The following is a 116,104-nucleotide window of genomic DNA, read 5'->3' as shown; positions in this document are numbered from 1 at the left end:
CGTCCGAGGATCTGTCGGGCGGTAGGCGAATTGGAGAGGGTTGAGTGTGTTGGGGAGGGAGGAGGTGATATAGTCTTTGACTAGCCTCTCGAAGCACTTCATGATTGACGGAAGTGAGTGTTACGGGTCAGTAGTCATTTAGTTCAGTTACTTTCCCTTTCTTGGGCACTGGGAGGATAGTAGACATCTTGAAGCAGGTGGGGATAACGGCCCGAGCTAGAGAGAGATTAAAAATGTCAGGAAACCCAACAGCTAGCTGGTCTGCACATGCTCTGAGGGCACAGCTAGGGATGCGGTCTGGGCTGGCAGTCTTGCAAGGGTTAACATGTTTTAATGACTTCGTGGACACCGTAAGCACGTAGCCTTCGTTGTCCTCAGGGGCTCTCCTCGGCAGCTCAGAGTCGTTTTGCTCAAAGTGTGAGAAAAAGGTGTTTAGCTCATCCGGTAGTGCGGCGTTGGTGTCCCGACATGACTGGCTTTCTTTTTGTAAACCGTGCTCGTTTGAAGCCCCTGCCACAAACGCCTCATATCCGACCCGCTGAATTGCTCCTCCACTTTGTGTCTCGCCACCTTGATCAATCTGGGTAGGTCGTATTTGTACTGTTTAACCATACAAATGTCCCCAGAAAAACAACATGAAGCAATTACCATTTAAACCTGTCAAATCCTCTCACATACACAGGAGTGCCAAGGGAGTAGGTGCTTTGCTTGATTTGGAATTATGCAATAATCTAGAACTTACTCTGTTAGAGCAGGTGTTCCTAACCTTTCCCACCCAGGGCCCATATTAAATACACCACCAAAAAATAAAGTCAAGACCCGATTTTCCCTAAATGTTATTCTGCTACCAAATACATTTTATTATGATAATTTATATGAACTCTCAATTAAATTATACATATTCTCTTTTATAGACAGCGATTAGACCAATTGATATTGACAGTCACACATTGTATAAGATTACTTCCCAAGCAAAGTCCAATTTCTCTGACTCCTTGACCTTGGAAGGTCGTAGCTCAGCTTCTGAATGTCATAGAGACATGCCATATATTACCATGTGCATCAGTCACATCTTCCTCTGGCATTTTACTGCTTGTTTCTAGCCAAAAGCATTGTGGATTTATGCATCGTTTTAGATTGGTATAAAAATCGCAGATTGTAAAAAATACACAACATTGGTGCCCCCTAGGTTAGAGTATAAAGCAACAGCAGTGACGTGTTAATGATGACGTCCATCCTCTGTATTTTCTGTCAGGGCTCCAAGGCAGATGTGCCACCATGGTCTTCCACACCCCAGATCATCCTGACTGAAGGGACTCCACTCACACTCAGGCAGGGATACTATAGACCAGATTCTCCCACCCAGGTCTTTTCTGAACCAGCAGACTCCCAGAGAGAGACAGCAAGATCAGCTTCCTTTAGCCCTGGCTCTGAATACAAGACCATACAGGATCCCTCAGCTCAAGTAAATATATTCACTTGAAATGTTTATTGCTTTAGTGGGATAACATCACATGCACATTTAAAACAAAAAGGAAAACCAATATAGAGGTATTCATATGCGTAGAAGGTAGGCAAGTCACTATGGAACAGGTGAGGTCAAGTAAATATACTGCTCAAAAAAATACATTTACATTACATTTTAGTCATTTAGCAGACGCTCTTATCCAGAACAACTTACAGTAGTGAATGCATACATTTAATTTTCATTTCATACATTATTATTATTTTTTTCTGTGCTGGCCCCCCGTGGGAATCGAACCCACAACCCTGGCGTTGCAAACACCATGCTCTACCAACTGAGCTACAGGGAAGGGAACACTTAAACAACACCATGTAACTCCAAGTCAATCACACTTCTGTGAAATCAAACTGTCCACTTAGGCAACACTGATTGACAATAAATTTCACATGCTGTTGTGCAAATGGAATAGACAACAGGTGGAAATTATTGGCAAATAGCAAGACACCCCCAATAAAGGAGTGGTTCTGCAGGTGGGGACCACAGACCACTTCTCAGTTCCTATGCTTCCTGGCTGATGTTTTGGTCACTTTTGAATGCTGGCGGTGCTTTCACTCTAGTGGTAGCATGAGACAGAGTCTACAACCCACACAAGTGGCTCAGGTAGTGCAGCTCATCCAGGATGGCACATCAATGTGAGCTGTGGCAAGAAGGTTTGCTGTGTTTGTCAGCGTAGTGTCCAGAGCATGGAGGCGCTACCAGGAGACAGGCCAGTACATCAGGAGACGTGGAGGAGGCCGTAAGAGGGTAACAACCTAGCAGAAGGACCGCTACCTCCGCCTTTGTGCAAGGAGGAGCAGGAGGAGCACTGCCAGAGCCCTGCAAAATGACCTCCAGCAGGCCACAAATGTGCATGTGTCTGCTCAAACGGTCAGAAACAGACTCCATGAGGGTGGTGTGAGAGCCCGACGTCCACAGGTGGGGGTTGTGCTTACAGCCCAACACCGTGCAGGACGTTTGGCATTTGCCAGAGAACACCAAGATTGGCAAATTCGCCACTGGCGCCCTGTGCTCTTCACAGATGAAAGCAGGTTCACACTGAGCACGTGACAGACGTGACAGAGTCTGGAGACGCCGTGGAGAACGTTCTGCTGCCAGCAACATCCTCCAGCATGACCGGTTTGGCGGTGGGTCAGTCATGGTGTGGGGTGGCATTTCTTTGGGGGGCCGCACAGCCCTCCATGTGCTCGCCAGAGGTAGCCTGACTGCCATTAGGTACCGAGATGAGATCCTCAGACCCCTTGTGAGACCATATGCTGGTGCGGTTGGCCCTGGGTTCCTCCTAATGCAAGACAATGCTAGACCTCATGTGGCTGGAGTGTGTCAGCAGTTCCTGCAAGAGGAAGGCATTAATGCTATGGACTGGGCCGCCCGTTCCCCAGACCTGAATCCAATTGAGCACATCTGGGACATCATGTCTCGCTCCATCCACCAACGCCACGTTGCACCACAGACTGTCCAGGAGTTGGCGGATGCTTTAGTCCAGGTCTGGGAGGAGATCCCTCAGGAGACCATCCGCCACCTCATCAGGAGCATGCCCAGGCGTTGTAGGGAGGTCATACAGGCACGTGGAGGCCACACACACTACAGAGCCTCATTTTGACTTGTTTTAAGGACATTACATCAAAGTTGGATCAGCCTGTAGTGTGGTTTTCCACTTTAATTTTGAGTGTGACTCCAAATCCAGACCTCTATGGGTTGATAAATTGGATTTCCATTGATTATTTTTGTGTGATTTTGTTGTCAGCACATTCAACTATGTAAAGAAAACAGTATTTAATAACATTATTTCATTCATTCAGATCTACGATGTGTTATTTTAGTGTTCCCTTTATTTTTTTTTGCGGTGTATATTTGTGTTTTCTTATATTTCATTCACATTTTGATAAACAGATGTCTGTTGATCATGGGTGCGTGTTGATTTGTTCACTTGGCTTCTTGTACATTCCCACCATCAGACGCTTGTATTTTCGAAAGCATGATTAAATCAGTTTATTCAATGCTTGCTTTACTCAACGTCTGAACTCTGAAAGAATAGTTGTATTGTTGTCTGTATTGTTTTTTGAAATTACAATAACTGTGTTATTTGCTCCCTAAAGTTAACGTAGAGGTTGTCCATGTGCTTCACTCCACAACAGGTAAGCTTATGCATGGTGTTGGTGACAGTCTGCTTGTTTGAAGAGTGTGGTCATACCGTATGTCAGTATTGTGGTCAACAAGTAAAATGTCACCCAACAAGACTGTTGATTACTCATTTGGGAACTCATAAAGGCAGTTACAGAATGCAATTATAGAACTAAGAATGCAATAGAATACACATTACAATTAGTTTTCCGTTTCTGTCACTCAGGGACGCAAGGCCCGACAACCAAATGCCATGCTCCTTACCAGAAATGTTCCTCGATTTGGGACCCCAGTAGAGGCTCTGGTTCACTCTGAGCCTTACCCCAAGAAGAACCCTATCCCTCAACCTGGTCCCCAAGGAGGACTATATCTCCGGACCCTCATCCCCTCACTGAGATTCCCCTAGGCAGCTCCGCTTCAGACCGGCCACACCTCACAATAGGAGCGCAGAGAGATCCTCAACCAAGACCGGTGTCTCCTCATCGGGGAGCACAGAGGCATCAGTCCCCTAGTCGTACGCCTCCCATGACCAGCCTCATAATCCCAGACAAAGAGTACTTCTACCTGATCCAGAAAGTGTACACCGCACAGCTCCAGAAGGGTCTGGGACTAGAGGGGGAGAAGGGGAGAGGAGATCTAGAGAAGGAAAGGGAGATGGAAGGAGGGAGGCAGGAAAAGATAGTTGGCAATCGAATGTGGAATATCAAGAGATGCGATAGGTTGAGCTGCAGTACAGAGATGACAAATTGCAAGTTGTTTTTGCAGGGGTTGATATAAATACAATTTTTGTTCATTGTTTTGTATTTATCGTTGCCTGTTATTGTTGTTTGTTTGTCTTTGCGTGAAAGTGAAATGAGCCAAGCAATTGCTGACATCTTTGTCATGCTCAGAGAAGTGAAGTTAGGGTGGAAATCAGTCAATTAATCAAATGTATTTATAAAGCTCTTTTTACATCAGCCGATGTCACAAAGTGCTGTACAGAAACCCAGCCTAAAACTCCAAACAGTAAGCAAAGCAGATGTAGAAGCACAGTGGCTAGGAAAAACTCCCTAGAAAGAAACCTAGAGAGGAACCAGGTTCTGAGGGCTGTGCCGGGTGGAGATTATAATAGAACATGGCCAAGATGTTCAAACGTTCATAGATGACCTGCAGGGTCCGTTCCAGGTCGTGTTTATTGCAATCGTGTTGCACAGATGATCAGATCTCACAAAGCCTGGAAGCTGCTTGACGATGGTCTTGTAGTCCATTCCAGCCTTGGAGAGCTGTTTGGTCTTGGCCATGGTGGAGAGTTTGGAATCTGATTGATTGATTGCTTCTGTGGACAGGTGTCTTTTTTACAGGTAACAAGCTGCGGTTAGGAGCACTCCCTTTAAGAGTGTGCTCCTAATCTCAGCTCGTTACCTGTATAAAAGACACCTGGGAGCCAGAAATCTTTCTGATTGAGAGGGGGTCAAATACTTATTTCCCTCATTAAAATGCAAATCAATTTATAACATTTTTGACATGTGTTTTTCTGGATATTTTTGTTGTTATTCTGTCTCTCACTGTTCAAATAAACCTACCATTAAAATTATAGACTGATCCTTTCTTTGTCAGTGGGCAAACGTACAAAATCAGCAGGGGATCAAATACTTCCCCCCCCCCACTATATATATATATATATATCTCACGTCATATTTTTCAGCAATGCTATGTATTTTATGATGAGCTGCAGGCGAGAATGCAGCATTATGCGAAACTTCTTGTTTTGAACAGCAAGTTGAAGTTGTCAGTGTTAATAGCTATCCAATAAAAAATACATGATTGGTTTAAATTCTAATGCTTCTCATTGAATTTTGAATTCATGCCAAGTCCTTTCTGAAGAATGTCCTAGTGAATTCAGTCATGTGTTCAGAGCCTTACAGATAATAGCGTAGGTTCAGTCTGCAGCATCACAGTCAAAGGCCAAATGTGCCACGAAAGTCTCTCAAATCACCAATGGGAATGGAGAAAAGCGGAATAGCACACAAATTAATGACTAGTTTAGATGGAGAACAAAAATGCAAACTTTATTCAGAATGTTGAAGATCATTTTCATTCCTATCATAACAGGTCAACATCAGATCTAATCTATACAGATCAGTTCAGTGGTTGGGTTTGCCTAGGCCTGGATTTGGGTTATGCCGGATCCATCCTGCCAGCCAATTAAATGCGTCCCACGGTGGATTTATGAAAATAAAATGAGCTTGGCTTTCAACACAGAATGCAACTCTTTATAGAAACACAGGCACATATACACTGCTCAAAAAAATAAAGGGAACACTTAAACAACACAATGAAACTCCAAGTCAATCACACTTCTGTGAAATCAAACTGTCCACTTAGGAAGCAACACTGATTGACAATACATTTCATATGCTGTTGTGCAAATGGAATAGACAACCGGTGGAAATTATAGGCAAATAGCATGATACCCCCAATAAAGGAGTGGTTCTGCAGGTGGGGACCACAGACCACTTCTCAGTTCCTATGCTTCCTGGCTGATGTTTTGGTCACTTTTGAATGCTGGCGGTGCTTTCACTCTAGTGGTAGCATGAGACGCAGTCTACAACCCACACAAGTGGCTCAGGTAGTGCAGCTCATCCAGGATGGCACATCAATGCGAGCTGTGGCAAGAAGGTCTGCTGTGTCTGTCAGCGTAGTGTCCAGAGCATGGAGGCGCTACCAGGAGACAGGCCAGTACATCAGGAGACGTGGAGGAGGCCGTAGGAGGGCAACAACCCAGCAGCAGGACCGCTACCTCCGCCTTTGTGCAAGGAGGAGCAGGAGAAGCACTGCCAGAGCCCTGCAAAATGACCTCCAGCAGGCCACAAATGTACATGTGTCTGCTCAAACGGTCAGAAACAGACTCCATGAGGGTGGTATGAGGGCCCGACGTCCACAGGTGGGGGTTGTGCTTACAGCCCAACACCGTGCAGGACGTTTGGCATTTGCCAGAGAACACCAAGATTGGCAAATTCGCCACTGGCGCCCTGTGCTCTTCACAGATGAAAGCAGGTTCACACTCAGCACGTGACAGAGTCTGGAGGCGCCGTGGAGAACGTTCTGCTGCCTGCAACATCCTCCAGCATGACCGGTTTGGCGGTGGGTCAGTCATGGTGTGGGGTGGCATTTCTTTGGGGGGGCCGCACAGCCCTCCATGTGCTCGCCAGAGGTAGCCTGACTGCCATTAGTTACCGAGATGAGATCCTCAGACCCCTTGTGAGACCATATGCTGGTGCGGTTGGCCCTGGGTTCCTCCTAATGCAAGACAATGCTAGACCTCATGTGGCTGGAGTGTGTCAGCAGTTCCTGCAAGAGGAAGGCATTGATGCTATGGACTGGCCCGCCCGTTCCCCAGACCTGAATCCAATTGAGCACATCTGGGACATCATGTCTTGCTCCATCCACGTTGCACCACAGACTGTCCAGGAGTTGGCGGATGCTTTAGCCCAGGTCTGGGAAGAGATACCTCAGGAGACCATCCGCCACCTCATCAGCAGCATGCCCAGGCATTGTAGGGAGGTCATACAGGCACATGGAGGCCACACACACTACTGAGCCTCATTTTGACTTGTTTTAAGGACATTACATCAAAGTTGGATCAGCCTGTAGTGTGGTTTTCCACTTTCATTTTGAGTGTGACTCCAAATCCAGACCTCCATGGGTTGATAAATTGGATTTCCATTGATTATTTTTGTGTGATTTTGTTGTCAGCACATTCAACTATGTAAAGAAAAAAGTATTTAATAAGATGATTTCTTTCATTCAGATCTAGGATGTGTTGTTTAAGTGTTCCCTTTATTTTTTTGAGCAGTATATAACCTCTGTCTGCTATTTGCCTTTGGTAAACTAATGGGTAATGGATACTAACAAGTAACAGGTAATGTTAACTACGGCACAGATTCCATAATGCAATGCGTCTGTCCTAAAGGGTTGTTCTCCGGTCCAATGGCGGTTAGAATGCGCCTCAATCTTCTGATACCATAACCCATACAAGGCACTGTCATGTTGTATTCTCCTTCTTGTTGTGAACACTCTTCATGTGCCTTCTTTGGGATTCAAGCGCTTTGAAGCGCGTACCGCAATCGATGCACGCATACGGTCGTTCCTCATTGTGCATTGTCTGGTGCTTATTCAGTGACGTTAACGTGGCAAAACATTTATAGCATTCAGAACACATATACGGTCTCTCCCCTGTGTGAACTCTCATATGCACTTTCAGGTTATCTCGTCTGTTAAAGCCACGGTGGCAAACCGGGCAAGGAAACGGTTTGTCCCCTGTGTGAATCCTCCTATGCTTTGTCAGACAATCACTCGACCTGAAGCCTTTGCCACAGTCACTGCACCGATGGGGTCTTTCCCCTGTGTGAATCATCATGTGTCTTTTCAGATTACTAGTCCAGTTGAAACATTGACCACATAAGTGACAAAAAAGATTTTTCACGTGAGTTTGGAGATGGTCTATCAGAATTTCTTTGGACTCAAAGTGTTTTCCACAGACACCGCAAAGGCAATCTAGGCCTATATCCTCTGTGTGTTCTCGCGTATGTTTTATTAAAAAACTCACAGAGTAACATTTATTTCCACACACACCACACCAACAGGGAGTAGTAAGGCTTTGACTGTGTGGGTTCATATGGGATGACTCTGAGGATTTCCTTCCTTTTTTCCACATACTGGAGCTATGGCTTGTTATTTTCTGTGCTTTCTTCGATTTGAGTGGTTTAAACCTAATCCAAGGTTCTTTTTCCTCTTCAATGACACCTTCCCTGTATTTACTTGGGGTTGGAGAACAGACCGGATTTACCGCAGAGAGGGGCTGAGGTTCCCTGGTTGGTTCTAATGACATGTAGCCCTCTCCATCGGGTTCTGTTTTGATCGGTTCCGTTGAAATGCTTGTTAGAGAGGCTCCCTGTCCATATTCCTCACTTTGGGTTTGGTAAAGATGTGAGGGCTGACATGAGTCCTCTTCCTGATCATAGTCACTTTTCACACAGTCATTAGAGCTAATTATGAAGAAGTCATTATGAAACTCTTCCTCCTGACTGGTCCTGTGTTGCTCCTGTTGTTCCTCCTTAATCTGAGTGGGCTCTGGGTCTTCTTGCCCCAGACTGGGGCTCCATTCCTGCTCACAGTGTTGCTGCTCAGTGGGAACCTCCTCTTCGAAGACAGTGAGAGAGAGCTGCTGGAGGTCTGGAGAGAAGGATTAAACAAAAAAGTCAAAGCTGACATGAGACCATAATTACATTTACATGTATGCAACATAATACAAAACGTGTCTTTCAGCAGGACATGTGTTTCATGCTCAAATGTAATAAAAAAATTATTGCCAATGTCGCATAATATTAATGTCAACAGGAAAAATATAATAGCTAGTGACAAACCTGTCCTTTGTAATTGTATCTCTTGTGGTTTGAGAACGATATCAAGCTGCCTCTGTAGACGGCCGTTCTCCTCTTTTGAACGACACACTTCTTCCTGGTACTCTGCTATCGTTTTCTCAACAGCCCCAAATATCTCCTCAGCCGCTGCTGTTAAACGCTGGTTGAGAAACATTCTCAACAACTGTATTTTAGCCATTTTAAATAATCCAAGCAGACTAGCTAGCGCGTTTGTGTTTGTCGACGTTTTGGTAACCTTTCACCTTTAGTTTTGGCCATGCACGAGCATATCATATTTTCCAGTGTCGCGTCCTGCTGGTATGGAGTGCTGACATACGATGTTTTCTTCGTGAGACTAATGATTGGATAGTCTGTTGAGTGACCGTTGAACTACCCAATGATATTTCCAAAAGGGGGGCGGGGTTTGTTCTACGTTCTGAACACGTTAGAGGAGTCAGGAAGTTTAGTAACAATACATACATTTTGGGGTACTTTTGACACTACGGTCGTTAATTTTGATCTTAAAAACAAAAATGCCCTCTCTAAATGGGAAACCGGACGTCATGTTTGTAAGTTATTTCATGAATATTGATATTTTGTTGTGGAATTGTTCTCAGCATGCTGTAATATGTCTGCGGCCTCCTCGACCTCGGATGTGTCGATTTGAATGCCCCGGCGAACTAACGTTATATCTATCTGACAATAACACGTATCTAGATTATTGTTCCTTGAGATACTGTACAGGCTACTAGTGTGTGACTTTACATCATATTGTAGTAGGCTGGACACATTCAATGTTTTTGATAAAAGCGAGTTCATTTCATCCGCCGTGGATTATAATTTTACCATATGTTCCAGCTGCTTGCCGGAGCTTTGAAGTAATCACGAAAAAACAGGGCTTGTTTTAGGGCATTTTTTACCCTGCCACCTCCTATTCGTTATATTGAGCACCGTAGCACCAATTTGCCTTACGAACGTTCTATTATTCCCAGCCTATTGGTCTACGCCACAGTGCCTGCTTTGCTATTGTTGGCAATGAGAACTGCCCACGTTGTTGGTAGGTAAAATGTAAACAACAACAAAAACGTACTCATGGAACTCTTGAGGTCGTCCCATTGTTTCCTATAGGGAAGTATAGGTATGTCTGTCTATTTTGCCAAATATCTCGCAATGTGTATATTTCGATTTTCTTCAAGTCGGACACTCATTCAAAGGTTTTTCTTTATTTTTACTATTTTCTACATTGTATATTAATAGTGAAGACATCAAAACTATGAAATAGTCACTTTTAATCAGGATAATCTCCTCTTTCTAATTACTTAAGGTTGGGCAGCGTACTCTGCTATCATCGGTCGCTAGACCAGAAATAGTCAAAAGTTGCCATTTTTCTTCCCCATTTCCTCGTTATGCAGACATAAACACACTTGGCACCATCGAGGTGCGGATGTTTACTTTCAACATTACTATCTAACAACAGATTGTAGTGGTAAAATAAAAAGGGATACATTTTTGGTGCCATTTACACGAAATGGAATTCTAAGCGACACTCCAGTCAGAAGAGGCTCTGCGAACGTTCCATTCATTTGCTATGGGCTCGACCTAGTGTTCCATCTTAGTCAACGTTCTTTTGCCATTTTTCAGCCTTGGGTAAATTTTGACTCGTTCTATTGTCCGGCCATCTTGTAGCCCTTTCTATCCTTCGAACAACGTTGCACTAGTTCTGAGAATAGTGCAGCATTTTTTGAAAGAGAGAAAGGTGTCCAACGTTGTTCGAAGGATAGAAGGCTTCCTGTTGACCGTTTTGCTGTGTTGGTGGTGGGCTTTTTCAGGAGGAAGATGATCTGCCTTATGAGGAGGAGATCATCAGGAATCCGTACTCGGTCAAGTGCTGGATGCGCTACATCGAGTTCAAACAGAATGGCGTCAAGTCCATCCTCAACATGATCTATGAACGAGCTCTGAAAGAGCTACCTGGCAGGTAGAGGCAAAGTTTCTACATCTAGCAAGATGTAGTGTTTCCCAATCCTAGCCTTGGGGACCCAAAATGGTGCCGTGTATCGTTTTGTTTTTGGTCTCGTCTCTAACATGTAGACTCACTTTTTGTGAACAGTTCCATCACAAATCAGATTGTTGAATAAACTTTATTTAAACGTACTTGACCAGTTGTATGCTGATTTTGTCCTAATGTAGGATGTAATCTGAGACAAAATATCCACAGAGTAGTGTTATTAACCTGACTTTCAGTACGCTGGTCTGTATGTCAGTTTGTATTTCTGGTTTGTATTTTTAATGCTGACTCAACTTGCACGCAACTTACGCAATATATCAACAATGGCCGAGTTTAAACAAAGCACAGACCAGACGTTGTCCCACGCAAACAGCTGGCAAACTTCCAGCTGATTGCGAGGGAACGGGCTTTGGTCAACAACATTCGGTTACATTTGGCTATTGTTGACATATTGTGAATAACGTGAAATGCGTCAGTAGATGGAAAATACAAGCAACGGAACCTTCCGGCGCCGCAAAAAGTGAGGTAAACAACACTTTCCTGTGGTTACCTTATCTCCACTTCCTACCTCCAAAAGAACCTACAGCATGGACAACCGTATGTTTAAATATCATTGTATTCAACATTCTGGCTTACAGAGAATATTACGTTTTTTTTTTACAGCGACTTCTTTCAGACTGATATCCATGGAGTAACCATGGTAACAGTCTGATGTTTAGACAAATCTTAAACCTAGTCCTGGACTAAAAACATTTGTCAGTCAGTCTCTGGGAAATCATCCCATAATCTAGGTTTATTTGAAACCGTAGAATGGTTGTAATTGAATACCATACCAGTGTCTTGGCTAGGGTTTTAGCCATTGCTAAATGTCATGACTGTGTGTTCACGGATTGTTCATACGTGACCTTGCAGTTACAAGTTATGGTACAACTACCTGAGAGAGAGACGGAAACAGGTCAAAGGGAAGTGCATCACGGAGCCAGCCTACGAGGAGATCAACAACTGCCATGAAAGAGCACTGGTTTTCATGCACAAGGTAGGCTAATGCTTATGTCCTGTTGTCCGTCCATCCATTGTGAAGAGAAAATACTCACACAAACTCTGAGGAATATTATTCTCCATTCATTGGCACAGACTATCACAGAGTACATTTATTTGTGTGAGAGTATTTTTTTTTAAGACTTGGAAGTAAATTTTGTCGTCTGAGATTGTAGGAATAGCATCCCACATAACTTGTTCTTCCCGTGACTGTCCTAGATGCCGAGGATCTGGCTGGACTACTGCCAGTTCCTGGTGGCTCAGTGTAAGATCACCAGGAGCAGACGCACGTTTGACCGAGCACTCCGAGCCCTGCCCGTCACTCAGCACCCTCGCATCTGGCCCCTGTACCTCCGCTTTGCCCGGAACCTGCCCCTGCCTGAGACCGCCATCCGTGTCTATCGCAGGTACCTCAAGGTAAGAGGACATTTCTAGAAGATTTGCTCCTCTGTGATTGAACTACTCCCAAAGCTGAAGCAACTGAAGCATCTCTTTATGGAAGATAGTCACAGGATAAATCAGAATTCACATTAATAAACACTTTATTTCATTTCAACCATGGTCATAAGAATGTGTCCTGGTTATGAGATTATAACAACACCAACCACACATCACATCGGAAACCGACAAGATATCACGCAACATAGAAGGTAGGCCTGGAATAGATGACAGTGTTAACAATAAATGTGTGAAAGCAGGCTATGTGCCGCTCACACTTGGCTGAGCAGAAAACCATTAAAGGAAGTGTGAGAAGGCCACACATGTGCATTGGCCCTTAGGCGTATGTAGACCTGATCTCCCACCCCCAGCTGTAGTGTGACTGCGTTACCTCCGTTATCTGCTGTGTCAGTACTAGACTTGGGGTCAGATGTAATAGGCATACACTCTCTACTCTTGAACAGGGATGTGTGGGAGTCTTCAGATCCTCCAGCATGAAAGAAGAAGCTGAAGTAGTAGACCCCTCTTACAGGGGCTGCAAACACTCCTGTGCCGGGGGCTTTAGGCGTTGCCGATGTTAGTGATGACCTTGCTGTAGGTCAGGTTAGTCTTGGCTGAAGGGCCCTATTTTTCCAGTCTCTCTCAGGACAGCGGAGAAGAGCACCTTGGTCTTCTCTTTATTTCTCAGCTCCTCAAGCTGGCTCTCGATTACTTTTAGCTTGGTTTCCATGGCTCCTAGTTTTTCTATCGTGGTTTGCAGTTCTTCCACTGTGGTTTGCAGTTTCTCCTCCATGACTCCGAATTCTGTAATTAGAGTCAACATGTAGCATGAGTTCTGTAGTCCTGTAGTGCATTCCGCCTCATGTTCAGTCATTGGGGTGTCCTCCTGTGCCATTGACAGACAGCTGCTCAGCGACGCCATCAGAAATGCAGTAGCCTTCATCCTTCACCTGGGTTCTGATACCTCTCTGAGTAACCTGTATTGGTCGGCCTAACCTGTTTTGATTCCAGAGTTTTCTCAGCTTCTTTTTTTTACAGCAAGGTTTGACGCGATCCACTGGAAGTTAGTCCTTGTAATGTTGGTTTTATCGTTCTTTATTCAACCTTATTAGTCCGTAAATCAGACTGTCTGTGATTTTTGTACCTAGATTGTGCTGTTCTGGCTTGGACAAAGCTTACTTACTGGCCCTGTCCCTAGAGTTGCCGAACGTGTGATAACACACACAAAGCTACCATCGCTGCAATGTTATCTCCAAATCATATATCATTAGAAATCTGAAAGTTTTTCAGAATATTTGGGTCAGGAGACCTCTGACTTCTAGGGTTCATATTGGAATGAACTCTATACATTACCCTGATAACCCTAGAGATTTCTTAATTATTTCTTAATGAATTATTAATTAATTATTTGAAGGAATGGACAGGACAATATACATGCGTTCAAAAGATTTTCTCTTGGCTAAAAGCATTTTCTAGTCTTCCCCACAAGCAGCAGTGAGGTATTCCAGAGTTCTTAGATAAATGGTTGATTAAGAAAGCTACATTTATATATTGGTTGTCAAGTAAGTTCTACCGGTGCCAAAAGTCTATATTTCTCAAAATGACAAAGTTATTTCTGCAACAGCCCCTCTCTCCCCCTCTTTCTCTGCAGCTGTCCCCAGAGAATGCAGAGGAGTACATAGATTACCTGCGTTCCTGCAGCAAGCTGGATGAAGCAGCAGTGCGTCTGGCAGCCGTTGTCAACGATGAGAGCTTTGTATCCAAAGAGGGCAAGTCTAACTACCAGGTAAGACCACGTCTGGCTCATCCTCCTTATCCCCATGTTGTTGTGTGGTTGATACCTAACGTTATCCCCATGTTGTAGTGTGGTTGATATCTAACGTTGTTGTGTGGTTGATACCTAACGTTATCTCCATGATGCGTGGTTGATATCTAACGTTATCCCCATGTTGTCGTGTGGTTGATATCTAACAGCTATGGCACGAGCTGTGTGACCTGATCTCTCAGAACCCAGACAAGGTGAACTCTCTGAATGTTGGGGCCATCATCCGTGGAGGCCTCACTCGTTTCACAGACCAGCTGGGCAAACTCTGGTGCTCCCTGGCTGACTACTACATCCGCAGTGGACATTTTGAAAAGGTACTGGTCTGGATTGATGCATCCCAAATGGCACCCTATTCCCTTTGTAGTGCACTACTTTTGACCAGAGTCCTATAGACAATGTAATCTTTATAGTCCACTTTTGACTTTGTCGTCATGCATCAGGGTCATTAGAAATGATGTAAGATTTTTATTTATTTTTATTTTACCTTTTTAACTAGGCAAGTCAGTTAAGAACAAATTCTTATTATCAATGACGGCCTAGGAACAGTGGGTTAACTGCCTTGTTTAGGGGCAGAACGACAGATTTTTACCTTGTTAGCTCGGGGATTCAATCTTGCAACCTTTCGGTTACTAGTCCAACGCTCTAACCACTAGGCTACCCGCCGCCCCAGAAATGATGTAGGATTGTAGGGTAACTCACCACCATAACCTTGTCATAATATATATTTGACATGTTTTGACTAGCTATCATGCATGTTATGAAGCTTTACGACGTTGTTATGTAGTTCAAGTAAAGTGTTACCAAATATATTCACTGTTTTTGGGATGCACACACACACAGACTAATTTGAATGCTTGTGTGTTGTGGCCCACCAGGCTCGTGATGTGTATGAGGAGGCCATCTTGACGGTGGTGACGGTGAGAGATTTCACCCAGGTGTTCGACAGCTACGCCCAGTTTGAGGAGAGCATGATCGCTGCCAAGATGGAGACTACCTCCGAGATGGGGAAAGATGAAGAAGGTGGGCGCATCTCAATAGTCTAAAGTAATGTCACTCTTCTCGTCTCCTGCTCGGATCTCAAGTAACTGTATAAAGAGAGATCGATTCCTGACCTAGTTATCCATGTTACTGTTTTTCCAATCCTGGCTGGTACTTTGAGTAAAAAATCGAATTAAATCAAATGTTATTTGTCACGTACACAGTTTACAGCCGGTATAAAAGGTGCAGGGAAATGCCGGTGCGCTAGTTTCTTCAACATAACACGTAAATATAACCGAAGGAAAGTAGTCTTGGGAAGCCAGCCATTTTAGAGTATTGAGATGCACCCAGTGTGTCTGGATTGTGGAGTATCACAATCTCTCGCAAAAATAGATTTGATCTCAATGAGAATAACCTGTGTAAATAAAGATTACAGGGGGGGGGGGGGAATCACAGCCACAAGTGAATGCTTTGCCTTTGTCGTCGTGCTCAACTCGTGTTCCCTTTCCCTCTCAGAGGACATAGACCTGGAGCTGCGTCTGGCCCGCTTTGAGCAGCTGATCGCCCGCAGGCCCCTCCTGCTGAACAGTGTGCTGCTGAGACAGAACCCCCACAACGTCCACGAATGGCATAAGAGGGTCAAACTGTACGAGGGGAAACCACGACAGGTAGCGGAAACCAGAAGTGGGCACGTAGTCGGAGCGCTGATCCAGGATCGGCCTTTTAAGATCATACTGAATATAATTATATGAACAGACGGGACCAGATCCTAGATCAACACTCCTACTCTGAGACCCTTTGTGGATACAGGCCCTGAGCTCTTAGCCCTAGTCTGACTCGGTGTCATCTCCATGGCTCTGTCTCTAATACTCATTTTATACTACTGAACCGAGGTGTACTGCGCTGGCCTGGTTCCGCATCCACTGTTCTAGCTGGAACCGTGATGTGAAATGAAAATATCCGAGCCAGCGCAGTACAGTTCAGGTCGGCATTATAATGTGAAAAGGGTTTGAGAAGATCCTGAAAAACAGTTCTTTACTGAGCTAGTTGACATCTGTGTTATTGGTAGAGAGTAGCGATTAATACATGTTTACAGATTTCACATTTTAGAATTGTTTCTTAGTCTTTCTAGCTGGCAATAGGTACCTTGCATGCTCTTCCTCACATACATGTACAGTGTATAGAAGGTGTGTCTTAACCTCTTTTTCAGATCATCAACACCTACACAGAGGCAGTTCAGACTGTGGACCCTATGAAGGCTACAGGGAAACCCAGCTCTCTCTGGGTCTCCTTCGCCAAGTTCTACGAGGAGAACGAGCAGCTAGACGACGTGAGTCTCAAACTAAGGTTTCCCCATCCCACGTGGGTTGAAATCGTACTTCAAGTGTTCGTTTGAGCCTGCCCGGAGTGCCAAATGGGTAGGATTGTCACTTTTGGGACTATTCCATCGGCTTCATTTCAAGCTCGCCAAGCAAGCGCATTAAAGTATTTACCCAGGTCTTCTCCCCTTCAACCCAAGAGGAAGTTAAGTTTATTTTTTTTAAATGTTCTTTCTCTTTTTCCACTTTTCCCAACCATCAGGCGCGGACCATCTTTGAGAAAGCCACCAAGGTGAACTACAAGCAGGTCGACGACCTGGCTGGCGTGTGGTGTGAATACGGAGAGATGGAGCTACGCCATGAGAACTACGAACAGGCGCTACGTATACTGAGGGTGAGACGGCAACACAGGCACAACAAATACTGACTCACTATCTGTCACACACTCCAAAGACACTTACATTTGTACTTTTCTGTCATCCAGAATTATTTTTTATGCGTTTTAAACTACTTAACATTGCTGTGTGGGCAGCTGATATGTACTTGTGTTTTTAATCTATCTATTTAATAACTTCAATCAATGAATACCCTCATCTAATCTCAAATTATATGATGCAGACTGCTTTTCTCAGAGTTTCAAATATTCTGTCTATAGATGCACATTTTTATTTATTTTTATTTAACCCTTAAGGTAAGTTGACTGAACACATTCTCATTTATAGCAACGATCTGGGGAATAGTTACAGGGGCGATGAATGAGTACTGGATGCATGTCTGTGTAAATATCCCTTGACTTTCTCTCTTTCCAATTGTGTAGAAAGCAACTGCCATCCCGTCCAAGAAGGCGGAGTACTTTGACGTGTCAGAGCCGGTGCAGAACAGAGTGTACAAGTCTCTGAAGGTCTGGTCCATGCTGGCTGACCTGGAGGAGAGTATGGGAACCTTCCAGGTACTTTCTTCATATTTCCTTCTAAGGTCTCTGTCTTCGTTGTGTTTCAATTACACTGCTTTAGAAAGGAAAAGAAGGTGGCTTTGATGCAACACATCTAAGACTGCGTTTACACAGCCAGCCCAAATCGGATCTTTTGCCCCATTATTGGCAAAAGATCTGATCTTATTGGTCAAAAGATCAAAATGCAGCTACCTGTGTATACACAGCCTAACAATAGTCAACCAACATTTCGGCAGCAAGTAGCCTTCATCATGGTTTCTGGATTGGATTGATTAACATTGTGTAGGTTTATACGGTTGGCGTATTCCATGAGCTCTTCTTTCAGATTAAATTGTGTTAGAATAAGAGAAACTGAAAATGCATCTTGTGCATAGTGATGACCCAGTTTTAGGGACCAAACAATGAAACAACCAAAACGTGCAACAACAACGCATGTAATGACCATACGATATAACTAACAACCCTGCCTTTTGTCTTGGTCGTTTCTCCCCGTCAGTCCACCAAGGCGGTGTACGACCGCATCATTGACCTGCGCATAGCCACGCCCCAGATAATCATCAACTACGCCATGTTCCTGGAGGAGCACAACTACTTTGAGGAGAGCTTCAAGGTGACACCGTCCACCTGCCCTGCTGCACACATCTCACTAGCCTGGTCCCAGTTCAGTTGTGCTGTCTTGACAACTCTTATGGTGATTATCACGATGCCTGAACTAGGACCAGTCTAACATTTCACAGCCTAGCATATCAACACTTACTCATACTGCATTCAAACTGGGTCGTGTTCAGGGCTGGGTACCCTACTGAACAAGACCCTGACCGTGCCTCCACCCTTAAAACTACAGCATTTCGATCAGTTGTTAACCTGTTGGGTCTAGGGGGCAGCATTTGCACGTCTGGATAAAAAAAATGTACCCGATTTAATCTGGTTACTAATCCTACCCAGTAACTAGAATATGCATATACTTATTATATATGGATAGAAAACACTCTAAAGTTTCCAAAACTGTTTGAATGGTGTCTGTGAGTATAACAGAACTCATTTGGCAGGCAAAACCCTGAGACATTTTCTGACAGGAAGTGGATACCTGATGTGTTGTATTGACTTTAAACCTCTCCCATTGAAAAACACAGGGGTTTAGGAATATTTTGGCACTTCCTATTGCTTCCACTAGATGTCACCAGCCTTTACAAAGTGTTTTGAGTCTTCTGGAGGGAGATCTGACCGAACAAGAGCCATGGAACGGTGATGTCCCATTAGACACCTGGCGCGCTACTTCATGTTGGGTACCCTCGTTCCAATACGTTATAAAAGGCTATGCATTCGTCCACCTTGAATATTATTCATGTTCTGGTTAAAAAAGGCCCTAATGATTTATGCTATACAACGTTTGACATGTTTGAACGAACGGAAATATATTTTTTCCCCTCGTTCATGACGAGAAGTCCGGCTGGCTTACATCATGTGCTAACGAGACGGAGATTTTTGGACATAAATGATGAGCTTTTTTGAACAAAACTACATTCGTTATGGACCTGTGATACCTGGAAGTGACATCTGATGAAGAGAATCAAAGGTAATGGATTATTTACATAGTATTTTCGATTTTAGATCTCCCCAACATGACGTCTAGTCTGTATCGCAACGCGTATTTTTCTGGGCACAGTGCTCAGATTATTGCAAAGTGTGATTTCCCAGTAAGGTTATTTTTAAATCTGGCAAGTTGATTGCGTTCAAAAGATGTAAATCTATAATTCTTTAAATGACAATATAATATTTTACCAATGTTTTCTAATTTTAATTATTTAATTTGTGACGCTGACTTGACTGCCGGTTATTGGAGGGAAACGATTTCCTCAACATCAATGCCATAGTAAAACGCTGTTTTTGTATATAAATATGAACTTGATAGAACTAAAAATGCATGCATTGTCTAACATAATGTCCTAGGAGTGTCATCTGATGGAGATTGTAAAAGGTTAGTGTATCATTTTAGCTGGTTTTATGGTTTTGGTGACCCTGTCTTTGACTTGACAAAACATTACACACAACTCTTGTAAATGTACTGTCCTAACATACTCTAAATTTATGCTTTCGCCGTAAAACCTTTTTGAAATCGTAAAACGTGGTTAGATTAAGGAGATGTTTATCTTTCAAATGGTGTAACATAGTTGTATTTTTGAAAAATTTGAATTTTGACATTTATTTGGATTCAAATTTGCCGCTCTTGAAATGCACCTGCTGTTGATGGAGTGCACCACAGGTGGCACGCTAGCGTCCCACCTAGCCCCAAGAGGTTAAATCCCCGTTGCTGATGGTCTCCATGCGCTCTCTACAGGCGTACGAGCGCGGCATCGCCCTCTTCAGGTGGCCCAACGTCTATGACATCTGGAACACCTACCTCACCAAGTTCATCGACCGCTACGGGGGCAAGAAGCTGGAGAGGGCCCGGGACCTGTTTGAGCAAGCGCTGGATGGCTGTCCAGCCAAGTTCGCCAAGAGTAAGGGACTTTGTTGTCTACGTGACTTCCGTACGTTTTTATGTCTAATGCATGTTTATGACGTGTTGCATGCCTTAAGTGTGATGCAAAAATAATTTCCTGACTGATAAAGCAAAGTCATCACCACAGTTGCTTTTTAGCTACTGAGAAGCACCAAGGAAAATACAGTCCTTTTCACACTACCAAGACGAGCTGTACTGTGCTGGCCTGGTTACACATCCACCACATTTGCAGGAACCATGCTGGGAATCACCGATGTTAAAAGACCATGACCGAGCCAGCTCCGTATGGTTCAGGTTGGCATGATAGTATGAAAAGGGTGTTCGTGTATCTTTGTTTGCTGCTGGTATCTATTTGTAATAATGGCCTCTTATTTATGTGGTACTATCCCCCCCAGCTACAGGAATGACGTGTGAACTATTTTCTGTTGTGATTGACAGCCATCTACCTGCTGTACGCCAAACTGGAGGAGGAGTTTGGGTTGGCGCGTCATGCCATGGCGGTGTACGAGAGAGCCACGCAGGCGGTGGACAACACGGAGAGGCATCACATGTTCAACATCTACATCAAGAGGGCTGCAGAGATCTACGGCGTCACCTACACCAGAGCTATCTACCAGAAAGCCATCGAGGTAAGAGTGTAGTGGCGCACACATGGGTGCATGTCAATAGTCTAAATCAGGGCCTGCAGGTGGTTTGAGTGAAGAAAATAGATTATTCAAAGTAGCCACCCTTTGCCTTGACAGTTTTGCACACTCCTGGCTTTCTCTCAAGCAGCTTCATGAGGTAGTCACCTGGAATGTTTTTCAATTAACAGGTGTGCCTTGTTAAGTTAATTTGTGGAATTTCTTTCCTTAATGTGTTTGAGCCAATCTGTTGTGTTGTGACATGGTAGGGGTGGTATACAGAAGAACACCCTATTTGGTAAAGACCAAGTCCATATTATGGTAAGAACAGCTCAAATAAGCAAAGAGGAACAACCGTCCATCATTACTTGAAGACATGAAGGTAAGTCAATTCAGAATATTTCAAGAACTTTTACATTTTCTTCAAGTTCAGTTGCAAAAACTGAACTATGATGAAACTGGCTCTCATGAGGACTGCCACAGGAATAGAAGGCCCAGAGTTACCTTTGCTGCAGAGGATAAGTTCATCAGAGGTACCAGCCTCAGAAATTGCAGCCCAAATAAATGCTTCACAGAGTTCAAGTAACAGACACATCTCAACATCAACTGTTCAAAGGAGACTGCGTGAATCAGGCCTTCATGGTCAAATTTCTGCAAAGAAACCACTACTAAAGGATGCCAATATGAAGAAGAGAATTGCTTGGGCCAAGAAACACGAGCAATGGACATTAGACCGATGGAAATCTGTCCTTTGGTATAGTAGGTGAACGGATGATCTCCGCATGTGTGGTTCCCACCGTGACGCATGGAGAAGGAGGTGTGATGGTGTGGGGGTGCGTTGCTGGTGACACTGTTGGGGATTTATTTAGAATTCAAGGCACACTTAACCAGCATGGCAACCACAGCCTTCTGCAGTGATACGCCATCCCACTGTGATACGCCTCCAAATTCACCCGACCTCAACCCAATTGAGATGGTTTGGGATGAGTAGGACTGCAGAGTGAAGGAAAAGCAGCCAACAAGTGCTCAGCATATGTGGGAACTCCTTCAAGTGTTGCAAAAGCATTCCTCATCAAGCTGGTTGAGAGAATGCCAAGAGTGTGCAAAGCTGTCAAGGCAAAGGGTGGCTACTTTTTGAAGAATCTCAAATATAAAATATTTTGATTTGTTTAACACTTTTTTGGTTACTACATGATTCCATATGTGTTATTTCATAGTTTTGATGTCTTGACTGTTATTCTACAATGTAGAAAATAGTAAAAATAAAGAAAAACCCTTGAATGAGTAGGTGTGTCCAAACTTATATATATTTAAAAAAATTTGGGGGGGAAACAAACTCGATATACTTTTAAATTACTAAAACCAAATAGAAATGTTGTAAAAATGATAAGGGACCTACATTCATACCGTTTCTTGACTGTCTCCAGCACGCTAATAATCACTGAAATGAAAGCTAGACAGTCCGTGAGCATTAAACATTTTCCAAAAGATGGATATTGGAAAATGTTTTGCTAATTCTGACGGCGAAAAAGATAACACATTTTCAGTGCGGCCCTCCGGACCTCGTTGAAGAATGAATGCAGCCCCCGTGGCAAAATGAGTTAGACACCCCTAAATGAATCACGTGATTTTTATTCATTGTTATGCTGTATATGGTTATGCAGCTGATATATTCCAATATATAATATCATATGTTGTTTTTCTTCCAGGTGCTTCCAGACGAACACTCCAGGGACATGTGTCTGCGCTTCGCTGACATGGAGAGCAAACTGGGCGAGATCGACCGGGGACGAGCCATATACTCCTACTGCTCTCAGATCTGTGACCCAAGGGTGAGCTCTCACACTGACCCAGGGTCCTGTTCATTAGTGCACACTAGAGCTGGGCAATGTGGACAAAAATCCGTATCACGATAAATTGCCTGAATTGATGCGATAACAATACATTTTGCGATACGCTTATAACATTAATGTGCTACCACTATTACTAGTTTGATAGTTGTAGCCACCAATTGTGCCATTAACAATCACTCAGCAAGCGTATTTCATTTCAAACTTCACATTTCTCTAGTGTAGGCTACTTATTGTAATTAATGATATAAGCAAAATGCCTGCGGTAAGTTATTGGTATGCTCGGTGTCGATGATTTTTGGTTTATCGTCCCAGCTGTAACGCACCCCGTAGGAAAACGTTGTTGAACGGAAAACAAGCTGTTCTTATTGGACAATCCACGTGTTCAGTAGCGATAAAATGTTTCACTACCTGTGTGTGTTTGTTTCAGATGACGGCCACGTTCTGGCAGACGTGGAAGGAGTTTGAGATCCGCCACGGGAACGAAGACACTATCCGGGAGATGCTGAGGATCAAGCGTAGCGTCCAGGCCACGTACAACACACAGGTCAACTTCATGTCCTCACAGATGATGAAGGCCACCACCAATGCCACCGGCACCAGTAAGAACGCGCGCGCGCGCGCACACGCGCATGCATGCATGCATACAACCATATACGCACGCACACACAAAACACACACACATCTTTGGTCTCCAATGATGGCACAACCTTATCAAGCATTAGATGTTTTTCCTATAAGAGATTGATTAATCGATTCATCTCATATGTTGATTTTGAAGTGTCATTCTCACGTGTGTAGATGTTTTTCATGAAAAACCCAGGCCAGATGGGGCTAGGTTAGAGTTAGGGCTAGGTGAGGGTTAGGGTGTACCTTTGTATCTAACTCTGTTATTCTATGTGTGTGCAGTCTCAGATCTTGCCCCGGGCCAGATGGGGCTGGATGATATGAAGCTGTTGGAGCAGCAGGCCCAACTGCTGGCCGCCGAGGCTGAACAGGACAAACCCAAACTCAAAGAGAAGATCCTCTTCGTCAGGTCTGTCACCCCCCCCCCCCCACCTATTTAGCATCTTTTCCTTTGACCTCTGAAACCCCCAACTGCAGACCAGGGCCCGTATCCCCAAAGCGTCTCAGAATAGGAGTGGTGATCTAAAATGTAATATCACAATGAATAAGATAATATGGACAGATCCTAGATCAGAAATCTTACTTTGAGACGCTTTGTGGATACGGGCCCAGGAAGTGGCCAGTCATTTAATATAAATACAACAATGCAGAAGTGGTTCAATACTGGTCTTAACCACTGTGTGTCATTATGAATCTGTTTGTTTAGGAGTGACACGTCACGCAGCGAGCTGGCTGAACTGGCCAAACAAGCCAACCCTGATGAGATTGATATTGATGATGAGGATGAGGATGTTGATGAAGACCAGGGCCCAGAGGGTGAGTTACAACACCACTGGGGGGGGGGGGCTGTTGAGCAGGGAGCAATGCTACAGAACATTCACATAGAAATGGACTGTGTAGATACAGAAAATGATTCTGTCATAGAATATAGAACCATGCCAACCTTATACTTTACATTTCTATCTGCCATGTTTTGAACGTTTCACATGATTGAATGTTTCAGCTGTTTTCTTGAAAACCATAATAATAATAATAATAATAATAATAATAATAATAATAAAAAATATAATAATAAAAAATATATATAACATACATACATGCATACATACATACATACATACATACACAGTACCAATCAAAAGTTTGGACACACCTACTCATTCAAGGGTTTTTCTTTATTTGTACTATTTTCTACATTGTAGAATAATAGTGAAGACATCAAACTATAAAATAACACATATGGAATCATGTAGTAAGCCAAAAAGTGAATTTATATTTGAGATTCTTCAAAGTAGCCACGATTTTCCTTGATGACAGTTTTGCACACTCTTCGCATTCTCTCAACCAGCTTCATGAGGTAGTCACCTGGAATGCATTTCAATTAACTGGTGTGCCTTGTTAAAAGTTATTTTGTGGAATTTCTTTCCTTAATGCATTTAAGCCAATCAGTTTGTTGGTAGGGATGGTATACAGAAGATAGCCCTATTTGGTAAAAGACCAAGTCCATATTATCGCAAGAACAGCTAAAATAAGCAAAGAGAAACGACAGTCCATCATTTCTTTAAGACATGAAGGTCCGTCAATCCGGAAAAGTTCAAGAACTTTGAAAGTTTCTTCAAGTGGAGTTGTAAAAACCATCAAGCGTTATGATGAAACTGGCTCTCATGAGGACCGCCACAGGAAAGGAATACCCAGAATTACCTCTGCTGCAGAGGATAAGTTAATTAGCGTTACCAGCCTCAGAAATGGCAGCACAAATAAATGCTTCACAGAGTTAAAGTAACAGACACATCTCAACATCAACTGTTAGCGGAGACTGTGTGAATCAGGCCTTCATGGTTGAATTGTTGCGATGAAACCACTACTAAAGGACACCAATAATAAGAAGAGACTTGTTTGGGCCAAGAAACACAAGCAATGGACATTAGACCAGTGGAAATCTGTCCTTTGGTCTGATGAGTCCAAATTTGAGATTTTTGGTTCCAACCGCCGTGTCTTTGTGAGTCGAAGAGTAGGTGAACGGATTATCTCTGCATGTGTGGTTCCCACAGTGAAGCATGGAGGAGGTGGTGTCATGGGGCTTTGCTGGTGACACTGCATGGTGTTTATGTAAATGTGTGTTTATTATGTTTGTCTCTCCCTCCAGAGGTGCAGCTGGAACAGAAGAGCGTCCCCACCGCTGTTTTTGGAGGGCTGAAAGAAGGAGAAGATTGAATACAGATATGACATCACTGACGAGCTCCCTGGTCCACGAATGGAGCCTTTTCAACCCCTGTAAAATGTATGATGAGAATAGATTGTATGGAATGTGAACTTTGTCATTGATCTTTTCTTTGTTGTTGACTGTAAGGGTTCTTGCTCTACATTCATAGATTGTCAAGTCTGCACCAGATCTGTGAATAAAAATGAGATTTATGAATAAAATGTAAATGTAAATGTTCCTTATTCTAAAAACAATTGAAATGCTCCTTTCTAAAAACAATATAAATGCTAATTTTCCTTCTAAACATGAGGACCAAGGCACACTTCGAAGTTAAAATGTTTAAATTACGGTGCCATGGTCAATAGAACAAAATTGTAAAAACCTCTGACATGTTTTGCCATGACTTTTGTCAGGTAGTTTTTACAATTTTGTTCTATTGAACATGCTACAGTATCATAATAAAGAGTGCCTTGGTCCTCCTTGTTATTTATGTCAAATGAACCCTTTAACCAAAGAGCGCCTTCAACCTACAAAGATCTACCAGTAGTGTATCCTAGCAGCACTTTTTATCATTCTTTCTACAAATGCTCCTTGATGTAGTGATGCATTAAAGCAAAACTAGCATTGGTAACACTGTGGCACTTTTTCTACAGTTGAAATCACTGTTTGCTACTGTATTGTATGTCTTGGCATTGCAATTATTTCAACCTGCATGACATTGAGCCTGTTCACAATGGTTCTATGAATTTGATGTGTAAACTGCTGACATAACTCTTACTGTAAGTCCAACACCGTGACTGACCGGGTCTGTGCAGCAGTGCTTTGCTGCAGAAAGACAAAGGGGAGTTTCCTGCCCTAGAAAAACAGAGAGAGTAGTTATGCTGGGTGAATAGGGAATATTTCATTGATACTGGAGCTGGGAGTTGTAAGCAACAAGAGACACATTTTACAGCCTTGTCATGCTCCCAGGCTTATTGTTTTCGAACGTGAACGTGGCATCCTGTACTGGATCTGAGCAGTATGTTGTGTATTGTAGCCTAAAGTTATATCATTTACTTCCACCTAAACTAATTACTTCCACCTAAACTATATAATTCACTTCCACCTAAACTAATCCTTAAACCATTTTTTTACTGATTTGTTTGTATTGTTATGAAGGGAAATTAATAACCATAGAACAGGAAAAGAAATAGGCCTCGCATTCTCTTCTATCTAGTGGTGTAAAGTACTTAAGTAAAAATATTTTAAAGTACTACTTAAGTAGTTTTTGTGGGTATCTGTACTTTACTATTTATATTTTTGACTACTTTTACTCCACTACATTCCTAAAGAAAATAATGTACTTTTTACTCCTTACATTTGCCCTGACACCCAAAAGTACTCGTTACATTTTTAATGCTTAGCAGGACAGGAAAATTGTCTAATTCACACACTTATCAAAAGAACATCCCTGGTCATCCCTACTGCCTCTGATCTGGCAGACTCACTAAACACAAATGCTTCCTTTGTAAATTATGTCTGAGTGTTGAATTGTGACCCTGGCTATCCGTCAATAACAAATACAAAAAATAAATTTGTGTCATCTGGTTTTCTTAATATAAGACATTTTAAATGATTATACTTTTACCTTTGATCCTTAAGTACATTTAAAACCAACTACTTTTAGACTTACTCAATTAGTATTTTACTGGGTGACTTTTACTTTTACTTTAGTTATTTTTCTTTTAATGTATCTTTACTTTTACTCAAGTATGAAAATTGGGTACTTTTTTCACCACTGCTTCCATCTCCTGTTTTAAGTGATCGGTTAGTTATTCAGCGAAAGGAATCACCTTGGAACGGAAAAGAAATAGGCCTTAACGTTCTTCTCTTCCATAATTAGATGAAAATAGTTCAGAGGTAATCCTCTCACAGGATGCGTCCCAAATGACACCCTTTTCCCTACATAGTGTATTACTTTTGATCGGAGCCTTATGGGCCCTGGTCGAAAGTAGTGCACTATATAAGGAATAAGGTACCATTTGGGATGTAGTCACAATGTTACCGCTGAGAGAGCTCTTGGAACTTTCAAGGCCATCATGTGATGTGATTGGGAGATCTGTGTGCCTGCTGAGAATTCTGTGTTTTCTGTGTGGTTTGCAAAGCTTGAGCGTTGACTGGAAAGTGGAAAGAAAGGAAATCAAGGCCTAGGCTCCTATTTCACATGTTTATTTTAGTACGATTTGGGGGTTTGTGGCAGTCCATGTGTTTTATTTTGATAGACGTTTCTTATAATTTGGTGGGCTACTTTTTGTTCAAAACCACACAGGGTAGGCCTACTTGAGACCTGGGATAAAAATGCCTACATTGCATTATCATTTATGGCACCTAGGCCATGTATGCACCTGTTTAATTAAAACGTATAGGCCTACATTGCATATAAATCTCAAAATCCATCATTGTTGGCGTTTTCTTTTACCTATATGATAGGTTTCATGGTCAGAGGACAATATTTGGAGACAACTGTATGGAAACCTCCTGTAGGCTATTTGCTCTATTCAACACGGCAAGTTTCACCGACCTAATTCATATTATGCCCTACCTAATGCACCTGTCATCATACCGCTACCTGCTGGTCGCGTCCACACGATTCAGAACCCGCCCCTTCACTCTTCCTCAAACGCGATTGGTCAGTCGGCTGAGTGAGTGATGCCATTGTGGAGCACCTGGAAATCAGTCATCGGCGGGGCTCCAGCCTACTGTAGAGCGCTAACCAAACGTTAGCAATGCGGACGGCGAAACGGGAAATAATACGCCTTTATTTATTTATTTTTATAACCCGATGTGTTGGGGCTTCAGTAGGGCTTTAAGACCGCGCGCCTTCATTTTATGACAATTTTTTGGGGGTCTGTAAATCAGGAGAGAAACGGGATATATCCTGAGCTGGGGCCCATAGTGTCTGGATATTTCCTGAGAAAACGATTACACACATCCGTGTTCCTCAGCCCCAGTGTTATGGAATAGGAAAAATAAAAGAATGAATGCTTGATTTGAATCTTTTTCTTTCGCCACCAACTATTTTCAAGGTCTCTATCCCCCTCCGGTTACCACGGCCTGTCTGCGGACTTGCTATGGTGGACTCCAACGCGATGAGGAAGACTTTTGTAGTCCCGGACATAAAACCTTTGGATCTGTATGATTGTACCAGGGCAAAAATATGCGCAAGTGTGGGATGGGTCTTGGCTAAATCTTACGGCAATGCAGGTATGTGGCCTAGGCTATTGTAGCCGAACGTTTCTAATGTTTTGTTCTGTGTTTTTCCTACATTCCCCTCCCTCCCATGTAATCCAACATTGTTCCCCGACTGTCAGTGTAATGAAAAGCGCGTGCATGAAGGTGGACTGACTGCGCGTTGTGTAAACTCAGCGATTTTGGGCACACAAAGAGTAGCCTACAGTACGTTTAGAGGTGGGACAGAGAGCGTGTGTGGGATGTAGCCCTACTCGGCACCCCATTTCAATCCGAATAGCGGTCCTTTCTCGGATTCCCAGGTGTTGTGCCTGAGAATTTGTATAACGTCGAAAATATATCCTTACAACATGCTAAAAACAGACGCACTGTTGTTTTTGTTTGGATCACAGCAGCCTATTTGATCTACAGTAGTTGATTTAAGACCCAGGTCGCTGCTGTGCCAATTTCGACTGGTGCATTGAGGCCCCCCTAGAGAATGGTGACGAGGCATCGGTTTTGACAGCTTGTCTAATTTCAGTCACCAATAATGGATCGAACTATTTTAATTTGGGCTGGCGAGTAACTCCGGGACCAAAAAATATCCTGACCTGAACCGAGTGTTCACCACTGAAAAACACATAGGCTATTGTCAGGTCAGCTGCTGAACAAATGGCGTGAGATTTTAATAATGTATCCAAATATAATATAACAGGAGGTATCGATAATGGTCTATTTCTCTATAATAATGCTAATGGTAGTAGACTGAACGCTCAAGGGGCGCGTGGAGCCTACTGAAACCACCCGTTCTCTTTCGGTGACGCGCATACACACCCACATAAAGATCATCGGTTTGTTGGATATGTCTACTACACTATTTAAACGAAACCTGTTTTAGTTGTGTATATAGGCCGCCTACCCTCCCCAGTTGAATGAACATCTTATACTGAACAAAAATATAAACGCAACAGTTTCAATGATTACAGTTCATATAAGGAAATCAGTCAATTAAAATGAATTCCTTAGGCCCTAATCTATGGATTTCACGTGACTGGGCAGGGGCACAGCCATGGGAGGGCATAGGCCCACCCACTTGGGAGCCAGGCCCAGACAATCAGAATTAGTTTTACCCCACAAGAGGGCTTTATTACATACAGAAATACTCCTCAGTTTCATCAGCTGTCCAGGTGGCTGGCCTCAGACGATCCCGCAAGTAAAGAAGCCTGATGTGGAGGTCTTGGGCTGGCGTGGTTACAAATGGTCTGCAGTTATGAGGCCGGTTGGAAGCACTGACAAATTCTCTAAAACGGCAGTTTATGGTAGAGAAATGAACATTCAATTATCTGGCAACAGCTCTGGGGGATATTCCTGCAGTCAGCATGCTAATTGCATGCTCCCTCAAAACTTGAGACATCAGTGGCGTTGTGTTGTGTGACAAAACTGCACATTTTAGTGGCCTTTTATTGTCCCCAGCACAAGGTGCACCTGTGTAATGATCATACAGTTTAATCATCTTCTTGATATTCCACACCTGTCAGATTGATGGATTATCTTGCCAAAGGAGAAGAGCTCACTAACAGGGATGTAAATACATTTGTGCACACAATTTGAGAGAAATAAGCTTTTTATGCTCGAAACATTTCTGGAATATTTTACTTCAACTCATGAAACATGGCACCAACACTTTGCATGTTGCGTTTTATATTTTTGTTCAGTATAGATGGGAAAGGACAGAACCAATAACCAACCACCATACACCTGCATGTTTGTATTACTTATAATAGGAGGATATGGAGTACTCTTACCAAGTGCTCTCTTACTATATGTAAGCTCTCTTATTGGTCAACCCTAGCTACAGTCCAGAACACTTGATTAATGCATAGTCCTACTGCACATAAGACATTCTACTACACTTAGTAAACAGTGGAGAACAATGCCCATCTTGGTTAAAAAGGGCTTCATTTGGAAATCCTGTAACGATAACCTTCCTTCACATTCCTGAAATGTAAACAAAGGTCCCTGATTTCCCCGGCTAGCCAGGGATAATGAAAAGAGCTTGGGAGTACCCTGACTGAATTCATGCTAATAAACACACACACACACACACACACACACACACACACACACACACACACACACACACACACACACACACACACACACACACACACTAAGATGTCTCTAGTTTTGTGAGACATCAAGCATACGAATTGATATCTGTTCTCTCTGTAAAAAATCGAATAATAATAAAAACAAAAAAAAGAAATTAGTTTTTGTACACAGGGGTCAGAGAATACGAGAGAGAGCAACTCATGGAATGGGTGAACAGATAGATATGAAAGACAAAACCCCATGCTCTGTCAAACTCAATGTGACTTCCCTGGTTAAATAAGGAATGAATGACTATTGATTAGCCTACTTGATCTGTCTGTCTCTGTCTGTCTGTCTGTCTGTCTGTCTGTCTGTCTGTCTGTCTGTCTGTCTGTCTGTCTGTCTGTCTGTCTGTCTGTCTGTCTGTCTGTCTGTCTGTCTGTCTGTCTGTCTGTCTGTCTGTCTGTCTGTCTGTCTGTCTGTCTGTCTATCTGATCTGATCTGATCTGATCTGATCTCAGAGTTCCCAGTGAACAAAGGTTATAAAAACATCTCTTGTTTGTTCACTGTGCCTGAAACCTGTCGTTGCTTTGTAGCTCCACCTTGCTAGAGCTGTGTCCTGTTCATAATTATGACTCATGTTCTCATCATCAGTGTGTCTTGGGTTGGGTGTGAGACTGAGTCAATAAGTGAGGAGGATCTAAGGAGGATCTAGCGCTGCATCTCGACTCTCTACCCTTCTGCCCTAAGTGTTTACTTGTTCATCTCCCTTGTGGATTTAAAAGGAAATGAATGGTAAAAGAAATATGGTGGAAACTACCTCTGTGCTGTAGCACATGCTTACAGCATGTAAATGCAGGGTTGTGTTCAGTGAAGTTGAAAACGTATTCAAACGCAATAAAACAATGAGGTGCTACTACCTGAACTTGGCCAAACAGACTGATTTTCATTTTCCGTTGCAAAACCGTTTGCTACGGTGTGCCCTACTGAACCTAACCCTGGTCTATGATGGGGAAGGGTATTCATGTTGAAGCTTAGGATGTCATTATGCTGTGGCTCTGTGGGCATTTATAGGTCAGTAGGGGATCCCTGCTATGCTCTGTTCTGGGATGGTCCCTGGTCCACCATAGTGTCTGTCTGTCTGTCTGTCTGTCTGGAAAATGTTGCACACAGATGGTAGGATCAGGACCACCTACCTACCCGTTTTACAGATCCTTCATGAGCTATACAAAATCGTGTCATAGCAGAGGCTTTAATTATCCAAATTATCTAAAGCGACTTACTGAACTGCTGACATTCACACTATACAGTGCATTTGTAAAGTATTCAGACCCTTTGACTTTTTCCACGCTTTATGTTACAGCCTTATTCTAAAATGGCCTTATTCTAAAATTGTTTTTCACCCCCTCATCAATCTACACACCCCATAATGACAAAGCAAAACCCTTCTTTTTTAAATAATAAACTTAAGTATGACGTTTCCATAAGTGTTTATTTAAACCCTTTACTCAGTACTTGAAGCACCTTTGGCAGCGATTACTGCTTTGAGTCTTCTTGGGTATGACCCTACAAGCTTGGCACACCTGTATTAGGGGAGTTTCTCCCATTCTTCTCTGCAGATCCTCTCAAGCTCTGTCAGGTTGGATGAGGAGCGTCACTGCACAGCTATTTTCATGTCTCTCCAGAGATGTTAGACCGGGTTCAAGTCCGGGCTCTGGCTGGGCCACTCAAAGACATTTAGAGACTTGTCCAGAAGCCAATCCTGTGTTGTCTTGGCTGTGTGCTTAGGGTTGTTGTCCTGTTGGAAGGAGAAGCTTTGCCCCAGTCTGAGGTCCTGTGCACTCTGTATCAGGTTTTCATGAATGATCTCTCTGTACTTTGCTCCGTACATCTTTTCCTTGATCCTGACTAGTCTCCCAGTCCCTGCCGTAGAAAAACCTCCCCACAGCATGGTGCTGCCACCACCATGCTTCACCGTTGGGATGATGCCAGGTTTCCTCCAGACGTGACGCTTGGCGTTCAGCCCAAAGAGTTCAATCTTGGTTTCATCAGACCAGAGAGTCTTGTTTCTCATAGTCTGAGAGTCTTTAGGTGCCTTTTGGCAAGCTCCAAGTGGGCTGTCATGTGCCTTTTTACTGAGGAGTGGCTTCTGTCTGGCCACTCTACCATAAAGGCCTGATTGGTGGAGTGCTGCAGAAATGGTTGTCCTTCTGGAAGGTTCTCCCATCTCCACAGAGGAGCTCTGTCAGAGTGACCATCGAGTTCTTGGTCACCTTCCTGACCAAGGCCCTTCTCCCCTGATTACTCAGTTTGGCTGGGCGGTTCCAAACTTCTTCCATTTAAGAATGATGGAAGCCATTGTATTCTTGGGGACCTTCAATGCTGAATTTTTTGTTGTTGGTACCCTTCCCCAGATCTGTGCCTCGACACAATCCTGTCTCGGACCTTATGGCATGGTTTTTGCTCTGACATGCAATGTCAACTGTGGGACCTTATATAGACAGGTGTGTGCCTTTCCAAATCATGTCCAAGCAATTGAATCTACCACAGGTGGACTCAAATCAAGTTGTAGAAACATCCCAAGGATGATCAATGGGAACAGGATGAATTTTGAGTCTCATAGCAAATGCTCTGATACATTTAAACTCAGTTTTTCATAATTCCTGACAATTAATCCTAGTAAAAATTCCCTGTCTTAGGTCAGTTAGGATCACCACTTTATTATAAGAATGTGAAATGTCAGAATAATAGTCGAGAGTGATTTATTTCAGCTTTTATTTCTTTCATCACATTCCTAGTGAATCAGAAGTTTACATACAGTCAATTAGTATTTGGTAGCATTGCCTTTAAAATGTTTAACTTGGGTCAAACGTTTCGGGTAGCCTTCCACAACCTTCCCACAATAAGTTGTGTGAATTTTGTCCAATTCCTCCTGACAGAGCTGGTGTAACTGAGTTAGGTTTGTAGGCCTACTTCCTCGCACACACTTTTTCAGTTCTGCCCACAAATGTTCTATAGGGTTGAGGTCAGGGCTTTGTGATGACCACTCCAATACCTTGACTTTGTTGTCCTTAAGCCATTTTGCCAGAACTTTGCTTGGGGTCATTGTTCATTTGGAAGACCCATTTGCGACCGAGCTTTAACTTCCTGACTGATGTCTTGAGATGTTGCTTCAATATATCCACATCATTTTCCTTTCTCATGGTGCCATCTATTTTGTGAAGTGCACCAGTCCCTCCTGTTACAAAGCACCCCCACAACATGATGCTGCCACCCCCATGCTTCACGGTTGGGATGGTGTTCTTCGTCCTCCAAACATAACGATGGTCGTTATGGCCAAACAGTTCTATTTTTGTTTCATCAGACCAGAGGACGTTTCTCCAAAAAGTACCATCTTTGTCCCCATGTGCAGTTTCAAACCATAGTCTGGCTTTTTTATGCCGGTTTTGGAGCAGTGGCTTCTTCCTTGCTGAGCGGCCTTTCTGGTTATGCCGATATAGGACTCATTTTACTGTGGATATAGATACTTTTGTACCGGTTTCCTCCAGCATCTTCACAAGGTCCTTTGCTGCTGTTCTGGGATTGATTTGCACTTTTCGCACCACAGTACGTTCATCTCTAGGAGACAAAACGCGTGTCCTTCCTGAGCGGTATGACGGCTGCGTGGTCACATGGTGTTTATACTTGCATACTCTTGTTTGTACATATGAATGTGGTACCTTCAGGCATTTTGAAATTGCTCCCAAGGATGAACCAGACTTTTTTCTTTGAGGTCTTGGCTGATTTCTTTAGATTTTCCCATGATGTCACGCAAAGAGGCACTGCGTTGAAGGTAGGCTTTGAAATACATCCACAGGTACACCTCCAATTGACTCAAATGATGTCAATTAGCCTATCAAGCTGCTAAAGCCATGACATAATTTTCTGGAATTTTCCAAGCTGTTTAAAGGCACAGTCAACTTAGTGTATGCAAACTTCTGACCCACTGGAATTGTGATACAGTGAAATAATCTGTCTGTAAACAATTGTTGGAAAAATGACTTGTCATGCACAAAGTAGATGTCCTAACCGACTTGCCAAAACTATAGTTTGTTAACAAGAAACTTGTGGAGTGGTTGAAAAACGAGTTTTAATGACTCCATCCTAAGTGTATGTAAACTTCTGACTTCAACTGTGTTAAATAAGGTATTTCTGTTTTAGATTTTGAATACATTTGCAAACATTTCAAATAAACAGTTTTCGCTTTGTCGTTATGGGGTATTGTGTGTAGATTGACGATAAAAAAAAAAAACTATTTTAGAATAAGGCTGTAACATAACAAAATGTGGAAAAATTCAAGGGGTCTGAATGCACTGTATGTATGTCTCATAATTGAGGCATTCAAATCTTGGGGTATTTATATCAAAATTGTTATACACAAACCAGTAATAGTTTTTAAATGTAACATTTTTCATTTAAATTATTCCTTATTTAACCAAAGATGTCACATTGAATTTGACAGAGCATGGCAGTTGCAATGCCAGGATAGTGGGTTTGATTCCCGGGACCACCTGTGCGTAAAATGACTACAATCATGACTGTAAGTCCCTTTTGATAAAAGCGTCTGTTAAATGGCATATTATTATCTTTTTCAGTACGCCCTAGTTTTAATAGACAAGAATGCTGGTAACCCATGATGTCTGAAGTGTGTGTAGTTAACCTCAACCTGTAGACATCAAAACCCTGAGGCCTGTAGTTATTTCGAGGGGTGTTTCAGGCAATCGGCATATCAACCTGAACCAGAGAGGGGTCATGTGGAACATTAGCCTAGTCCACAGGATAATAACATGTTTACCATTAGTTACCAGTCTTAAAATAAGGCCTGTCTTTGTCCTAAAAGCACTCAGCCTCTCCCACTGTATAATGAAGGTTTTGATGTTCCTGTGAACATGCTGTGGAGGGATATCACCACAGGGACAACGAATCAACAATTGTCGACAACAACATGTTGGTCGATGTTATATAAATTAGTTTTGATATTTTCTAGGATAATCGTTTGAAGTACATCATCTTTGATTATAGATACTAATTTGGATGTTCTCACTTAAAGCCGACATTTTGAGACTGTGCTTTCTCCCTCCCTCCCTCCCTCCCTCCCTCCCTCTTAGTGCTTACCTTGCACAGTTGCGCATATCAGAGTTCTTTCTGAATTATTTAAGGTGTAGACATGTTCATGAACGGTCTTCGCAGGCCAGCCTGAGTACGCTGGACCCCGGCCCTAATCAGGAAATGTGTGGGCCTCTGTCTGCTTCTGGCAGCTGCTTTGTTCGGCCCTTAATTAAAACTAAGTGGTCTTAATGTGTTCACTGTTCCCATGACAACCCTTCTGAAATGTAACGCTGGTCAGCCAGCCAGTAAACCAGTCAGTTTGTCTGCCAGCCAGTCCGTCAGTCAGTGCTCTACCTGGTGTACAGTTAACTGGAATGGAGAGGGACAGAATCGATCCTTACAGAATCTTACCCATAATGACGCTTCGATTGAAACTAGGGCCAGCCTCTGTGTGTAGTTCTATTTCAGTGTTTCAGTTTGTGACTGTCCATTTGTTGATGGCCACATGTCTGAGATTTATGACAAGACAGACCAGTCGGGCTAATTCAATCGATCAATTATAAATAGGACTACATGGAGCTCTGCTCTGGCGCATCCCCCTGCCACTTCCTGTCAGTAGTGGGGTTGGGGTGTAGTAGACAACACAGAGCAGAGCTCTTTTATATTCTACTCCATCACTACCTTTACCTCAATTTACCTTACACAAGCACTATAAGTGAATAGACTAAGTTGTTTGAGCCTTTTGTGTGTTACTCACCAAATTTGCATGATATTTTTTTTTTATTACAACCCAGCTCGTGTATGACCTTTTGACCCCTCACTTAGACCAATAGGTATTCCCTGACCCCTGACCTGTTATAGTGATAGTTGAGCGGCTGCTTCCCTGGAACCAGTTTCCCGGTTAATACACTCTCACTCAGCTTACACAGAGTCAGACAGGTTAGTGTTTGCTATCAAAATACTATCCTCTTGTGGGTGTATGGATATCAATGTCCTGGTGACATTGTTATCCTCCATTTACTGCTGACTCGTTACACTTTTCCTGCTTTCCACTCACTCTTCTTTTTTTTTCTTCTCACTCATATTCAATTTCCTTTGTGTCCTAAGTGGTTTTTTTTTTTTCATACAAAGTGTGAACGGCTGTGTTGTGTTACTTGAAAGAGAGCAGGTGTGCTGCAGGCCTTTTTTTAAAACTGCGGTTCCCAATACCTGAAATCCCATTTGCAAAATGTCTATTTCCAGGCTGCTGCTTCCCTGTCTGTCTGTTTCAACCTGGTGATGTGTGTGACACAGACTGTCCGTTCATCCTTCTGGACCGTCCCACAGGGAAATTATGTCTGTATCGACTGGATCCATCTTGCTTTGCATCCTACTTTGCATTATGTCATTATTTTTTTTATTTTTTCTCCACGTCCTATAGTGACGTCCTGGTGGTGCATGGTGGAACTGTACTGAAAATCCTGAGAACATTATTATTCCACGTGCAGTGTCTGAAAACGCCTTGTGTGTTCAATGCGGTATCTTATGTTGCATTTCAATAGTCTGGCAACTTGGCGGGCCAATGTGCTTCCTTCCATCAGTCCAGTTCTTTTGAATCAGAGTGGAGGAGGGAAAGGAGATGAGAAAAGGTCAACTGCTTTAGACTATTGAGATGCACCTGTAGTTTAACCTCCCTCACTTGGTCAGTCAGTTTGCATGAAACGTTTATACTGCTAACAATGCCCTGTGGTTTAACCACAATGGAACATTCACACACCCCAATGTAATCTTTCTCTATTTGACATACTAGTATTCTACACCTGGGTTGTGTTCAGTTGGGGGTGAAAACCTTTGAGGAAACGGAGTGGTACTTCATGAACTTGTCCCATAAGAACACAGATGATTGTTTTTGTTTTCTGTTGCGAAACATTGTAGTGGTGAAGTCAGTGACAGTACAGAAAGCCGGAGGGAGGTGAATGGAATGTTGTTTTGGGGGAAAGGCGTCCCATGCTATTTTGTGCCCTAAATAAAACCATTAACTTAATTCAAGGAACCCTAATGACAAAACGACAACATGGTCGGGCGACTCCCTTTATCCATCAATCTCCTCTGATCTTCTCACGAGTCAGAGTTCACCATGTGATGTCCCTTTTTAAGTCTCCTTTCGGATACTAAGCTAACTGTTCCCTTTTCATTGTTTTCAGCCTTCCAACTGTTTACCGTAGGGTTGGAAAATTAGTCTGTGTGTAGGCTGCGTTTACTGTCCATCGAATAGGCCACGTAGGTCTCATCTAGGGCTGTGGCGGTCATGAAATGTTGTCAGCCGGTGACTGTCAAGCAAATGACAGCCAGTCTCACGGTAATTGACCGTTAATTAACATAAACACATTTAGCATCTCCTGGCTTCCACGCATGGCCTACAAGCCACTGATGCAGACCTGTGGAACATCTACATTTTAAAAAGTCTAATAAATCCATGTAATATAGCCTACACCTTCACAATAAATCTATTATTTATTTTTGACAGGTCTAAAGAAACAAGCTATAAAGAAAATGTAGTCTATTTCAAAAGAACAGAATAGCATTCGTTGAGTTGTCTGTATGTTAGGTCGTGATCTGGCTATGCCATATGGCTGTGGGCTACACTAGTTCATTTAGCAGGCAAGATTTGCTTAGAATTCCGTGGCATTATTTTATATACACTTTGCCATATTATTTTATATAAGAATATATGAAGAATACAATTGAACATAGCTGAATATTTTCTCCAAACGATTTGAGGGAGTGCACACATGCGGCTATTCTGTGTTGAGCAGTTAACAAAGAGACAGGTATACCTATATGCTTAATTAAGAGTTATTTATGTAACTTTAGTTGTGATACAAAGGTTGGGCTATATGCTTTGATTTGTAGTACATTCTAAGGCTGTATGATGCGACTAATGATGATTTGAAAAAAGTTGCATGAAAGGCATGAGCTCTACTTTATTTGCGCAGGCTGTACACACTTCATCAGTCTCTCATTCACAATTTTGACAAGCACTTGATAATGCCTCGAATTTCCCAGCTGCATCCCCTTTACGTGGCTGTAATGCCCCAACAAATCTTGCATGCATACTTATCCAATTCCAAGGTGCACATTTAAGATATTGGAAGAACTGTCCACATTTACTTTTCGTTAGCCAACAAGATGAGTAGGCCTATCAACTTTTGTACCTTGGGGGTAGTAGATTGTCAATAGTACAAAAGTTGACCTATTCTGTGTAAGAAAGAAATATTCCAAACATAGTCTGGGACAGTTGTGGGATGCGATCGATCCCAAATTAATACAACCACTAGCATCAAAGAAACGTTTTTATGCAATGAGGCTGACGCAACAGATCAGAACGTTTTGCTTAAAATGTTGATAAACTGTTAGGCTATATCTTCACATTATAAGCTGCGTATGTTTGCCAGTTAAGTCTACCTGTTGTAAAGCGGATGAATGTGCTTAACTTCTTTCAATTATTTGGCCACTTTAGTTGTGATACAAACCTTATCAAAACACACAGGCCTATGGGCTAGGCTACATGAGGTGTGCGACTAGGATTTGAAAAAGTGGCAAAAAAAAAGGCATGCGCTGTTTCTTGCCTTACTGCACACAAGTGGTAATATATAATCCACAAGGAATACGCTAATATTGTCACCCATCAGACTGTTCTTGATTTAATCTTGTCTTTACATATAATATGTGTATGAAATTTGTTTTGGATTCAGAATGGACCATTATCATGCTCCTGTCTCTAAACAGGGTCAGCTGGAAATAAAATACATGTCTCTATGCACATACATAGCGAATGGAGGACGCTTTTCCCGGGGTTCATTTTCATGCCAGCCAGGTAGGCTATACTCCTGTTGTAAAGAGAAGCAATGTGCTTAATATTAGGAAAGTTGAGAAATAAATATAGTAGCCTACAGAAATTTTGCGCAACAGGAGCTTGTGGGCTCTCATGAAGTGTTTGATTTAGATTTTCGATTACATTTGCATTGATGTACGAGTGATTTAAAGGGACAATAGAGTGCTGAGTACCAGGCAGTTAGCAAGTTTGGTAGGCTAGTAATGACCATCGGTAGCATCAGAGCTTGGAGAAGCCTAACTACCTTGATTAAACGGTCACGTGGAATTTCACTGCCGTCATGACTCGTGACCGCCGGTGTGGCGGTAATACGGTCACACCGTAACAGCCCTAGTCTTATCCACTCTGAATACGGCCAAACCAGTTTAAGAGCGTGTCAGATGTAGATTTTCAGGTTCATGTTTGTATGGGGTTTTGTGTGTGGTGTGTGTGTGTGTGGCCGTGTTTACTGAAAACCAGTCCAAGTTGTGTTTACTTTGTGCTCTTCATCATCTTCCTGGACTGTGCGTCACATCATGTGCTGCGCTAAAGGGACTTATTTCCTACATGGTGCTGTGTGCTCCATTGAGGTGGAAACCTAGTGCCCGCCTGAAATGGTACCCTATTCCCCTTATAATGCACTGACCTGAGCTAGTCAAAAGTAGTGCACTATAAAGTGAATATGGTGCCACTTGGGGCGGAGACACTGTTTTGGTTTGCCCTTTTGCAAGGTTCAGGTGACTTTCTTGTCCTAGCTGCACTGTGAGAAATGTGCCACAAAGCATAGGTTTCTATCAACTCTGTTCAGAAGTCGCCTCAGCTGCCCTCAGCTGAAAATAAAACACCAGGGTCATGTCCAACGGGGCACACAAGCGAAAACCAACGTTAGCTTTTCTTAATGGTTAGGCCAAGGTAGTCTGTTTTCTTCTGTTGATGCCTAATGAACAAGGCCCTGGTTATCTACCAGTACCACAGGGCTCTGTCTGGTAATTCTCAGACGCTGACGTTAACCTCTGGGCCTGGATGTCGTGTCGTTTCACTCCTCTTGACCCAGACTGATAATGGGGTTCCATACTGATCGCATCCCAAATGGCCAGGGTAGTGCACTATATAAGGAGTGGGGTGCCATTTTGGATGCAACCACTGACTGACTGACTGATGTGGGGTTGGAAATGGAATGTACCACAGTGTCGTTCCCGTGGGGGAAGAATGACACTATCAGACCTGAACTGCTGATGGAACACTTACAGACAGGGAAATGGAGGGAGGAGTTGATACTAGCCCCTAGGAAAGATGACATTGTAACCGGTGTATCATGCCTGTCTCTGTAACCTTGTCTGTCTCCTGCAGGCCCTATGATTGGCTGGCTGGATTTGCTGTGGAAAACACAACACCGAGACGCACGCCACACGCACACACAAATGCACGCCACACGCACACACAAACGCACATACAGGTGCACATACGCTCGCACACACCTTCGTTTAACCCCTACTCAGCTCTTCACTCAGATTGTAGTTGCAAGGTAGTCTAGCGTCGTCTATCCATACTCTATACCTTCATTATACACTGAATGTACAAAACATTAGGAACACCTTCCTAATATTGAGTTGCACCCCCACCTTTTGCCCTCAGAACAGCCTCAATTCGTCAGGGCATGGACTCTACAAGGTGTCGAAAGTGTTCCACAGGGATGCTGGCCCATGTTGACTTCAATGCTTCCCACATTTGTGTCAAGTTGGCTGGATGTCCTTTGGATGGTGGACAATTCTTCATACACACAGGAAACTGTTGAGTGTGAAAAACCCAGCAGCGTTGGAGTTCTTGACGCACTCAAACTGGTGTGCCTGGCACCTACTAACATACCTTGTTCAAAGGCACTTAAATCTTTTGTCTTGCCCATTTACCCTCTGTGCACACAACCCATGTCTCAATTGTCTCAAGGTTTAAAAATCCTTCTTTAACCCGTCTCCTCCCCTTCATCTACACTGATTGAAGTGGCTTTAACAAGTGACATCAATAAAGGATCATAGCTTTCAGCTGGATTCACATTTACATTACATTTACATTTAAGTCATTTAGCAGACGCTCTTATCCAGAGCGACTTACAAATTGGTGCATTCACCTTTATGATATCCAGTGGAACAACCACTTTACAATAGTGCATCTAAATCTTTTAAGGGGGGGGGGGGTTAGAAGGATTACTTTATCCTATCCAAGGTATTCCTTAAAGAGGTGGGGTTTCAGGTGTCTCCGGAAGGTGGTGATTGACTCCGCTGTCCTGGTCAGTCTGTCATGGGAAAGAGCAGGTGTTCCTAGTGTTTTGTATACTCGGTGTATAATTGATGAGGAAACATTCACTTTAAGTTTGTTTCTATTATATACTAAGAGATAAACAGAATGTGTTTATCTGACAATAGGACTTTAAACTGTGTTTTGCCAATGATATTGTTAGGACTTTGAACGTTGTGTTCCTGTCACATATCCAGAACAAACAGCTGAGAGATTGTGTCTTGAGATGGCACCCTATTCCTTTTTAAAGACCTCTGGTATTAAGGGTGTGAAAGTTGAGATCCTTAATGTTAAGAAAAATCCTAAACCTAATTATAAAAAAATACAAAAATAATACAAAAATGTAATAATGTTTTTGTAGATGCAGAAAGTAAACAGCATAGTGGGTCAATTTCCGTGACCCACAGCCACGCTGCGAACCTGTGCACATGCGCAGATACTTTGTGTGACTGCGAGAGCGAAGCGTTGAATCTCGCTCAATCAGCAATATCCTATTCATTGATGATTACTGAAGTTGCGAGACATGGTAAAGCCAAGAAATCTGCGAGATACAGCATGCAATTGTGAGATACAGCTTTTAATTTCCGATAGATAGTCCATTGTTCTGTCTGTCTGGTAGCCGACATGCCTATTAGGGCCGTGACGATACCAGCATCGCAATATTTTTTTCCATGGCAAAAATGTAAACACGAAGCAGATCAAACTAGTTGGTCCTTTAAAAACTAAATGTGACTATATATGACAACATAATGATGTTTCCAACATTACGGCTGAGTGGAGGATGTTATAGCAGCAAAATGAGGGACCAACTCCATATTAATGCCCTTGATTTTGGAATGAGATTTTCGACGAGCAGGTGTCCACATACTTTTGGTCATGTAGTGTATCACGATACTGGTATCGTTCCCAGCGCCCTACTGCCTATACTGTGCACCTCCGTTCTCTCTCTCTGTCCCTCGCTAGCTCGATATGAAAGATGCGAGTGTTTTGATTAGTTGCCGTACTTCCGAGAACAGTCTCTTCCAAAAATACTGAATCCTACCGGAATCGAATCTTGACTCTCAGAAAGGGGAGTCGACTCTTCACCACTAAGTCATTGTCGTTAACAGTTGGAAATAAATGGCAGAGAAAGGCAAATGACAGCAGCAAAGACCTGTATGGAAATACTTTGAGAAGTTAAATGAGAGCGAAATGCTAACTTTCAGAGTTGGATTTGAGGTACAGTAATCGCAGTACAGGTGTGATGCTTAACCATCTGACAGGGACGCACCGTGAGACCCAAACCCTTTCTTGCAGCAGAAAAGCTGCAGTGTGAATTCAGGTGAAATGTTGTCAAGATTTCTTATTGTTTTTAATGGAACACCGATAAAACAATGGCGCTTTTAAACGTTAAGAAAAATGTTTCATTTGTCACATCCCTATCTGGTATATTGGATGCAGTCCGGGTATCTTTTCAGGAGGACCTTGTTTTCCCTATTAATAGTGTACTCTGCTCCCACATGATTATTTCCCTCACTGTTTTTGTCCCTCTTCTCGTCCGTAGAGCATGTTCCAGTGGAGTTGCGGGAGCCCTTCTACTGTGACCAGTATGAGCAGGAGCACCTGAAGCCCCCCGTCACACGCCTCCTGCTCTCCTCTGAACTCTACTGCCGCACCTACGGTCTGCTGCAGGGGGACCAGGGGGGGTCAGGGGCCCCAAAAGACAACGCCACCCTGCTGCAGCTCCTCGCCAACAGGGGCGTGACCCCCAAAGATCAGGACGTCCCCGTGACTGACGAGGACCTCCGGCATAAACCAATCAAAATGGTAAGGGATGGGTGTGGCATATGGCGTGTTGACATGGTAATCTTGGCGTCCTGAGCCAAGTCTCGTGTTAAGTTTCGTCTGACACGAGAGACTATGGTTCGTGTTATGGGAAATAGAGGAAGATTTCTGTTTTTTTGTCTCCCAGTGATGGTAATGCCCCTGGGATGAGATTGGGGTGACTGGGGATGACTGCAGGTTCACACAGGTTCATTTGAGGGAAGATCGAAGCTGCGCTGGAAACTGCCACTGGACCGTTCCTGGTGTCACAATAATCCATCCAGCAGTGATCGATCTGGTCGTCTGTGCATACGGTCTACCTCATAGGGACACACACACACACACACACACACAGGCATTGTCTGGTCACCCTCAGCCATTACTGCTGGTCCAGGGGGAGCGGGGATGTTAAATCTGTGGAGGGGGATTGGGGTGTGTAGGTTGTGCATGTATGGGGAGGGGGTGGGTGGGTTAGGGTTGGGTCACACAGGAAGGGACTTGTTTATGCTTTGATTCCACGGATTAGGCAACATTAAAAAAAGACCCCCTTTCCGGGCCCATTCCCCGGTCCCTCCACATCACCCAAGCCGATCCCCTGAAGATGAGTGGATCCAGCTGTGAGGACCAGGGGGACGTCAGGGTGACTCCAGGGGGGGGGATTCAGTCTTAATTCTGGGTGTAGCATGGTAGGGGTGGGACTGGGAGGGAGGGCTGGGAGGTCTGGAGAAGGTAGTGATTCCGAGACAATAGGTGGCTCTGACTAGGCCTTAGATTAGAACAATAGGCAAACTCCTCAGCACCAGTGGAACCAGAGCTCCCTGTGTTAAGAGAACACGGCTCTGTTACGAGCTGGTAGCTCTCTCTCTCGCGCTCTCTCTTTCTTCTTTCTCTCTGTGTGTGTGTTTCTCTCTCTCTCTAACCACGTTTCCATTCACAGCTTTTATGCGAATCACAACAGCTGTGACGGGAAAAGGACGTTTCGGGTAAATTTGATAAATGGCAACAGATCATTTGTTCGTTCCACACGGTGGGATCTTTTTGTACCGGTTAAGTGTGTTATGTGAGAAATGGCAGTGGAAGTGCCTTTATGCACAAATGTTTATATAATAACAACATGTCGAAGTAAACATGGAGTCACGCGATGATGTGGTGTTTGGTCCTCCCACTATGACTCCATTAACCATGCAGTTTATTAGGCTAAAGATTAAAGACCGTACCTTCAGAAAGTATTCACACCCCTTGACTTCTTCTACATTTTGTTGTGTTACAGCCTGCATTTAAAATAGATTCAATTGAGATTTGGTGTCACTGGCCTACACACAATACCCCATAATGTCAAAGTGGAATTATGTTGTTAGAAATTAAATTGGTTTTTACCAATTAATTACAAATGAAAAGCTGAAATGTCAATAAGTATTCAACCCCTTTTGTTATGGCAAGCCTAAATAAGTTAAGGAGTAAAAATGTGCTTCACAAGACGCATGTACTCACTCTGTGTGCAATAATAGTATTAAACATGATTTGTTTTATGACTACCTCATCTCTGTACTAGAGGTCGACCGATTTATGATTTTTCAATGCCGATACCGATTATTGGAGGACCAAAAAAGCCGATACCGATTAATCGGGCGATTTCTATTTATTTTATTTTTTGTTAATATTCTATTTATTTATTTATTTATTTGTAATAATGACAATTACAACAATACTGAATGAAAACTTATTTTAACTTAATATAATACATAAATACTATCAATTTAGCCTCAAATAAATAATGAAACATGTTGAATTTGGTTTAAATAATGCAACAATAAAGTGTTGGAGAAGAAAGTAAAAGTGCAATATGTGCCATGTAAAAAAAGCTAACGTTTAAGTTCCTTGCTCAGAACATGAGAACATATGAAAGCTGGTGGTTCCTTTTAACATGAGTCTTCAATATTCCCTGGTAAGAAGTTTTAGGTTGTAGTTATTATAGGACTATTTCTCTCTATACGATTTGTATTTCATATACCTTTGACTATTGGATGTTCTAATAGGCACTTTAGTATTGCCAGTGTAACAGTATAGCTTCCGTCGCTCTCCTCGCTCGAACCAGGAATACATCGACAACAGCCACCCTCGAAGTAGCGTTACCCATGTAGAGCAAGGGGAACAACTACTCCAAGTCTCAGAGCGAGTGACGTTTGAAACGCTATTAGCGCGCACCCGCTAACTAGCTAGCCATTTCACATCGGTTGGGAGTTGATAGGCTTGAAGTCATAAACAGCGCAATGCTTGAAGAAATGCGAAGAGCTGCTGGCAAAACGCATGAAGGTGCTGTTTGAATGAATGCTTACGAGGCTGCTGCTGCCTACCATCGCTCAGTCAGACTGCTATATCAAATCATAGACTTAATTATAACATAATAACACACAGAAACACGAGCCTTAGGTCATTAATATGGTCGAATCCGGAAACTATCATTTCGAAAACGAAACGTTTATTATTTCAGTGAAATACAGAACCGTTCCGTGTTTTATCGAACGGGTGGCATCCCGAAGTCTAAATATTGCTGTTACATTGTACAACCTTCAATGTTATGTCATAATTATGTACAATTCTGGCAAATTAATTACGGCCTTTGTTAGGAATAACTGGACTTCACACAGTCCGCAATGACGCAGGCGGCCCAAACTGCTGTATATACCCTGACTGCTCGCACGGAACGCTAGAGAAGTGACACAAATTCATGTTAGCAGGCAATATTAACTAAATATGCAGGTTTAAAAATATATATTTGTGTATTTGATTTTAAAGAAAGGCATTGTTTATGGTTAGGTACATTGGTGCAACGACAGTGCTTTTTTTCGCAAATGTGCTTGTTAAATCATCACCCATTTGTCGAAGTAGGCTGTGATTCGATGAGAAATTAACAGGCACCGCATCGATTATATGCAACGTAGGACACGTTAGATAAACTAGTAATATCATCAACCATGTGTAGTTAACTAGTGATTATGTTAAGATTGATAGTTTTTTATAAGATAAGTTTAATGCTAGCTAGCAACTTACCTTGGCTTCTTGCTGCCCTCGCGTAACAGGTAGTCAGCCTGCAAGGCAGGCTCCTTGTGGAGTGCAATGTAAGGCAGGTGGTTAGAGCGTTGGACTAGTAACCGGAAGGTTGCAAAAACGAATCCCCGAATCCCCCCTGAACAAGGCAGTTAACCCCCGTTCCTAGGCAGTCATTGAAAATAAGAATGTGTTCTTAATCTGACTTGCCTAGTTAAATAAACGTGTAAAAAAAAAAAACGGTAAATCGGTGGCCAAAAATTCCAATTACCGATTGTTACGAAAACTTGAAATCGGCCCTAATTAATCGGCCATTCCGATTAATCGGTCGACCTCTACTCTGTACCCATGTTTTGACGTTGTCATTATTCTGGAGGGCTGAGCCTGTTCAAATAGGAACTGTGTAACATTACAGCTTCATGTCTCTTCTTTCACTATACCCAATTTAACAACAGTCTGTAATGTTAGTCTCTAACAAATTCAATATTATACGTCCTAGATTTTATTTTGAAATATGACTTAGAAATATCTTAATGAGATGTAGAGGACTTTGTAAACAATTAATGGAATTCCAACTTGAGCACAATAGACCATCATAGAATTCTCATTATACATCATGAAAGTGCTATAGTCAAAGGCTACATTTTGGCTGCATGAGCATACTTTGACATTCTCCTAATTTTTACAGTGTGACTTTAATCATATTACCCCCCCCCCCCCCCCAATACTGTATAATCTTCACTACAACATCTATGTTCTCACCCCCATCCAGCCCAGCTCCTCTAGCAGACACCCGCCCAACAGACACCGGCTCTGTGATTCGAATGCCTCGAAGTCAGTCTCTGGAGAACCTGTGTAGCTGTAGCCAGGCGTGTTTCCCTCATAGTCAGTCAGGTGAAAGTAGAACGTTCCATTACCCATGCCTCCGCCTCCGCCTCTCTCTAACTCTACCTCTCCGCTTCTCTGCCTGGTGCCTCTAACAGGGGAGCTACACTCGTCCGGCCAGCCACTTTATCAAGTGTTCTCGGCTGTGAGCAATTATTGAAAATAGAACCAGAGTGTAATGTTATGCTGAGCAGCGCACGCCTCTCGTGAAACTGCCTGGAGCTCTCTACCTGTTGTCCAGGGCACCAGGTGGTGTATTCGCTGTCTGCAGGTCCTTGTACTAATTGGACCGGTGGTGTGTGAGGGGAGAGGTGTGCTGTGCTGTCTCCTCCAGACCTGGGTTCAAATAGTATTGATGTTCTTTCAAACACTTAAGCTGCGCTCGATTGAGCTTGCCTGGCTGGCGCAATGGAACCAATGGTATAGTGGAGGTGAGAGTTGTGCTCAGCTAGTACTGTCTGTGCTGTGTTCTGTGCTCAGCTGGTGCTGTCTCAACTCCATGGGGGTGATGGTGTTGCTGCCATGCCACCAGGCCTGGGAGGCTCCCTCAGCCTCAGCTGGCCAAGAGCTGCTAGTGAGACTCACCACTGTTCGGCTACTACTGCTGCTACTCAACTTGCACTTGTAGTGCTCTCTGAGCTTGATCTGTAGACGGTGCTGCTGTCTGAGCTGGGCCGCTGCCTGGCTCTGTCAGGGGAGGAAAGTGGGTCATGCAACACGCACGCACAGCGTTAGGAGGATGGAACAGTGCATCAGTGTGGGCCTTGGCCAGTAAACGGCTTTGGAGCAACAGCAATCTGCTGCTGTAGTGTGCGGATTTATATGAAAGCTCATCTGTGTCGATACACGCATGAATGCACTCACGCGCACACGCAGCGTGTTCACACACCAACCAAAGTAGTAAAATACTACTTAAGTATATTTCAAACCAAATACGTTTATACTTTTACTCAAGTATCAAGTGTAAATGTAATTGCTAAAATATACTTAAGTATCAAAAGTAAAAGAATGAATCATTTCGAATTCCTTATTAAGCAAACCACACGGCACAATTGTATTTATTTATTTATTTACGTATAGCCAGGGTCACACTCCAACACGCAGACATCATTTACAAATGAAGCATTTGTGTTTAGTGAGTCTGCCAGATCAGAGGCAGTAGGGATGACCAGGGATGTTCTCTTGATAAGTGTGTGAATTGGACCATTTTCTGTCCTGCTAAGCATTCAAAATGTAACGAGTACTTTTGGATGTCAGGGAAAATGTATGGAGTAAAAACTTATTTAGGAATGTAGTGAAGTAAAAGTTGTCAAAAATATAAATAGAAAAGTACAGATACCCCCAAAAAACTAAAGAAGTACTTTAAAGTATTTTTGCTTAAGTACTTTACACCACTACCTATCGCTCTGCAAGGGAAACACTTCAAGGTCTCGGAGCAAGTGACGTCACCGATTGGAAACGCTACTAGCGCGCACCGCTAACTAGCTAGCCATTTCACACCAGACACACACACAGCGAGGGTCACTGAAGCCATCTATATCACTCAGCCAGCCTTGCTATACGACATCTGGTCTTGGGCTGTCCCCCAAATGACACCCTATTTCCCCATGTCCCTCAAACTCAACTCTGGACCTCAAAGCCAGTTCAATTTTTTTTTAACAAGTGTTTTGAATGAAATTCTTGTTTATGTTGTCAGATTTACGTTTTGGTCATTTAGCACTCTTATCCAGAGCGACTCAGTCAGTGAAGTTCATTCAAATGTTCTGTAGCCTACATATGTCAAAGGCATGAATGTACTTTGGGGGAGCAGCGGGGGTGGTCAGAGGATAGCCCTGTTTCAGAAGTCCCTGCCTGTGTCTATGGTTGGTTTTGGTTAGTGAGTCGCTGACACGTTGACCTAACTCATACTGCTGTGTACGCAAGTTTTCGCTCAAGTTAGCATCCGTCTAGAGCTCAGTAGGGATTAGAAGTGGCACAGGCTGGGTCCCAAGTGGCACCCCATTCCCTACGTAGTGCACTACTTTTTACCAGGTCCCAGTTGTGCACCCATAGGGCTCTGGTCAAAAGGAGTGCACTATATAGGACAGAGGGTGCCATTTGGTACGTAGACACACTTTATCCCCTGGATCAGGAATGCTGCTGAACATCGTCTCGCAACATTTGGCCCGTCATGGGACCTCCCAGGTCTGCCAAGGGGGGGAAATAACATTTAGTTGTATTTTCTTTTGTTTGTTACAGAGAAGACTCAACAAAGGAAAGCGGCAGGGATTACAACATTGATCTTGGAGGTTGGTTGGGGGGGGGACAGTGTTATCCATTTGGGAGGTTTGCAAAAAGCTGGCGCAGCACAGATTGGTGTGGTTTTGCTGCTGCTTCAGTATTTAGTATCTAGCTAGACATGTCCAATACCATGTGCTGTTCTTGTCAGTGGAGCGTGGGGTGCCGGGAAGCGCACCAGCCCCACCGAACCCCACCGCGCTGCACCCTCCCCCCCAACATCCCCACACCGACCGCAAGAGCACTCCGCACCCCACTGATCCCCCAGACCTGGCTGGCTGTCTGATCCTTCTCGTTGTCACTCTGTCTAACCCTGGATTTCATGAGTACAGGGCTGTGGCTGGGAGGGGGAGGGGGTTCAGAGGGTTAAGTCATATTTCAGACATAATCAGATTTCACCTTTCATCCGTCATAATCGCTCTTAACGATCTGCGAGATGAATTTAGTGTTTGTTTTCTTGTTATTGTTATTATTTACATGGATGATAGTCGCAGTATTCCCAAAGCAGAGATGAATGATTTCCTTATGGACAGCTGAATATATATATATATATATATCTTCTTATTATATTATTTAATATATTGGAGGATATGTTATGTCCGGTCAGCTCAGGAGGATTCTGAGCAGAGCGACCCGGTGTTAAGCCGGAGGGGGTAGAGCACCACTGCCACGCTCAGGATTGTGGGTGGTGAGGTGCATTGTGGGTCAGATTGTTGGTTGTTATGGCGATTTGGCTGGCGGACTGTGTGCCCTGTGTTCCAGGCTTGCACCTCTCTCTACCCCCCCTCTCCCTTCTCATTAGTGAGAACTTGTGATTTGGCTTAGCAAGCTCCGCAGGGTCGGGACAGGAAATCTGTGACCCCCCCTTCTCCCAACCCCTCCTCTCTTCCTCTCTACTCTGCTTTCATTCCACGCTTTAGTTGTGAATGACCCTGTAGTCCACTCCCTCCTGAATGATCACTGTATTACACCACAGTGAAACAGTCCCAGCCCCACCAGTAAAGGGCTTATTCTCACTGAATAAGAGTTCTCTGGACCAAATTTTGATTTACATAATATGTACATACACTTTTCAATTCACATTAGTGACGGGAATGTCACGAGCCGAGAGAGGGTTTGGTTGACGTTCTTGCTTACGCAACAGTTCACAAGCATGTGCAGACAATTAAAGGGTTTACGTGTGGTAAAAGAAATTGCGACTGAAAGCGTTGGTATAATTCACTGGGGAGTTGATGTTGAGCTGTTCTGTATGGAAGTCCATTCCTGCCACCCAAAAATAAAATGCATATAGGTCTTACATATAGGTTATGTTTCTTCATTTGTAGCATTGTGTGGCGATTTCCATCTATCCACGTTGCAGAGATCCGCATAGCAGGGCTATGCAACCTGGCATTTACTCAAGCACTTTTAATTTAGTTTAATACAAAATGTTGACACACAAGCGTTGAAAAGAAGGACAAAGTCATGTTTTTTTTTGTTTAAAAAAAAAAAATCTGATTCGCCTCATGATTTGTTTGACAGGATTTAAATGTTTTCATTCTCCATAAGGCCAGGAGTTTCATTAACCATAAACATCAATTTCTTTATTAAAATCAATACACAAGTATATATTTTTAAACCTGCATATTTAGTTAATATTGCCTGCTAACATGAATTTCTTTTAACTAGGGAAATTGTCACTTCTCTTGCGTTCTGTGCAAGCAGAGTCAGGGTATATGCAGCAGTTTGGGCCGCCTGGCTCGTTGCGAACTGTGTGAAGACCATTTCTTCCTAACAAAGACCGTAATTAATTTGCCAGAATTGTACATAATTATGACATAACATTGAAGATTGTGCAATGTAACAGCAATATTTAGACTTAGGGTTGCCACCCGTTCGATAAAATACGGAACGGTTCCGTATTTCACTGAAAGTTTTGTTTTCGAAATGATAGTTTCCAGATTCTACCATATTAATGACCTAAGGCTCGTATTTATGTGTGTTTATTATATTATAATTAAGTCTATGATTTGATAGAGCAGTCTGACTGAGCGGTGGTAGGCAGCAGCAGGCTCGTAAGCATTCATTCAAGCAGCACTTTCCTGCATTTGCCAGCAGCTCTTTGCTGTGCTTCAAGCATTGCGCTGTTTATGACTTCAAGCCTATCAACTCCCGAGATTAGGCTGGCAATACTAAAGTACCTATTAGAACATCCAATAGTCAAAGGTATATGAAATACAAATGGTATAGAGAGAAATAGTCCTATAATATCTACAACTTAAAACTTCTTACCTGGGAATATTGAAGACTCATGTTAAAAGGAACCACCAGCTTTCATATGTTCTGAGCAAGGAACTTAAACGTTAGCTTTTTTACATGGCACATATTGCAATTTTACTTCTCCAACACTTTGTTTTTGCATTATTTAAACCAAATTGAACATGTTTCATTATTTATTAGAGACTAAGTTGATTTTATTGATGTATTATATTCAGTTAAAATAAGTGTTCATTCAGTATTGTTGTAATTGTCGTTATATATATTTAAATCGGCCGATTTAATCGGTATTGGCTTTTTTTGGTCCTCCAATTACCGGTGTCGGCGTTGAAAAATCATAATCGGTCGACCTCTACTCGAGACGTGATAAGTATTGTCTCTCGAATTGATACCTCTCGAAAATGTGCCTTTGCTATCGTTCATGTGAAACCAGCTTCAGTTTCCTCCTCCCCTCCTCACACTCTCACTAGTTCCTTCACTCTCTCACATTCCTCTCTGTCAGTCTTTCTCTCTCTGTCCAAAATTCCACACTCTCAGACTCTCTAATTCCTCTCATTTTAACATGAACATTAAGGTAATGGCTCCCTCTGTGTCTGACTCTCTGTTTGGATGCTTTACTGTATTTCCCTCTACTTTTTGTCTTTTAAATTGAACACTTGAAAAGGCAGCCATTGCAGCGACATGATGACAAATGGCTCAGCTCCACAACCATTCCAGTCGCTCTGTTGTGGGTAATCGGTGTCAGGGAGTGTTGTTGAATCTCTCTCTCCCCATTAGAGAGAGCTACTGGGCTGGCTGGAAATGGCATCTTTCCCCCCCCCCAGACAGCCCATCTCAACCCAGACCATGCAGACATCATGACAGCTTTATCCCCATGCTACCCTGAGAGCTCTCAGCCCTTGTCTTTCCTCTCTCTCCCTGGCCCTGCACTGACTGTGCTAGCCAGATTGCCCCCCCCAACCCCCATCTTTCCCCCCAGCCCCTGTCCCTGCCCCCAGCCCCTGTCCCTGCCACTGTCCCTGCCCCCAGCCCCCGTCTCTGTCTTGTCTCCGTCTCTCCCACTACACTGCAGACAATACGCATACATTGAACAGACAAGTCTTGGCTCACAGATAAGCTAGTAGTGTGACCCTGCCTCCGTTGAGCACAACACACCACTAGAGTGAGGAGGGGAGAGCCCAGCGCCCCCCATCCCTCCCCTAGGTAGAATAGTATGTGACAGCAGGGCAACGGTGGCTGGGCTGGCACTGCCATGTAGTCTCTAGTCTCTCACACACACACACACACACACACACACACACACACACACACACACACACACAGCACTGTGCCGACCTCAGCACTTTAAACCCAGCACAGAGAGAGAGACAGACAGACAGACCGAACGGCAGTTGTGTGGAGAGATTCAGGTCGCAGCCTTGTAGCAGCAGCAGTGTGTGTACATGCTATGATGACTACCAGTCAGGGAGAATTTGAGTTCCGAAAAAGTAAAACAACAAGTACAGTAAAAGGGGCTGGTTAGTACAGATTAGGCTCCGACTAATGAGGGATTGAGGTGGAAGAAAGGCCTCCCCCTGACAAGGAAATCTGTTGTTATGACCTGTTTGTCCTCTCCATTGCTCTACTTTTGACCAGGCCCCATTGGTCTCTGGTCAAAAGTACCAGGCCCCATTGGTCTCTGGTCAAAAGTAGTGCACTAGGTAGGGAATAGTGTGCCATTTGGGACTCAAGACAGGGTTAATGATTATAACAAAGAGAGGGGGCTGTGGTTAGCCAATAGAGAGAAGGGAGGAGGCCTGCTGCTGGTAAGCCATAGGGCTCTGGTCAAAATAGAGCTGGGCGGTATACCGTATTTTACTATATAACAGCAATGATGTTTTAAAAAAAAAAAAAAACGTTATACGCAACTCTGGCTGGTTTTTATAGTTTACTCTGTTTGATACTTGAGATGTCTTTCTCCCTCTCCTCGTGCTGTATGCCGCTTCCCCTACACCAAACCCTGCCCCATGTCACGCAAGGAGAGAGCAGTTGCTCTTGAGTCACAAGCACTTTCTTGCCGTTCACTCTGCAGTCTAGCGTTCTATAACAATATTAGTTTGTTTATCTTACTGTCTGCAAACTACTGTCTGCTAGTTTCTTTTCTTAGCAAGCTGTGGCTAAAATAAATTGTTATCCCCTAATGCTAATCGCTAGTTAGCTGGCTAACGTTAGCTAGCTTCTAAATGAACTTTGAGTCAGAGCAAACATAGATGACTAATACAGCCTGGGGCCCGTTCTGGTGCAGACCTAGCATGTTGTTTGTGCAACGGTATCTTCAAAATCAGAGAGGAATAGGTGAAGCATGAATACGTAATAACAAAAGTGCATAAATTGAACAAAATCCAGAAAATATATATTTTTTAAGTTTGATTGAACAGTATAAAACAATTTGGTTGGAGAAAGACATTGAAATCACTTAGAATGTATGTGTTGCCACCCTGGGGGTCATGAACTACTCATAAAGCATATTTGGAAGTTTTACTGTTCAGAAACATAAAATACCTTCACAAATGTGAAAATCTTGTGATATGATACGTTGGCCATATCGCCCAGCCCTAGGTCAAAAGCAGTGCACTTTTTAGGGAATAGGGTACCATTTGGGGACTATTTTGTTGTGCATTATGTGAAACAACACTGATAGAGGGGGAGACAAAGATAGAATCATTATTGGTCTGAGTGATAGATTCATGTACGAGGGACAGACCAGAAGCAACTGTTACAGTGTAGAACAAGCATAGTCGAGTAAACGACCGCAGTACAATTATAGCAATGGGTACATTTCTATATTTTCTGTGTCCTCTGTATCTATTATATCTTCAGCTAGTGTTGCCCAAATTACTCTCCCCTGTCTTAGCTACACATCAGTCCTCAGCCCCTTTCTCTCCTCTCTGCCCGTCTCCATTTCTCCCCCATCCCGTTTCTGCCCTCAGTCCGTCTCTGTGCCCCCGTCTCTGTCCTCAGCCCATCTCCGTCCCTCCCCTCAGCCCCTGTATGTGCCCCCGTCTCTGTCCTCAGCCCATCTCCGTCCCTCCCCTCAGCCCCCGTCTCTGTCCTCAGCTGCTCTCTCTGTCCTTAGCCCCGGTCTCTGTCTCTGCAGTGATGCGGATCCTTAGAATGAGCATATAACAGGCAAAAAAGGCTAAACTAATCATAGATCAGCACTCCTGCTCTTAAACAATTCATGAATAGAGGCCTTCAGGACAGGAGCCCCTGGTGTCGTTCAGTTGGACAGCTAGTCCAAAGGAAACCTAGCCTGATTAAAACCAGACTGAACGCTGTGCTTACCAGGCTAGACGAACAATGCCTGTCTGGCTGTCTGCACACTGAGCTATCTGTTTGCCCTGCTATCTGTTTGCCCTGCTATCTGTTTGCCCTGCTATCTGTTTGCCCTGCTATCTGTTTGCCCTGCTATCTGTTTGCCCTGCTATCTGTTTGCCCTGCTATCTGTTTGCCCTGCTATCTGTTTGCCCTGCTATCTGTCTGTTTTTTGTTTTTCTGTCTTTGTCCTTGAGTCCTACTGAAAACCCTAAGAGCACTTATTTAAAACAACCCTCCAGACTCATTGTCCTTCACTGCATGGCCTTGATTTGATTGGAAGGTCAGAGTGTTGTGTGTTTTATAAACAGTTCTACACTTTACTAACTGGGTCAAAGGCTGTTCTCGTCTCCAGTGGGGAGCAGTGGAGGTTACATGTACCTGTAGGCCCACTTCTCAGAACCTGGTGTGTTCGTGCGTGGGTGCCACTAGGGTTGCACATTTTGGGGAATATTCAGAGGTGGAAACTTTCCGTGGGAATAAATGGGAATTAACGAGAATATATGCAAATTAATATTAATACCAATTAAATGTAGATGTTTTTTGCATTGGATATATTTACCATATCATATGGAGACAGAAACATAAACATTTTACCTTATCACAAGTAGACATAATTACAAATGATTAAATCCTTCCAATAGAAATAAAACAAACTTTATTTATGAATTGAACTTTAATTAAATGAGTTGACTCTTCACATGGGATGATTTCACTCAACAACAAAAGGGAATATTGAATGATCCCCAATGATCCATCGCATCTCCCAAAAACATTTTCAACGTACATCTGTAAAATGATCGTTTCTACACTAAAGCCTTGGTTGTATTCCTCTCAGGCTTCCATGTCTTCTCCCTGGACCTCCTCAATGTCCACCTCTTAAACATCAGACTCTGAGGCCTCATCTTCACTGTCACTTTCCAACCTTGTTGAGGATGGCTCGTTGTCAGGCTCAAAAAGCCTCACATTTTCCCGGGTGGCCACCAGTTTTTCAACCGTTGTATTGGTCAGCCTGTTGCGTGCTTTGGTGTGTGTGTTCCCTAACAAGGACCAGTTGCGCTCTGAGGCGTCTGATGTTGGTGGGATTTGGCGGATGATGGAGGCAACAGGGGAAAGAGCCTCACATCCACAAAGTCCCTTCCACCAGGTGGCTGAAAAGATATGTTGGCACGACTGCCATATTGCATCTCCATCCCAAAGCCCTTGCTTGGAATTCTACTTCGCCAGACTGCCAAGAACCTTGCCGTCATCCAGGCCAAGGTGGCGAGACATCATAGGCCTTGTTGATTTCTGCACCAGACAGGATGCTCTTACCAGCATACTTGGGGTCCAACATGTACACTGCGGTGTGTATGGGCTTCAGGCAGAAGTCTTTACGCTTTTTGGTGTGTTTTAGAACTGCAGTTTACTCTGCTTAGAGCAACTCCTCATCGTTTTAATGCTTCTGGTATTTTTGCAAATGACATAAGTGATCACTGTGCTATTGCCTGTGTGTGAGATGGTAAAATTCCTAAGAAATCTCCATATGTCATTACGAAAATAAACTTGAAGCAGTTTGGTATTCAAGGTTTTTTACATGATGTATCTAGCATTGAATGGAATTAATCCCTGATGTTGAACTAGCCTTTTCTTACTTCCACAACACATTCCAGGATGTATGCAATAGGCATGCCCCTTTTAAAGAAATTCTGGATTAAGGGCAGACAGAACCCTTGGTTTACTAAGGAACTTACAAAAATCATAAGGGAACGAAATGCTATGTGGGCTAAAGCAAGAGGGACTGGTTTGGCAGATGATTGGATGGCTTTTAAACGTCTTCGAAATATGGGTGTGGCTATGATCAGTAAATTGAAAGCAGACCACTACCTGAAATCTACTTCACATAATTTAAATAGTCCATCCAAATTTTGGCAACTAGTGAAAGGTTTGGAGTGCAAAAAAAAGATACACAGCTTCCCAAACAATTGTTGGTAGACATACAGATTTTATCTGAGAGAACCTCCATTCTGAAAGCCTTTTAGATGCAGGCAGTTTATTTGAAAAGGTCAAAGGTATAATTGAGCCCCGACACCCCTGTGCACTCCTTTACCAGGTTCTCCTTTCCGTCCTTCTCTGTTTCCTGGCCCTGATGAACTAGACCCCCGCTTCCTACACCTAGCTGCAGGCATCATTGCTCCCCCTTAACATGTATTTTTAACCTCACGCTTGATATAAAGGAAATCCCAGAGTTATGGAAATCTGCTTTTGTACTGCCTCTCCTGAAAGGTGGAGATCCTTCGCTACTTGACAATTATCGACCCATATCAAAATTGTCTGTACTGTCAAAGGTACTGGAGTCCAAGAAAACAACATCTTAAATGGAATGCAATCAGGTTTTAGGTCTGGCCACAGCACTTTTTCAGCAACATTGAAGGTTTTAAATGACATCCACTGTGCTCTTGATAAGAAATTACATTGTGTGTCTGTCTTTATTGATTTGTTGAAGGCTTTTGACACTGTGGACCATGCTGTGTTAGTGCAAAGGTTAAAATGTTGTGGAATTACTGGTCATGCTCTAGATAGGTAATAAAAAAAAACCAATCAAATCGTACACAATGTGTAATGGCGGATGGTTGTAAATCTGAGTCCGTAGAGGTGTGCTCAGGTGTTCCGCAGGGTTCTATTTTGGGTCCACTGTTGTTCATTTTGTATATCAGCAACATTGGGGATCTTATTGAAACAGCGGATGTTCATTTTTATGCAGATGATATTCTTCTTTATTCAAGTGGTAGTAGTTTATCTTTAGCTTTTGAAAATGCCCAAAGGACATTTAATATCATACAACAGAATCTGTATGATTTTTAAAGCTGGTTCTAAATTCAGGTAAAACAAAATGCATGGTATTTTCAAATGCCAGGCATGTTACTAATCATGTCATTGCTACATTGGCTGGACATACTAAAGAGCAAGTTAGTGTACAAATATTTGGGTGTGTGGGTTGATGATAAGCCAAGCTTCACTGTGCATGTAGAGAACTTGATAAGGAAGCTCAAGCTGAAAATAGGTTTTTATTACCGGTATAAGGCTTGTTTTTCTTTTGAGGCCTGGAAGGAGCTGGTACGATGTACATTACTGGTTGTTTTAGATTTTAGTGATGTTATATATATATATATATATATATGCAGGCCTCAGCCACTACCCTGAGAGCACTTGATTCAGTGTATCATGCAGCCCTCCGGTTCATTACAAATCAAAAGCATTGTGATCTCTACAGCGCTATTGGCTGGTCGTCATTGACCTTGCGTAGGCTTAAACACTGGTATACACTGATTTATAAGGCCATATTGGGTAAAATGCCATTTTATCTCTGTTCTTTTTTAGTCAGGTCGGTAAATAAATATCAATTACGGTCCCATTCTCATTTGCTTCTAACAGTATCTAAAATTAGAACAAGTCATGGTAGAAGTTTTAGTTACTCAGCTCCGTGGTCCTGGAATTCTCTCCTGAACATTTTAAAATGTGATGATCTAGTTTCGTTGGTGGAGTTTAAACACTTGATCGATGTATATATCATAGAAGAGTGTAATTGTTTTTAGGCTAGCTGTTTTTAGTCAAGACTTTCGTGTTTTTAACGTAAAATGTTTTTGTTGTACTGTGTTTATAGTTTTGTTTAATGTTGTGTTAGTTTATGTAAGTTGTTTTGTCTGAAAAGTTTGTTCCGCCTGCTGCTATTGGACCAGGTCTCTCTTGGAAAAGAGATGTTATCTCAATGAGAAAAACCTGTATAAATAAAGGTAAAACAAAAAATAAATGAAATGGGCATGGCAGTACGGATTTCTTCTCTTACATTTGCAAGCAGAGTCTGAACATCAGACAGGATGGCATTGTCTCCCTCAATCCGTGCAATGGCTACTGCTATAGGTTTAAGGTGTTTCAGGCTGCTTACCACACTCTCCCAAAATACATCATCCAGGAAGATCCTCTTGATGGGGCTGTCCATATCGGCAGACTGTGATATGGCCATTTCTTGGAGAGACTCCTTCCCCTCCAGGAGACTGTCAAACATGATGACAACACCACCCCAACGTGTGTTGCTGGGCAGCTTCAATGTGGTGCTCTTATTCTTCTCACTTTGCTTGATGAGGTAGATTGCTGCTATAACTTGATGACCCTTCACATGCCTAACCATTTCCTTGGCTCTCTTGTAGAGTGTATCCATTGTCTTTAGTGCCATGAAGTCCTCGAGGAGCAGATTCAATGCATGAGCAGCACAGCCAATGGGTGTTATGTGAGGGTAGGACATCTCCACTTTAGACCAAGCAGCCTTCATGTTCGCAGCATTGTCTGTCACCAGTGCAAATACCTTCTGTGGTACAAGATCATTGATGACTGCCTTCAGCTCATCTGCAATGTTGAGACCGGTGTGTCTGATGTCCCTTGTGTCTGTGCTCTTGTAGAATACTGGTCGAGGGGTGGAGATGTAGTTCATTATTCCTTACCCACGAACGTTTGACCACCCATCAGAGATGATTGCAATACGGTCTGCTTTCTCTATGATTTTCTTGACCTTCACTTGAACTCTGCATCCAGCAAATGAGTAGATAAAGCATGTCTGGTTGGAGGGATGTATGCTGGCCAAAGAACATTCCGAAATATCTTCCAATACACATTGCCTGTGAGTATCAGAGGTGAACCAGTTGCATACACAGCTCGAGCAAGACATTCATCAGCATTTTTCTGACATAGTTCCTCCATTGAGTCAAAATAACTTCCGATAGGGCGGCAGGTAGCCTAGTGGTTAGAGCGTTGGGCCAGTAACCGAAAGGTTGCTAGATCGAATCCCCGAGCTGCCCCTGAACAAGGCCGTTAACCCACTGTTCCTAGGCCGTCATTGTAAATAAGAATTTGTTCTTAACTGACTTGCCTAGTTAAATAAAAAAATTATTCCAGGAGGACCATGAGCTGTTGCTATCGATAAGGTGCCTGATTCATCATTTTCACCTCGCATACAGTTGAAGTCAGAAGTTTACATACACTTAAGTTGGAGTCATTAAAACTTGTTTTTCAACCACTCCACAAATTTCTTGTTAATAAACAGTAGTTTTGGCAAGTCGGTTAGGACATCTACTTTGTGCATGACACAAGTAATTTTTCCAACAATTGTTTACAGACAGATTGTTTAACTTGTAATTCACTGTATCACAATTCCAGTGGGTCAGAAGTTTACATACACTAAGTTGACTGTGCCTTTAAACAGCTTGGAAAATTCCAGAAAATGATGTAGAGCTGCCGCTTTCAAGGAGCGGGACTCTAACCCGGAAGCTTATAAGAAATCCTGCTATGCCCTCCGACAAACCATCAAACAGGTGAAGCGTCAATACAGGACTAAGATTGAATCATACTACACCGGCCCCGGGCTCGTCGGATGTGGCAGGGCTTGCAAACTATTACAGACTACAAAGGGAAGCACAGCCGCGAGCTGCCCAGTGACACGAGCCTACCAGACGAGTTAAATTACTTCTAGGCTCGATCTGAGGCAAGTAACACTGAGGCATGCATGAGAGCATCAGCTATTCGGGTTGACTGTGTGATCACGCTCTCCATAGCCAATGTGAGTAAGAGCTTTAAACAGGTCAACACTCACAAGGCCGCAGGACCTAGACGGATTATCAGGACGTGTACTCCAAGCACGCGCTGACCAACTGGCAAGTGTCCTCACTGACATTTTCAACCTGTCCTTGACTGAGCCTGCATGACTGCACGGCCAGGCACGACTCTAACACTATCATTAAGTTTGCCGATGACACAACAGTGGTAGGCCTGATCACCGACAATGACGAGACAGCCTATAGGGAGGTCAGAGACCTGGCCGTATGGTGCCAGGACAACAACCTCTCCCTCAACGTGATCAAGACAAAGAAGATGAATGTGGACTACAGGAAAAGGAGGATCGAGCACTTCCCCATTCTCATTGACGGGGCTGTAGTGGAACAGGTTAAGAGCTGGTCTAAGCATACCATGACAGTTGTGAAGAGGGCACGACAAAATCTATTCCCCCTCAGGAGACTGAAAAGAATTGGCATGGGTCCTCAGATACAGCTGCACCATCGAGAGCATCCTGACTGGTTGCATCACTGCCTGGTATGGTAACTGCTCGGCCTCCGACCGCAAGGCACTACAGAGGGTAGTGGGTATGGCCCAGTACATCACTGGGGCCAAGCTTCCTGCCATCCAGGACCTCTATACCAGGCGGTGTCAGGAAGGCCCTAAAAATTGTCAGACTCCAGCCACCCTAGTCATAGACTATTCTCTCTGCTACTGCACGGCAAGCGGTATTAGTGTGCCAAGTCTAGGTCCCAAAGGCTTATAAACAGACCATTTGCATTGTCCCCCCCCCTATTTTACGCTGCTGCCACTCTGTTTATTTTCTATGCATAGTTACTTTAATAACTCTACCTACATGTACATATTATCTCGACTAACCGGTGCCCCCGCACATTGACTCTGCCGGTACCCCCTGTATATAGCCTCGCTATTGTTATTTTACTGCTTCTCTTTAATTATGTTATTTTTATTTTTGTGGGGTATTATTCTTAACTGCATTGTCGGTTAAGAGCTTGTAAGTAAGCATTTCACTGTAAGGTGTACACCTGTTGTATTCGGCACATGTGACAAATAAAATTGTATTTGATTTGACTAAATGCTGTGCTTTCCAGGCTTGACTAACACTGCTTGCCTGCCTGGCTGTCCGCACACTGAGCTATCTGTTTCTGTCTGTCTCTGTCTGCCCTGCTGTCTGTTTTTCTGTCTGTCTATATCTGTCCTTGAGACCTACTGATAACCCTTAGAGCACTTATCTAAATCCAACCCACCATACTCTCTAACTTGCACTCTCCTTCACTGGCCCTGATTTTGATTAGGTCAGAGCATTGTGTTTCTATGAACAGTTCTAGACTTTACCACAGATAGAACAATGAGAAAGATATTTCACTGGATGTATAAATGTGAAGCATCCCCTTAGCGTTTCCACTCATTGCCAAAAATAGTAGTGAGAGGAAATGAAACGAGATGGATTTTGGGTGACATTCTGCACATTTTCTTATCGCTGAAACAACATTTGATTTCAATACAGTTTTCTGTTCCCAAAGCTAGAATCTGTTATGAACAGAGTGGACTAAGTTTTGTAGACTTTACCCTTTGCAAAAGTTTTTAAAAAATCGCGTTGTTTAGGAGTGCAAAGGCAAATTGAGTTATTGCTCACGTGTACTTCACAGAGTAGGCGTTCCCTAACGGAAATATGCAGACGCACGCTAGAAAACACCAATAGGATCTCGCTAGCTCATGCTTGGCTCTGCCCACCTCCTTGCTTGTTCTGGCAACTATGACTCATTTGTTCCCATTGGAAACGACAGTCTGTCATCTATCTTGGTTTAGGTATACAAATCTTTGACTGTACTAACTGGGTCAAAGGCTGTTCTTGTCTTCGCAGACCCCTCATGATGAGTTCTGTTTTTTTGGGGGCCCCAACCCCATCAGTTGCCCATCCCTGACCTAGCCCCATGGTAAGCATGGAGGGAAGCGGCAGTAGACCGTTAACGAGCTAACCCTCTTATGGGAGCTAAGGAGCTCACCCCTGAGTGAGCTGATCATGTTGTTGGTGTGTTTTAATGGGCTTGGGCCATGAGAGCACAATGTAATGGGTTTGGCCATGAGAACTAAAGGCACTAATAGGTTTGGCTATGAGAAAAGGTACTGGGGCTCTAACTAGCTTGGAGAAAGGCACCGTCGTGAGTTTGGGCAAGGAGAGAAACGGAAGCAATGGGCCCTGCATTGGGGGTTGGCTGGAAATACGCCAGTTTCAGTTTGGGATGTGACGGGGGAAGCTATTGTTGTGCCCTTTTTATGTTGTGTAAATTGATACTGTATGTTTTATGGTTGTGTTGGTGTGAAAGAAGGGGTTTTTGTGTGTGTGTGTGTGTGTGTGTGTGTGTGTGGTTTTACACACATTCTAGTGTGTGTGTGTGTGTGCACTGCGCCACAGGATTCCTGGGGTTTGTGCTGCTCTCTCACTGAGCCATACCTAGTGAGTTGATTGCAGAACAACGCTGTACAGAACCAAACTGTATCCTGCGCAGCCCGAGAGGCTCTGCACACAACGTTGTCCTGTAACCTGTCGTCCATGAGTCATGCTGCCATATCTCCTAGCAGAGAGGAGGGAGAAACCGCACACACACAATGATTAGAAGGGAGAAGAGGGAGTGACTAGGAGGAGGAAAGAGAGAAAGTATACCGTGAAGGGGCAGAGAGGGAGTACACAGAGTAAAAAGGGCTGTTATTGTGACAGCACAGATGTTCCAAAGTTCACTCAGACAGGCTCTCTCTCTTTTTGTTCTCTCTCTCTCTCTCTCTCTCTCTCTCGGCTCTCTCTTTGCTCTCTCTCTTCTCTCTCTCTCTCTCTCTCTCTCTCTCTCTCTCTCTCTCTCGCTCTCTCTTTGCTCTCTCTCTCTCTCTCTCTCTCTCTCTCTCTCTCTCTCTCTCTCTCTCTCTCTCTCTCTCTCTCTCTCTCTCTCTCTCTGGTGTGGTCACCGCCATGCTTTCTGCTGACTCAGAGCTGTGGTTCGTGGAGTCCCCTAGTGGCTGGATGTGTTATTGACCTGAGAACCTGCCATACATACTGCAGCCTGGTGTGATCTCATCTCGCTCGCTCTGCCACATTAACATGGACCATGCTCTTTCAGAGCAGTCTGAGGTTGTGGCCCTTATGGCACCCGCTTCCCTAAATAGTGCACTACATTGAACAGGGCCTTTGATTCAACCCTATGGGCTCTGGTCAAACGTAGTGCACGATATTGGGAATAGGGTGCCGTTTGGGACACAGCCTGAATGTTAGTGCTGCTACCCACCGTTATTGCATTAGCCATAATTGATGGATGCTGTATTAAATGTCGTCTGGGTTTGGTGGGTGGACAGCCAATCCCGCAGCTACCTTCCCTGACTGTTCCAATGCTGACAGTTCTCTTTGCTGTGATTGGTGCAGAGTGCCCACCTGGCGGTGATGGATGCCCTGATGTCGGTGGGCGCCATGGAGACGGTGAGCGCAGTGAGGATGTCCGGTGCGGCGACAGGGGAGGAGCTTCTGGGCGGAGTGGGAGAAGCCAGCTGGGAGAACACCCTGCTCCACTGGGTGAATGGGGTGAGGACAAGGACAGGGAGGACTCTTTCTCTCTGTCTCTCTCTCTCTCGTGTTGCTGAGTCCTGATTTCATAACTTGTGTTGCTGAGTCATGATTTCATAACCCAATTTATATCGGAGTGGAAAATATACAGACTTATAACGTGGGGCTTTCCACCATCCCATTCCCCCCAGTTGAATCAGAGGCTGAGAGAGCAAACAGAGGGTGCACTGGGTGACCCGTCTCAGGACAGCACAGAGCCACAGCCTGTCCAGCCTTCAGTAAGTATTACACCACACCTGTACTACACAGGGACTGTGTCCAAAATAGCATTCTATTCCTTATATAGTGCATCTGTATAGAGCCCTATGGGCCCTGGTCAAAAGGAGTCCACTATGTATGGAATATGGTGCCATTGAGGATGCATGCAGTATTTATGTCAACAGCACTCACATTACACAACACATTGTGTAATACATGTAGATTAATCTCATGGATGACATACTATTAAAACACTCTGATTTCCTGTGAACAAGCATGTTTTATACAGTGTGTGCATGTAAGATATTTCTACTTGATCGTGACAGTTTATAGTCTCCTACCAACACACTTTACATGCAATCTCCCTAGTGATCTGGTGCTTGTGCAGGTAACTACCAAAATAAAGGAAACCACGAGCCGCTAAAACAGCTTCAATGCGCCCTTGGCATAGATCCTAGAAGTTTGGAGGGATGCGAGACTTCTTCCACGAGAAATTCCATCATTTGGTGTTTTGTCGATGGTGGCGGAAAACGCTGTCCCAGGCACCGCTCCAGAATCTCCCAGAAGTGTTCAACTGGGTTGGGATCTGCTGACTGAGACGTGCACACACAACCCTTTACACCCCCTATTCTCCTTTTGAGACTCCTCTTTCAAAGTCACTGAGATGTCTTGTAGCCATGATAGCCAAAATAATGGGCAACTGGGCATTTTTCTCCATGACCCTAAGCATGATGGGATGTTTTAATGGCTTAATTAACTCAGGAACCACACCTGTGTGGAAGCACCTGCTTTCGTATCACTCGTTTACTCAAGTGTTTCCTTTATTTTGGCAGTTACCAGTATCTCAACATAATGCTTACTGGTTGTATAATTTTTAGGCTATTTATAGATATACCCTCTTCAAAACTGTCTTTTTCCTCTTAACTATCCTACTAAAGTAGCCTTAATACATACAGTATCCTCTCCTCCTTCCCCGCTTTCCTTTCTTTCTCTGTCCTCCTTTCCTTCCCTCCTTCCCTCTTTCCTCCTATCTGACAGTGTCCCACTCGCTGGTACTGGAAACTTGTCCCTGTAAGTTCCTCCTCTTTCTTCTTCTCCTCCTCTGTTGCATCATTCCTTCCTTATCTTTCTCTCCATCTTCGTATTCTCGCTCTTATTAGGTTTTCGAATAAAGGTCTGTTCTGTTTTTCTCTCCCTGCCTCTCCCCCTATTTGTACAATATGAGAATGCAGGCATACTGCTTCAGTGCTCTGCACTGGGCCTATCCGCTGTACATTTCCCTTGGGCTGACGTCACAGGGATGGGCAGGGTATTGTTGTTGTTGGACATAAATCACATGTAATCCACTCAGGGCTCTGGAAATGAACCCGTTCCTGCTAGAAACCAGTCCGTCTGGTCGGCTCCGTCTTAAAAAGGACCATGTGTGAGGGGGTGTTTTTAGTTTCTAGCCAGTCATTGTTTTGAGTCCCAAATGGCACCCTATTCCCTATTTGCTGGATTACTTTTAGCCAGGGCCCATAGAGTAAGAAGTAATGAGCTTGTGGTGTAGGCCTTTTATGTGAGGTGAAACGTTATGAACAGTGCCAATGCAACCATTCTAACATGGCTGATAGTCGTAGCTGTTTTACACAATACGTTTCTATCTGATTGGGACTGCTGTGTAACATTACACTCTCCTGAACAGACCCCGGGTATTACAGTCTGGCTGATAGTGTTGACACTGTGCTGGCTGTGTTCAGTTCAGTCATAGTTCATCTCAACCTGAATAGTCTCAACCCGAATACTTTACCTGCGTCAGGTTGGGTTAAATATCTTCCTCTGACGAGACTCTCTCCTGGCCTACTTTCCGCTGACAAAGCCCTCGCTGTCTCTGGACTCTTTCTATGGTTACGTCCAAAATGCCACCCTATTCCCTTTGAACAGAGCCCTAGTCAAGACTACTGCACTATATAGTCAATAGTAGTGCATTATATAGGGAGTAGGGTGCCAATTGGGACGCAAGCCATTCTCTCCCCCCCCCATGGTTTCTGCTGCCTGGTTGGCTGCACCTTTCTCTTCTCCACTTCCATGGCATGTTATCTGTTCTCTCTCCGCTTCCACCCCTTTATTCTCTCTCTCCTCTAGGAGCATGTTGTTGGTCACGTTATCCGCGAGCCTGATGGGTGAATGTATGTATGTATGTATGTATGTATGTATGTATGTATGTATGTACTGTTTGTGCTGTATGTCCAACTTTTTTTTTGAAGAACATTGGCCTTGAACTCGCATTGAACTGTAAAGCCTGGACATCTCCCGTACTCACTCAATGACGTCTCTCTCTCTCTCACCCCATCTAAGATCCGCTACAGAAAGGACAAGACGCTGTCCAAACAGAAGCCTACATTTCCGGTGGTCACTGAAGTCAAAGACCTCTCCAACGGTTGCGCCATCGCTGCTATTGTACACTACTACTGCCCCGGCCTGTTGCAGCTAGAGGGTACATACATACATACATACATACATGCATACATACATGCATACATACATGCATACATACATACATACATACATACATACATACATACATACATACATACATACATACATACATACATACATACATACATACATACATACATACATACATAAAACCACATGATACCAGTTAACATGACAGTATTTGATATGCAAATACAAAAGTTAAACACAGGACTTGCGTATAGTTGTCCAATACCATATAGTACGTGCCTGGGGGTTTGACTAAAAAGCCTAGCTTACTATGTTGTAGGTTCCATCTAGATTTAAACCACACTACCTTTAATACAGTAACGTACTGTGTATCATTACACATACTGTACTATCTGCTCATTGTCCTGTGTTAGATGTTTAGACTCCATGGCCTGACTACCTGCTCATTGTACCGTTCCTGTGTTAAATGGGGGTTGCAATATGGCTTCCCTGTGCTCTAGCCTCTCCAGACTGTACGTGTGACTTTTCAGAGGGGTTGGGATAAAGCGCAAAGTCGAATTTCCGTCGGTCCTTCGCGTATAGTCGGACAATAAAGTAATCCTCGTTTTCTCCTTCAGATGTGTGTATGAAGGAGTCCATGGCGGTGGAAGACAGCCTGTACAACCTGCAGCTGATCCGAGAGTTCTGTGACAGCTGTCTGAAGAGCTGCTGCCCCCTGGTGTTGGAGGACCTGCTCTACACCCCACAGGAGCTCCAGGTACCACTCCCCCCCCCTCACTGTGGGCCCATATAGCCCTGTAGGATTTTGCTCCAACCCCAGTTGTAACTAACCAGATTTAATTTAGCTTATTATTAGGCGCGCTAGACTAGGGTTGGAGTACAAACCTACAGGATGGCAGCGCTCCAGAAACAGGTTTGGAGAGCTCTGATCTACACATTGTCTTGCCCTCGGAGCAATCCGTTGCCACGTATTTAGAAATGTGTGGCTAAATATATGTCTGGAGCGGCAGGTAGCCTAGTGGTTAGAACGTTGGGCCGGTAACCGAAAGGTTGCTGGATCGAATCCCTGAGCTGACAAGGTAAACATCTGTCGTTCTGCCCCTGAACAAGGCAGTTAACCCGCTGTCCCCCGGTAGATCGTCATTGTGAATAAGAATTTGTTCTTAACTGACTTGCCTTGCTAAATAAAGGTTAAATAAAAATAAAAGACTGTCTTATACAGAGTGTGTTTGGCCAACTGTCGCTGGATGCCATACATGTAATAAAACTATTACAGCATGTAACTTTATTGATATCCAGGAATGAATTGTTACGGAGATGGAAACGGCATTACAGGGGTCCTGTAAACTGTTTCTCTGGTATGTTCAGGTCAACACCATGAGTTTCCTAGCAGAGCTGCTGGGTTGGTTCGAGGTACGGAGGCCGGAGTTTGTTCAGCCACTGAACACCACTGGTAAGTGTTGGGCTGGGCCCTGTTCAGGAGGATGCAATGTTCCAAAACGTTCACATAGAAATGTGAATCCTCTAGAACAGATGTGGTGGTCTGTCAAGTAGAGTAGGGAATTATGTCAGCTCTAGTTGTTACATTTTTCTATCTGCAATATTCGGAGCGTTTCGCCTCACTGAATACACCCCAGGGCCTATATTCATAAAGCGACTCTGAGTAGGAGTGCTGTTCTCGGATCAGGTCCTCCCTGTCCAAAATAATTGTGATCTAAAAGGCTAAACTGATCCTAAATCAGCCCTTCTACTTTTGAGATGCTTGATACATTCAAGCCCAAGTCTTGTGTGTGATTCCTGCGTAGGCCTAAGTGGCAGTGTCGATATTTGACTAATGAGACTGTTTGTTTTACTCCAGATGCTTCTGCAACGCTCAAGCCAACCAGTTTGAGCAATAACAGGTACAGCAGCTCTCGCACAGTCATAATCACTAACAACTTTTTTATTTCTATATCAGTAGTAATTTGTCTCAGGAATGATATCTTTAGAGTGAAAGTTTATTGTGAGAGCTCGAGTGAGTGAGTAGATTTCCAATGTATTTATTACCTATGGCAAATCAACTTGAAACTTCATCTTGACACTTGATCTTGAAACAAATCTTTGTCCGTATTTCAGCGGCTCTCCTTCCATCTTCAAGAAGCCATTCCTGCCCATCTCCTCACCAGTGTCGCCAGGGCCTGCGCCAGGTGAGAGCAGGGCAACGCCCATCCCATCATTTAGGTCCGTCACACTTCTGTCCTCTGCAGAACATCCGGGTTCAAATAGTATTTGTTTTATTTACAATCAATCAAACAACACAATACGTATAATACAATACAACGGATTGCCTGCCTGGCCCAATGAAAGCAATTGAATAATCCCGAAAGTGCAAACCCCATTCATCTGCGACCGCAGGCTGGCATGCTCAATCAAACGCTCCTCAAGGTATTTGAGGGAGAACAGGTACTAAAGGTCGCACTCTGGTGAGTCTTTTATAACTGTGTTGTCTGCGTTTGTTTATCAGTGGGTCCATGTGAAGGTTTTTCTGCCTTTTTTTTGTTTGTTTTTGTGTGTTTATCTTTGCATGCCCTGACTAGTGCCTGTGTGTCTTGGTGGCGTCTGTGTGTGTGTCTGTGTTGACGACTGTGTGTGAATGTGTGCAGCGTCTCTGACTCAGTCTGCCTCCATGTCTCATGTAGAGAGAGCTGGAAGAACATGGACCAAGAAGCCTTTCAGGTAGGCCCCATCTCATTGTCTCTCTCTGTCAATTTCTCTCTCTCTCTCTCTCTGTTAGCTCCATATTTCAGTTGTATCTCAGTACAAAGGGTTGGGGTCAATTCTATTTCAATGAAGTCATTTCAGGAAGTAAACTCTCTCTCTCTTCCCGTCTCTCTCCGTCCAGTCGCCCCCTGTCCTCGGCCGTTTCCTTTAGCATTCCCTTTGGCCTGGACAGCGACGTGGACGTCGTGATGGGCGGCGCCATCACCCGCTCGGTCAGCTCTGATAACGTGGCCCCCGGCCTGACCATAACCCGCGTGCCCTACACCCCCCCAGAGGACCTTAGTCACCTGCTCAGCAAGCCCCCCGCCCCCCCCGGCTCCCACAGAGGTTCCTGGGCCACCCAGAGCTCCTCCGTGGTGCCCATGCTGCTGAAGGAGAACGGCCTGGGAGACGGAGAGGGGGACGGGGAGCTGCCCACCATCGAGGAGGCCCTGCAGATCATCCACAACGAGGACAAGATGGAGCCCCGGCTCCACCCTGACGGGGCGGCCGACGGATTCTTCCTGCACTCTCCCGACGACCCGGCCAGCGCCAGACGCAACGGCCGCGCCGCTCACCCCTCCCACCCGCCTAACCCCATACCCCTCAGCTGCTCCGCCCCGTCTCACTCTGGGATGATGTACTACCCCCACACCCCCATGGGGGGCAAGACGCAGCAACCGAGGGAGCAGCCCTCCTCCACCCCCTCCTCCCGTACCCGACACACCTCGGAGGGCTCGCGGGACGACGACTCGGTGCTGAGGGACGGGAGCGTGGACTCTGACGCCTCTGAGGACCTCCTTCTCCTCCCCAATGCCCAGTCCACCCCTGCCACGCCTGCTGTCCACGCCAGAAGCTGTGGAGGGGGAGGGGACGCGCCGGACAGTGGTGTGAGGATGACCAGCTTCGCTGAGCGCAAGAAGAAACCGTCGACAGTGGGCGAATCACCTAAAAGCGGCGGCGCCAGCAGCAGTGAACCGGTCGCCCCGGCAGCGACAGCTCCGATGACCAGCTGGGTGGCCCAGCCCCAGAAGTCGACAGAGGAGAGCCCCAGTAAGAGTCCTGGATTGACCACCGAGATGTCCGAGCTGGGAGCCCGGCTGGACGAGAAGAGGAAGGCCATCGAGGCCCAGAAGAAACGTATTGAGGCCATTTTCGCCAAGCACCGCCAGAGACTGGGCAAGAGCGCCTTTCTGCAGCTGAAGAAAGAGCAGGGAGTGGGGGAGAGAGCGGAGGAGGAGGGGGGCCAGGTCAGCGCCTCCTCCACAGAGGAGGACCTCAGGGGGCTGACGCTAGACGAAAGGCTGGCTCGCATGGAGGACGAGGAGCAGCAGGAGGAACGGCGCCTCTCACTGGAGCAGGAGGGGAACGTTAAACCTTCATCACACCTGGACAACAAGCAGGCCTCCTTACCCAGAAGGGAGAAGGGTGCAGGGGCGGCAGGGCCGGCAGGGCCAGGAGGAGAGCAGGCCGGGGTGGTAGCACGTCAGCCAGCGCCCTTGGGGGACTACAACAATGCTGTCTCAAAGCTGAATGCGGCGCTAAGCTCCCTGCAGAGCGACATGCAGCGCCTCTCCGAACAACAGAACCAACTCATCAGGAAGAAGCCCGTCGCTCCCGCCGGAAACAAGTCCTGGGTGATCCCGCCCAGTCTCAAATCCCAGGCCCCTCCCCCGACCCGCATGTCCCGCGCGTCCACCCCCCGCGACCTCGCCTCCGCCTCCTCTTCCCCCTCGTCGTCCCGCCGCAACGCAGCCAGTCCCGGCAGAACATCCAAGTCGCCCCAGGTCCAGCGCCGGGCCCAGTCGGTGCCTCCCAAGAGCCCCAAGCACCAGGCCACCCACTACCACCACGCCCGCCCCCAGGACCTCAAAGTGCCGGGCCTGTCTCGCGTCCTCACCCCCCCACAGAATGTGGACACTATCCCCCACCTGCGCCGCGCCTCCCCCTGGCAGTGCCGGGACCAGAACTCCTCCACCTTCAACATCAGCTCTGCCCCCAGCCCTGCCTCCACCCCAACACCAACCCCCACCCCCCGGGCCCTGTCGCTGGCCCTGGATGACAACATGTCGGACGCCGGCTCGAACGAGGACCAGAGCATCTTCAGCATCGACCTGGATACCGCCACATCTCAGGCCTCGGGGAGAAAGGAACATGGGGGTGGAGGGAGCTCGGGGGCTCCCTCTGAGTGCTCGTTTGAGAGTGACGTTCCGGCTGCGGGGGTGTTTAATGGCAAGCGCAGCAGCCTGATCGAGATTTCTCTATCGGCCTTGTGCGGGGACGCGGACGAGGACGACCTGAGTGTCATGGACGACTCCATGAGCGACGTGACCGAACCCGAGATGAAGGGAGGGGTCGGCTTCTTCTTTAAGGTTAGTCGGACTGTGTGCGTGTCCGTCTGTGTCTGTTTGCCTGTGTATGTGCTCAAGCCTGACTAATCCTGTGTCTGTGTGTGTCCGCCATCAGGATGACAAGGTGCGGCCGGAGGACGAGATGGCCCAGAGGAAAGCAGCCCTGATGGAGAAACAGCGGAAGAGGGCGGAGGAGATGAAGAGACGCAGACTGGAGCAGGAGGAGAAGCGAGAGAAAGAGCATGCGATGTGTGTTGCGTTTTCAAGCCACTTACAGTACTGCGCTGTCCAACAGTCGACTCTCTAAATCCAGTAGATGGCGCTGCTTATGTTTCTCGTCCGGGTTACTGCCAAGCACTTTGACAAATGTTGCTGTATTCATAATGTGATTTTATTTTATTTTAATAATTCATTGATTTGATTAATTCATTGGTTCTCCTCCCCTCTCTCTATACCTCTAGCCGACCTGAGTGGTTTAACATCGAGGGCTGGGGAGACAAGTGTGGTGGCAGTGGTGAGGACCGGACCCCAGGTACTCCCCCATCGGAGAGCACGAGCCAGCGGAGAGACACCTTCACCAGGCAGGAGTACGAGCGGAGGCAGCAGCTGAAGATCATGGAGGATCTGGACAAGGTGTTGCGGCAGAAGCCCACCACGGTGCGCGGCGTGAAGAAGCAGAGACCCAAGACCATGTTCCGGGACGACTCGGTGCTTTCCCGCAGCCCCGCCAAGGGATTCATGGGTAAATATAAACTCCTCTCCCATTGCTGAGTCAGTATGGGGGCGTTCCCTGTTGTTTTTTTGTTGTTTGCAGTCGTGCTGCGCATCTCAGAAGACTGCGGTGTCACATTTAATGGGGTTTTCTCTGTGTTTGTCTCACTCACACTAGGCTCCAAACTCAACAAGGTCTATTCCCACTCTACTATGAACCTGTCATCAATGGCTAACGACACTGGCAACAGCGGGACACTGACCGTCAGGAAATCTCCCAGGTAACTAACTGTCAACCATCACAAGCTGTATTTTACCGCACAAGTAGCTATGGTAACTGTAACAAGCTGTATTTCCACCGCACATGTAGCTATGGTTAACCATAACTAGTTGTATTTGTAGCTGATCTGTAGCTGCCTGACTATCCCCTCCTCCCGTCCTCATTATTGGCCTATTTTTAACACAAATGTGTGATTCAATGTCTGTCTGTTTATGTACCGGTATGTAGATTGTTTTGTTATGCTTCACAACAAATTTCCTCCCTACAGCCGATCTCACTCCCCCTCAAGGCTGATGTCACCGGGACGAATGGCCAATCAGAACGGAGAGAAGGACTGGGAGAACGCCTCCACGGCCTCGTCTCCCGCCTCCATCCCAGAGTACACCGGTACGTTAACCTTTAACCTTACGTTACAGCTCACTGTTAACCATCACTCGGGGGTCCATGACTGTGACATAATCTCTAGTTCCCTCTTCCAATATTCCTGTTCCAACAATATCCACACTAGCATTCATCAATAATCTTACTTAACCCAGAACTGAAGTCTCGTGTAATTGGCCAGATGCTCCATTAAGTTCTAGGTCCATACGAGAAGAGAGAGAAAGAGAACCGGAACGAAGAGCTCTCTCTTTGCAAGTTACGGGCTGAGTGCCCGCTCCCCGTCCGAATTTTGAAAGATGCTAAGACATGCAAAATCGGGATTTGTCCAAAGTACCGGAACTAATGCTGCTCGTTATTTCACGCATCCCTTTGTATCATGACAGATCGACGCTACTGTTTATGTTTACGAAAGAGAACTTTATCATGAGTGGAATGCTAGTTTGGATATCGGAACAGAGCCTATACTGAGAATACGATGTCATCATAAGTACAGTTGAAGTCGGAAGTTTACATACACTTAGGTTGGAGTCATTAAAACTCGTTTTACAACCACTCCACAAATTTCTTGTTAACAAACTATAGTTTTGGCAAGTCGGTTAGGACATCTACTTTGTGAATGACACAAGTCATTTTTCCAACAACAATTATTTCACTTATATGGGGTCCCATGTGGCTCAGTTGGTAGAGCATGGTGTTTGCAACGCCAGGGTTGTGGGTTCGATTCCCACGGGGGCCAGTACGAAATAAAAACAATTTATGTAATGTATGCATTCACTACTGTAAGTCGCTCTGGATTAGAGCGTCTGCAAAATGACTACAATGTAAATGTAAAAAATTTTTTTTCACTGTATCACAATTCCAGTGGGTCTGAAGTTTGCATACACTAAGTTGACTGTGCCTTTAAACAGCTTGGAAAATTCCAGAAAATTATGTCATGGCTTTAGAAGCTTCTGATTGGCTAATTGACATCATTTGAGTCAATTGGAGGTGTACCTGTGGATGTATTTCTAGGCCTACCTTGAAACTCAGTGCCTCTTTGCTTGACATCATGGGAAAATCAAAAGAAATCAGCCAAGACCTCAGAAAGAAATTGTAGACCTCCACAAGTCTGGTTCATCCGTGGGAGCAATTTCCAAACGCCTGAAGGTACCACGTTCATCTGTGCAAACAAAAGTACGCAAGTATAAACACCATGGGACCACGCAGCCGTCATACCGCTCAGGAAGGAGAAGCATTCTGTCTCCTAGAGATGAACGTACTTTGGTGCAAAAAGTGCAAATCAATCCCAGAACAACAGCAAAGGACCTCGTGAAGATGCTGGAGGAAACGGGTACAAAAGTATCTATATCCACAGTAAAACGAGTCCCATATCGACACAACCTGAAAGGCTGCTCAGCTAGGAAGAAGCCACTGCTCCAAAACTGGAATAAAAAAGCCAGACTACGGTTTGCAACTGCACATGGGAACAAAGATCGTACTTTTGGAGAAATGTCCTCTGGTCTGATGAAACAAAAATAGAACTGTTTGGCCATAATGACCATCGTTATGTTTGGAAGAAAAAGGTGGAGACTTGCAAGCCGAAGAAAACCATCCCAACAGTGAAGCACGGCGGTGGCAGCATCATGTTGTGGGGTTGCATTGCTGCAGGAGGGACTGGTGCACTTCACAAAAGTAGATGGCATCGTGAGCAGGAAAATTATGTGGATATATTGAAGCAACATCTCAAGACATCAGTCAGGAAGTTAAAGCTTGGTCGCAAGTGGGTCTTCAAAATGAACAATGACCCCAAGCATACTTCCAAAGTTCTGGCAAAACGCCTTAAGGACAACAAAGTCAAGGTATTGGAGTGGCCATCACAAAGCCCTGACCTGGATCCTGTAGAAAATCTGTGGGCAGAACTGAAAAAGCGTGTGTGAGCAAGGAGGCCTACAAACCTGACTCAGTTACACCAGCTCTGTTCGGAGGAATGGGCCAAAATTCACCCAACTTATTGTGGGAAGGTTGTGGAAGGCAACTCGAATGGTTTGACCCAAGTTAAACAATATAAAGGCAATGCTACCAAATACTAATTGAGTGTATGTAAACTTCTGACCCACTGGGAATGTGATGAAAGAAATAAAAGCTGAAATAAATCATTCTCTCTACTATTATTCTGACATTTCACATTCTTAAAATAAAGTGGTGATCCTAACTGACCTAACTGACCTAAGACAGGGCATTTTTTACTAGGATTAAATGTCAGGAATTGTGTGAAACTGAGTTTAAATGCATTGGGCTAAGGTGTATGTAAACTTCCGACTTTAACTGTATGTGTTTGAACTAATCCATCACATATTAACAGAAAGCTCATATGGGAACGTCCTTGTTCTTTGATCTATGGCATGCTATTTGTATTGATTTTGTTGATTTGTGTAGATGTGTTGTGTTTTTGGTTGATTTGTGTTTGTGATATTTGTGTTGCCTTCCAGGTCCCAAGCTGTACAAGGAGCCCAGCTTCAAGTCCAACAAGTTCATCATCCACAACGCCATCTCCCGCTGCTGCCTTGCTGGCAAGGTCAACGAACCGCAGAAAAACAAGATTGTTGAGGTCAGAACTCTGTAAATCAACAACTCCACTTAGATCCTTTTAAATAAATGTGTGCATCTCAAATGGCACCACCATATTCCATTATAGTGCACTACTTTTGACCAGGGTCTATAGGGCACTACAAAGGGAATAGGGGTGCCATTTGAGCCCTTAAAATCAACAACCTTGCTATCCTCCGCTGGATTGGCTGTCAGTCTACCTGGTTGAAGCCTCCACACTGCCACTGTTTATATCCCGTTCACCTCCTCTCTCGCTGTTCAGTTCAAAGGGCTTTATTGGATGGGAAACATATGTTTACATTGCCAAAGCAAGTGAAATGGATAAACAAAAGTGAAATAAACAAAAGGTGAACAGTAAATATTACACTCACACAAGTTCCAAAAGAATAAAGTCATTTCATATTGTGTTTATATACAGTGTTGTAACGATGTGCAAATAGTTAAAGTACAAAAGGGAAAATAAATAAGCATTAATATGGGTTGTATTTACAATGGTGTTTGTTCTTCACCGGTTGCCCTTTTCTTGTGGCAACATGTCACAAATCTTGCTGCTGTGATGGCACACTGTGGTATTTCACCCAGTAGATATGAGAGTTTATCAAAATTGGATTTGTTTTCAAATTCTTTGTGTGTGTAATCTGAGGGAAATATGTGTCTCTAATATGGTCATACATTTGGCATGAGGTTAGGAAGTGCAGCTCAGTTTCCACCTCATTTTGTAGGCAGTGTGCACATAGCCTGTCTTCTCTTGAGAGCCAGGTCTGCCTACGGCCACCTTTCTCAATAGCAAGGCTATGCTCACTGAGTCTGTACATATTCAAATATTTCCTTAATTTGGGGTAATTTACAGTGGTCAGGTATTCTGCCACTGTGTACTCTCTGGTTAGGGCCAAATGGCATTGTAGTTTGCTCTGTTTTTTTTTGTTAATTCTTTCCAAAGTGTCAAAAAGTCCTGGGGCTCTGTGGGTGTGTTTGCGAACAGAGCCCCCGGACTAGCTTGCTTCTCTCTCTCTCTCTCTCTCTCTCTCTCTCTCTCTCTCTCTCTCTCTCTCTCTCTCTCTCTCTCTCTCTCTCTCTCTCTCTCTCTCTCTCTCTCTCTCTCTCTCTCTCTCTCTCTCTCTCTCTCTCTCTCTCTCTCTCTCTCTCTCTCTCTCTCTCTCTCTCTCTCTCTCTCTCTCTCTCTCTCTCTCTCTCTCTCTCTCTCTCTCTCTCTCTCTCTCTCTCTCTCTCTCTCTCTCTCTCTCTCTCTCTCTCTCTCTCTCTCTCTCTCTCTCTCTCTCTCTCTCTCTCTCTCTCTCTCTCTCTCTCTCTCTCTCTCTCTCTCTCTCTCTCTCTCTCTCTCTCTCTCTCTCTCTCTCTCTCTCTCTCTCTCTCTCTCTCTCTCTCTCTCTCTCTCTCTCTCTCTCTCTCTCTCTCTCTCTCTCTCTCTCTCTCTCTCTCTCTCTCTCTCTCTCTCTCTCTCTCTCTCTCTCTCTCTCTCTCTCTCTCTCTCAGGGCTTTATTGGCATGGGAAACATATGTTTACATTGGCAAATCTCTCTCACTCTTTCTATGGTTCAGGAGATGGAGAAGTGCCAGGCCAACCACTTCCTCATCCTCTTCCGTGACTCCAGCTGTCAGTTCCGGGCCGTCTACACCATGAACCCAGAGACCGAGGAGATGGTGCGCCTAACGGGCATCGGGCCTCGCGTCATCAGCCCCGCCATGGTGGAGTCCATCTACAAATATAGTTCGGACCGCAAACAGTTCACCACCATCCCGTCCAAGACCATGTCCATGAGCGTCGATGCCTTCACCATCCCCGGGCACCTGTGGCAGAGCAAGCGCCCGGGCACCCCCAAGAAGCTGGGCACCCCCAAATAATAACGAGAATGTCTCAATGATGGAGGTGGTGATGGGTGGGGGGAGGAAGGAGGTGGACATATGTAAATCAGGGGCCCCTACTCTTCCCCCAGTCAACCCACCCCCCCCACCCCCCCACCCCCACCACCTCTTCCCCCCCTCCTTTCTCTTATATTGGTTTGGTCCAGTGTTGGCTGTTGATTTGGTGACTGCTTTGGTTCAGTAGGCTGGTCAGGTAGACCGCCGGAGGGATCTGAAAGGAATAAATGACACTGGTGTCAAACATGTATAAAACCGCCTGCCCCTTTAAGCCTGTCCAATCGGATGGTCTCTGCCCCTTTAAGACCAACCTGGGTCGTATTAACTAGGAAGCAAACGGACCAAAACAGGGAGGGACTACCTGAATGTGTCCAATAAGAAATGCTTGTTTTTCGTTGCAATATGTTTTGCTATGGTGTGCACCAATGAATATGACCCTCATCAGCTCTGTGTATGGGGGACATTTGTACATGTCATGTGACAAGGGGGCCAGCTACAGATAATCACTACTACTAAAGCCATTCATAGGGCCCTGTCTGTCACACACTACACCCCGTAGGGGCCTCTGATTGCCCCCCCCCAGCCTGATCTACCTAGATTGTAAAATAATAATGTTGTAATAGGACAAGAATGAACAGGGCTTCTTCCCACCGTACTGGGCCTGTTACCCCCAGCCTCCTACTGCTTTCCCACTGCCTCCCCTTGACTAACCCCGTCCACAGTCATCCTTTGTGACCTTAAGCACTTGGTGGTGAGCGCGAGAGGGAACATCTCGCACACACTGCCGCAGCTCTCTGAACAGAACATGGGGGTCAGACCTGCAATCTCCCTCTTTCTCTCTATCTTTTCTCTTTCTTTAATCTGACCTTCTTTCTTCTTTAATTCCAGGACTCTTTCTCCTCCCGTCTGCTGCCTCCCCATGCAGACGGGACAGAAGAACCCACCCCGAAAGAGATCCGACTTAGCAAACTGCTCTCTCATGAATGTAGGGTGCACCCGAACCACTCGGCTCCCGCGGGTGCGTTTTTCGTTGACCAGTCGAGGACTGGGAGGTACTGTAATTGGGCGGGTCCACCGAGGGCTCTAGCACTCTTGACTGGCTGCCGTGCCTGTCAGTCAGAGCGGTATGAAGGACTCCGCCCGGCTCCAACTCTACTTCAGCTGTAGACATCTGGATGTTTTTTTTTACACCACTACTTTTGACATGTTGTGCTGAGTGAATCGCTTCGGCCTTTGCGAGCAGAATTGACAACTAATTTCCCCCCCCCCCCCTTACTTGCTTTATTTCCTATTTCAGTACGAGAGGAGGAATGAAAATAGCGTTATACCGTTGTACATTATTATCTTGATGAATGAAACTGGGGGAAAAAATGAAGGAGGACTTTATACTCTGTTTAGCATTACCCAGGATTCACATTGTGTGGAGAGAGAAAAAGAAACGAAAATGAATGACAATTTAATATATATGAATGCTGTTTATTGCTAATTTACTTTCAGTTTTGACAATGATTTGTACAAACAAGTTGAACTATGAATAAGCTAGCCTGCTGCTTTACCATTAGCAAGGTGTGTGTGTGTTTGAGAGAAGAGCGCGCCAGTGAGTGAAAGAGCGAGCGAATGAGTAGAAAAACTGTCTGACAACAGAGACTTAGCGAACTCTCCACCATCTGAGAAATAAACCCAGAAGGACAAAAAATGAACAAGCTGTGTCATTTGAGATCACACATACACACACACACACACACACACACACGTTACCTGTGAATGAAGGATAATCAGGACTGTATCAGCCCTAATTCGGTCCCGCTGCAGGGTATGGTGTGATACTGCAGTATTTGGGGTTTTGGGTAAGCCTCGAGCCCATGACCCCATAGGGTACCATTTGGAACACAAACCGTGTTTCTGGTCTAACCTGTAGGCACTAATGGGTTCTGATCTCCTCTTGTCTTCATTTAGCACTATATCAGCTGATGTAGGCCAGCCAGCCAATCAGCTGCCATCTCTCCTGTCTCGTTTCACATCACAAACTGCCTCCCAACAACATCACGTTCCTGTCGTTTTGACTGAGATTTCAAATGGAGATCTGATAGATTTTTTTTTTTGGTCTCTCTAATGAGCTTGACAATGGGTTTGTATGTTCAGTGTGTATGGCAAGGAGTGTGAGATGAATGGACGTGTGTGACTGTGTTGGTGTAATATGTATATCTGTTTGTTTGTAAAGGAGAGTACGTATGCGATAGTCAAACTATAACTGGATTCTGTGCAATTCTCCTGTAGACAGTAAGTCATGTAACCCCAAGGTGTGTTTATTGGGTAAAGATTAGAAGGATTTTATGTTTAGATTCTATTATGATTTTATTTTTTTTCACCATTAAAGTGGTGATTCAGATGTTCATTTCATAGAAGACATGTTCTGTATGTTGTCTTTTTTATTTTGCTCTGTTACCACCGTGTCGATGTGGGCAGAGTATTTGTGTTCCTCTCGCAAAATTGTTCATGATTACAGATCTATCCCAGGTAACTGGACCAGGCTAATAAAATCCTTTAAAAAAAATCACCATTACCCCTTTCATTTATGTCATGCTCATTCTTAGTGTTTCTGGACCCACCTTAAATGAACAACTTTAAAGGCTTAACAAAGCCTTCATAAACCCATTATAGGGCTACATACAGTAGGTGCTTCACGAATCCATTTAGAAGCTGATTTTTACTATATTAAAATGTGTTCTAACATAACGCTTTTCTAAACGTGACAGCTCTTTTTTTCCCACCCTTTATGTATACAGAATGGTATGTCCTTAAATTAGTATTAAAGCATCTTTCGTTACGGAGGCCTTAAAACCTTTTTAAAGTTTAGTTATGTTGCCTATCGGTTCCACGTTTTTAAAGTTTGCGGGAATTTCTTTCCTTTTCATAGTCTCTTTATCCTCTCGCTTCATTTAGATTTTTAGTTGAAGTCCATACTGTCAGCGTTGCACTGGGACTAGCTAAGACTGTTGGCTAAATGGTATGTGTGTAACTGAAACGCGTACCCTCTGGCCCACGTCAACAAAAAAGTGTCTGAGGAAATGAAAGTATAAGTATAGGTTGAGCGCATTCATGCTTAGACACACACTTGAGGCTTCCACAATTCTTCTTTTCAGGGGCATCATGCACCCCCAAAATTTGAGGGAGCATGGCTTACGGGTGGTTGAGGTGGGCTAGGTCCTCCGTCTGGAAGTTGGCGAATTTAGCATTTTTCAAACAGCTGAAACGTCTTTTTCCTGCTATCTAGAACCATAATCATTACGCTTAATTGACGTCAACCCCCCAAAAAATTGGGATATCAATGCATATTCCTCTTGAGCAGTCAATCCTCCTGAGTGGTTGTTATTTTAACAAAACTAAATATACTCAAATCTGGGTACAAGATTAAAGGAATGTGAATGTTATTGAGTACATTTAGTAATTGCTTTTCTAAAGCCTACCAACCTTGTCAACAAGCATGCCAGCTAAGATAGACAAGCTAGCTACACTGACTTGATTGATATCCTGAAATGGCTTCTTGGTAGCTCGTTATGAGATTGGGAACCTATCTGGGCTTGTTAAAGCCAACTTCAACAATTGCTAAGTGGCGAGTAGTATTACAGAAATAAAATGGAAAAAAGAATAAAATGTACAGGACAAATCTGAGGGGGCGTCGTAACGCCTCTGCTTGTTTATTTCAAACAGGTCTTGTGGTAAAGGGATGACATACTTTACTCCAGATTTTATCTGACAGATAAAAACGATACACAACATTGTCTTGTCAAATGATATGTATATGTTGTCTGCATAATGTGTGTACAGGAGAAGAGAAAGCATACAGCAGTGTTTTGGTTCCTACTCCCATCTGACTGAATACTGACTAGTTACTCAGGGTTTCAAACAAATGATCAATTGGAGATAAGTATTACATTACTCAAACTCGTCTGAAAGCAGATGGATGTTGTTATTAACCACAGGCCCTGGATCAGATGTTAATGTCTTATCTCCTTAATGGTTAGGATTAGCGTTAGGGTCATTGGGTCCAGCTTTTGAAAAATGCAATTCAGCTATCGGATAGGAGTAAATGCATAGAAAGAATATATAGAACCGGAGTTCCCATTCAAGTCAAGGATTCTTCCATTTTATTCATTCTATGCAGATAGGTAACTTTTGAAAAACTGGGCCCTGATCTCAGATCTGTGCTTTGGAACAATGTCTACCTTTGAGCAAAGATTACAATCTTGGTGGACATATAACAGGCTCATTGGCAGTTGAACAAGTCCTGGGCATCAGGGTGATGTACAGAATGGAGAAAATGTTTTGAAATGCAGTGAAACAGGGAGGTAATACCTATATTTGTCCTGTTTGCTTTCCGTTTGAAAATGTTTTGCTACGATGTACTCTATTGAACAGACCCCTTGGTTGTGTTTACCATGCTACACCTTGGCAAAAATGTGTTACAATGGAATACAAAAACACGTTTTTTTATTGGACAAGTCCAGGTACTCTCTCCCTGTGCCAAATTAACACAACCCAGGTGAAGAGAGGGAGCCCACCAGCCAAGTCCAGCAGGCACCCTTCCAGCAGGTAGTTGTTCAGAAGTGCATAGCAATTAGCATCTCTGAGTGGAACAGGGTTAAACGTCCCAAATGTCACCCTATTCACTACAGTATATAGTACTTTTGACCAGAACTCTATGGGGGCTGGTTAAAAGTAGTACACCATGTAGGGAATAGGTTGCCATTTGGGACAGTCCCAGGGTATTGTAAAGCATTCTCTGTTAGCAGGGCAAGGTGGTATTCAGCTGTGTTTAGCGTGCAGCATCTCTGTGAGCAATGAGTTGCAGGGCAGATCACCCTGTAGGTGGCGCTGGTACAGATACTCCTCCACCTGCAGGCTGATGCTGCGAACCTCAGGAAGCCGTAGCAGCAGTTGGCCAAACTTGTCGGTGTGACCCGGGTGGGTGTAGAGGGTGTGGTCCATCAGGGTGTGGTTCACCCTTTCCTGGGTCCGCTCCACCTGCCCGCGGTCCTGCACCGACTTCACATCTGCAGGGTCGAGAAGGACAGGTAGAGACAGTTAGTTGAAAATCTATAAATCATCTGTAGGGGACTATCCAAACTGACTTCACATCTGCAGTGTGGAAAAGACAGGCAGACAGATTGAACAATTGGGAAGTGTCTACTATGAGATAGTCTAATACAAAAACCCAATCAAGTTGTCCGTTTCCAGTGGAGATTCCTTGGCTGAGAATCAGTCAACCAGGGACCAAAACCAGAGACCTACAGCAGAGGTACATCAGAGCAAAGTAACATTCAGAAGGACTGGAGGACTCACCAGGGTTGAAGAGGACCAGGTATTTCAGGCACACAAACTCCTGTGTGTCCAGGTGGAGGGCCTTGAGTTTAACCACCAGGTCCTGAGTCCTTGACACCAGACTGGTCAGAGTGACCCCTGCCTGGGTCAGGATGTTCAACACCTCAATCTGCATCAGAGAGACAGGAATATTTAGGACCTCCAGACATGACACCATCCAGACAATTGGATGGAATTTCCTGTAGTCAGCATGCCAATTGCACGCTCCCTCAAAACACGAGACATCTTTGGCATTGTGTTGTGTGACAAAACTGTACATTTTAGAGTGACTGTTTATTGTCCCCAGCACAAGGTGCACCTGTGTAATGATCGTGCTGTTTAATCAGCTTCTTGATATGCCACACCTGTCAGGTGGATGGATTATCTTGGCAAATGAAAAATGCTCACTAACAGGGATGTAAGCAAATTTGTAAACATTTTAGGAAATAAGCTTTTCGTGAGAAGGGAGAAGGGGATGGGGTTGTCGGGCGGCCGGACCTCACTAGTCGCAAGATTTCATCTGGAGAGAGAGGGGAGAAGGAGGTCAAGGCGTAGGGTAGTTCTGTGTGAGCGGATGAGGAGTGATTGCCTTCAACCTTTTCAGAGGGTGACAGTTGTCTGCAGAGAAGGAGAATGGAGGATTAAGTAGGGAGCAGAAGGTGGAAACTATTTTCTAGGGTTAGAGGGCAGAAGCTTGAAATTTAGAGTGATAGAAAGTGGCTTTAGCAGCAGATAGAGGGGAAGAGAAGGTAGAGAGGAGAGAGTGGAAGGATGATAGGTCCTCTGGAAGTCTAGTGACCATCTGAGTAGGGGCTGAGTGGCTAGGGCTGGAGGAAAGGGAGACAGAAAAGGAAACAACGTAGTGACCAGAGACTTGGAGGGGGGTTGCTGTGAGATTAGTAGGCGAACAGCCTCTAGTAAAGATGAGGTCAAGCGTATTGCCTGCTTTGTGAGTGGGAGGGGACCGAGAAAGGGTCAGGTCAAAAGGGGCATGGAGGGGAATGGTGGTGTTGTAAAGGAATGAATCAAAGGCAGACATTGCGAGGTTGAAGTCGGCAAATACAAACAGCGGTGAGCCATCGTCAGGAAATATGTTTATCGAGGTGCCAAGCTCATTGAGGAACTCTAAGGGCACCTAGTGGGCAATAGACGATAACAATGTTAAGCTTGAGTGGACAAGTGACAGCATGGAATTCAAATGAGAAGAAAAGAGAGTAGCAGTGTTCTCTGGGGTGATCCATGTCTCCATCAGGGCCAAAAAGGTAAAAGGACTGAACGGCAGCATAGGATGAGATGAACTCGGTGTTCTTAACCGCAGATCAGCAGTTCCAAATGTTGCCAGAGACCAGGAATTCCACATGAGTTGTGTGTGCAGGGTACACTAAATTAGAAGGGTTTCAGCCAAGGGCTGTGGAGTGTCTGTAAAGCCTACAGGGAGAGGAGTGAGCTGGGATAGAACACACACACATAGTTGCCAAAGCTACAAAAGAGCAAAACGTTATCATCTGAAAATAACTAGGTAAGATACTCAAGTGAGAGTGGTCTAGAGTCTTACTCTCACACGATTCAGACTACACAGGACGTTCAAACTAGTTGGGACTTTCGGCCCTATAGTATTATTCAGGCAATACATTATAGTATGAGCTAATCGAGGAGGAGGAGGAGATGGAAAGGGTGAGGATGAGGACGAGCATGAGAACAAGTACAAGGACGACCACAAGGAGGAGGAAGGGAAGGAGGACAGTGATTGGAGGTGGTAGCTACCTGTTGTCCTGTGACCAGATAGATGCAGCCTTCTCTGCTGTATGCCACCTGTCGACACAGGTGATCCAGCACCAGCAGCTCACTCCAACAGCTCTGCAGCAGCACCATCTGGTCCTCCACCTAAAGGAGTAACCACCAGGACCACACACAGGTCAGTTCACCTCTCAATGCAGTCGATTCAGGAAGTGAATTGAAAGTGTCCCATTGTTTTCTATGAGGATAAAAAAAAATTGTGTGTGTGTGTGTGTCTGTATGACCTTAAGCTCCTTGAAGAGAGCACTGTTCCTGGCCCATTCCACGAGCCCAAACAGAGTCTGGTCGGCCATTTTACACATGATACTGAAGGTGTTGAGGCGGTCGTGTTTCCCACGGCTTGCGTGCTCTCTCTGCAGACTGGCCAGCACCTTGGCACACAGCTGGCGCTCATCCGGCTCACCCTCCAGAAGCTGGGCCAGGAAGCTAGGTGTAGGAGCAGTCAACGTGGAGGTTGGGGTTGGGGTGGAGCTCGGGGTGATTGTGGGCGTGGTGAGTAACCCGTTAGGTGTGGGCGGGGTTGGAGGTGCCGGGCCGTAGCTGTAAGGCATCATCTCACTTTTCTCCTGGTGGTATCCTGATCCCCCTCCATGGATGGAACGGTGGTACACTTCAGGGTAAGCCAGGGACAGGGGAGGAGCTAGAGCCCTCCTGTCCCGGTTCATGGTGCAGTCCAGAAGCATGGGGGGGAGCTCTGAATGGCCCATATTAGAGGGGTAGGCCTGCGATTGGTGGACATTGTCAGAGGGCAGGGGTGCCAATGTGTGACTGGACATCAGGTGAATGTTGTTTGAAACGGAAGGCTGGTGCGTTTGTGCACTTTCCAGTTTGATCCTGTAGGGGGTGGTGTTGTGCTGCTGGTGGTGGTAGACCCCTCTCTGCTGTTTCATCTGCCTGTCTCGTCGATACAGAGGGCCAAACTTGTTCCGGCCACCTCTCATTCGGTCTGCCCTTACCGCTGTAGGACCAGAGAGTAACATACAGTAGAGGTATCAGTATACTGACACTATAATGAAGAGAGTAACATGAGTACATTAAAACTATATTTAAAAAAAGCTACATGTGAGTGTATTGACACTATAACAAATGAAGAGAGAGTAACAGGAGTAACAATCCTGCCAGGAGGGCTCATTGGGCAGGGTATGCATATGTTCGGGGAATATTCGAATGGTTCCAACTCCCATTGTGCCAGCACTGCCGGGCAAGCTCAATCAAACTCAGAAGAAATATTTGAAATGACAAACCAATACTACTTGAACCCAGGTCTGATGTCAGCATGTTTTAGTGTACACTATCTGGGTCAGTTCTGGTTTATGAGTCCACAGATAAGTCATATGAGGGAGCAGAACATGGAAGGGTGTCAATGGAAGTAAAGGTAAGGCATTATGCAAGCTAGCACAGAGGAGATTTCCACAGGTACACATAATGGGAACACTTCAGTACATGAGTGATAAAGTATATTGAAAGCCGGTGCTTTCACATAGGTGTGTTTCCTGAATTAATGAATAAAGCAATTAACATCCCATCATGCTTATGGTCATATATAATAATTCTGGGCAGGCCATTATTTTGGCCCTTACTTTGGCTACCATGGCTATGCCCCCATAGGATAACAATCCACAGGGCACGAGTGGTCACTGAATGGTTTGATGAGCATGAAAACAAATGTAAGTGACCAGATCCCAACCCAGTTGAACACTTATGGGAGACTCTGGAGCGGTGCCTGAGATAGCGTTTTCCACCACCAACAACAAAACACCAAATGATGGAATTTCTAGTGGAAGAAGTCTCGCATCCCTCCAATATAATTCCAGACACTTATAGAATCTATGCCAAGGTGCATTGAAGCTTTTCTGGATTGTGGTGGCCCAACGCCCTATTAAGACACTTTATGTTGGTTTCCTTTATGCTGGCAGTTACCTGTATACTGTATATCAGGGATGGGCAACTTTGATGGGGGTGGGGGCCTCAAAACATCTGAACTCATCGGGGGGTGGGGGCCGCAGTTGCTCGCAGGATATTTTTGTTTGTTGTTGTAAATTTGACCTTTATTAAACTAAGGAAATTCTTATTTACAATGACGGAATACACCGGCCAAACCCAGATGGGGCTCCCAATCACGGCCGGTTGTGATACAGCCTGGACTCATACCAGGGGGCCTGTGGTGACGCCTCTAGCACTGAGATGCGGTGCCTTAGACCGCTGCGCCACTCGGGAGCTCTGGATTGATCAGAGGGCCTTCAAAAGGGGCTCACTAGTTGCCCATCCCTGCTTTAAATGCTTCTGAGTCCCGCAGGTCTGTCCTGTGCTGGGTCTCAAGGATTGTTTTGAGGACACACATTGATTGTTTTGTGTGCATGTATGCACACAGGTGTGTGTATGCATGTGTTTGAGTGTGGGTGTATGCATTTGGTTTAAGTGTGTGTGTGTGCACGTGCATGTGAGTGAGTAAGTGAGTGCCGTACCCTCTCTCTTCATGCCCACGGCCAGGCACTTCTGGAAACGGCAGTAGGGGCAGCGTTTCCTCTGGGAGGGGTTCATGGGACAGCTCTGTCTCTCTGCACAGGTGTAACGCTTGTTGTTCTGCACCGAACGCTTGAAGAAACCCTGCAGATAGAGAGGGAGAGGAGAGAGACAGGGAGACAGAGAGAGGGGGGGGGGTGGGGGAGAGAGAGACAGAGCTCAATCAAGCTGCTGCTAGGATGCAGTTTGTGTGCCTCGTTATGTCTCAAAGGAAACGACGAAACCACTTAGATCTACGATAGAGAGGTTAAATAAAAAATACTCTTGGTTTCATGTAGCTGCTCTTGACTGAGCTGGCCTGGTGTAATAGAACAAATGAAATAGTCCCAAAAGTAAGGAAAAAACAACAACATCCCATCTGCCACTCCAGGCAGGCTCAATGTAACAGTCAACAAAATCATCCCAATACTATTTGAAACAAGTGTGTCATTGAAAAGAAGTGTGTCGTTGATCACGCTGGGCCTACATTACCTTGCAGCTCTCGCAGGTGAGCAGCCCATAGTGGTAGCCAGACACTTTGTCCCCGCAGACTGGACAGACCTCCGCCTGATCTGGCCTGGTCTCTGGCTCGGTCTTCAGCTCCTGAGCTGGGGAGTGGGGAAGGTTTAGCTGTTTAGGATCTCCATTAGCTGTTTCACATGCAGCAGCTACACTTCCTGGGGTCCACAAGGTGTTGGGGTGTCATGCATTGGCTAATGGCAGGGATTAAAGAGACCTCTATGTGTCTGCTTGTTATTAAGTGGCCGACCAAGGTCTGACTAAGGGCTAGATTCAATCTGACTTTAAAGGCAATGCTTCAGTGTTTCGTGGAGACCGCATCACGGTAAACACTGTATAAGTCAGTTGGCTCAATCAGAAATGACCTTTAAACGTCAATCACGCTATAACGCGGATCTTCTGCGGTCCGGATTGAATCTAGGCCTAAGTTAGTAGTCAAGTCAAGTTCTTGTACTTATGCTTGTTAATCGATCTGAGTCCGAATTCACAAAGCATCTCAGAGTAGGAGTGCTGGTCCCTCGTTATTCGTTATGATTTAAAAGGCGAAACCAAACTGATCCTAGAACAGCACTCCTACTATGAGACGCTTTATGAACACGGCCCTGGTTTATTCTTCAGTAAATGAGAGGCGGCGGCCTCTGAACAGCCATCGTGCTATATTCTTATCACTCAGATCGATAGGCTAAAACTATAAACTGAACTGTCTTATTGTGACACTTACGTAATTCATATTGACCATGTTTTTAGTGAATGAACCGATTTGGACAAAGAGAAAGTACGTTTGGCAATGGAAATGATGATATTAAGAGGAAATTCACCAATGTCCATATTTGATAAATAGTGAGCGATTTTAAAAGAAAGTTCCCTCTCCCTGAAGCTGTCTTCACACCCTTCATTCAACTGTAATATATAAGTACTGTGATCACTAGCCTGGTTCCACACTGTATAGCTGTATCCAACTCTTCTTTTCTTGTAATGCCATACATGTTTGGCTTGACAATGAACGGACAGAGAGAGGAGTTGGCCAAAGCACAAATAGGCTGGACCAGCGTTTCCCAAACCCGGTCCCGGGGACCCAATGGGGTGCACATTTTCAAGTTATGATTACTTGAATCATCTGTGTAGTGCTAGAGAGAAATACTAAAAACGTGCACCCCCTTGGGGTTCCCAGGACCGAGTTTGGAAAACGCTGAACTGGACCATCAGGCTATATGATCACACCTTTCGTGTCACAAACAAAACATTCTGAGAGGCACCTAGTAGCTTGAGAGGCAGCTAGAACAGTAACAGTAACAGAAGCAGTTATAGTCCAGGTCGGTAACAGCAACCGTAATAACAGTACAAGCAAGATTACCAGTCCAGATCAGTAGCAGTACTCACATGTCGACGATCCCTCCGAAGACAACAGATCCGGAGGCTGGGCCTGGCATAGGGCCTGGCCCTGGTCCGCATGGAAGTGGCCCTGGGGTACGTACATTTTGAAAGAGGAGATAGCCTAAATCACCCTAACTACTTCCTCATAGCCGGAGGGAGCAGGAGCCCAGACAGACAGACAGACAGACAGAGAGGCAGGCAGCCACAGCAGGACCTCTGCTGTCTGTCTAAGGACCCACTATTGGACTGTGCTCCATAGTGGACTTTGGACTTTGCTCCATGGTGGCGGTGCAATAAAATCCTGTCCTGACTTACTGGAACGCCTAGCACAGCCTGGTGAGTGAAGACCTTCTTGGAGGAATTCCTGTGCAGTAAGTAAGTGCTGTAGGTAGGAAGGCATGTAGGCAGGTAGGTAGACAGATAAGTTAGTAGGTACAGAACCAGTCAAAAGTTGACACACCTACTTTAAGGGTTTTTCTTTATTTTTACATTGTAGAATAATAGTGAAGACATCAAAACTATGAAATAACACATTTGGAATCAGGTAGTAACCAATTATATTTTACATTCTTCAAAGTAGCCACCCTTTGCCTTGATGAAAGCTTTGAACACTCTTGGCATTCTCTCAACCAGCTTCACCTGGAATGCTTTTCCAACAGTCTTGAAGGAGTTCCCACATATGCGGAACACTTGTTGGCTGCTTTTCCTTCACTCTGTGGTCCAACTCATCCCAAACCATCTCAATTGGGTTGAGGTCGGGTGATTGTGGAGGCCAGGTCATCTGATGCAGCACTCCATCCCTCTCCTTCTTGGTCAAATAGCCCTTACACAGCCTGGAGGTGTGTTGGGTCATTGTCCTGTTGAAAAACAAATGATAGTCCCACTAAGCACAAACCAGATGGGATGCATAATGCTATGGTAGCCATGCTTTCTAAATATAATCACTGAGTGTCACCAGCAAACCACCCCCACACCATTACACCTCGTCCTCCATGCTTCACGGTGGGAACCACACATGCGGAGATCATCCGTTCACCTACTCTGTGTCTCACAAAGACACAGAGGTTGGAACCAAAAATCTCAAATTTGGACTCATCAGACCAAAGGACAGATTTCCACTGGTCTAATGTGCATTGCTTGTGTTTCTTTGCCCAAGTAAGTCTCTTATTGTTATTGGTGTCCTTTAGTAGTGGTTTCTTTGCAGAAATTCGACCATGAAGGCCTGATTCACACAGTCTCCTCTGAATAGTTGATGTTGAGATGTGTCTGTTACTTGAACTTTGTGAAGCATTTATTTGGGCTGCCATTTCTGAGGTGCAGTTAACTCTAATGATCTTATCCTCTGCAGCAGAGGTAACTCTGGGTCTTCCCTTCCTTTGGCGGTCCTCATGAGAGCCAGTTTCATCATAGCGCTTGATGGTTTTTGTGACTGCACTTGAAGAAGCTTTAAAGGTTCTTGAAAATGTCTGTATTGACTGACCGTCATGTCTTAAAGTAATGATGGACTGTCATTTCTCTTTCCTCATTTGAGCTTTTTCTTGTCATAATATGGACTTGGTCTATTACCAAACAGGGCTATCTTCTATACACCACCACATCCTTGTCACAACACAACTGATTGGCTCAAACGCATTAAGAAGGAAAGAAATTCCACAAATTAACTTTTAACAAGGGACACCTGTTAATTGAAATGCATTCCAGGTGACTACCCTCTCATGGTTGAGAGCATGCCAAGCGTGTGCAAAGATGTCATCAAGGCAAAGGGTGCTTTGAAGAATCTCAAATATATTTTTTATTTGTTTAACACTTTTTTGGTTACCAAATGATTCCATAGGTTTTGATGTCTTCACTATTATTCTACAATGTAGAAAATAGTCAAAATAAAGCTAAACTCTGGAATGAGTAGGTGTGTCCAAACTTTTGACTGGTACTGTAGGTAAGCAGGTAGGTTGGAAGGTAGAAAGGTACACCAACAGATGCTGTAAATTTACTGCAAAAAAAATACATTTAACTACATAATTCTATATTAAAGTACAGTACTGTAAAGAACAATGTAGCATGGGGACTCAATGGCATGCTGCTACACTGCTGTAAAATTACAGCAATTGCAATTAATAATACATTTTACAGTAAATTATTACCTGTTTTGCTGTATATTTACAGCAGCATACTGTGAATTATGGAGCATTGTGGGAAAATTTTGTGGGCGGGGAAAGAATCTCTGGCTATTTAAATTATTTTGAGGCTATATTTGTTGCACCCGTTAGTGAGAATACTGTACCCACAGAATACAGTACTATTTTACCGTATTTTGGAAATCTAAAAACCTTGTCCTGTAAATCTACAGTAATTTACTGACTACTGTGCTACCAGTAATTTACTGTAATTCAGCAAATGTTTTATTTTAGTCATTTAGCACAGTGATTTGCAAACTGGAGCACAGGGCTCCCCCCAAAACAAACTAAAAGTATTATTACACATTTTTAAGGAACTCAGTCCGGCTTTCAACTTACTCTTGAAAGATGTAATTGTAGAATGTACAATTTCGAAATTGTGCAGTGCATAATCAGTTTTCCTCATCATGTCAATCATTACCTTAGACAGCTATTTATAACTATTTATAACAGAAATGTCCAGATCAACTAGCCCACGCCAGCTAACGTTTTTTAGCTAGGTGTTTTAGTCCATAGATTTTGTTGTAATGTTTGAGTCACTTAGATATCATATGAATACACATTAGACATGGCAAAATGTATAGAATTGCAACAAAATTAGCTTTAAAACTGCTAAATGTTCTGTCCCACATGACAAAATGGATAGAATTGCAAGAAATAAGCTTTAAACCTGCAAAATGTTCTCTCCACCAACAGGAGGTGTGTGAACAGTTTGTGTCCTGAACAGTGCTTGTGCCCACAGAAATAGACATGGGATGCGCATGCAGGGGGGACGCTAGATGTTCCCCAATGCTGGAAAGGTGGCCTGAGTAAAAAATGTTGGGCCCCTTATTTAGCAGACGCTCTTATCCAGAGTGACGTACAGTAGAAATTAGGGTTAAGTGCCTTGCTCAAGGGCATAGATATTTCCCCCTGGTCAGCTCGGGATTAGAACCAGCGATCTTTCAGTTACTGGCCCAACGCTCTTTAACCACTAAGCTATGTGTCACAGACTACAGTTCTGTTTTAAAACATCTAAAAACCTTTTCCTGTATATTGAAAGTAATTTACTGGCTACTGCACTGCCAGTAATGTAGTGTAATTAAGTACCACCCCACAGAATACAGTACCATGCCGTATTTTTAGAGCACCAAAATCTTTTGAATACTAGTGGGTGCATGGTATTGTTGTTTCTGGCTCATTAACATATATTGAGGCATGTTTTGTAAGAGGCAATATTTTTAGCACCTGTTAGTGAGAGTGTTGAACCAATTTAACTGAAATTTGGTAGTAGTTCCGTAACAATTGAATGTGTGTAGGGGACAGATTAGGTTATCAGCAAGTCTAAAATCTTTAATGGTTTAGCCATGTCCTTTTGATCTGTTTCGCCCATTAGTCACTGCCAGTTTAGAAGCCTTTGTCAGGGCCTCTTCAAGTGCAAGTGATATAAAACACACCATTTTAATTGGTATGTTGTAATATATAATTACTTATTACTTATTCAACAGCAATTGCTGTAATTGTATTACAATACATCAATATTGTAATATCCCCATACTGTATTTATTTATTTATCTTGCTCCTTTGCACCCCAGTATCTCTACTTGCACATTAATCTTCTGCACATCTACCATTCCAGTGTTTAATTGCTATATTGTAATTACTTCGCCACCATGGCCTATTTATTGCCTTAACTTACCTCATTTGCACACACTGTATATAGACTTTGTTTTCTTTTGTTCTACTGTATTATTGACTGTATGTTTTGTTTATTCCATGTGTAACTCTGTGTTGTTGTATGTGTCGAATTGCTTTGCTTTATCTTGGCCAGGTCGCAGTGCAAATGAGAACTTGTTCTCAATTAGCCTACCTGGTTAAATAAATGTGAAATAAACAAAAATAAAAGTACTGTATTCCTATTTTGCTATATATTTACTGCAGCATTTTATCAATGTTGTGGTCGGCAAAGAATTGTTGGGTCATTAACATATTTAGATGCGTACCTTGCAAGTGGCTATATTTCTTGCACCAGTTAGTGAGAATGCCTACCAATTGAACAGATATGTGGAAGTAGTGCCCTACCAATTTAATGTGTATAGGGAACAGATTAGAGTGGTAACAACTCTTAAACCTTTACTGGTTGAGCGTTTTGCCAAGTCCTTTAGGTCGGTTTTAAATATACAAAATACTTTGACAACCCCAATGTATCCTTAACTACAACAACATTCTCAGTAAAGGTTCCGAAAACGTTTTACTTCCTTTTACTGTGATTTATATATATTTTTTAATCAACCTTATTTTAAAAGCCACACAGCAGTAGAAATCCACGTTTTCGAGCTAAAATATGATGGCCAGAGCTTACCCGTGATGTTGCACAACGATTTAAGTCAATAAGTCATCGTTTTAGTCAAAGTATGATATATTTGGGCTTGAAGTGACACATCCGAACCTCCAATTTCGTGGAAAGTCGTGTGAATGCAGTCTTTTCCTATGGTATGACATACCAATTCTTTTCAGCCTACGTTTCGTTTCAGGGCTGGCTTTTATTTGAACGTTACCACCCACCAGCATGGCATTGTTTATTAATCCGAAACAGCTGTATATTTATTCCTCTTCGTGACTGAGATGAGCCAAACAGCCTTGAGTCCATTTAGCCGCCTGAGGCATGGAGCAAATAAAAATAGGGGTTACAAACGTCTGTTTTTGCATCTTCACTTGTTTTTTTTTCTCCAGAAAATGATTATAAACAATTGGATCATTTATAAATGTTCACTTAAATGTATGTATGACCATTTTATAAATGGTTTAATTGTGTGATGTGATCACATTTTGCAAACCCGCTCCCCTTGTCGCCCCCAAGATGAATGGTTTTGACCACTAAAGGTTTGCTTCACTACACGCTTGTGTAACATTAGCTAGACACCACAGGTGTCTATCCAGATAATGTAAATGCACCCGCAAAAGAAAATTCAAGTAACTTATAGTTACAGTACATGTCATTTGCGGCGTGTAGCCTATCATTTCACTTCCCATGTGGGAACCATGAGCACGGGCTGACTTGGCTTTGCTTTACTGCAGCAAAGGTTGGACCGTGACCACTATAATGTAGATAAACGCATGTCAGCTATCTTTCAGTAGTTATCGATTTTACCCGAGCTTCATCTTATTCTAACTATTTCTATGGCGGATTCGCAGCTGCAATTTATGGAAGATGCCAAAACTTTGTAGATAACAATAGATGCTGAAGTCAAAGATATTAAACAGAAAGGAAAACGCTGCACACTGTTGCTCATTCTCCCAGGTGATTTTATTGTAACAACGTGTCGACCCTTAGGTCTTCATCAGGCATCCATATCCCAGGTGGAGATGGAGGTGTTTATATATAGGGGCAGAACTCAGTGACATCACTTCCTGAAACAGGAGGTAAAAATATATAACATAGGTCCACAATATTAACATTCAATGTATCAAAATGTAAGATCATACACAAGTAATGTGATCAATATTTACAATAATATATATATACATATATATTATATATGTATATATATAATATTCAATTAGGATAAAAAAACAATTTTGACATTATGAAACTATAAAAACGGTTTCAAGTCGAACTCCTCCTTATGGTCAAGAGGAGAGTGTGTTGAGCCTATGGATCCAGAAAGCAAAGTAAATGTGTTTGGATTAAACATAAAACCTGTATGACCTTACATTGTCTACTGAAAAACTTGGCTCATCAGCAACATCAGACATGCAAGTCACAATAAACGGGTTTATGACATGATTAGTAATTCCTACTGGAATCCAGCGGTGGATAGCCAACAATTGGAATATTTTATCACCCGCAACCTGCATTTAGAATAACTGCTTTGGTGAAGGACTCAGCAAACAAGACTACCTAAAGCATCTAAACTGAAACAGCCATCTCAGTAACGGGTGCAATAAATTAATCCCCTTACAGATTGGATTAGTTTAGAAAAATATATTTATCTTTGCATAGTATAAGATCAATGAATCAATCAACGTGCATGCAGAAACAAAGATATTAAAACAAACTATTCAAAAAAGTCTTCCAGCAACAAAGCATTTTGTGATGAGGCCCCTACCACGTCTTAGTCATCCTGAAAGAGTTAACGGAGATTAACTCAACACAGTCGAGTAACACCACCACACAGTTGTGATTCAAATAACGTTTCATTTATTCACCGCATGTGGTGTCAATTTCAATCCCACTGATGTTAATCCCAATAGAATCAACACTCAGATTTAACATTCACAACACTTTTTACCTTAACACTGAGATTTTAACACTTGCAAAGTGCCTAAGCAGAATGCAATATAAAGCTTGTGTGGTCCAGGGCCGAGAACTCTACCATCTATGGCAAAAGCCTGGGCTCTTGACGGGGACAATATAATTCTCACCACTGGTGTTTGTCACCTTCCAAACTGATTCTATATTGAATTTAGTATTCGCGATTCTCAAACAGTGGATCTGTAGTTGGTGTTCTTCAACTCTAAAATTCTCTAGACTGTGTAAGACAAAACCCACCAAGAAAAGATAACAGGCAAATGAATATGTTGTCTCAATGTCTAAATAGTGACACCAGGGATAGTTTGAACTGCAGAGGGATGGTTCTCCTCATAGGTGAGTGAATCAGCCCGTGCTTGATGAATAGCACTTGGTTGATCTCTGGGAGCAGGACACAGGAGAGCCGAATGAAAATGTGAGACAAAAGTGAGACAAGAATGAATAAAATAAGTAATCACAGCAAAATAATATAGTTTGTGAGCTAGAAAATGAACAGCCTAACAGTCTGAGGCAGGGTGCTCATCCTGCTCCAACTATTGACAGGGATAATGAGGCATGTCTTATTTGTCAGTATGAATGAAATTAGTGGGTCCTGCCATGATGACTGTATTAGCTTTACACTACTTGTCCTATAGATTTTTTGTAGTCTTAAAAATACAACATTCTCGGTAAAGGTAATGTCATCTTTTTACTTGCTATGAATGTGATATGTTCTTGTTTATCTACTTTAGTTTAATGCACTGACTGTAAGTCGCTCTGAATAAGAGCGTCTGCTAAATGACCAAAATGTAAAAATTGAAATATAAATCAAAATACAAACAGTTTGAGAGCGGAGCTCCTTAGAATAATACCCAGCAATGTGCTTTGCAAGTGTTCATTTTTCTATTTACATTTTGGTCAATAAGCAGACGCTCTTGTCCAGAGCAACTTATAGTCAGTGCATTAAAGCCCCCCGAGGAAGTTGCCGCCACTATTTCAACGTAATTTCCTGTCCTAGAGATGAAATGCACATTTAAGTTCCACCTCTGAACAATGATGAAGGCTACTTATACATATTCACAATAAAAATATATATAAAAAAACAGCTAGCAAGTTACAACAAGTAGATCGGTTGCTAGCTAGCTGGAGAAGAGAGCTTTATCACTAGCTAGCATGTCATTCCTGGCCAAGGAGCGTTTCAGCTATCTGTTTATTCCAAGTAATAATTTAAGCGGGCTACTTTCACATTCATTTTTGTATTACAAAATACATGTATTCTAATTAAACTGTTGAATTGTACTTCAAGCCAGTGAACTACAAATTACAAAATAGGTATTGACACCTATATCAAATACACGGAACAGAAATACTGCCCATCGTTGACACTAAGCTGCCTGCATTGTAAATCAGCAACAGTTTACTGACCACTATACTTCCAGTAATGCACTGTAACATCTAGAAATACACCATGTTGCTGTAGTCAGCTGTTAACGTAATATGCTGTACATTTGTGTTTCAGTAAAGATCTATGCAGCCAGTATTTTACTGTAAATTTACAGTAACCTACTGGCTACTGTGCTGCCAGTAATGTACTGTAAAAATTACAGGACCTTTTTTTACAGTGTAGACAGATGGGTAGGCAGGTAGATAGGTTGGTAGGCAGACAAGTAGGTAGGTAGGCAGGTAGGTTAGTAGGTTAATAGTGAGGAACATTACTAAGAATATTACAACTCCAAAGTGCAAGAATACATTTGTGTCCTTACACTGTAAGCGGTCAATGGAGAAAAAACCCAGAATACAATCCTCCATGCTTTGGGTTTGTTTTTGTAGCCACTGCCACCATCCGCTAACTTTAGTAGCATTTCACAACCGAAAACCAATAAAAGTAAATTAATACGATATTAGCATGCCTTAAACTTCTTGCCCAAATCTTCTCAAAGTAACTTCAAACAGTGCAAACCCGCATTTGGGGCCCTGGGGCACTGACCTCCAGGGGTGCAATTTCATGAGAAGCCTGGATTTAATTGTACTCAATAGGCAACATTCCAGATCACTTACCAGGTGGGTGCAGATAACAACATGCCAATCACTGGGCTGGAGCACAACATGGTAATCTTAATGATGTGCTGACTGACGTCAGAGATAAGACAGCAGTCCAAGGGTGATCGCTTATCTAACTTTCCCCTCTGTCGGGATATGAATTATGACATTGACTGACACATGGCATGAGTCCCAAATTGCACCCTATTCCCAATATAGTACTTTTGACCAGGGTGCACTTTATACGGAATTGGGTGCCATTTGGGATGCAATCTATTTGTCCCTGGGATTGCGGGCCAATCATATTCAAGTTATGTTTCCATTGAAGCATATGTTAGGGAAAAGATACGTTATCTAGGTTATGCTTCTGTTCAGGAAATGGTTGATGGTGGTTCAAAATTGTTTGGTAGTAGTTGAACTAAGCTATTCTTTAGTACTAGTTGAACAAAACAATTTTACACTAGTTGAACAAAACCAATTAAACTACAAAACTAAGACACTATTACATCTTTAATATTAAAATATTTCCTAACAAACAAATCATGTTACAGTATTAAACTATATCACAACATGGGATAATTAGATTCTCCCTCTATAGAAATCGGACAGTGAAAATATCAACCTATGAAGGGTTCTATCAAGAACCCTTTTATCTTTGGAGGGTTCTTCCTATAACTCTCTATGAATGGGTAGAGATACATTACATACTGAAAGAATGGCGCTGGAAGGGATGGCTGCCGTTTTACGTGCTCCTAAGCAATTGTGATATTTTGTGTGTTTTTTTTCGCATTATTTGTAACTTATTTTGTATATAACCGTCTCTCATGACTGAAAAGAGCTTCTGGATATCAGAACCTCGAACTGGACAAATATTTTTTCTTTAATGAGTCTGACGCGAAGGATACAATGTTGCTCCCAGACAAAACCCAAATCCCCATCATTTGCATGAAGAAAAGAAGGAAATACAGGGGTGCAGATCAGGGTGCCTTGTGAGAATTCGTGGGCTAGTGGGTAACCTGCCTTACCATCCGTTCTATTGGCCAACGTGCAATCACTGGAGAATAAACTGGATTAGCTCCGTTCAAGACTATCCTACCAACCGGACATTAAAAACTGTAGTATCTTATGCTGAACAACGACATGGATAATTTACAGTTGGCTGGGTTTTCCGTACATTGGCTGGACAGAACAACTACGTCCGGTAAGACGAGGGGTGTGTCTATTTTTCAATAACAGCTGATGCGCGATGTCTAATATTAAGGTAGTATTGAGGTATTGCTCACCTGAGGTAGAGTACCTCATGATAAGCTGTAGACCACACTATCTAATAAGAGAGTTTTAATCTATATTTTTCGTAGCCATCTATTTACCACCACAAACTGACGCTGGCACTAAGAACGGACTCAACGAGCTGTATAAGGCCATAAGCAAACAAAAAAATGCTCATCCAGAAGCGGTGCTCCTAGTGGCCGGGGACTTTAATGCAGGCAAACTTAAACCCGTTTTACCTCATTTCTACCAGCATGTCACTTGTGCAACCAGAGGAAAAAAACTCTAGACCACCTTTCCACTACACACAGAGACGCGTACAAAGCTCTCCCTCGCCCTCCATTTGGCAAATCTGACCATAATTCTATCTCTCCTGATTCCTGCTTATAAGCAATACCAGTACCGGTGACTCGCTCAATACAGAAGTGGTCAGATGACGTGGATGCTACTCTACAGGACTGTTTTGCCAGCACAGACTGGAAAATGTTCTGCTATTTATCCAATGGCATTGAGGAGTATACCACCTCAGCCACCGGCTTCATCGTGGATCGACGACTTCATCAATTTTTATTGAATTTTTTTAATCTTTATTTAACTAGGCTAATCATTTAAAAACAAATTCTTATTTACAATGACAGCCTAGGAACAGTGGGTTAACTGCCTTGTTCAGGGGCAGAACAACAGATTTTTACCTTGTTAGCTCAGGGATTCGATGTAGCAAACTTTCAGTTACTGGCCCAACGCTCTAAACGCTAGGCTACCTGCCGCTCCAAAATTCAGTGACCGTACGTATATATCCCAATCAGAAGCCATCCGCAGGCAACATCCGCACCGAGCTAAAGGCTAGAGCTGCCACTTTCATGGAGCGGGACACTAATATGGACGCTTATAAGAAATTCTGCTATGTCCTCAGACGAACCATGAAACAGGTAAAGCGTCAATACAGGATTGAATCCTACTAGAGCGGTTCTGATGCTAGTCGGATGTGGCAGGGCTTGCAAACTATTACGGACTACAAAGGGACACCCAGCCATGACCTGCCCAGTGATGCAAGCCTACCAGATGGGCTAAATGCCTTATATGCTTGCTTCGAAAAAAGCAACACTGAAGCATGCATGAGAGCATCAGCTGTTCCGGACGACTGTGTGATCACGCTCTCCCTAGCCGATGTGACCAAGACCTTTAAACAGGTCAACATTCACAAGGCCGTGGGGCCAGATGGATTACCAGGATGTGTCCTAAGAGCATGCACGGACCAACTGGCAAGTGTCTTCTCTGACATTTTCCATCTCTCCCTGACTGAGTCTGTAATATCTACATGTTTCAAGCAGAACACCATAGTCTCTGTGCCCAAGAAAGCGAAGGTAGCCTGCCTAAATGAGTACTGCCCCATAGCACTCACGTCTGTAGCCATGAAGTGCTTTGAAAGGGTGGCTTTGGTTCACATCAACACCTTCATCCCGGAAACCCTAGACCCACTCCAATTTGCATACTGCCCCAACAGATCCACAGATGACGCAATCTTAGTTGCGCTTCCCACTGCCCTTTCCCATCTGGACAAAAGGATCACCTAAGTGAGAATGCTGTTCATTGACTACAGCTCAGCGTTCAACACCATAGTGCCCACAAAGCTCATCACTAACCTAAGGACCTTCGACTAAACAGCTCCCTCTGCAATTGAATCCTGGACTTCCTGACGGGCCGCACCCAAGTGGTAAGGGTAGACAACAACACATCTGACACGCTGATCCTTAACATGGGGGCCCCTCAGGGGTGTGTGCTTAGTCCCCTCCTGTACTCCCTGTTCACCCACGACTGCGTGGCCGAGCACGATTTCAACACCATCATTAAGTTTGCTGACGACACAACGGTAGTAGGCCTGATTACCAACAATGATGAGACAACCTATAGGGAGGAGTTCAGAGACCTGGCAGTGTGGTGACAGGACAACAACCTCTCCCTCAGCGTGAGCAAGACAAAGGAGCTGATTGTGGACTACAGGAAAAGTAGGGCTGAACACCCCCCCCCCATTCACATCGATGGGGCTGTAGTGGATTGGGTTGAGAGTTTCAAGTTCCTTGGTGTCCACATCACCAACAAACTGTCATGGTCCAAACACACCAAGACAGTTGTGAAAAGGGCACGACAACACCTTTTCCCCCTCAGGAGACTGAAAAGATTTGGCACAGGTCCCCAGATCAAAGTTCAACAGCTGCACCATCGAGAGCATCCTGACTGGTTGCGTCACCGCCAGGTATGGCACCTGCTCGGCATCCGACTGTCAGGCGTATGGCCCAGTACATCACTGGGGCCAAGCTTCCTGCCATCCGGGACCTATATACTAGGCGCTGTCAGACGAAGGCCTAATAAATGTCAAAGACTCCAGTCACCCAAGTCATAGACTGTTCTCTCTGCTATCACACTGCAAGCGGTACTGGAGCGCCAAGTCTAGGTCCAAAAGGCTGAACAATTAATCAAATGGCCACCTAGACTATTTGCATTGACACCCCACCCCCGCCCTTTGTTTTACACTTCTGCTACTCACTGTTTATTATCTATGCATAGTCCCTTTACCACTATCTACATGTACAAATTACCTCGACTAATCTTTTGCATACATTGTTTTATTATCAATACGACATTACATAACACGAGTAACAACAAAAACATAACACCCGACAAGACAGCAAACAAGACAGCAACTTTCAATCATATTTCATTGGTTGGAATATTAAGCAGCAAATATATTTTTTTAAAATAATTATAAAAAAAGTAATACAATACAAAAAAACACCCATTACACATACAGTACCAGTCAAAAGTTTGGACACACCTACTCATTCAAGGATTTTTCTTTATTTTTACTATAGTGAAGACGTCAAAACGATTAAATAAAACATATGGAATCATGTAATAACCAAAAAAAGTCTTAAAAAGTAGTCACCCTTTGTCTTGACAGCTTTGCACACTCTTGGCATTCACTCAACCAGCTTCACCTGGAATGCTTTTCCAAAAGTCTTGAAGGAGTTCCCACATATGCTGAGCACTTGTTGGCTGTTTTTCCTGCAGTTTGCGGTCCAACTCATCCCAAACCATCTCAATTGGGTTGAGGTCGGGTGATTGTAGAGGCCAGGTCATCTGATGCAGGACTCCATCACTCTCCTTCTTGGTCAAATAGCCCTTACAAAGCCTGGAGGTGTGTTTTGAGTCATTGTGCTGTTGAAAAACAAATTATACTCCCACTAAGCGCATTCCAGATGGGATGGCATATCACTGCAGAATGCTTTGATAGCCATGCTGGTTAAGTGTGCCTTGAATTCTAAATAAATTACTGACAGGGTCACCAGCAAAGCACCACCACACCATCACACCCTCTCTTCCATGATTCATGGTGGGAGCCACACATGCGGAGATCATCCACTCACCTACTCTGCATCTCACAAAGACATGAGGGTTGGAACCAAAAATTTCAGATTTGGAATCAGACCAAAGGGCAGATTTCCACTGGTCTAATGTCCATTGCTTGTGTTTCTTTGCCCAAGTAAGTATTTTCTTATTATTGGTGTCCTTTAGTAGTGGTTTCTTTGCAGAAATTCAACCATGAAGGCCTGATTCACACAGTCTTCTCTGAATAGTTGATGTTGAGATGTGTCTGTTACTTGAACTCTGTGAAGCATTTATTTGGGTTGCAATTTCTGAGGCTGGTAACTCTAATGAACTTCTCCTCTGCAGCAGAGGTAACTCGGGGTCTTCCTTTCCTTTGGCGGTCCTCATGAGATCCGGTTTCATCATAGCACTTGATGGTTTTTGCGAAAGCACTTGAAGAAACTTTCAAAGTTCTTGAAATTTTCCAGATTGACTGACCTTCATGTCTTAAAGTAATAATGGACTTTCATTTCTCTTTGCTTATTTGAGCTGTTCTTGCCATAATATGGACTTGGTCTTTTACCAAATAGGGCTGTCTTCACCCCAACCTTGTCACAACACAACAGATTGGCTCAAATGCATTAAGAAGGAAAGAAATTCTACAAATGAACTTTTAACAAGGCACACCTGTTAATTAAAATGCATTCCAGGTGACTACCTCATGAAGCTGGTTGAGAGAATGCCAAGAGTGTGCAAAGCTATCAAGGCAAAGGGTGGCTACTTTGAAGAATCTGAGATATATTTTGATTTGTTTAACTCTTTTTTGGTCATGTAACGTGTACGCTGTGAGTCGGGAAGCAAGTTCAGAGAGTGTATTTAAGAAATAAATGAACATAGAACAAACCAATCAACACGGGTAGCATACAGACATGAACACTGGAACAGAAACAATAACATCTAGTGAAAGAATCAAAGGGAGTGACATATATAGGGAAGATAATCAGGCAGGTGATGGAGTCCATGTGAGTCTGATGAGGCGCTGGTGCGCATAACGATGGCGACAGGTGTGCGTAATAATGAGTAGCCTGTTGACTTCGAGTGCCGAAGAGGGAGTATACGTAACAGGTCACTACATGATTCCATACGTGTTATTTCATAGTTTTGATGTCTTCACTATTTTACAATGAAGAAAATAGTAAAAATAAAGAAAAACCCTGGAATGAATAGGGGTGTCCAAACTTTTGACTGGTACTATACAAGCAGTCACCCTAGTCCCAAGGACACCTTAGTAAAAAGATTATAAAACGGAAATATGAAAGCGTGCACCACCTTTCTTACGCTTATTTAACCATAGCATATAACTAACAATACTTGTTTTCACCCACTAAATGGCAATAAGCAAAAAGAATAGAGAAGAAAAATGTAAAGGGGAAACAACATTTTCTGTGCACCCCCGTATATAGCCTCATTATTGTCATTTTATTGTGTTACTTTTTTTATTTACATTTTATTTAGTAAATATTTTCTTGACTCTATTTTCTTAAAACTGGATTCTTGGTTAAGGGCTTGTAAGTAAGCATTTCACGGTAAGGTCTACACTTGTATTCGGCGTGTGTGACAAATACAATTTGATTTGATTTGATACACTGAGTATAAAAAACATTAAGAACACCTGCTCTTTCCATGACATAGACTGACCAGGTGAATCCAGGTGAAATCTATGATCTCTTATTGATGTCACTTGTTAAATCCACTTCAATCAGTGCAGATGAAGGGGAGGAGACAGGTTAAAGAAGGATTTTTAAGCCTTGAGACAATTGCATGTGTTGGTTTGTGTCAAGAACTGCAACGCTGCTGGGTTTTTCACGCCTAACTGTTTCCCGTGTGTATCAAGAATGGACAAAGGACATTCAGCCAACATGACTCACCTGTGGGAAGCATTGGAGTCAACATGGGCCAGCATCCCTGTGGAACGCTTTCGACACCTTGTAGAGTCAGTCCATGACCAGACGATTTGAGGATGTTCTGAGGGTAACTTTAATCACCCACAATCTGCATTCAGAATGACTGCCAGGGTAGGGAAGATTGAATACTGAGTCTACCTCAATCATTTAAACTGGAACAACTATCTCAGTAATGTATGCAATAAATTCAATTACTAACAAATTTGATAAGTTTAGAAAACTCTATGTTCTTTATCTTTGTGTAGCATAAAATTAATCAACCAATTAATGTACATGCAAAAACAGATATTACAGTAAAGCAAATTATTCAGAAAATCTCCAATTGCTCATGCTGGGAAATATTATATATGGTTCTATGTAGAACCCTTCTTGCCTTCCAAAGAAACATCAAAGAACCCTTTCTTCCAAAAACGGTTCTTAGAATCTTAAAGGTTCTAGGTAAAACCCTTTGACTTACAAAGAACCATTGTCTTCCAAAAATTGTTCTTCTGATCCAAACAGTTCTTGGTAGAACCTTATCCCTTTGCAAAGAACCCTTTTGGAACCATTTTTTCTAAGAGTTTACTTGTGATCTGTTTTCTTACTATTCTGAAGTATTTGAGAAGTTTCCTTCTTAGAACATGCCCTCGTTATTAACGGCGGCACTGAATGGCGAAAGGTGTACAGTGTTCACTGTATACGACTTCACTGTATTTTTGAAAAGAGTGACTGAAACAAAGTCGCTCTGGATAGGAAGGTCTGCTAAATGACTAAAATGTCAAATGTAACATTTCATTTGTAATGTTCATTGTAATCTCTCATGGACAGACTGTATAACAAATATGGTATCTGACACAATTACCTAAGATTTTATGTTCATTACAATCATACTGTATTCACCACCACTCGAGTGCGACCAAAGAGCTAGAGAGGATTTGTTTGGCATATATTTAAGAGGAAACAAACACAACCCAGACACTATTCATATTTTATTGAGGAAAAAGATCCAAATCATGTCCAACATTGAATGTTGTAGTTTTTGAAAAGTAACTTCCTTTTTGACAAACGGAACCAGTTATTTAGTACAAATGTATCCCTGTCTACATTCACCCCACATCGTTAGAACCTCTATGTATAGAGTTTGAATCACAGGTCTATGGGGTGCTAGTCACCTCCCTAACAAACTGAACCCTGAATAAGTATGAGCAAATTCTAAGACATACAGTTTGTATACACTCTATAGTATGTGGCATATTAATTTTGGATTATAATGCCACCAGATCAGAGACACATGTCTTAGTTAACATCTTTGTTGCCCCCAAACCACATTTTCTCAGATGTTCTCAGTCTACCATGCACCTCCCATTGGTCCTCCTCAAAGTGGTTATGCCAGACTCAGCAGTAGTGGAGGAGGATGTTTAGGAGGAGGTAGGGCACACAGGCTCTCCCTCAACCATGTACCACACCTCGTTGTGCCTATTCAGAATCTTCATTGGGCTGTAGGACACAACACACACACAAAATATGAAAGTATGTTTGAAAAAGTATTTTGGTGGAATTGGGTTAGATGTTGGATATGAGTATATAGAAGGATTTGTATCCGTGCTCTCACCTGTCATATCCCACAGCATAGTGGTAGTCTTTGTTGTAGGTGGCCTGGACTTTGTCTAGCTGCCTTTTCAGCAGCATGGAGTTTACACTGGATGTCAAAGACATCATCCACCCACCGTAGCTCCTCACGTACACGTTCATGTCTGGCGTCTCTGTAAAATACACCTGCACGGGGAAATCACAATGACATCCACATTGTTAACCAGCCGTCTTTAAAAAAACATGACATACTTGACATGGGTTCAAATGGTATGTGTTTTTTCAAATACTTAAGCTGAGCTTGCCTGGCTCAATGGCGCCATGGAATAGTCCCAAAACGGCAAACCCCACCCACCTGGCACTCTATAAAAGCTAAATCGAAGTAGTTGAAAGATACTTCTTGAACCCAGGTGTCACGTCCTGACCAGTAGAGGGAGTATTTGTATTATATATTTTGGTCAGGACGTGGCAGAGGGATATTTGTTTTGTGTGGTCCAGGTTGTGTGTGAATATTGAAGGGGTGTTTGGTTTAGGTAGTCCGGGGTTTTTGTGTATGCTCTAGTGTTGGTTTTCTATGGTTTTCTAGTTTGTATATTTCTTTGTAGTCTGTGTGACTCTCGATCAGGATCAGCTGTTCATCGTTGTTCCTGATTGGGAGTCATATTTAAAATGCTTGTTTTCACCTGTTTAGTTGTGGGTAGTTATCTTTAGCACTGCTGTTGTTATTATAGCCTGTTAAACTGTCTCATGTCGCTCTTCGTTTTTGTTGTTCACTTTATTTAATAAATAATCAAGATGAGCATCCACATTCCTACTGCGTTTTGGTCGTCTCTACCCAACGACAACTGAGACACCAGGTCTGATAGACAATCATATTATGTCCAACTTAGATTCAGTTTTTCTAGAGTGCCAGGTGGACGGGGTTTGCACTGTTGGGACTATTCCATTGGTGCCATTGAGCCAGGCAAGCTCAGCTTAAGTATTTGAAAAAACACACACAATAAACCACACAAATATTACAGACCCCTGGATAACGATGTGGATGTCATTGTGTCAGGTTTACAGGGTTTTGACAGGTGTCAGCAATATGGTAATAGCTCCACTTTGCCCTCTGATAGGCTAAGTGGAGTTTTCACCGTGTTGCTTAAACCAATCAAATCCTCTCAGATCTTTACAAGTGCATAGGGCGTAGGGTCTATTTGGGATTTGGCTTTACCTTGTCATCAGTGGGTTGGGGAGGAGTCATCTGATGGTCAGACGACAGGAGGAAGCTGATGGTGAAGACAGACGACGCCCACATCTTCTTCTTCTCTTCAATTTTGACAGTCACCGGAGCTGTCATGTCAATGTTGACACCTATAGAAAAAATGTGTGTAAGCACTTTTTACCAGGTAGACACACATACATGGAAACAGACTCATGCACGTGCATCCACAGGCACACACACACACACACACACACACACACACACACACACACACACACACACACACACCAGCCTTGTTGGATCCGGTGATGTATTTGAAGAGTCTCCGGAAGGCAGTGTACGTGGCCTTGTCCATGAAGTAGCATTCCTCGTCTGTCGACACCCATTTCACCGAGTCATAGTGGCGCACCTGTAACACAGACACAAACCTTCACTCAGAGTCCTGTGTTGGAGAGTGTATTGAGTTACGGTTGTTGAGGACGGGATTAGGGTGAGACTGTGCAAAAAGTGCGTAACTGATCTGCAACATGTTTCCGATTACCGAAACGCAATGCCATAACCAAAATGGAGGCGATAATGATGATCGTCATGTTGTTGATTTGATACATTGTAATGCAAATGCTATTGTTTTGTATCTTCTACCCTGACCAACAACTAAACATTAAAAAAATCTCACAAAAAAAGGTGGTGAAACAAACTCCTAATTTGTAGCCCCAATGTGCCATTAATTTGTGCTGCACAAGACCCACCTCATAATCGTCATTCTTGCACACCAGATCATAGAGCAGACACTCCTTTGACTCTGTGCAGAAGCGAGACTCAGAAGAGTTTCTAAAGGAATCAGTGGAAAACAAATCAATAAAGAACAATAGCATACGATTTAGCACGGATACCTTTCATTCACTATACAAACAGAGAATTCATTCTGAAACGTGTGGTTACGATGTGAGGAAAGTAATAACAGATGTGTATTATAACTTCTTTACCCAACTCTGGCTTCAGCAGTCAAGACGAGAAGCAAGCCAACCAACGCTGAAAAATAAACCCTGAAGTACACACAAACAGTCAGTGTCATCACATTAAAAACCTAAAGTACACACAAACAGTCAGTGTCATCACATTAAAAACCTAAAGTACACACAAACAGTCAGTGTCATCACATTAAAAACCTAAAGTACACGCAAACAGTCAGTGTCATCACATTAAAAACCTAAAGTACACACAAACAGTCAGTGTCATCACATTAAAAACCTAAAGTACACACAAACAGTCAGTGTCATCACATTAAAAACCTAAAGTACACGCAAACAGTCAGTGCCATCACATTAAAAACCTAAAGTACACACAAACAGTCAGTGTCATCACATAGACACAATGTAATACTCTTTCACACTCTTCACATATCGTGCTGCTACTCTGTTCATTATCTATCCTGATCGCCTAGTCACTTTTACCCCTACCTACCTGTACATATTACCTCAACAACATTCTACCCCTGCACAATGACTCGGTACTGGTACTCCCTGTATTTAGCCTCGTTATTGTTGTTTTACTGTGTTACTATTTCCTATTTTATTTTGCAAATTATTCTTTGTTTTTAACCCTGCATTGTTGGGAAAGGGCTCGGAAGTAAGCATTTCACTGTAAAGTCTACTACACATGTTGTATTCAGCGCATGTGACAATTCATTTGATGTGAAAACCTAAAGTACACAAAACAGTGTGTCATCACATGAAAAACCTAAAGTACACACAAACAGTCAGGGACATAATTAGATAAAAAATATGTTATACAGACATAACTGATTAAGATTGCAATATTGTAATACTTTAAAAGACGGTAAACTGTGTTATTACACATTTCTATTTCTAGAAAAATCGCTCTTGCTTTAATTACTTAACACCATAACAACTCAAACAAACCCAGTCAATACAATGATAAACTATCATTTATACTTACATTGTGCTGAATGCGTGTCTTCTAGATCAGCTCAGTTCAGATGCCTTCACCGGTCTGAGGGAAATTCTTGCTCAGAAACTATTTATACAGACTGAGGGTATTTGCATCACCCCCAAAACACACCCACTTCACCACAGAATGTACAATGGACTTCACATGCTGAAGAGAAGAAAAGGTGGTTTATAAATAAGCGTGTGCCAAGTTAGATAACGCGAGAAGATCGATCTTGATGCGTCTTTGAAAAGCAAGTTTAGGCTTATTGAGAAAGAGGCTGTGACTAGATCCGTCACGTGTAGCAGACTATTATATATTTCTGTGTCGTAATTAAAGCCTTTGCTGTTTCGCAATAACAGCCTGGCTGTCACGTTTAGACTAAAGAAATACCAATCACTAGTGGACAATGGAGTAGCCCTGTTTATAACTGGTGCTAACATGGAATCTTTATCCTGATCTTGTCCACATTCTGATTGTGCCCACATTTTTTGACAGGTGTAGATGATTTAAAGACACATTGTGATCAGATCTTCCTTACCACCTCCGGAGGTAATCCACATTTATTATGATATTAAGTTGTTATAATGTAGAGTGAAATTAAAATAAAAAAATCAGATGCACATTGGGCAAACATTTTCCAATTCATATCAAACCATATTCCCCACCTATAAAAGCAGATAAGACAGCACTTGCACGACCCGAAGAGCTCAGCTTTGACCCCCAGAGTAGCCAAGAAAACAGAACTCTGGGGTGTATCTCAATAGTCTGAAAGGGATTCATAAAAAAAAAAAATAGCAGACACTCTTATCCAGAAGGACTTACAGGAGAAATTAGGGTTACAGATTTTTCTGCCTAGTCGGCTCGGGCATTTAAACCAGCAACCTTTCAGTTACTTGCCCAACGCTCCCTACCACATGGCTACCTCATCTCCTCTTCAAATGGGCTGACCCGAAGAGACAAAGGATAGGTGGTGAATACAAAACGGCACTCCTCACTTTCAATCTGATTTCAACTGTCCCTGTTCTTTTACATCAGTGTAGGGAAGGAGACAAGAAAACAAGAAAAAGGAAGCCACTGAATAGCAAGATGGATGCAGTCATGGAATGAACCCTGCCCTAGATTTAGAAAGTCAAAGTCAGCTCAGTTTAAATGACCTTTAACAAACCTCTGACGTCTCCTGTGATGTCAGCTGGTCACCACCTCAGGTGCTCAACGGGCGACGGCCTTCACTTGGGGACTTCAGCCTCAGATGAAGAAAAACTCGAAATAACTCATATGATCCCCTCTCTTATGTCCGTTCTATGCGGAGAAGTATGTGCTTTAGGTCAAATTCTTAGCCAACACGTTGCTTTAGCCTGATTTGATCAGGACCATGTTGTATGTTGTGGACATTTCCATGGCATCATGGAACAAATGTTGTCACACTGGCTGCAGAGCTGACTGTTGTTGTAGTTGTATTTGTTGTTGTTGCTGCTGCTGTTCAAAAACTTTACATTTGTAGATAAAATGAGCTTGTGAGAGTGAGTGAACGAAACATCGGAGGTGTGTTTGTTTCTCTCTGAGCATGAGACGCCCTGTTCCAACACAAAGCACTAGAGTACAGTTTAGTTTACACTCTTAGAAAAAAGGGTTCCAAAAGGGTTCTTTGCAGAGGCATAGGGTTCTGCCAATAACTGTTTTTAGCTGATGAACCCTTTTTGGAAGACAAAAGTTATTTGTAAGGCAAAGAGTTCTACCTAGAACCTTTTTCACCCTAAAAAACTTTTTCGGACGAAAGGGTTCTTTGATGATTGTTCGGAAGGCAAGAAGGATACTTTGGAAGGCAAGAAGGGTTCTTCAAAGAACCCTTATTAATCTGAATGAGCTTTTGTATAGATTTTCTTCCCTTTCTTTGAAATAGTGCCTGAGTGTTGACATCAGCGTTTAAACGTTAACATCAGGAGTTTGAGTAAAATGATACATTTTAAAAGATAGGTGTGAGAATGTTTTAAACTGTACCTTCAGTATATGGGAATATTTGTGCATTTTTCTGGTATTCCCTTAATCATTTTACATACAGTATACTGACATACCATAGTTGATATCTTTGCCATTATTTTCTGTGATTTTAACAATGAGCAGAGTAGGAGAATATAAGTGAGTATGAGTGAACTAGCAATGTATTGTGGGGTACAGAGCAAATTACAAATGGCAGAAAAACATAAAGCAAAACTGATTTAATTTAATCTTTGGTACATAATTGGTCTAGCCTGTACTCCAAAATTAAACAAATTTGAGTAAACGCCTTTGAGTGTGGACTATATTATTATGCATTCTGGATGGGCTGGTTACCTTATGCTATGCTCCAAAATGTATTCCCTGGGAGAGAATGTATAGCCCCAGGCAATGCTGTTGGTTCATTGATTGTTCGGGCGGCTTACAGGAAGCCTACAATTATAGTGACTTGGTATTTGATTTTAAATGACCCAGTAATAGGGAATGTCTTATTTTTTCATAATTATTTGGGTGACACATTACCTTTAGCTATACAGAATATCTCACCATCATGCATTTTCATCTCCTCCATAAGTTTTCAGACACTTTGCTCAGTACTTTATTGAAGCACCTTTGGCAGCAATTACAGCCTCAAGTCTTCTTGGGTATGACGCTACAAGCTTGGCACACCTGTATTTGGGGAGTTTCTCCCATTCTTCTCTGCAGATCCTCTCAAGCTCTGTCGGGTTGGATGGGGAGCGTTGCTGCACAGCTATTTTCAGGTCTCTCCAGAGATGTTGGACCGGGTTCAAGTCCGGGCTCTGACTGGGCCACTCAAGGACATTCAGAGACTTGACCCGAAGCCACTTCTGCGTTGTCTTGGCTGTGTGCTTGGGGACGTTGTCCTGTTGGAAGGTGAATTTTCACCCCAGTCTGAAGTCCTGAGCACTCTGGAGCAGGTTTTCATCAAGGATCTCTGTACTTTGCTACGTTCATCTTTTTCTTGATCCTGAATAGTCTCCCAGTCCCTGCTGCTGAAAACATCCCCACAGCATGATGCTGCCACCACCATGCTTCACCGTAGGGATGGTGCCAGGTTTCCTCCAGATGTGATGCTTGGCATTCAGGCCAAAGAGTTCAATCTTATATAAGTGTGTGTGTGTGTATGGCGAATGTGTGCCTGTATGCACATGTTATGTATGAGTGTGTGTGTGTGTGTGTGCATGTGTTGGAGTGTAAGTATGTGTGAATGTGTGGGTAGAGTCCATTGTGTGTGCATAGATGTTTTTTTAAATCTAAATATTAACAAAATATTAAATATTTGAGGCCAGTAAACACATTCCTCACACGCTAGGAATGTATTTCCTCCAAAGTTAGAATGAAAAGGTGCCTCAAGGTCCCAAAACAAAAGTTTTCTGGAGACTTGTGGGAGGAGTGCTGATGACGTTGTCCGCTGTATGCGCTTTCGGTAGCCTGATTGCATCCGGAACGGAGAAATCCAAACATGAAACATCCCTGATCCCCTCCTGAAGCGGTCAGCCAGATCTGAACACAGTCAGACCACTTTTGTGCTTTAACCTGTCTGGGATAGGGGGCAGTATTTTCACGGCCGGATAAAAAACGTACCCGATTTAAACTGGTTACTACTCTTGCCCAGAAACGAGAATATGCATATTAGTAGTAGATTTCGATAGAAAACACTCTAAAGTTTCTAAAACTGTTTGAATGGTGGCAAAAACCTGAGAAGATTCCAAGCAGGAAGTGGCCTTTCTGCGAATTTGTAGTCCTTCTGTTGCTTCTCTATCGAAACTACAGTATCTGAGCTGTTACGTGACACTTTCTAAGGCTTCCATTGGCTCTCTAAAGCCTTCAGAAACCGGATTGAGGCGTCTCCTGTCTCTGGGCAGATAACAGGAGCACAGTTTGTCAGTGGACTGCCTGGTGACAGAGAGATTGGAGATGTGCGTTCACGAGACCTCGCCATTTTTTCTCTTCCTTTTTGAATGAATACAGCATTGTCCGGTTGGAATATTATCGCTATTTTACGATGAAAATAGCATAAAAATTGATTTTAAACAGCGTTTGACATGCTTCTAAGTACGGTAATGGAACATTTTGAATTTTTTTGTCTGTAAATGCGCTCGCGCGTTACCCTTTGGATAGTGACCTGAACGCACGAACAAAACGGGGGTATTTGGACATAACTATGGATTATTTGGAACAAAAACAACATTTGTTGTGGAAGTAGCAGTCCTGGGAGTGCATTCTGACGAACAACAGCAAAGGTAATACAATTTTTCTAATAGTAATTCTGAGTTTAGTGAGCCCCGAAGTTGGTGGGTGTCTGAATAGCTAGCCTGTGATGGCTGAGCTATGTACTCAGAATATTGCAAAATGTGCTTTCGCCGAAAAGCTATTTTAACCTGTTAGGGCTAGGGGGCAGTATTGACACGGCTGGATAAAAAACGTACCCGATTTAATCTGGTTACTACTCCTGCCCAGTAACTAGAATATGCATATAATTATTGGCTTTGGATAGAAAACACCCTAAAGTTTCTAAAACTGTTTGAATGGTGTCTGTGAGTATAACAGAACTCATATGGCAGGCAAAATCCTGAGAAGATTTCATGCAGGAAGTGGCCTGTCTGACAAGGTGTCGTTCTTCTTGCCTCTGTTTATTGAAGACTGAGGATCTCTGCTATAACGTGACACTTCCTACGGCTCCCATAGGCTCTCAGAAGGCGGCAAAAAGCTGAATCGTGGCTTTGCAGGCTCTGGCTGAAAAAAAGTAGCGCGTTTGGGTAGTGGCTGGTTACAGTACTGTGAGACTCAGGCGCGTGCCCGCGTCGACCGAATGCTTTGTTTTCTTTCCTCTGTTTACCTAAACGCAGATTCCCGGTTGGAATATTATCGCTTTTTTTACGGGAAAAATTGCATAAAAATGGATTTTAAACAGCGGTTGACATGCTTCGAAGTACAGTAATGGAATATTTAGAATTTTTTTGTCACGAATTGCGCCATGCTCGTGACCCTTATTTACACTTCGGATAGTGTCTTGAACGCACGAACAAAACGCCGCTATTTCGCTATAACGATGGATTATTTTGGACCAAACCAACAATTGTTATTGAAGTAGCAGTCCTGGGAGTGCATTCTGACGAAGAACATCAAAGGTAATCAAACTTTTGTAATAGTAAATCTGACTTTGGTCAGGGCTAAACTTGGTGGGTGTCTAAATAGCTAGCCGTGATGGCTGGGCTATCTACTGAGAATATTGCAAAATGTGCTTTCACCGAAAAGCTATTTTAAAATCGGACACCTCGATTGCACAAAGGAGTTCTGTATCTATAATTCTTAAAATAATTGTTATGTTTTTTGTGAACGTTTATCATGAGTAATTTAGTAAATTCACCGGAGGTTTGCGGGGGGTATGCTAGTTCTGAACGTCACATGCTAATGTAAAAAGCTAGTTTTTGATATAAATATGAACTTGATTGAACAAAACATGCATGTATTGTATAACATAATGTCCTAGGTGTGTCATCTGATGAAGATCATCAAAGGTTAGTGCTGCATTTAGCTGTCTTCTGGGTTTTTGTGACATTATATGCTAGCTTGAAAAATGGGTGTCTGATTATTTCTGGCTGGGTACTCTGCTGACATAATCTAATGTTTTGCTTTCGTTGTAAAGCCTTTTTGAAATCGGACAGTGTGGTTAGATTAACGAGAGTCTTGTCTTTAAAATGGTGTAAAATAGTCATATGTTTGAGAAATTGAAGTAATAGCATTTTTGAGGTATTTGAAATTCGCGCCACGGGATTCAACTGGCTGTTGCGTAGGTGGGACGATTTCGTCCCGCCTAGCCCAGAGAGGTTAAAATCTGACATGTATTTTGTCAATGTTTATGATGAGTAATTAAGTAAATTCACCGGAAGTTTTGGGTGGGAATGCTAGTTCTGAACATCACATGCTTGATTGAACAAAACATGCATGTATTGTATAACATAATGTCCTAGGAGTGTCATCTGATGAAGATCATCAAAGGTTAGTGCTGCATTTAGCTGTGTTTTGGGTTTTTGTGACATATATGCTTGCTTTGAAAATGGCTGTGTGATTATTTTTGGCTGTGTACTCTCCTAACATAATCTAATGTTTTGCTTTCACTGTAAAGCCTTTTTGAAATCGGACAATGTGGTTGGATTAACGAGAGTCTTATCTTTCAAATGGTGTAAAATAGTCGTATGGTTGAAAAATTGAAATTATAGCATTTTTGAGGTATTTGTATTTCGCGCCACGTTCTTCCATTGGATGTTTGGCTAGCGGAACGTCTAGATGCTTAAACCTGTCTTTTCAATGCGATCTTCGTATTCTGATAGCAGAAGTCGCATGTAAGTGGCAAGTGTATGACTT

The 116,104-nt window shown here is 43.5% G+C and overlaps 5 protein-coding genes and 1 pseudogene across 11 annotated transcripts; 2 read left to right on the top strand and 4 right to left on the bottom strand.

Annotated features, from left to right (window-relative positions):
- Nucleotides 1–7,286: 7,286 nt before the first annotated feature.
- LOC106600927 (zinc finger and SCAN domain-containing protein 31) lies at nt 7,287–9,424 on the bottom strand. The gene is made up of 2 exons (XM_014192718.2): nt 9,052–9,424; nt 7,287–8,860 (listed from the first exon to the last, which is right to left on the bottom strand). The coding sequence occupies exons 1-2, from the start codon at nt 9,245–9,247 to the stop codon at nt 7,671–7,673; spliced, it is 1,386 nt and encodes a 461-aa protein (XP_014048193.1). The 5' UTR covers nt 9,248–9,424; the 3' UTR covers nt 7,287–7,670.
- A 104-nt stretch (nt 9,425–9,528) lies between these two features.
- On the top strand, nt 9,529–26,089 carry xab2 (XPA binding protein 2). Of its 3 annotated transcripts, none has more exon segments than NM_001173818.1 (19): nt 9,529–9,617; nt 10,878–11,026; nt 11,969–12,092; nt 12,314–12,511; nt 14,184–14,318; nt 14,507–14,671; nt 15,233–15,377; nt 15,852–16,003; nt 16,546–16,665; nt 16,917–17,048; nt 17,472–17,603; nt 18,103–18,216; nt 19,945–20,107; nt 20,548–20,738; nt 22,442–22,564; nt 23,013–23,184; nt 23,492–23,618; nt 23,916–24,025; nt 25,356–25,633. In NM_001173818.1, coding segments are annotated over 19 exon segments (2,556 nt in total). In that variant the 5' UTR covers nt 9,529–9,581; the 3' UTR covers nt 25,424–25,633.
- On the bottom strand, nt 12,805–13,475 carry LOC106600928 (cerebellin-1-like; annotated as a pseudogene).
- A 2,021-nt stretch (nt 26,090–28,110) lies between the features above and the next one.
- camsap3 (calmodulin regulated spectrin-associated protein family, member 3) lies at nt 28,111–78,458 on the top strand. Of its 5 annotated transcripts, none has more exons than XM_014192721.2 (18): nt 28,111–28,655; nt 43,487–43,749; nt 64,583–64,738; nt 64,912–64,998; nt 66,017–66,049; nt 67,316–67,454; nt 68,044–68,183; nt 68,795–68,879; nt 69,285–69,327; nt 69,542–69,612; nt 70,105–70,141; nt 70,308–72,537; nt 72,632–72,765; nt 72,978–73,258; nt 73,406–73,508; nt 73,776–73,894; nt 76,357–76,475; nt 78,035–78,458. In XM_014192721.2, exons 1-18 carry the CDS (start codon nt 28,433–28,435, stop codon nt 78,335–78,337), a joined length of 4,566 nt encoding a protein of 1,521 aa, XP_014048196.2. In that variant the 5' UTR covers nt 28,111–28,432; the 3' UTR covers nt 78,338–78,458. The 5 variants fall into 5 exon arrangements, with proteins under 5 accessions (XP_014048196.2, XP_014048194.2, XP_014048195.2 ...); XM_014192719.2 differs by having other exon boundaries at nt 70,069–70,141; XM_014192722.2 differs by lacking the exon at nt 28,111–28,655 and adding an exon at nt 42,356–42,469 and having other exon boundaries at nt 70,069–70,141.
- Nucleotides 78,459–82,022: 3,564 nt separating this feature from the next.
- Nucleotides 82,023–90,227, bottom strand: nr5a5 (nuclear receptor subfamily 5, group A, member 5). The gene is made up of 7 exons (XM_014192724.2): nt 89,915–90,227; nt 88,508–88,623; nt 87,979–88,120; nt 85,738–86,471; nt 85,481–85,600; nt 83,699–83,846; nt 82,023–83,409 (listed from the first exon to the last, which is right to left on the bottom strand). Exons 1-7 carry the CDS (start codon nt 90,009–90,011, stop codon nt 83,162–83,164), a joined length of 1,605 nt encoding a protein of 534 aa, XP_014048199.1. The 5' UTR covers nt 90,012–90,227; the 3' UTR covers nt 82,023–83,161.
- A 15,719-nt stretch (nt 90,228–105,946) lies between these two features.
- Nucleotides 105,947–109,899, bottom strand: LOC106600933 (heme-binding protein 2). Its single transcript, XM_014192726.2, has 7 exons — nt 109,727–109,899; nt 108,754–108,813; nt 108,517–108,598; nt 108,056–108,176; nt 107,777–107,916; nt 106,583–106,746; nt 105,947–106,467 (listed from the first exon to the last, which is right to left on the bottom strand). Coding segments are annotated over exons 1-7 (648 nt in total). The 5' UTR covers nt 109,729–109,899; the 3' UTR covers nt 105,947–106,388.
- Nucleotides 109,900–116,104: the final 6,205 nt, after the last annotated feature.

Source organism: Salmo salar, chromosome ssa03 (genome assembly GCF_905237065.1).
Source record: "Salmo salar chromosome ssa03, Ssal_v3.1, whole genome shotgun sequence".
In the NCBI taxonomy this organism is placed as follows: Eukaryota; Metazoa; Chordata; class Actinopteri; order Salmoniformes; family Salmonidae; genus Salmo; species Salmo salar.
Note: the sequence above shows the minus strand (reverse complement) of the source record. Positions and strands in the feature narration are given on the sequence as shown.

Coding starts and splice junctions, on each gene's coding strand:
- camsap3 (XM_014192719.2), top strand. CDS start 28,433: ATGCTTGATTTGAATCTTTTTCTTTCGCCACCAACTATTTTCAAGGTC. Junction 69,328..69,541: donor ACCAGTTTGAGCAATAACAG/GTACAGCAGCTC, acceptor TCCGTATTTCAG/CGGCTCTCCTTCCATCTTCA. Junction 73,895..76,356: donor CTCCATCCCAGAGTACACCG/GTACGTTAACCT, acceptor GTTGCCTTCCAG/GTCCCAAGCTGTACAAGGAG.
- LOC106600927 (XM_014192718.2), bottom strand. CDS start 9,247: ATGGCTAAAATACAGTTGTTGAGAATGTTTCTCAACCAGCGTTTAACA. Junction 8,861..9,051: donor GATACAATTACAAAGGACAG/GTTTGTCACTAG, acceptor CCTTCTCTCCAG/ACCTCCAGCAGCTCTCTCTC.
- xab2 (XM_014192428.2), top strand. CDS start 10,941: ATGCGCTACATCGAGTTCAAACAGAATGGCGTCAAGTCCATCCTCAAC. Junction 16,666..16,916: donor AGAACGAGCAGCTAGACGAC/GTGAGTCTCAAA, acceptor CCCAACCATCAG/GCGCGGACCATCTTTGAGAA. Junction 20,739..22,441: donor TCTACCAGAAAGCCATCGAG/GTAAGAGTGTAG, acceptor TTTTTCTTCCAG/GTGCTTCCAGACGAACACTC.
- nr5a5 (XM_014192724.2), bottom strand. CDS start 90,011: ATGTACGTACCCCAGGGCCACTTCCATGCGGACCAGGGCCAGGCCCTA. Junction 88,624..89,914: donor TTCGGAGGGATCGTCGACAT/GTGAGTACTGCT, acceptor CCCACTCCCCAG/CTCAGGAGCTGAAGACCGAG. Junction 83,847..85,480: donor ATCTGGTCACAGGACAACAG/GTAGCTACCACC, acceptor TCTCTGATGCAG/ATTGAGGTGTTGAACATCCT.
- LOC106600933 (XM_014192726.2), bottom strand. Junction 108,177..108,516: donor GCAAGAATGACGATTATGAG/GTGGGTCTTGTG, acceptor TCTGTGTTACAG/GTGCGCCACTATGACTCGGT. Junction 107,917..108,055: donor CACCGGATCCAACAAGGCTG/GTGTGTGTGTGT, acceptor TTTTTTCTATAG/GTGTCAACATTGACATGACA.